Source organism: Hesperophylax consimilis, chromosome 25 (genome assembly GCF_061612785.1).
Source record: "Hesperophylax consimilis isolate HC1 chromosome 25, BYU_Hcon_1.0, whole genome shotgun sequence".
NCBI lineage: Eukaryota > Metazoa > Arthropoda > Insecta > Trichoptera > Limnephilidae > Hesperophylax > Hesperophylax consimilis.
The window spans coordinates 7385404-7495621 of NC_142860.1; the positions used below are offsets into that span (position 1 = coordinate 7385404).

At 34.9% G+C, this 110218-nt stretch overlaps 4 protein-coding genes and 1 non-coding gene across 6 annotated transcripts; 4 read left to right on the forward strand and 1 right to left on the reverse strand.

The window, feature by feature from the left end:
- The first annotated feature begins 1116 nt into the window (after positions 1-1116).
- LOC149411487 (luciferin sulfotransferase-like) lies at positions 1117-7894 on the forward strand. The gene is made up of 5 exons (XM_089646965.1): positions 1117-1139; positions 4335-4431; positions 4857-5037; positions 5309-5429; positions 7483-7894. Exons 2-5 carry the CDS (start codon positions 4355-4357, stop codon positions 7869-7871), a joined length of 768 nt encoding a protein of 255 aa, XP_089503091.1. The 5' UTR covers positions 1117-1139; positions 4335-4354; the 3' UTR covers positions 7872-7894.
- A 4406-nt stretch (positions 7895-12300) lies between these two features.
- On the forward strand, positions 12301-16251 carry LOC149411488 (luciferin sulfotransferase-like). The gene is made up of 5 exons (XM_089646665.1): positions 12301-12505; positions 13372-13448; positions 14404-14598; positions 15085-15238; positions 15890-16251. The coding sequence occupies exons 1-5, from the start codon at positions 12301-12303 to the stop codon at positions 16249-16251; spliced, it is 993 nt and encodes a 330-aa protein (XP_089502791.1).
- A 3297-nt stretch (positions 16252-19548) lies between these two features.
- m-cup (ankyrin repeat protein mann-cup) lies at positions 19549-56568 on the forward strand. 2 transcript variants are annotated; one of them, XM_089646961.1, is made up of 13 exons: positions 19549-19822; positions 22428-22592; positions 22761-22918; positions 25452-25632; positions 32056-32231; positions 42628-42723; positions 43821-43998; positions 44592-44692; positions 44784-44939; positions 46189-46322; positions 47076-47210; positions 51493-51618; positions 52094-56568. In XM_089646961.1, exons 1-13 carry the CDS (start codon positions 19671-19673, stop codon positions 52319-52321), a joined length of 1986 nt encoding a protein of 661 aa, XP_089503087.1. In that variant the 5' UTR covers positions 19549-19670; the 3' UTR covers positions 52322-56568. The 2 variants fall into 2 exon arrangements, with proteins under 2 accessions (XP_089503087.1, XP_089503088.1); XM_089646962.1 differs by having other exon boundaries at positions 47076-47204.
- Positions 56569-60538: 3970 nt separating this feature from the next.
- On the reverse strand, positions 60539-73215 carry knk (cytochrome and DOMON domain-containing protein knickkopf). Its single transcript, XM_089647009.1, has 11 exons — positions 72830-73215; positions 72126-72202; positions 71450-71598; positions 69515-69754; positions 68342-68449; positions 67323-67740; positions 67091-67226; positions 63457-63628; positions 63162-63369; positions 61369-61534; positions 60539-60901 (listed from the first exon to the last, which is right to left on the reverse strand). The coding sequence occupies exons 1-11, from the start codon at positions 72906-72908 to the stop codon at positions 60582-60584; spliced, it is 2073 nt and encodes a 690-aa protein (XP_089503135.1). The 5' UTR covers positions 72909-73215; the 3' UTR covers positions 60539-60581.
- A 17228-nt stretch (positions 73216-90443) lies between these two features.
- Positions 90444-90515, forward strand: TRNAT-GGU (transfer RNA threonine (anticodon GGU)). Its single transcript has one exon. It is a non-coding gene; the product is annotated as a tRNA-Thr (tRNA).
- The last annotated feature ends 19703 nt before the right edge of the window (positions 90516-110218 follow it).

Below are 110218 nucleotides of genomic sequence, written 5' to 3' on the forward strand. Positions count from 1 at the left end.
TTCTGCCCACCCATTCTGGAACGGGGTGATGGAAAAAAATCATCGAAGACAATATTAGCGACTGTCAAACGAAAATTTGAAAAAGAAAAATCAGAAAAAAGATTCGGTCGAATTTAGGAATCGAACCCAGGACCTCTGCCTTGCCGGGGTTTGGTCTGCCACTGAGCTAATCCGACCCTATCCCCTTCAGTCATATTTAACTCTATCATATTTCTATTAAGAACTACCAACGTAATCTTCATTTTCTTAACGCATATTTTATTGGCTGCCATCTTTATGTATGATTGCAAGATTATTCGTGAACTAAAGAGAGTCTTCAATTTCGTATTGTCTTCAATGATTAAATATTACAGTTTAAGGTTTTACTTATTAGGTTATTCCAAATATGTAAAAAAAAATTATTTTGCCGTGGGTTATGATAAAATATTCCAAGGTTAGAGAAATGACTATTTTTTCCATCAGAGTGCAATGAACAAATCATGACAAATTACATGAGTTAAAAATACAGGAAGTGTCGTCGAAACTATTTGAAAATAGGAGTTGATTTTCTTTAAATCACTTCGATTGTTCTCATTAGAATTAATAGACTCCTGTGTATTGTTTATCGCAAAAAATATTTATATTTCTTTGCCCTTGATTTGAGACGGTTAGGTTACTATGCTAAACCTCGCAACGTCGCCATATAAAAACGAAACATTTTGAAATGTAAGGCATTAAATTATCAACAGTAGTAGCTAAATCATCTCATTCTAACATGCTTACAAAAAAACTGCGTAACAGAAGAAAAAATGTTTTAAAAACTGATTGAGTAAAATATAAAGGGATTTTGATTTCAAATTAAGGGCAGTTGAAAATAAGAACTGGCGTTAAAACAATAGAAAAGTAATTTAAAGTGGTTGTTCAAAATTTTGAATTGTTTAAAAATATCAAAATGGCGACAGCTTTGGAATCAGAATACAAACTGGTGTCGGGTGATCTGGGGAAGATTTTGAATAAAGATTTTGTTTCGCGATTTCGTAAGGGCTATTTATCGCTAGATGGCACCATTGTTCCAGAATATTACCAAAATTTCGGAAGTGATATTAAAGACCTGAAAGTTCATAAGGATGATGTTTGGATTTGCAGTTTTCCAAAATGTGGTAAGTCACTTTTTAAAATAATTAGCGATGATTGTTAGTAGGAACAAAACATTGATTTTACTGGATTTTAGCGCGTTTTCCACATCAAACTCACCAGTAATGTGGGTTTATAAGCTTTGGGTTCCATTGTACAAACAACACTTTTGCTTTTATTGATGGGATTAGGGAGTTTCGAATATTATATTATTCGTAACCCGAAAATGTATGTAGACTTCATAACAAAAATATAATTAAAAAAAGAAAAATTGTAACTAGCAGCTTGGTTGAAATTTTAAATTGCGAACAAGTTTTTTTCCTAATTATAAGAACACAATTCTTTGGATCGTAGGAAATTTAAAAAGTGAATCCAACATTTTTTGTACAGATTTTTAAATTTTTAGAAAAATAAATAAAAAATGGACAATTTGCTTATAAAATCTTTTTTTTTTTTTTTTTACAGTATTACCGCACAAGAGTCCCAACTGCTCCCGTCTGGAGCCAGTGAGACTATGGCATCCCCAATTGGGGTATGTTGTGAGGCTGAGGGTATTGGGGAGGGGAGGGAGATGGGGAAGAGGAAGGTGGGGAAGTACCTGGCTATTCAGATCTGGTCACCAAACACGGCTAAAGCCATTTCAAGCAACGTTTCAATTCTGAATGGTGGTCTTACACCAGGGCGATACTGAGAGTATCTTCCACTCTGGAACGTGCCGCAAATATACTATATATTATTTTAAATTAATTAATTGTGAAATAACACAAATTAATCAAATAAAATTTATTTGCGCACGCAAATACAAAATCATACAAAATCATGAAAAACTGTTGTAATATAGCGTGTAATGTGTAATTAAAAATAGCTATATAGTGTTGGTACCTACTCGAATAGATATTTGCAATTTCATTTTTATATAAGTATTTTATTTTGCAAATTTTACAAATCAAAACAATTTTACAAGCCATTGCAATAGCGATAAAGAAAATTACAAAAAAACATATTTGGCAAAATAAACATATTTATAAGGTTACACGTGGAACAGAAAAGGTTTCACGTAGGTATACACAATTAACTGTTAAATAATTCTTTACGCATAAATTCGTTGTTAAACATGCGGAAAATATCCACATTTCCTGCTAGGCAGTTAATCAACATAGTGAGTCTTCCCAGGGACATCACCATTGGTAAGTTAGTTCTGCACCTCGGATGATTCCTATTTTAGTGTAGCGCCGTTTCTATGAAAAATAATCTCAAGGATGATGTGTTAGGACTGTTATGCTGCGTATACATTTGCGAGCCGAAACGCGAGTCGAGCCTCAAATTATGGGAAAAAATAAAGCATCCGCAAGCAGCGTTTCGCGCCATTTGCTGTTGCTTCAATCTTTTCCCTTAATTCGAGGCGCGGTTCGCGATTTGACTTGAAAATGTATTAGCGTCATTAGGTGTAAAGTATTATAAGCACCGGAGGGTATTGCAACAGTTGCGCCCGTATAGGACCGGCCCTGCCTAGCAATATAATGGGTCCCTGGCCCGAATATAACAAAGGGGGAAGATGAACTAATATGGGGGAAATGATTATCTAATAAAATTTGTGTTACGATTGAAATTACATAAATTCACACTGCCTTTCTCCACATCAAACTGCATTATAAAATGCATTACCACACATCTGCACAATGCATTCATGGATCAGTGAAGCATGGTATTATTACATTATCATAATATTATGCATTCATAAATTCTATAAAAGTTAATCGTGGTAAGCGCCGTAATGCCTGTGATGTATTATAATCTAATCAATGGTCCATTGAACTGGTTAGTTCGTATGACAAGTATTGCAATCTACTGTAAATCACTTGTAAATACAAATATTTGCATTCTGTGTATGTTAGATAATGTATTAGCCTCCTATTTATAAGTGAAGCCGGATTTCTTCATGTTGTAATTTTGGGACTACCAGAGGAAAAGTTGTTCTTTCATTGGTTATTTTTTAGGATCCATTAGTTCCACTTGTATTATTCCTATTGAAGATTCCAGAGAAAAATGAGTATTGATAATTTATCAAATATCTCTTCAAATAATCCGGTTAAAATGGGATTGCAGGTCCTTAATCGTAGGTTAAGTAAGTATAAAATAATTTAAACAAATTGTAAAAACCACATCTTTCTAAATGTGTAGATTACCTACAAAGATATAAAAAGGGCTTAAAAAAATAAACGTCTGTTTGTCTTTTATTAATTTTTTGTTATTCACATATTTTGACCCCAATGCCCCCCTCTAGCCCCCTCCTGCCGACGCCCATAATTATGGGATACAGTACAGATTATAATCTGTACTGTATTTTGATCGATGCGGAACATGTACCAATTAATTTTATTGCCTTGATTTGATTTCTAAATAATATTCATGAAAAAGCTTTCCATTTTAATGTCTACGAAGGAAATATATATCCATTTTAAATATTTCCCGCGATAGTGCTATCTTTCGCCTCGTTTTACATACTTATGTAGACCATTTGGGGCTTTCATATAAATAGAAATATTTCCCGCGATAGTGCTATCTTTCGCCTCGTTTTACATACTTATGTAGACCATTTGGGGCTTTCATATAAATAGAAATATTTCCCGCGATAGTGCTATCTTTCGCCTCGTTTTACATACTTATGTAGACCATTTGGGGCTTTCATATAAATAGAAATATTTCCCGCGATAGTGCTATCTTTCGCCTCGTTTTACATACTTATGTAGACCATTTGGGGCTTTCATATAAATAGAAATATTTCCCGCGATAGTGCTATCTTTCGCCTCGTTTTACATACTTATGTAGACCATTTGGGGCTTTCATATAAATAGAAATATTTCCCGCGATAGTGCTATCTTTCGCCTCGTTTTACATACTTATGTAGACCATTTGGGGCTTTCATATAAATAGAAATATTTCCCGCGATAGTGCTATCTTTCGCCTCGTTTTACATACTTATGTAGACCATTTGGGGCTTTCATATAAATAGAAATATTTCCCGCGATAGTGCTATCTTTCGCCTCGTTTTACATACTTATGTAGACCATTTGGGGTTTTCATATAAATAGAAAGGTCAGCTCGCTGGCCTCAGGGAGGATTTTGGCGGCTAGTACCTTCGGATGAGGGGGAGCCGTTAACATTGAAACAAATACATAATGTAAATTGAAATTGCTAATTACTTATAATAATTGTTTCAGGCACTACTTGGTCGCAGGAAATGGTTTGGCTAATTGCTAACAATTTGGACTACGAGGGGGCTAAAGTTTTCTTGGCGCAGAGATTTCCTTTCCTTGAGTGAGTTGATTTCAATTATCATTCATTGAAATTATTTTATCAATTTTAAATTTTCGTCTGTTTTTGACGGCCAAGCTCATTTCCGATTGAATTTAAATTAAACAATGTTAGATTATTATCTACGATTTACGCTTCACAATATCTGTTCTGAAACAGGTAGCAGTGCTTTTTCTTTGTCTCTTTTATTTTTTTAAAGAAAGACTAACATCCCCGTGTTACGACTAACCTGACAATATTTAAAAATCTCCTACTACCACCACAGTAAGCAGAAAATGTTGCTTTTGTTTTGATGGAGGAATTGAACACACTACCCCTGGGTGAGACCTAAACGCGATGTCAACTCAGCCACCGACCGATCGTAACAAGCTTTAAACAAAATGCTTGAAAAAATTGTTATAGTTATTAATTACGTGTGTTTTTTCCAGGCATACACCACTATTCGACTACAGAGAACTCAGCAAAACGATTCCTGGTTTCAAAGTGCCCATTTTCGCCACCGATTCTGTTGGCTATATCAACAATCTGAAATCTCCGAGATTTATCAAAACTCACCTGCCCTACAATCTCCTGCCAGAACAGATCAAAAATAACTCTGAACACCCGAAGGTAAAAAAACAAATCAATCAATCAATCGATTAACTAACCGCAGCCAACCAACCAATCAATTCATAAGTCAATCTTAACAATCAAACAGTCATTAGATTAAACATTTATTGATCTATCAGATCGATCAATCAATCACTCGATCTATCAATAAATCAAACAATCATTGAATCAATCATTCGATGAATCAACTAACCAATCAATCAATCAATCAATCAATCGATGAATCAACCAACTAATCAATCAGTTAATCGAGATGTAATATTTTTTGTAGATAATCTACGTGAGCAGAGACGCCAAGGATTGCCTGATATCGTATTTCCATCATTGCGGCCTAATGGAGGGGTACAAGGGAAGCTTCAGCGATTTCTACAAACTATTCATGGGAGATAGACGTAAATAAAAACTTTTTTTACAGTTTGCCGTTTGCCGTTACCCCACGGGTCGGTAAGCAATCGACATAAACCGAGTGCTGCAAGACCTCGCGCAGAAAATTAAGTTCGCTATAGTAAGGTCTGCAGCGCAGTTCAGTGTGGTACTTTTCAAAATAATTTTTTTATCAGTAAAATTTAAGCTCGGAAAATGGGTAGGGAAATTATAATAAAACTTTTTTTTGATAGTTTGGAAATTATCCATGCTGGAAAATTTTTCTGAAAAAAATTCTTCCTATAAAGTTAAAATTTTTTTCCAAAAATTGTGTAAAAGTTTTTGAAACAGTAATTCCAAGTGTTATTAAATATATTTTTTTTTACATTTTCGTATCTTGTTTAAAAACATCAAGGGTTCTTTTTGAAAATAACAGACCACTTCCGTCTACAACAATCAAAAATGTTCAGGCTTTGAGATAATAATATTATCAGATAGGTAGAAGGTAGTGAATAATAATATTCTTGTAGGTAAAGACTAGTTTAATTTGTACGTTCATACGAATTTAACGCTCGAAAGGTAGGTATAAAGACGAGGAACACAGTCATACGTTTTTATTCGCATATTCACCGCCATGCTCGTTTCTTTCTGTTGTCGGTGTCATTTAGTGAATAGCAATCAATTTCAATATTCTGAGGTCTAGAAAGACCTTATGAAAATTGAATTTATTTTTGACATCACGGAGAAAACTTGCTGATAAAAAATATTATATACTATACTAATATACTTTTCAAATTATTCGTTTTCCGGTTAAAAACAGGATTGCAGGCCATTAACGAATGAATTTATGGGTTTCCTGATAAACTTTTAGTGCAATATCAAAGTATTGACACGATGTCCGAACACGTGTTCATTAAAATCCCAACATTTTCGCATTTCGTCATTATTCAGGGTGTCCGGAAACTCGTAGTACAAGCGGGAAACTGGTGAATCTACATCACATTTGGAGTCGATTTTGTAGTATTTTTTTTTGATTTGAGCTTTCGTTATCGAATAAATCGAGTTAGAAGTTGATTTTTTTTATTTTTTTTTTTAATCAAATTCTTATAAATTATTACTGAAGATCAAATTACCCAACTAATTAAAACTATTTGAAAGTAAAACAAATGAAGAAACTCGGATTTGAAGCATTATTTTGAAATCACCCTTCATTTAATCCGGTGTAATCATAAAATATTTCTGCTCTGCAGGGTTAAAACATCTGTTGTTCAACCCTAAACACCAGAAAAAACTTTAACCCTAAAATAGCCGAAAAATATATTTTTTGTTTTTTTTTTGTTTTTTGTGAAAATGCTCAAATCAAAAAACTTTATGTTTATTTGGGTTCCCCATGTTTTTTTTTTATATATATATATTTTTATAGTGAATACCTCACAAGAGTCCCAACTGCTCCCGTCTGGAGCCAGTGAGACTATGGCATCCCCAATTGGGGGATGTTGTGAGGCTGAAGGTAAGTGGGGAAGGGAAAGAGGAAGGTGGGGAAGTATCTGGCTATTCAGATCTAGTCACTAAACACGGCTAAAGCCATTTGGAGCAACGTTTCAATTCTGAATGGTGGTCTTACACCAGGGCGATACTGGTAGTATCTTCCACTCTGGAACGTGCCGCAAATATACTATATATTATTTTAATTAATTAATTGTGAAATAACACAAATTAATCAAATAAAATTTATTTGCGCACGCCGGGTTCGAACCCCCGACCTTCGGAATGGCAGTCCAATGCGTTACCACTGGACTATGCCGGCCGTCAAATGTATGTGGTGTAGATTCTCCAGTTTCCCGCTTGTACTACGAGTTTCCGGACACCGTGTATATTATTAAGAGGAACGCAGGTGCATGAACACGTGTTCCGATATTATTTAGAATTTACTAAAAGTTTATCAGGAAGCGGCCTGCAGCCTCGTTTTTAACTGAATTACCAATAATAAATCTGCATTGATATTTTTTTCCGTGCACTCTTCACACTGGTGATTTTAATATATCTGTAGTAATTTCTTCTAACTTATTTATTTTTTTGCAGTTTTATACGCCCCATTCTGGCCGCATATCCTTAGCTACTGGGAGCGGAGACACCAGAATAACATCATCTTCCTCAAATTCGAGGACATGAAAGCCGACCTCCCCTCCGTCATCAGAAAAGTGGCCAAATTCCTGGACAAGGAGTATAGCGATGAGCAGATCGCAACCTTGACCAAACACCTCAGCTTCGACAGCATGAAGAACAACCCGGCTGTCAATTACGAGTCAGTCATCGAGACTAACAAGAAATATGGATTGACCGATGCAAAGGGAAATTTCATGAGGTCTGGTAAGGTTGGGGACTCCAAGACACATTTGACGGCGGAACAGCTGGAAGAAATTAATCTGTGGAGCAAGAAATCTGTCGAAGGAACTGGCTTCCAAATTTAAATTCCAATTTGTTTTAATTTTTATCTGTGCTTCATGCGAAAAATACAATTTTCAAAGTAATAGAACCATTTTTTTTTACTATACAAAGAGTTTACTTCATGTGAAAATAAATGTCCAGTGTAGGTAGGTACTGTAATCTCAGTCCGAAACGCTAATGGCTAATGAAGGAACAAGCGAATAATTTCTTTCTAAAGTGTGATTACACGTACTTTTCAAAATTTTAGTTTTAGTTTAAATAAAATGGCAAATCATTGCCATTTATAAATTTACTATTCATCTATTGCTTTAACTGTCATATTGTTCAATAAGAACAAGTAAATTTTGCTAAAGAGCCCCCCCTTTTTCGGGTTTGGGGCTAGCGGCTGCCGTTTTCTCAGGCTCTATGGGGCCGAATGGACTGGAATTTTGGATACGAAGATACTAAGAAATATGATCTGGGGGTCTACTCAGTATCTTTCGGGTTAACAAACCAGCATGTTCGGGGTTTAACCTTTCCTTGCCGGTGCTGTCAACTGAGTGAAAATCGTCTCTAATTAATAAAATATCTCTCTAAATATACTAAACACAGAGTTCAAATTTTAGGTAATCCCCTTGAATACCGTAAGGGAAGGGTTAATACAGGTTTGTGACGTGGCTAAAAGGAATGTTTCGAAAGATACAGAGTAGGCCCCATGAAGTGGAATCAATAATAAAATAGCATTAGAAATCGAAATCATTATTTGTTTTTCGTTGATTACTAACAAACTGGCACTTTTATCACTCATTTTTTACTGATCATCCTGTAAAGAGAAAATCTCTCATATCTATTATTTGTATGTACATTTTTATGTCCCTCTATATGTATATATGTATTTAATTCAATTATTTTTCTATGAACTAAACATAATATTATTTTTTGTAGTGGCAATTGAATATAGTCACCACCGATATTATTCTGTTCAATTTATAGCAATATGAATATATTTTTTAATTATTATTTAGTACTTAATAAATAATATTCCTTTTTATTTCATAATTAATTGGTGTAGCGTATCCATGATGGACATATTGAATGCATAAAATGAAATACTTTCTAACATCAGACCCCTTTTTAGGGAAATCAAAAATGAACTCTAAAGTGTTAAAAGTACAAGCGATTCTGTTAAAAAAATTTAAGAATTTTCTCATGTAATACAGATTTTAATCGCATATCAAAAAAATTCAGATAGGGCGAAATTCCAATGCCGCAGCGCATGAACTGTTTGTCGGCGGGAAAAAATTCTTGTCACTGATGCACGAACGGGTTTCCAGAAGATGTTAAATTAAATTTGTCTTTGTTATTTATTACAAAACAAACATTTAAGTAATATTATTTTTAAACGTATATTTCGCAGTTTTCTGTAATATTCAAACATGTTCTGTATTATATTAGGTTAAGACGAGTTGTTACAATATATTAATGACTATAAAAACATATATATAAATGAGTTTTATTTTAATTTTGCAAAAATAGGAATATTATGTCCATTTAAACATTGAAGACAATCTAAGCGACTCTCAATCGAAAATTTAAAACAGAAAAATTAGAAAAAGATTTGATTCTTGGCGGCGTTTTGCTCTACCACTGAGCTAATCCGACCCTATCCTCTTCGGTCATATTTTTCTGTTTCATTTTTTTTAAAAATATTATTCCATTATTTCACGAATCAGCAGTATTGAAATAGAAAAAAATAATTTGATCATATTTGTTCAAAAAACGATTTCAATATTTGAAAATGGTTGATGAAATTCAAGAAGAAAGTTTTAATAGAGAATCAATTCAATAAATAAAATTCTCTCCTCTTCACTGGAATAACGAGGAATCTACTGAAGAAATGAAGGTGGTTGCATAATTATAATAAGTACCAACGCGCAATAAATAACCGACTAAACGTTAAATCTCGACATGGCAATACTCGCTTTATTTATCGGAAGTTTCTTTCAGACCGGAAAGATTGGGAAATATCCAGACGTGAACTTGGCCGAGTAAAATAACATATTATGAAGTTTTTTTTAAAATACTCAGAAGCCTTTCAACCGCCCGAATCCAGTGGAACTCTGGCATCGTTACGGGTTATGTTGGCTGAAAGAAGTGGGAAGGGCAAGGAGATGGAAAGTCGAAGGTGGGTAAGTACTCAGATCTGGTCACCAAACACAGCATCAGGATTATATTTATATACATCGTACTGGTATGCTTCAGTGGTATCAACCTTTCACGAGAAATGATGCTTAACTGAGTTGTTTATCTAGCTATATAGATCTGATCTAACAGCATAATGGATTTAGATTTTTACCTTTCCCCCATTTCCCCCCCTCTTCTCCTATTTATGAATATAAATAAAGTTACTGCACTGTAACTACTTTAAGTACTTATTATGTAATAATACCTACCTTAAGTACTTATTATGTAATATTGTTATTATATATAATTATTGAACTCCTTTGCTCAACAGAACTCTTAATGATACTAGTAACTTGTATTATAATTACTTTATTATTTATTATGCACTTGTTGGAAAAGCCTTCAAGACGTGAATTTATGAATAAATAAATTTTGAGTTTCTAGCCTGTCGTCTATTATATCAGTAGATATTTTTTGAGATATGAATAATACAGCTGTATGTAATTTCAGATTTTTTGGTGCAGACTTTTTGAAAAATCACAGCATACGACAATATTTCATTAAATGGCACTTAAAATAATTTAATTTATGGATGGATATCTAATTTTACACACAGCGTACTTCTTGGTGCTGTCCGGAATAAAGTAAACTCTTAAATCCAGCCCAACATAAGAATAATATAATTAAAAATAAGAAACCAATAATTAAAAATAAACATGATGAATATAGTTATAATATTATAAAACACGTGGTGCCCATTTCACGTTAATTTTGTTTTGGTTTCAATGATAAATTACGTATCAAAACCGAATGATCTTTTTCAATGAAAACCCAATTACTTGGGACGGGTTGTTTCGGAGAATTTGAACAATTCTTCAAAAATCAAAGTTAATTTTCAAGTTATTTGAAAGATGTTTTCAAGTTCTGTTATTATTTCAGTTCTCACAAGCAAATAGCATAATGATATAATGGCAACTTTCACTGAACCCGAAAACGAACGTTGAAATTTGAACAATTCTTCAAATTTCGAAGTCAGTTTTTAAGTTCTGTGAAAGATGTTTTCAAGTTCCGTTATTATTTCATTTCTGTCAAGCTACTAGCCTATAATGATATAATAAAAGAACTTGAATAGGACTTTTACAGAACCCAAAAGTTAAAGTTGAAATTTGATGAATTGTTAAAATTCTCTGAAACAACCCGTCCTAAGTATACATCAGTTTTTGTACAGGCCACAAAGGAGTGTTTCATGATTTGTGACTAAATAAATGTAAGTTTAAAAAACATCGATAGATTCTGAAACTTGTTGGCAATTTTATCTTTTTCGCCACTTCGACAAATCTATCGACACATTTATCTAATAAGTATATGTTATCATTTATAGTGTAATTCGTACAGATCGACATTTTAAATTTATTTATAAGTACAGATCAACATTTTAAATTTAATCGTAAGAAATACATATCATAATTTGAATTTTTAATTTTAATTACATGTCCACATTTTTAACACATTTAAGTAAATATAAATATTTATATTTAATTGTAAGTATAGGGTGTAGCAAAACAGACAGTTTTGAAGGGCTGGTACATCCCGCGTGGTGGGGGTAGGAACCTGAGAACTCCGGGAGTTCGATCCTGGAGGGAAGGGAGAAGGGAGGGGGGTATAAAAATTTATTGTAAAATATTTTAGGACCTTTTTTTCCTACACAATACTGAGGCCGTTGGGGGGAGTTGAACCCCCTAAAACCTCCCTCCCCTTTATACACGCTATCGGCTCTAGCTAGTGTCAAGTAGACCCCATTTCCACCCACCTCAAAACATTCTCAAATAATAATTTATTTTTCCCGTATTTTTGCTGAAATTTTAAAAAAATCAAAAAACGCATCTGTCACCGATACAGAACTGCATCAAGATGTTGCTCTCAGTGGAAAGTTGTTTAATACGAAACCGAAAGCGGAGGCGTATAAAACAGGAAGTGGCATAAGTGCATCTCGGAGAAATGCAGTTGCATGCAACGACTTTCTTCGGCGCATTGCACCGCTAACACTTGCAATTTGATATTGGCCGAGAAAGGTTCAGCATCGCGAAACATTCAAATTAAATTCCACCCAAAAAAAACCATTACAGTTCATAAAAGTCAAACTAATAAATTCAATATTAAGCATCAAGTATCTTCGTTATCATTGCACACTTTTAAAAATTTAAAAGTTCTATTTTTGACAAATTTAAATTTAGGTGGCAGACATACCTATCGCTTTTTTTCTTTGACTTTTTTGTTCGATTTTTCAAAATGAGACCGACAGTGTTGTCATATACTGATGTCGTGGGGGAAACTGGGGAAAAATTGGACAGATTATTCCAGAAGAAAAATTGCTTGATCGAAATTAACCCCGGAAAGGTGTTGTTGCCAAACGCGTTTAAAAAAATCGGGCAAGACATTTTGGATCTTGCGGTTTTGGATAATGATGTGTTTATGTGCTCCTACCCCAGGACAGGTAAAGAAATAAAATAATATTTACATTCCTTATAACAATAAATATATGTTAAATTTTCATTAATGTTTACCCCTTTCTCCTAAAATACTTACAAGATTTAATGTAGAAAATAATTGTATATACATTATTGTGATTGATTGAAGTATCTACCATTTACTTCCACTTCAACGAACGTTTCAGACAGCCTTGCAGTGTCCATCACTAGGGCGGATGGCACATCTGATGACGCTACAAGGTTGTCTGGAAAGTTGCCTAAAGGAGGAGGAAGTTGCCACACTATTGGCTAATTAACCAAAAAATCAATCATGATATTACTTTTAGCCATTAGAATATTTAACCATGTATAACCTACACACGATTGTAAATGGTTAATTGGTTAACTAGTGATTTCTACCTCGCTTCGGCTGAAGTTCAACAATTAAAATTGGAATTTGAAGAAATGTATCATATTCATTGATGTTTCAGAGGCCCATAGCTTATAAAAGAATTTTGTTGTTGTTTTAACATCACATAGAAAAACCGGTCCCAAAAATCAGTGCAATTTTGAAGTTATAAGGCTTTTATTAGGACTCGCAAACCGATTTTCAACTAAATGGTTATGCATACATAATTAATAATTATACCTCTGCCAAATCCGCGGGGAAATTAGGAATTATATGCATTTATTACAAACAAAATTTACCCAGTGATTATTTAAAAGTGTGGATTAACTTCCTGGAAGTGGTGTAATCACTAAGCGGTGAATCTGAATTATTATTATTAAAATCTTACAAAATGTACGAAACGTTACTAAAATTTAATCCTAAAAAAGTTCGGTATCTACAGAGCCGATGTGTTTGAAGCAAACTTATGTTCTGATATTTCAGGGTCAACTTGGGCCCAGGAAATGGTCTGGTTGATTGGGCACGATTTGGACTACGAAGGGGCCAAAAGCTTACAGCAGGTGAGTATTATAATTTTTTTCTTTATGAAATAATTAATCAATTTACAGAGTATAATCGTGTATGTTAACTAAAATAATTCATAAAAATAGTTTTCACAGCTTTTGATTTTTTAATGTTTCTCTTCTGTAGAAGCTGGCGCTTGTGTTTAGAAGAGAATATTATTATAATTTAGTAACAAGGCAACATCCACTCTTTATATTTGAGGGCATTGCCCTTATGGTTTAGCAAGTTAAGTTAATTGTTTTTAGAATACCTAGGTAACTAGTAGTACTGTGAACAGTTGTTCCTAATTTTCTCTTTTTAATAAACCAAAACCATTTTTTTTGTCTAAAATCATTAGATTTTTAAGTTGGTACTTAAAAACCTACCTACTTAATTATAAACCACAATATTTCTTGCGCATCAATTTATTTTTATTTCAAATAAGGAATTAAACATTTTTTAAATGACAATTCTTTTTCCAAACATTCTTCAGGCAGGTAGGTAGGTACCATTACATTGAAAATATGCGAATAGGAAAGTAGAAATCAACAAGAATTTTTACTGTACCGGAACAAAATATACAAATTTACAGACAGACGAAATACAGAACGGTCGAGATAAAACAGGACTTCGGTCCGCTTACCTCAGTCAATTAAAAAGTGATTAAATATATTATGTAGTAATTGAGAAACATGACAATATTTTACCTACTGTTGACTGAACAAAAGGTTTTTGGAAACCTGACGTCTCTGCATTTTCTAATGGGAATTTCCAATTGCCAAGAATTGCACAATTTAACTTAGTTTCATGCATTTTGGGAGCATCTTTTTACATTACAAGAAGGTAGTTATTTTTTTTCCTACAACCTGTTGATCCAAAATACTGAGTTTATAGAGTGCGTTTAGATTTTTCTTTGAGTATATGATTTTACTTTGGTATGACAGGCAATAAATGAAGCACGTTTACGTTTAGTTGCGTTGTCCTCTACTGGAGCTCACTGCAGTCATCGTTGAGAACCACGAGCAATGGCACAATGAATCCATCAAGGGGACGTCCGTAGACCTCGTGAAGTACAACATCCCCCACCCGCGCTACGTGCGCAGCCACCTGCCCTGGGAGCTGCTGCCCACGGACCTCACGAGAGATGACAACAGCATAAAGGCCAAGGTATATACTTTTAATATCCCATACAACCCAGAGCAGTGGCACAAAGAGTCCTCCAAGGGCACGTCCGTGGACCTTGTTAAGTATAACACCCGTCAGCCACCGGCCCTGGGAGCTGCTGCCTGTGGACCTCGGGAAGGACGCCAACAGCACTAGGTAAGCAAACTTGAACCAAGAACAGTAGCATAAAGAGTTCACCAAGGGGACGTCCGTAGACCTCGTGAAGTAGGTACAACGTAAGTGGATGGCTGCCTGGAGAAGCCTTCTCCAATTCTCGAATTGAGCCACATTTTTTCATAATATAGCATCATCTTCAACATCAACCTTTATCTCTTGGAGATTCCTGGCCACCTTCATAGAAGGAAAGGTTTCCAGTATCACCAGTCTTCTAGTGTCTCCCACCAACCAGTCTTCATTCTGAGGTTTTTATAGCTTTATATTACAATCTTGTTTTAATTAAAATGTAATTTGATTTTCTTCTTTGATTAGGTCATTTACACGGCCAGGAATCCAAAAGACATGTGCGTGTCCTTCTACCACTACTGCACTCTGGTGCACGAACTAAAGGGGTCGTTTGACGAGTTTTGTGAACTATTTTTGGAAGGAAAGGTGCCAGTTGGTCCGGTTTGGAATCACATTTTAGGTAAGAGCCATAATTTGTACAACTATTTGTAAACATGATATAATGTCTTATATTTTTACTCTTCCAAGATTCTATTTTTGTCAGCCTGTTATCAATAACGTTGTGCAATTAATCAAACGTTCAGTTTTATTTGTAAGAACTGTACCCAGGACAGGTCCTGTGCGGGTGCAATTGGAGCAGTTCGCTGGGGGCGACAACTTGCCAAGGCGCCAAGGAGCCAAGTGTGGGTGGCTGGTAGGGCCAAATGCGCCTGGCGCTATTGAAAATGTGAAGGGCACTGTGTGTTATATTATTTTATCGAAGAAAGCAAACACTTTGTGATGTGAAATTATATATTAAATGAAAAAATACACTTTGTAAAACACCACTTTTATTATGAATTAATATTAACAGCCAACCAGGTTTCAGGGTTTATATAGTTGATATAATAAGCCCTGACGAAGCTTGAGCTAAGCGTATTCATAATAAAAGTGGTGTTTTACAAAGTGTATTTTTTTCATTTAATATGTTATATTATTATCTGCACCGCGGCTTTTTGACTCCTCACTCTTTGGCTCCCTGGAAAATCGGCGTCCGGAGCTGATTGCTCCAATTCCGTCTGGTTTTTACTGGTTTATTGTTTAAAATTTGAAAATACTGAAATCTTTTCAGGATACTGGTCCAGGAAAGACGACCCTAACTTGCTTTTCCTGAAGTTTGAAGACATGAAGAGGGACCTCAGCGGCGTCATCCGCAAAACTGCAGCTTTTCTGGACAAAACTCTGACGGATGAACAAATCGAGGTTTTGTGCGAGCACCTGTCATTCAAAAATATGAAAAACAACAGGGCCGTCAATCTGGAGCCGATCATAGAGAGAACTAACGGAAAGGAATATCTGGAAAACACCAAAATGAGATTTATAAGGAAGGGGGAGATCGGAGATTGGAAGAATTATATGTCAGATGAGATTGCGCAAAGATTCGACGAATGGGCTGAAGAAAATTTGAAAGGAACCGATCTTAATTTTGATTGATTTATAAATGATTTTTTTAAGTTAATATTAAAGAATCTGTATAAGTGGTACAATATTTTATAAAAGGGTAACAAATATTTAAAAAATTATTTAGTTTAAGCTTTTATACAAGTACTGTATCGACTTAAAAAAGTAGCAGGTTGTCTAGTTATATAAAAAAAATTGTTTGGTATTTTACTTTTTTTAAGTACATTTAAAAAAAATTATGGTTGTATAATAATAAGCTAAGTTTCAATTATTTAACAAAGTTATTTAAGTAAACAATACAAGTACTCAACGAAAATATACATGTAAGATGGAGATTTATAAGACTGAAAGAAATTGTCTAGATTTTTCAAATATGTTTATATGTTTGTTTGTTACACATTTAGCATTTACATATATTTTAAATTTTATGCTATAAATAACTTTACATGAAATGCTTACCGCGTTAGATATTTAGATTTATGAAGATATGTTATTTACAAAGTTAAGTTGTTAGATTGTTTCGTTGCGTAAAAAAAATGTAACTAACTTCCCGCAGGGGTAGGCAGAGAGGACGGACCACCAAACAACTCAGTGTAAAAGAATGTGTTCTTACTATTTACATATACAATTCGTATGTAAATATGAGTAAAATAATAAATAAAGAAACTATTTTAATTAAAAAAATATTTCATGAAATTTTTTTTTTTTTTAATGATCAGGAAAACAAACTATTCATCAAATACTAGTCAATTCTAAAACTATTTGTCTAATATGTATGTCGATTAAATTAGATACGTATGGATGAAAAAAAGGTGTCTGCTAATAACTATTAGTTACTAAACGATAAGTATATTTAAATAAACAAATTGATATAGACAATAATGTCATAAAATGTACTGCAGCTGTATTAGTCGACTGGTAAAGGCGATTCTCCTTATGCAAAAATATAGCATAGTTTGGAAAAATATATTTTTGTACATTAAAAATAAGTTTTGTTGGATTGCACTCACAAGAATTCATAAAATTCATTGCAAGACAATTTAAACGAATCCAAAACAACTAGAAAATATATTTTTTCATTATTTGTTACACTAAAATTGAGAACTTGAGAATTTTTCATCAGTAGGCAGAGGCGGATTAACTGTTGAGAGCGCCCTAGGCAAGCACCTCATCGGCGCCCCTCTAGCGACCACATATTATAAATTTTAACAAGTACCTAAAGTAGCCGAATTTGTAGTTAGGTGGGTTTTACGTGAAAATAAAAATTTCGTGGGAGGGGGGGGGGGGGGGGGGGTGGCTAGAGAATTTCAAGAAAATAAAATTTGTCCCGAAAAAAAAATTCATGGGGGGGGGGGTGGCTAGAGAATTGTTTAATAATAGCATTTGCTATGTCTTGTGATTTGTGACCGACATTTGCGATAAACTTAAGAAAACGTTCAACGGGCGTACCGTCGGTTTGAATGTATCGGATCACGAAAGTTAATTGGTCAATGTGGGAAATATCTGGTGTTGAATCCACTATTATTGAATAATATTTTGATATCTTGATTTCATGTTTTATTTGTGTTAATATTTTGTTTGCCATCAATTCAATAAATTCGTCACACGTTGTAGAACTTAAGTAATTGGTATATCCCTTTCCCTTGCCGCCATATTGAGCAATATGTTTACTTAAAAACGGATCAAACTCCGCTATGAGTTCCAGCGTCATTAAGTAATTTCCGTTATGAAGAGAGCCAAGTTTTTCGTCATGTCCTCTAAAAGGTAAACCACGCGATGCTAAAGATTTTACAGTGGCAACCACTCGTTTTAAAACTTCACGCCAATAAGTCATCTCTTCTAGAAATTGAGCGGCGAGCTCATGATCGACACGACCGTCAATGTTAGATCTACGTTGCAAGCTCAAAATACATGTTTTATGTTCACATGAGTTTTCGTGGCTTTCTAATCTATTCGATGCGTTCTTCCAATCATTAAAACGAATAATAAACAAGGTCCACAATAAACTTTACCTGTGCTTGGAGAGTAAATAAGCCATTTCCTTGGAAGTTTTTCTCTATTTAACAACTTTCTTTCAAACATTGTTTTTATTAAAAAACGTGAGATTTTATCTTCATATATTCTCTTACTCAATGAAAAATCTGCATTTTGATTTTGATTAAATCCATTAATTGCAATGTATTCTTGTGTTTCGTTATTGATATCCCACTTGACTGGGTCACATCCCACGATAAACAGTCTATTTTGCTACTGCCTCACAACTTCTACGGCTGACGGAGTAGGCAGCATGGACAAATCGTGTTGTTTAGAACTAGTAGGAATTTCACATTGAATAGACTCGGTAGAAGACGCACTGTGAACTTTTTCACTTTCACTTCTCATTCTATCACTTTTTAATTTAGAAAAAAATGTCTCAATATGTTTCGTATGCTTTATAATATTTTGATTTTTTTCTTCTTTTTCCTTAGCCTTCCTTTTATAAGCTGCACCACTAGGTTTCTTCTTCAATTCACTCATTATTTGGGTAATGAACTAAAACGCAATGTACTAATTAATTCACACAAATACCGCTGCGAGTACGTAATCAATAGAAGCGCGCGCAACCGGCGACATCCAAGCTGAAAGTGATGAGTGTGACTGTCACCCCGTCATCCGTTCGGAAGTCCGGTGCCGGCCGCTTAGCCCCTGCCCCCGCTGCGCCCTTTGCCCTGCAATCTAGAAACGCCCGCGAACGAATCCACGAGCGAGCGGTCTTCTATTAAAAAATCATGCGATGGAGGCATGGAGGAATAATCAAGAAGGCGAGTATGCTTTGGAAGCTCTGCATCTCTACAGAAGTAAATAATCTTTTATATTGTGTAAGCAGGTGCATACTTACTTACAAAATTAAGTTTATATATATTTTTTTTTTAATTCTAGGGGCGCCCGCCGGCGCCCCTTTGTAACTGGCGCCCCTAGGCACGTGCCTACTTTGCCTTAGGGTTAATCCGCCACTGTCAGTAGGTATTATCAGATGTGGTTGTAAAATTACGCATAAGGTCGCGATACACCTGTGACATTTTCTGCCAAAGCCGCCCGTCCACAAACCCCCCAGAAGATGTGGCCAAAGCATTTATTAAACTATTACTATGTTGGAGAAAATCATCTATTGCAAATTTTGATAGGTTTTTGTGCGCCTGTGTACATCCTTGAATAAAATATAATATTAGTATTGTAAAAATTGTTGCTTATTTACTATTTAGTACCTGCGTCAAAAATTTTGTTTCTGTACTGGCAGCACTAAGAAAAGTCTAAATGTCATTTTGTCTTTGCTTTCTTTGATATTTTTGTTCTGTGGCTTTTTATTGTAATAATTTATGTGATGTTCGGGCTTAAATTGGGACATTGAATCATTTTATTTGTATATTTCTGAAACGAAAATCTGATTTTAATCAGTGACGCGGTAACTTGTGATGTGGGCCATTGAAGGGTCCCTGAACGCCAACATGAGACACCCACTCACCAACAAGCAGAAGGAGGCGCTTTTCACAGAGTTATTGTCGGAATGCAAACACAGCGCTCCGGGAGCCAGGTTCACTGCCAAACTCCGCACTTCCCTCGAGAGGTACCCAAGTTTCTTTTTACAATCAAACAATTATACGAATACCCTTTGACACCTCACATTATCTACACTCATTCTCACTTCAAGGCTGTTCTGAATTACGTAAATAAACTTTCTGTAGATATTTTTTGCACGATTTCTTTTATTTTAACAAATTCTGCGTATTTAAATCATCACGATTCTAAATAAAGGTTAAATAACATAAAACAAAGCAAATAAGTTCAGTTTGTGGTAAATGTGAATTGGGAAAACTGCTTTCCAACCAAACCTATGTGCAATATTATACTCTCGCATATGATTTCTCTAAACTACAAGTACTTCCTACTATAGTAATACCTAAAGTAATGACAGGTTGCATTACAACTAACTAACCAGTGATAAAGTTAAACAATAAAGTTATTTATTTACATTATTTTGAAAATATTGTCATAAGATAATGACAGTTCGTTTGTTTACAATAATTTTATGTCATATAATATTACTTTCACTGTTTCTGTTACATGTGTTTTTATCATGTTAAATGAAGTAATTGTTACGCTATTTGGTTTGTGAGTTCATTTTTCATGAAGCACCTTCACATTTTGTGTTAAAAATAACACTGTATAATGTTAGCATTGAGGAAAGTGAAATGCATTATATTTAGATTATTCATTTTGTTTCGAAGGTGATTTGAAAATAATTGAAAACATTCAAGCTTTAAATTTATTTGAAAAACATTCTGTGCCACACTTGCGTGTTATTTTTACAAGGAAAGATTGTCATATTTATATTTTTAAATCATCTTAAAAAAGGTAATTTTAATGAATGTAAAAATAGTTCCAGGTAAAAAAATAGAGTCTGTTTGTGTTTGACCTTCAAAAGAAACTAATGGTGTTATAAAATTTACACGGCTTGGTCTGTTTGGAATTCTAGATCAAAAAAATTATGTTAAGCTCCCAACATCATTTCCATCATGAGCTTTGAAGTATCAGCGAAATATGAACACAAAAATTTTTAACAAAAAAAATTCTAATGGTAGTTTTCTGTGCTAGAGAATTGAATAGTCTTTAATCATAATATTAATTTACAGTGTTCATAAAAAATAGTTACAATCTATATCAATGACTTTTAATGCAGACATTTCTAGTTGGATGTCCCATCTCTACAATGTGTGGGGAAGCCATCTTGGAATTTTATCCCCTGCAACTTCCAAATGTTAACATTTGAAATTCATTCCAAATGTTCCACTTCCAAAACTGTATCCGTAAACATGTGAAAAGGAAAACATACCATAAGAATCTAGTTCCTTGCTGGCCAGAACATAAATTCTTTGTTTTTGAACCTAAATAAAAAGAAGTTTATTTTTTTTTCATATAAATTTATACCGTCAGTGATTTGAGTATGACAGTATGACAATAATTTAGAGCGTGAGCATAAATGAACCACTCACTAGATCAATATCTTCGGGTTTTTAGTACTGAGCCCATGGGTCCTAATGTTTGCCATAGATAAAAGTCTGTAACTGAAAAATATACGTCACTACTACACATACTCACCATCGACTAGGATAGAAACTATAAAAAAGGCGTAACCATAGACAATATAATTCACTTTTTTGTATTTCTTTGGCATTCACTATGTAACAATTTCTAGACATTTTTTGTTTTTAATGAGTTTTTATTATTCACAATGTACATTTGTTACGTATAAATATATACGTAACAAATGTACATTGTGAATAATAAAAACTCAATATAATTCTCATTCGGAGCCAACCCATTGGCTAGCCTAAAATCGGCCAATGACAGCGGCCTATAAACATGCATGAAGTTCGTATTGGTTTGTGGAAAATATACGTCACAAGTTACCCATAGAGATTACCGTGTCTTTTTTTCTGACCCACTTTTTTCTCGGAGTTATACCCCCCTGAGCGTGAGGTGATCACAATGTTACAATCATAAATAAAGCACTTACTAGATCGATATCTTTGGGCGTTTTGTATGAAACAAATTGGTCCTAAAACACCATAGATATGCCAATATATAGACGGTAAAATTCTCATTTGGAGCCTACTTATTATATTATACACCAATGAAAAACTCTGAAAGTTTATTCCATATACTGTTTTAATAAGTTTTTCATTGGTGGATATAGTTAGGCAACAATATGACGTCACAATATTCACAGTTCCAATTTTCGATTGGAGTTATACCCCCTGGTTACAATGAACAACTAATAATATTTATAAATAATTCTTCGATTCTAAAATAATATTTTTCATCTCAACGAAAACACCAACAATCCTCTTCTTTTTTCAGCACAAAAACAATTGAACTTGAATTTTCGCAGGTTTTCTTTTGTCTTCTTCTAAATTGCAAGTAAAGTGATGGTTAGGAAGGTAGGTACTTCGGATAAAATATATGACGGGAGGAACTCTACACTCAACGTAATTATCATTTCGAAATCCAACACAGTTGTTCTTGCAACATTTGTTTTAAAGTCAAGAAAAAATAAAAATAATCTGTATTTAACCAAAACAAGAATAATGCTTAGTCTGTTATGAAGTCATGCGGTGCTTTATTTGACTGTAATCTGCACTCTTTCAGTTGTAATGTGATTATATTTCCAGACTGCTATTGCCAGCCCGCAAGGAGTTATGCGGCCGTGTGAAGGATGGGTGCGCTCCCCTCTTCATCAGCTGCAAGCGTGGAAACTTGGAGATCGTGGAGTACCTGATCACAGTCTGCGGGGTGGACATTGAGCAGCGGGGGCTCTACGAGGTGCCTGATGACAGGTGAGGATTCATTGTCATGTTTGTACCTGGTCACTTCAAACATGTATGACATCAAATCTGTAGCATTAATTAAATGAGTCAAAGATTTTTTCATTTGCTTCACACATATTTTTTGAATATTACATTATTTTTTCGATTAGTATGTCTTTAATTGTTAATTGATTTCAGATCCGTCCACTACGTGACTCCCCTGTGGTGCGCCTCTGTGTCTGGTAAACTGGAGGTGATACGTTGTTTGGTACGCCACGGAGCTGACATCAACGCGGGCTCTGACAGCGGCTCAACCCCCGTGCGAAGTGCTTGCTTCATGACACATTTAGATATTGGTAATTATACTTCTTACATTTTAGCTTTCCTACATGTTTTCCAGCAGATTATTTCTGGAAAATACACATAGAAGAGACTAATTTGTTTTATTATTGTCACTTAAGTAGCGTTTTAATGTAACTTGTTATTCGGATACATGAATTGAATTATTGAAATGAAATTTACAGAGATGTGCAAAATGGGTACCCAAAACCATTTGAAATGCAAAATGGAAATGGGTCAAAACTGTTCCATTTGAAAATGCAAAATGGTTTTTAGAAAACCATTTCAAATGCAAAATGCAAAATACCTATTTTCAAAATGCAAAATGGTTTCTCAGGTCAAACAATTCAAATAATTATTGATTTTTTAAACAATTTTGTTATTTTATAATGGACACCAGTTTAGAACAAACATATTACTATCATACTTACATGATGGTAAATCCTAAAACACCACGACTACAGATTATGAAACCACAAAAAATTTGCACGGGACTAATGTTGCCAACGTAAAAACATAGAAACTGCTATCTAACATTTAATATTACAGCGTCATGGCCCCATGTTCAGTATGTGAATCAGTATTTTTTGTAATGGTATCACTCAATTGCCAGGACTCCTACTAAGGAGCAACTTGACAAATGTAAATTATCTCTCATAGCGAGGTTGAGGACCGACTGATATTTGGGGCTTAGGAAAAAAAGATGAGTGGAGATAGTAAGAAGAATGTTGCAAAAAAGCATTTAAAATGGAAAATGCATTGAGAAAAGCATTTAAAATGCAAAATGGAAATGGGTCAAAACTGTTCCATTTGAAAATGCAAAATGGTTTTTAGAAAACCATTTCAAATGCAAAATGCAAAATACCTATTTTCAAAATGCATTGAAAATGCAAAATGGTTTCTCAGGTCAAACAATTCAAATAATTATTGATTTTTTAAACAATTTTGTTATTTTATAATGGACACCAGTTTAGAACAAACATATTACTATCATACTTACATGATGGTAAATCCTAAAACACCACGACTACAGATTATGAAACCACAAAAAATTTGCACGGGACTAATGTTGCCAACGTAAAAACATAGAAACTGCTATCTAACATTTAATATTACAGCGTCATGGCCCCATGTTCAGTATGTGAATCAGTATTTTTTGTAATGGTATCACTCAATTGCCAGGACTCCTACTAAGGAGCAACTTGACAAATGTAAATTATCTCTCATAGCGAGGTTGAGGACCGACTGATATTTGGGGCTTAGGAAAAAAAGATGAGTGGAGATAGTAAGAAGAATGTTGCAAAAAAGCATTTAAAATGGAAAATGCATTGAGAAAAGCATTTAAAATGCAAAATGCAGAATGGTTTTTAGAAAAGCATTTAAAATGCAACATGGAAAATACCCATTTTGCATTTTGCATTTTCATTTGAAATGGATTTATTTGAAATAAAGCACATCTCTGAAAATTTAAGTGGTTGCTTAAACCAGTGAAAATTCCACCATTTAACAGGCCATTGAACTTTGATACTTAACAAAATATTTCCGAACGATGAAACGAAAATATTATCATTGTGTGTTGTTTTTCGTGCATGTTCTTTGGAAAAAAATGATGTTTTGTGTAGCTGGTTTCGAATGTGGATGTGGAATATGTATGTAGTTGGTTTGAGCGTGTATTTTGTTAGGGGTAACGGAATTGATCTATGTGTGAAAAAATAAAAAATGTACGAAATTTAATAAATCTTGTGTAATTTACATACCTATAATGTTTTGTAATATCCAATGACCACTCTAATAAATTTTACTAAAGATAATGGCTTGAATGAAATAACGCGAATCATGGGAGATATACTAGTCCCAGGGAATGGGACACCCGGGGACGAACATGGTTACTAGCTTTTTGACAGAAATCACATAATATTTGACCCTACGTTAGAAGCTACAGGATTGAATTGGCTCTCTCTCTGTCTGTTACGTTATAATTAAACATGGGCACACTCTAGGGGAGGTTCAGGAGTAACTCACAGTTTGTAAGGGCGGATAGCTCAGCTGGCCACAGGCAGCGATGTTAGCGTTGTAGGCGCAGGCTACTCATGCGGACATCTTGGAATGGCGGTGCCATTGTTTACCCAAATGGTTTCAACAGCTTCAACTTTGTACCTGGTGATCTACGGTAACACTTGTGCGAGACGGTTTTGTAATTGTGCATGATAAACGTGAGCAGTGCTTGGCATAATACTCGAGGGCGAGATGCGGAATAATGTGGTCCCATTATTGGGAAAACGTGCGGGGGTCGATCGTACAGAACAGCTACTGCGATGAGATCCACGGTTCAGAGCACTGCCTGTGACGAGGTTGTGCTGGGTAATGGGTGTCGGCCGGCGGCGGCTTGAGTATGCCGCTGGTGCCGTGCGTTAGGTTTATGTAACTAATCGTTTCTGCGCGAAATTTGAATCTATGCTAGCCCAAAATTATTACCTTACAGTGTGAATAAATAAATAAGTTTAGATAATCTGTAAAAAAAATAATTTATTACTCGTTTTGATATTGCAGTTCGTTTCCTGGTGGAGAATGGCGCAGACATATGCCAGGCTAACTACAATGGGGGCACTTGTCTCATAAATTCTGTTCAGTCGGCTAAACTGTGCACCTTCCTACTGGAGAATGGGGCTCAAGTCAACGCCACAGATATGCAAAACAAGACTGCCCTTCATTACGCTATACAGGAACACAGGTACATAATTTATTTTATCTTATCAATGGTTTTTGTTGATTGCAATTTTTTATATCAATGAAGGTATTAAATAACCTGACAATATTTGCATTAAAAGAATATAGAACGGTTTCTGTTTTGTTTTGTACAAGGGTTTAGTGGAAAACTTTAGTCTCTCATTAAAGTTTTGAATCAGCCACTCAAAATTATAAGCTTTTTTTAAGGTTTTCTTAAAAAAGGCGGATTTTGTAAAACCTTCACAGCGCAGTGCCTTTTTTATGCATTTTAAAGGTTTCTGTTTTATAAAATACCTTTATAAGTTATCTTGACTGCATTTTGTTTAACTTTCCGAATGATAAAAATCAACAGCATTTATGGACTTGACCTTGAACTTGGCAAAATTTTTGCCTGCGGCGCTTCTATATACACGCTTTGATTATTATTTTGCATGGGTTCCGTTTAATAATGAAGTTTCTGATAGGTAACAGAAGAGACTTTTGATAATTTTTATTGAATAGCAATCATTCAGATTTCCGGGTGCTATGAAAATATTTAACATTTTCAAAATCTGTATTACAAAATATAAAATGGTTTCGCGACAAATTTTCCTATTTTTAGTCGGCCACCCAAAATTGTAAGTATTTTGTCTATGTTCTAATATTTTATAATGAAACAAATCGACAACATTTATTGCCTTGGCCTTGGAGATATAAAATTTTCGCCTGCGGCACTGTGTTTTTGCGCTTTATGATTGTTTTATCAAAAGATTATAGTTTTAGAAAATATAAATAGGTTTGTGACACCACTGACTGCCAAATTAACCACGTTAAGCTGTATGTACCCTACATCATGCAGCTGCAAACAAATTGAAAATGGGTAAATTAGCCCCATGGTTAAAAAGGTTGATCGCCATTGGAATAGATAATTAGAATAGAAAGAATCGATGGCATGGTCTGTAGATAGATTCTCCTATCTTAACAAATGAATCGCCATCTTTAGAGCACAGGCGTCTGTCCACGCAACTGATGCGCAGACACATCCGCTGTTAAGACAGTGACAAACCTCACCCATGCTAAGTCACCTAAAGAAGCGAACCACATTGGATCACCTATAATAATAATAATAATAATGAGTTTATTCCGGAATGTGGGGATGTTTGTGCAATCCTACACATCCCATAAAATATATTCAATAATATTACAATAATATACATTAAAGAGAACAATAAAAAGAACAACAGCAAGAGAAGACATTAAGCATTAGATTGACAGGACCAACAATATTCTCCAGTGTGCTGCGATGCTTGAGCCTGGACTCTGTCGGGATTCCATGATAAGGACGTTTTCAGGGTTATTTGTCCTTTCCCTTAACCTGTTAATCGGGGAGTTCAGTTTTGAATTACGCAGCATATAACAGGCGCGAACTCCTTCACTAGGACGTATCAATACGTCACGCCCGGTGGACATTAATTTTATTTTTTTTTATTTATGCATCAAAAAAGTGAAAACATCGAATTAAAAAAATAGAATATTAACAAACAATTATAAAGATTACAAAAAAATATAAAAAAGGTTATAATTACAGAACGATAAATAAAAGCACACAGATAAAAGAGAAACATTGGGTTTAAAAAATTAAAATATGTTAAAATTAAAAACTCAATTTCCGTGTGATATGTTCGGAAATATACGTCCCGCTTGTTCCAGGGCGCAACATATATTTCAAGGACGTATTTATACGTCCTACCCGTACCCGATACTGTTTACGTTTGACGTATTTATACGTCCCGCCCGGTTAACAGGTTAAACCTTGGTTTTTATTAGAGCGGTTCGATGGGGTTTCAATTATGGGGGGTCAACATCTTTCTCCAGCGCTCCGTGTTGCTCGATCCTGGAGTCAAACGCAATTCAATGATAAGGACATTTCTGGAGTTGTTGATCCTTCCCCTCAGTCCTGCCACCCTGGTTCTTGGGTGGTTGTTGGTTCCAAGGGTGGCGGTACCTATACCCGCCCCTCAAATTGGTCTTGTTCTCTTCACAACTTTCCTCAAATTGAGAATTCCATAGTCTCACTGGTTCCAAGCATTGAGATTCTTGTGAGGTAATCAAGTAAATTTTATTTTATTTTGAGACTTCATCTCCTTTATTATTTATTGTGTTTGTGAAAAATTATTTATGATTTATACTTAATTTAATTTGAGTTTTTTCATTTGCTCTTTTTTTTTCCTTGTAACTTTTGAGCGTGACCTCAGTGGATTAAAAAAAGTATAAATCACAGAATATTTTTCACAGACGGTCAAATCCAATAATGATCTGGTACCGAGGGGAGGCGCCAAAACTAGGCAATGTGTAAGTCAAACTAATCATTATTCTGTATGTTTTCTTATTATATACAGTGAAACCCACATATGTATAAGGTTCCCACAAATATTGTTTAAGAAGTTTTTTTCAGTCCCAGGGAAAACCTTATCCCTTTGTGGTTTTCTTTTAAATCTTGTTTTTTTTATACTTAGAGCTTACTTTACGTTACCTCAGTTGGACAAGGTTCTAACTGACATAAACCATTTCTTTTACTCATTTCTATAACCAAAATCTTTCAGAGCCATGGCTGTTGTATTTCTATAGATACTTGTATGACAAAGTTCCAACATTTTATTGTGAAAGGTTCTAGCATCACTTTAAACCTTTTGCAATTGCCATTTTGGTTGTATCTGACAGTTGATCGTTTTTACAAGGCGCACTTTAGTTGGACAGGGTTCTAACTTCACCTTACCATGTTCTGAGGCGTCAAAGTTTGCAAAGATGATTTCTCATAATATATTTAACATTTTCTGATTTTGAGGTTCATCTTGTGCAAAGTATTTTAGTTTAACACATTTTAAAGGAAAATTAATTAGAATGTGGCCCTGTCTTGGAATGGCATTAGGGAAATGTAGTTAGAACCTTATGCAATGAATTATTATACCGTAGCTGGTTGCGTATGGTTCTATCTACACGTTTAGGTATGTTCTAAAATGGTAAGTATACGTCTTATTTCAATAGTTTCCTTTAAAGAATGTTAAACTAAAATGCTTTACATAAGATTCTATCTCAAAATCAGAATTCGGTAAATAGATAATGAGAAATCTTACTGAAAAAAAACTCAGAACAAGATAAAGTGATGTTAGAACCCTGTCCAACTGAGGTGACGTTTTGGCTTTCTGCTGAGAAAAAAATAAAATAATAACCCCATTCTTTTATAAAACATAACCACACAATGGTGAGTTCCAGCAGTGTTGCATATGTTTTATCTCGAATGCACAATCACACGGCTGAAAGAGTTATAAGAGCGTTTCACTGTATACTGAACGTATTGAGCTATGCTTCCTGCATGTTCTTAATTGTTTAGGAGATTTATTATTTGTCCCCAGGGGTTTTTTAATTTACCATATTTAATATGGAGTCATATTTCCTTCTTCTTTTGTTGGGCCATGCATAGCTTTAACCACTCGTGCCACATGGTGCTATATCCAGTGGCGGCCAGCTAATATGTGCTCCCGAGCGCCGAACAACCAACAAGATTTCCGACATGACTAATCACAATACGAAACTCGGTTCGGTTATAATATCTCATTCAAAAGGTACCTACTTATTAAGCGCGCTTAACTTGCAGACCGACTTTGACTTGTGCCTATGTTCGTAGCAGTTCGTTTTCGATTGCGATCCAAAATTTAACTGCTTTGTCGCATATTCTGTGGAACAGTCGAAAGCGTGGGTACATACCAGTTCATACTATTCTTTGCAAATAATACCATATCATGGACGGCGTTCGGGGTTTTACCACCACATCAGAAGGAACGGTTTATTCAGTAGAAAGTTAAACTAAAACGCGTATGTTTAATGTTATTGTCGATATCGTGGTTTCAATTTACCATCTGCTATTTTCAGCGAATGTTTCGCTTCTTCGATACAAGCATTTAAGATAAAATTTGTCATTAAGAGATGAGTGATGGTCAGATTACTTATTATCAGTTTAGTCAGTAGGTACTCGCCGTTGCCGGGCACGGTCTGTTGAATTAAAAAATTTTCTTACTCTGCGAAAGTTTTTAAGTTTAATTGCAGGTTATATCGATCTTGTATATCAATTATTAATAAGGTACCTATATCAATTGCAGGTTATACTAATTTACGATTACTTTTGTGTTTGTTCAAAGTATAAATTAAGAATGAGTTTGAATGTGGAATACATTAAGAACAATAGGTCGAGTTTTGAAAACAAAGTGATAATAAAAAATGCCGGTCCACCTTAAACCTGAACTGATAATAAAACAAGAGTGAAAATCTGGATCGAAGAAGTTTACTCGATCATTTAACAAAACAATGTATAACAAAGCTTCGTAGCGCTGTGCATGTGATCAATTGAATAGTTTATTTTGTTTTACGTGTTGAATTTACGATGTTGATTCAGTTTGGACAATCAGCGGTGTTACTGATGTAACTCACCTTTCTGAAAAAATCAAAAAACATAATTCTTGTCATTTACATTTACAAAAAGTTTTGAGCTTAAAGGTTTTAGGAAAAGTTGACATCAGAATGCAATTGGATTCAGGCTACCGTGCCTAAGTTAAACACCATAATGAGCTATTTAATAAAAATCGATACAGGTCAAATTTCCCAGAACATGATTTCAATGTGACGCTTAAAACGTATGACTTCCTAAATAAAGTTAAGTAAAAGTGAACTCTGTGCAATTTACGCCCGCGACGATTTTTCAAAACCTAACGGCGCTTTATCAATTTTACAAATTTTTTATAGTACTTGTTTATTAGAAGACTTTCCCGAGACTGTGAAATTACTAAAACTTTTGTGCACCATTCATGACCTTTGGAATGACCTCAGTTGAAAGCTAAAGATGTTTCTCAACGTTAAAAAGAATAAAATCTTATTTAAACAAGTTGAGCCAGGACAGACTGAACGCACTATCAGTGTTAAGCATTGGTCTTCGCTAAACAAAAGGAGCAGAGAATAGAACTTCTTTATAAATATGTATGTACCTCTATTTAATTTATTTTATGACTTAATGTTGTAATCCGGTGAACCCCCACATATTTTGACCACCGGCCGCCACTGGCTATATCTGTCACCAAATGATACATCCTCATAAAACTCGTTTTCTACTAATGGTTAGACATATACAGGTTGTCCGGGAGTAAATGTGCTAACTTCGGGGGGTGATTCTACACTATAGTACATACAAGTAAAAACCAGAAAGTAATTTTATCGAAATTCCAACGTTTTATGGTAGGTTTTAGGTAGAAACTTAATTGTTTGTACGGGAAAACTAATATTCTCCTATGGAGAAATATTTTTGTATGGGAGAATAAACATTTGAATATCGAAAAAAGTTATTTATCTTTTTTACACCTACCATCATGTAGAATTACTTCCCGAAGTTAGTGCCTTTTACCCCCGGAGACCCTGTATAGACGCTAACGTATAATTAAAAAAAATTCTATACAACAGAAAACTGCTGTACCCTTCACCGGTCAAGGTTTGCTAAATGTTTTAATAATTACTTTTATATCTTATGTAAAATAAAATTGTGGTAAATATAGTACACAAAAAAAAAAAATCGGTTTGGATTTAAATATTTTTTGATTATATCCATTTAAATCAATTTCTGAAAAATCCTCTCATCTGTTTTCAATAATAGTATTTTATGCTGGGAGTCGTTCAAAAACAGCGAATCTATTTGAAATTGAATATTAATCGGGAATATTTGATGACATGATGTTAATTTGTCTAGGCCTTAGGGGTTAAAGCCTCTATGGACTGCACGTCCTAGATTTGGAATGGAATGAATTATTTTCTTGCCTTTTTGTAACCACCATTTTCCCCCTGTCCTATTTGGGTTGCAATGCCTCCCGACGTTCCTGTACTGGGCTATTTCAAAGGCCTCCGTCCATTGCAGCTCACCTTATTTATACCAATACTAAATATGTTTTAAATCTTTGTCTTTAAATATTATTGATAGCCCATTCCTCTTGAAATGCTATGGCTTATACGTGCTTGAAATCTATAGTTGTAGTCATTGTTATGATTTTTTCAAGATACCACACGGTAGAACAGATGTTCTAGCACAGTATAGCCTGACAAGAGGAATGGTGCTATTGAAGGAAATTTCTAAAACACTAGATATAATTTTTAATTACCCTTTAAATAAGCTTAACCTTTTTGTATACCTATCTTCCCAAATGTTTAAATGTGTCCCATTGTTAAAATAGTGTCCCATTCCCAAATGTTAGAATGGTAAATCTTGTACTGTAGATGGATGATTGATCTGTCATATAATAATTTGAAACTTCAATTGAGCCTGTGGTCTGCGCAGGGTCTTGCAGCGTTCGGTTTATGTGGATTGCTTACCGACCCGCGGGACGTCGTTAGTTAATCCTGCATGTGTTTACAGAGTGGAGACCACAAAGTTGCTGTTGGACAATGGCGCGGACCCCTACGCGGTTTCTCGCTCTGGCGATGATGCTCTCCAAACTGCCTGCCTCAAGGGGGCTACGCAAATATTCTCTCTGTTGACAGGGCGCATCCATTATAGCCAAGAACGTATGGCAGATGCGCACGAGTTGATTGGTAAGTTACCGATATTCGGTTCTTTCTTCCACATATTGCACAGTTTCCTTGAAGTTCAGTTTATGAATAATTTCTGTAGCGTCATTTTTGTGAAAAATCATCTTAAGGAGACTGTACATATCTGACATCCTAAGCTCTATTTAATTATTAAACAGACACTGAAAACATATTTACCTGGCAGGTCACTTCAGATAAACACTTTTATTAGATTGTTTAAGGCCCAGCATACCGTTTTTCGAATTGTGAAATGGGCAACGCCCACCTCTATTAGTTTTCATAGGGTTTGTATAGGGTTACCATAGTCGTTTAAATATAAGCAAATTTAAATTTACGATCTCTTACATTTGCTAGTTGACAACTATTGAAAACAACCTTTTTTTATAAAGTCTCCATGTGACATGTAATTAACAAAAGTCGCCATGCATTTAACGGCTACACGTAGTAAGAGTTGAAGAACAGCGGCCGTGGTTAGTTTGGCACTTTTTTTTTTTTTTTTTTTTTTTTAAGTCGGAGGCGGTTTACTTAAGTTCCCCGCGAGCACTTAGGCCATAGGCCCATTGTACTATCTCCCATTTTACCTCATTCCCTTGCCAGTAACCCGGTCCCTTTAATGAAGTTCACCAGGGCTGTCATTGGATATGTGGCGATGTCTTCTGGTTCCACACTGTGTCTTCCCAGGTATCTGAGCCTTATTCCCAGCAGAGCGGGACATTGGCACCATAGGTGAATTGGAGTTTGGCACTTGATAAATAAACTTTTCATCTCAGTGGATGTGAATTTGGATTTTGGCACGGACCGTTATTTAAAATGCCGGTAATTCTCAACCTGTGAGATATCATTATTGTTTGTTAATTTTATATTAAATGTAACTCGTATATTTATTTTATACTTACTAAAAATTTCATTTGAATATTAATGATATTTCTCTTTACAACACGAATTTACTTTTTTAGCTTAACAAATGTATGAAGATTATCTTAAAGAATAACATATATTTCATGTGTTCAAGGGAAACTTGTTATAGTTCGGTAGAAATTCGGAATGCCGGGTCTTAAGCTTGGAGAAGATACGACTTTTAATATATCACGGTCATAAATCTTTCGTTGTTTCTTTGATGCAATACTAGAGGAAATGATGGAATATGTTTTTACGTTTTGTAGTGTGAACAAACTTTTTTGTTTTGGTATTTTTTAGTTTTATTTATTTTTCCTTTTATAAAAACACTGACAAAAAATTTAATATGAAACTATGTTTTATTACACAAATGAAAAAATATCTTTGTTTTAAACCACTTTATTACATTTATAGACGTCGACCGGTTTCGGTTGAACTCAACCTTCATCAGGACAGTACAAATATAAACTAAAATATAATACAGAGGAAGATTATTAAGTAAACAATAAAGAAAGAGAAAGTATATAAATGTGAGGGAGAGAGCATCAGGGCAGCGGAGTAGGTAGTGGGGTCGGGGAGGGGTGGGGATTACCCAGGGAGAAAGGAAACATCTTTAAAATAGGGCTTTTAGTGAGTTCTATCTGTTTGTTTAAAATTGGGTAATTATTTTTATTTTTACTTGCTTTTGAGATTTCCAATGATTCTAGATTATTGAGACGTATTCCTATTTTATTTTTATGTAGTATTTGAACTCCTGTCGTTCTATTAAATGTATGATTAGTGTTAATTAGGTGTTCGGCGAATTCTGAAAAACCGGTATTTTTTAAACACCTGACATGTTCTTTTACTCGAATATTTACATTACGCGCGGTTTTACCAATATATATTGCCGGGCAATCGTTGCAATTAAGTTTGTAGATCCCAGAGTGGCTAAACGTATCTTCTTTATCTTTACAATTATTTAAAAATTTGGCTAAGTTATTATTAGTATAGAAGGCCGGCCTAATTTCTGATGGAAGTTTAGATGTGCAAAGGGAAGAGAATTTACTTATGAACAAAATTCTACGCCATTGGGTAGTTAAATTATTATTATTAATAGTTGGTAGAGCATTATATAGAAATTTATTTGTTGCGATTCGGCGAAGTTTTTTTGAAAGGATTTTATCAATAAGATCATTCGAGGATCCCACCACTTACCCGCCCCGGTATAGGTAACTTATGGTTACCCCTTCAGGGCTCTTGCAAGGACGCTAATTTTTTTGTTAAGAACGACTCTACATTTAATAAGAACGAAGCTAAACCTCGAATGTCCCCGCATACGTTTTTAGGGAAGCAGTCTGCGAGTGCTTACTGTGTACAATGTTAGTTTGTTAGTAGAGTACTTGCCTCTGTTTCTATGTTAGTAGAAGGGGAAAAAAATAAATACAAAAATAAAAACAACTGGTGTAGACTGTTTGTCTACATAGTATGTGCATAGTAATTTAGAGAAAACAAAAGTATAAACGAAAAACATCTGGTGCTGGTCCGGAGAGGAATAATCCACATTCTTTTCGGCGGTCCCGAGGCGAGTCAGTTGGTGATTGGGTTGATCGGTTACGAAGTCAGGGGACCGCTCCCCTTAGCCGATTTCTCGGTGGTGCCCTGAAGAAAGTGTAATTGGGAGATGGGGGAGTGGATACCCGAAGACCCTAGGGAGAGATGCGTCGAGTCGTCGGAGGCGGGGAGGAAGATCCCCTAAGGTCGACCGACCATCCCTCAAACCTGCTACTGTCCTCGGGGGAGGCGCGTCAGGTTTGTGGATATCCTGTTTCCGGGGTCTGTCCGTTGGCCGTATGAGGGGACGAGGTTTATCCACCCCCTTGTGGGGAAAATAGACATTGACAGAACATTGATGTTCAGTTTCATCCCGGACTCGTGTTGCCCCTAAAGATGTCTTCTATATGGGTGTATAACCTGAATAACAAAATATAAGAAAAGAAAGCAGAAGAGAAATGTGAGGAAACTATAAAGAAAATTATGAAGCAAAAATAAAACAAAAGTATGAAAGAGAAATTGAGAATTGGTAGAAGCTACAATTTCCATAGCAAAAAAAATAAAAAATAATAATAATATATATATTATTTGTCATTCCAAGGTATCCACAAAGATGGGAGCTGCAGCTCCTGGGTCTGGTGTTTATCATCTGAGCTGGGTGAAGAACAATTATCAGCAAAATCTGGCGAGGGTGTAAAAGAGTATACAAATCATGGTCAAGGAAGTCAGGAGCAAGTACACCAGGTTATGATTGATTTTACTCTAGTCAGCGACTCTCAAAGCTGGCCATCTCTCAACCCATGACTTAACATACTTCCTCAGACATTCGAAATTTGTCTTGTTCGAAACGAGATCGGCGTTCCAAACCGGTCTCGTGATTACATCTAGGCCTCTCAGTAATTCATCCCTCGCATCCGTCATTATCTCGCAGTGCCACAGAATGTGCTCGGCGGTTTGGTCCGTATTGCCACAGGCGCAGTTGGGATGGGGTGACAGGGAGAGTCTGTGAAGTCTCCCCCTGAATTCCCCATGTCCGGACAACAGTTGAACCATATAGTGGTCTGGTTTGATGAAAGCCCCTTCCATTCTGAGTTTAATTGATGGGAAGAAGGAGAAGGTCCATCTTCCCATATTCGACCTATCCCACCGAGATTGCCACTCTTTGAGTGACAGCTCTCGCATTTGTTTAAGTCGACTGGGTAGGGTCCCGGCACCGCCTGGTGTAATAATTACACCGAGGTGGTTGGCCGGGAGGCCCCTAGTCAGCTTTTTCTTTGTAAGCACTTCCCTAATCTCTAGATCGATTGGCAGGACACCTGCCAACACTGGAAGTGCGTCCGAAGCGACTGTTCTATAGGCTCCAGAAAGTGCCAACAAGGGAGTTCGCTGGCCCCTCTTGAGAGCCAAGAGTATAAGGGCATTATCCAGACGATGTTCCCAGACGCAGGCGGCATAAGTGACTTGCGCCACAAAAACCCCCCTGTATAGGAGACGGATCGCTGGTGTCCTCAATCCCCATTCCGTAGTGGAGATTCTCCTCAGCTTCAGAAAAAGGGCCTGGGCCTCAGTGGAGACTTTCTTAACGTGGGCTAAGAAGGAGGACGATCGATCTAGAGTAACTCCAAGATATTTTACTGTCTCTACGAACTTGATTTTGGAGTCTCCCATTTTGATGATTGGGTTTCTCTCTCTGCTGAGAAAACCTTTCATCAGGAGACCCATGGTTTTTTGGGGAGCGAAGTTCAGTCTATTTCTCTCTCCCCATTGGAGGATCATGTTTAAACCTTCACCTGCCTTTCGTTCAAGCTCTCTCCTACTGTTCCCCGCAACCAAGAAAAACTTGTCATCAGCGTAGTCGACCATGATGCATCCCGCAGGCAAGGGTAACCTGGAGGAGTCATCAAACTTTATGTTCCAGAATTCAGGGGCCAGAACTGATCCCTGTGGGCAACCCATGTCCACCTCACGTTCGATGACAAAGTCCCCAAAGGTGAGGATTATGGTTCTATTATTGAAAAAGTCTGAGCAAATTTTAAAAAGCCACGGAGGGCAGCTTCTACTTTTGAGTTTGTTGAGCATCATCGGCCACCACGCATGATCGAAGGCACCTGTGATATCAAGAAAGATCCCCACGACATACTTCTCAGGTCGAACCTTCACCCATTCAAGCGCATGCATAAGGGCATGCTCTGTAGATTTACCGGGAACAAAACCGAACTGACACGGGGTGGGAGGGGTGAGTGTTCGGCGCAGGCGTTCTCTGATTATTTTTTCCAGTACCTTACCCATTATAGGCAGCAGTGTTATCGGACGGTAAGCCTTGACATCAGAGCGTGGTTTGTCAGATCCCTTTGGTATAATCTTGAGCATACCCCTCTTCCATACCGAAGGGAAAATTCCTCTTCGCAAACACGTCTCCATGACCTGCAGGAACTCCTCCTGGGCATAGAGCCATACTTTCTTCACGATTATACCGTTGATTCTGTCATGCCCAGGTGCCTTCTTAGGACCCAAACCCTTAATTATAGTATCCATCTCTTCTCTAGTTATTCGCATCTTATCCTCCTGGGAGAGGGTTCTCGGTGGAATCCTTGACAGATTTCTTATCTGTTTATGGTGGTCGCTTTCCCCAATTACTGAGTCTAATGGGACTAACTTTCCCAGAAGTGTATTGAGAGTGGTTTCCACGTCCACTGTCTCAACGTCCCTACCCTCAAAATTTGAAATTACACTCGAAAGATACCGTTCAGAGCCTTTTCCGGATTTTTCAACGGCGCTGTGGATTTCCCACGGGTTGGCGTTCCCTATATCTTTAACCCAATTATGCCAATTAGCTCGTTTTGCTGAGAGGACTGCTAACTTGAAGGTTCTACGTGCAGCCCTGAGGCGCTCCATGCGAGCAGCGATCTCCTCCTCCGTAAAGCTGCCTCGTTTGGTAGCGCCCAAGGCCCTGTAGGCCTTCTTGTAGGCTCCCTTCAGCAGAGTCAGCTCAGGCGACCACCAAGGATTCCTTGTAGACCTCCTTGGGTTTGCTCTTCCCAAAGAGGACTCGGCAGCTGACACTACGGCTGCATTGAAAAAGTTCCCCAAGTTTTCCGGATCTCTTGCTGCTACGTCATAGAATCCCCTTAAAGTGTCGCGTAGCGCCTCCCCAAATTTATCCCAATTCGCCATTGTGGTTTTGAAATTCCAGGAGGATCTCGGAGTTCCGGTCTTTTTGACACCCACAGTAAATGTAATGAGCCTATGATCGGAGGCTATTGCGCATTCATGTACCTTCCAATGCGATATCTTGGCCGCAACAGATCCAGAGCAAAGAGTTAGATCTATGTTGCTCTCCCCGAGGGTATTCGAAAAAGTGTATAGTGAGTTAGGCTCATTTAATACAATAAGACCTTGCGCCGCAATTAGATCTTCTACGGCGTCTGATCGTTCCGTCCTATAGCTTACAGCATGATCGAACCATATCGGGGAGCGAGCGTTAAAGTCTCCTCCTATAACTATGTTACGACCTTTAAGCGCGTGAAGAGCGCGCGTCAGGCTCAAGATATGCGGTTCAACCGGGTTCCCATACTTAAAGTATACTGAGATCAAGAAGATCTCAGTTTCGCCAAATCTAATAGATACGCAGGTCTGGTACTCGTTCGACAGTCCCACCAGAAGGAGGGGGCTGATCACAGAAGAGTTAACCAGGATACCCGCCCCTGGAGAGGTGCCTACTTCGAGCACCAGACCTGGTGGATTTATCGGTGTCTTACCAAACCAGGTGTATTGCTCCTGAATAAGCAAAATGTCGATTTTTAGGTCAGACATTGTCTGCAGTGACTCCAGTGTGGCGGCTCTGGACCTCTGCAGGTTGATCTGACCTATTTGGAGAAGGGGGTTACAGGCCATAGTCCGTCATTTTTACTTGAGTCTCCACTGCAGCCCGTAGGGCTGGGCAGGATCTGTCACCAGTGGGATGATTTGCCGGCTTTTTGAATTTGGTACATGTTGCACAGGTACCGGGTGCTGTTTTCTTGGGGCAATTCTCAAAGTCGTGTCCAGGTTGGGCACAGTGACGGCAAGTGATAGATTCCTGGGAACAGGATTTACTAATGTGCCCATATAAGTGGCATTTGTAGCAACGCGTGGCTCCTAGGTAGTCCCGGACACGACAAGCATTCCACCCCAAGAAGCAGTATCCACTGTCAATAAGGGCCTTCCGTACCTCGGGATGGCAAGTTACCACCATATTCATGGTGCCTGTATCCTTTTTTCCAAATAATGAAACTCTGCGCATTGTGCGCACGTGGTCATCCTGTGAAACGGTGGCTTTGCCGTCTATGTTATTAATAAAGATTTCTTTAAAAAAAAAATCAATAAGATCAGATTGATAACCGTTGTTATTAGCTATTTGTTTTATTGTAAGGAGTTCGTTAGAAAAATTATTATTAGATAATGGGATGGTGACTAGCCGGTGGATCATGCTGTGAAAGGAGGAATGTTTATGTGAGATAGGGTGATTGGAGGTATTATGGATTACGGTGTCAGTAAATGTAGGTTTTCTAAAAATGTTGAAGTTAATTCTATTTTTAACGATAGACAAAGAAAGATCTAGAAAGTTTAAGCTGGAATTTATGCCCATCTCTAATGTGAACTGGATTTGTGAGTGGAAGGAATTAAGGAGTGTCAGGAAAAAAATTAAAAACTCTTTGTGAACAAAAAAAATCTATAAATAAAACAACTGTATTACTACCACCAAAAAAATTTTACGACCGCGTAAAAAATCTTTCGTCCACACAGTTTCACCCACAGGAGATGTCTCTCTTGGCAAAGGGATTGAAATACAACCTTCACTATACCAAACGTGACTATAATGACGCCATTGAAAATGTTGCAGTAGATGTCGAAACCGCGCTACATAAGGCTCCAAGTACTTTCCTATACAAAAGTGCAGAAAGGCTAAAGGATTTGATACCCACAAATCTCCCTTCTTTTAATTCGGAAACCCTACACGCAAGAGCTGTTCGAAATAAGTTAAAGAATGATAACCTAGTGATAACAAGGGCAGATAAAGGCAATACTGTAATAATTATGCCCAGAGCAGAATATAACTGCAAAATTGAAGACTTTTTAAATAATGATGCTTTTGAAATATTGCCTTCAGACCCCACTAATAAATTCCAACAAAATGTGAAAAATGCTTTAAAAGACTGTAAAAACCAAATATTCGTGGATTCATCATATGATCAAGTTAAATTTCAGACTAAAAATCCTAAAATACCTAGACTATATGGATTCCTAAAAATTCATAAACACAATAGTCCCATTAGACCCGTTGTTTCCTGCTGTAATTCCCCTACTTTTAAATTAGCCTCATTTGTAACCAATGTATTCAATAATGCCAATGTGTTTTTCCCCAAATACACAATTAAGAACTCTATGGAACTAGTGAACGATTTGAAGGATCTAGTACTCCCAGCTAATTCTAAACTTATTTCTTTTGATGTTGTCAATTTGTTCCCTAATATACCTATAATAGAATGTAAATCTTTAATAGCTAACTTACTAAATAGTTCCAATTTACCTAATGACTTCTCTAACGATCTTACTCGCCTTTTTAACCTGTGTTTAAACCAAAATTACTTTAAATTTAATGATGTTGTTTTCCAACAACGATCTGGTCTACCAATGGGCGCTCCTACTAGCCCTGTACTAGCTGATATCTTTATGGATAATATAGAAAATAAAATATTTGCATGTAATTCCCCATTATTAAAAAATATTCTCTTGTGGAAACGTTATGTGGATGACATTTTTTGTATTTGGACGGGCACAGAGCGCCAGTTAAACACTTTCCTGACACTCCTTAATTCCTTCCACTCACAAATCCAGTTCACATTAGAGATGGGCATAAATTCCAGCTTAAACTTTCTAGATCTTTCTTTGTCTATCGTTAAAAATAGAATTAACTTCAACATTTTTAGAAAACCTACATTTACTGACACCGTAATCCATAATACCTCCAATCACCCTATCTCACATAAACATTCCTCCTTTCACAGCATGATCCACCGGCTAGTCACCATCCCATTATCTAATAATAATTTTTCTAACGAACTCCTTACAATAAAACAAATAGCTAATAACAACGGTTATCAATCTGATCTTATTGATAAAATCCTTTCAAAAAAACTTCGCCGAATCGCAACAAATAAATTTCTATACAGGGTGTATCGGCACGTACCCGACAAACTTTAACCAGCTATTCCTTAGCATATTTGGAGTAAAAAATCTTATGTGCACTTTGCTGTCCGGTAACGTTTTTTTTTAATAAAAAATTTATTATTCATATTTTCACCACATGTCACCACTGTTTTATCCTTTGACAGAGTTTGAAAACCCATCTGGCAAATATTTTATTCGAATTCCGTTGAATAATGCACGTGTGTACCTATATTGGCGCACGTTTTCAGTCACAACGAAATAGTACGGCACCATTCGTCTCATTTTTAACTATTATTATTTAGTGTGTGCGAAAGAGCGAAGACGCTTTTTGACATACTTGCTTATAACAGCTGTTTAACACGAAACGCAATGCCAATGACAGTGATGTAGTGTGGAAATTTTAATTTTTTTTATTTTTAATTGAAAAAAAAATGCTACCGGACAGCAAAGTGCCCATAACATTTTTTACTCCAAATGTGCTAAGGAATAGCTGGTTAAAGTTTGTCGGGTTAGTGCCGATACACCCTGTATAATGCTCTACCAACTATTAATAATAATAATTTAACTACCCAATGGCGTAGAATTTTGTTCATAAGTAAATTCTCTTCCCTTTGCACATCTAAACTTCCATCAGAAATTAGGCCGGCCTTCTATACTAATAATAACTTAGCCAAATTTTTAAATAATTGTAAAGATAAAGAAGATACGTTTAGCCACTCTGGGATCTACAAACTTAATTGCAACGATTGCCCGGCAATATATATTGGTAAAACCGCGCGTAATGTAAATATTCGAGTAAAAGAACATGTCAGGTGTTTAAAAAATACCGGTTTTTCAGAATTCGCCGAACACCTAATTAACACTAATCATACATTTAATAGAACGACAGGAGTTCAAATACTACATAAAAATAAAATAGGAATACGTCTCAATAATCTAGAATCATTGGAAATCTCAAAAGCAAGTAAAAATAAAAATAATTACCCAATTTTAAACAAACAGATAGAACTCACTAAAAGCCCTATTTTAAAGATGTTTCCTTTCTCCCTGGGTAATCCCCACCCCTCCCCGACCCCACTACCTACTCCGCTGCCCTGATGCTCTCTCCCTCACATTTATATACTTTCTCTTTCTTTATTGTTTACTTAATAATCTTCCTCTGTATTATATTTTAGTTTATATTTGTACTGTCCTGATGAAGGTTGAGTTCAACCGAAACCGGTCGACGTCTATAAATGTAATAAAGTGGTTTAAAACAAAGATATTTTTTCATTTGTGTAATAATGTCAAGCCACAAAGTGTTTGCTTCCTTCGATAATTTTTATGTTTTATTAGTTAAGGTGCTTCTAACATTGAAAAACTTTTTAGGTACTAATAAAAATGAATGAATTTATTTATTTCAATATGGGCATAAAATAAGTGACTGCTTAGTTCTGTGATTTTTTATTGTAATTGCTGTATGAGTATCAATTTGCAAGAGAGCATGTTCTTCCTTATTTTGGAAATCGATTATGTAGATAGATACTGATACTGTAGATAGTCATAGATATACAAAATAAGTATGTAAATGTATTTTCACAAAGATTGAAGATAAAGTTCCCAGAAAAAAATCACAGTCATCACAATCAATGAATGACACCAAAAATGTATAATTTTGTTTTATGCTCTCTTCTTTCATGTCATATAAATTTTCAACTAAATAATACTTCTCTCTAGACGATTTTATTGTATGAAAAATGATTTGAATTTGTTATTTCAGGATCAACCTTGCTGGATGACTTCAATGACATAATGTACGCCATGCAACACTGGAGGATAGCAAACAGAATACGAAACAGCACACCTCATTACATAGGCAAACTAACTTCCATCTTTCTTATTATATCTTCCGTTTTCTTTCAACTCTCAACAAGCTCGACCATCCGAAATAAGCTAAACATTGAACAAGACCTCTGCTACTCCTTCTTGAAAAATCATAATTGAGGTGGCTTCATCACATGTCCAGAATTCCAGAAGACCCAATTCTGAGTGCCTTTCCAGAGGGAAGACGTTCAGTTTGCCACCGCTCACTAAGTTGGGAGCAATGGGGGTTTTCTTTAGCCCGTAGGAGCCCACTAGAAGTAATATCCAAAGGCAAAATTAATGTATAAGGTCAAAACTGCAATTGTAGTGCTTCGTGATGTGGGCACAATTCTTGAACTCCCGTTAAAAAGATAAAAATAAGACAAACATGTATTGTAATTTTACATCACTTTTCAGCACGCTATTCAAATTCCGTACTAATAAATCCACCTGTCTGTATTAATACTGTCTGAAATGAATTCCATATGTGGTTTCTCAATTCAGCACTATGGGATTTTCTGTTCTAAGAAATAGTTCCTACAAAACATGCTTGTGGAGCTTAAGCGGTAAATCGTGCAAGCGTGCAAATCTTATGAGATTTGTTAATACCAAATTTGTACGGAGTAGTATTTTGCAAGAATTAATAGGTTTTTTCTGAAATTATCATGTTTTAAGTTGTTATTAAAATATTATTACTTTTTTATATAAAAATAGGAAGTGTTTTGCTTAAATTATGATTTTAGTTTTAAAACAACTTTTTATTACTTACAACATTATATTCATTATGTATCTTTTTGCTAGGTCGCTAATCTCTGGTGCAGTCTCAGTGATATGGTGAAATTCCTTTAGATCTAAGGAAAAATATATATAATTATGGAAAAGAGCAACGTAGGATTTATAGATGAGGAAATTGGTTTGGGAAGCAACTTCACAGGCTGTGCGAGGTGACGCCAGGCCTAGTATGGATGGATGCCGCCAAAGTAGCTCAAGACAGCGACACTGGGAGGCGTCTTGTCGAGGCGTGGGGCCCCCGACCCGAATAGGATAAGGGAAGGAAGTTGAAATGATATCTTTCAATTTAATAATTTTTACTGTTATTTTGTTTCCCAGCCAAGCGCCCCCACATGCCTCCCCGCGTGGCGTATCGCCAAGCTGTGGAGTTCACCTCGGAGGCGGAGTTGGACGTTATCTCTACGGACATTGACGCCATGCGCATCCAGTCACTGCTCATCTGTGAGCGGGTACTGGGCATTGCGCACAAGGACACAGTTTTCAGATTGATGTACAGGTGAGTCAAGACGAATAAAGAACTGGATGGAAGCAGCAGTAAACTGGCAGGAGTTGAAGTGTTTTTTTCTTCTTTTAACAGTAACTCCACACAGGATAAATAATTTGAGAAAAATAATTTGAGGGATGGGTAGGAATTTGGTGGTCAGTGCGTCCAAAAATGATGGAGGTACGAATCCATTCCTCCCACTGCGATGCCAGTCAATGGGTCGAAAGAGTCCAATTGAAGAGGTCTCTCTTGATCCGGCCTGTTAATGGGTAGATGCATACGCCACCAAGACGTGGACAAACTTCACCCCATGATCCCAGGCATCCCTGCTAAGTCACCAAACGTAGCGAACCACTCGGGATGACTTATGCCAGAGGTGTTGGTTGTCCAATAAATTGTTCCCGGGGCGGTGGTACCTATATCCACCTCCCATCGGACAGCTTTGAAATGTTCATCATCCCAGGAGATGTGTGGAGTATAGGAAACAGTGTTCATTTGTATGACAGTCAATATTGTCTATCTATGAATTATGGTTATTCAAAGTCCCTCAAAGTGAGGTCATTTTAGTAAGTAAGTATTTTTAAAGTTTCCTCTAATGTTTCCAGGGGTGCATCTTACGCTGATGCCTTGCGCTATCAGCGCTGCATTGACCTGTGGATGTGGGCCCTATCCATAAGGATCGAAAGAGACTCCATTTTATACACAGGTAAAAATAATAATAAATGATTGAGTTATGAGTGTGTTAGGAATGAGTGATTTTGTTTTGGTGATGATTAAATTGCCCTGTTTGCTTGCAGATACCTGCTACTCGGCTCAGGCCATTGTGAAGATCATGATCGACCTAAAGGTGGGCCGGCTTGACCTCACGGCCGATGATTTCATGGACACGAGGTACCTGCCGCGCTTCTGCGACGTAGTCAACACCTTCAATATGCTCACTGAAACTCTCAAAGGTTAGCCCATTTCTCCATGATTCAATTTTTTTTTTACTACATTAACTTCACACAGGAGGCCCTGAGGAAAATAATTTTCCTTAGTGCCTATGTTATTAGAACTAGGCCATAGGCTATATTGAAGAGACCTATGTTGTGGGAGGGAGGAAACACAGAGGCCAGAAATCGTTACATAGCCGTGCTGTTGAACTGAAGAACGAGTCGTGGAAGTGACCCGTTATCATGTGATAAATGTCAAGCGTGTACAAATGTTGGGCGCCAGTTTGGCGTGTATCCCGATGGTGCACCGGTGCCGAAGGGATCAATGACTCTAGTTCCTCGCAGCATCTTCCATTGTAATACTGGTAGAACAGACGGCATACCTACCTGATGCCTGTGCTCTAAAGATTGCAATCTGCCTGTTAAGATAGGGGAATCTCTCAAACGAACGATTAAAGTATCTGCGGGTTCTGCCCCACCTTCTGTGAGGCTAGCTTGACTATGGCTTCGATGGAACCTCCGTGACTGAGCTGGCCACTTAGAGTTACACTCAGCATATCAATGGAAGGCATGTTGGGAAGATTGCTTCCGTTGTGCGAGACTAGATTGTCATTTCGATCCCTTTTAGACAAATCAGACATGATTGGGTCTTTGAAACATTAAATTCGACTAGGTTATTCTTACCCCAAGAGGAAACTCTCTCGAGGTAACCGTCCTTTCTCTGCTCCAAAGACCCCCGAGCTGTTGGAGTTTGTGTATCCTTTGGGGGCTTGTCAAACAAAAAGCTATCATGGACTGTACTGTCAGTTGACTGAGCTTAGCGAAGTCATGTTTTAACTCAACCGTTTTGCAATTTGTCTGTCCGTAAATTTGTGTGTTCATTCTGTTTCCATGTTTCTGTAAAAAATTCTTTTTTGAAATTGAAATTCTCGTTTTTAGTTGGACTGCCTGAAGAAGTTTTGAAAAAAAATTGTCACTAGGATAGTGAAGTTTCTTTGGACAACTTGTTTAATTCCTTATTTGAAATTTAAAAAAATGTTACATGTAATACATATATGGTTTATAATTAAGTAGGTAGGTATTTAAGTACCTTCTTACAAATCTTATGATTTCAGAGGAAATTTTGATTTTGATTAATTAAATAAGAGAATATTAGAATCATACTTTTTTGCACGCTAGGTCTACTTACTGTTCACAGAATTACTATGTAGTTAAAATTTTTTTTATTTTTCAACATCATTTATAAATATTTTATATTTTGTGTGAATAGAAACACGCACTATCCTGGACATCAGACCTGTGTACAAGAAGCAGTCGGAGATGTTTGACCGCACCCTCAAGTGCATCACGCACCTCATCTTCCTTTTGCTGGCCACTGCCACCACTCCCGAGACCAGACTCAAGGTAACACATTAAAGTCACTTGTGATAGTTACGATTCGAGCTGTGTTGCTAGTTTATAAAGTTCTCCAAGAGATGTCTCTAGTGTATAGGTTTTGCCCCTCCATTCAAATTTGTTCTATTTGTGAATGGATGCAATACAGGTCAGTGTGTGAAGATTTCAATGGTTCAATTTAATTGCTCATGGTGGGTTCACATGAGGACAGGACAGTACCGTCTTCTCCCAGCTCCAGACCCATTGTCCTAGTGGGAACAGTAGTTTGGAGGACAGATCTATGAACCAAGACATTTTCCCAGAGATAGATGGGCAAGCTATCTCCGCAGGATAGTGTCTCACCCCCCACTACCGAGTCCGGCCGCATTGTCCGCATAGACAGGACAATAGCCAGCTGCTCCATGCATACTTATTTCAATTAAAAGTTAAGCAGTGAATCCACCATAAACCTAAACTAGTGTCACAATGTAGGTACCTGAAATGTACCCCTTTTCAACAGTTATAAAATGTACAACTTTGTTGAAGCAGATTACGCGAGTTACACAGTGGCAGCTTGAGATTTTTGTGTTTACTATAATTGAAAAAATATGAAAGTATTGATATTGTTGTAGCCAGAAACAATTAAATATTTTTTATTAATTTTACCTATAGAATTCAAAAATACATAATACTTATAATTATATGTACAATACTGGAAATTATTTTGTTTGATCACTGGAAAACTTCAAGAGAGTTTCACTGTAATATAATTTTGTATTGTAGACTAAAGAGCTGGTAACTAACCTGGTGGCTATGAATGTGCGGAGTTCCTACACAGGAGACACCCTCCTGCACTTGTCCGTGTCCCGCCTCAACGTCATTAAGAGCACCTACTTCGCAGAGGATATGGATGTAAGAGTAAGTTTAGTATCCCCCCTAGGTAGTCATTTGTCATTAGCTATTAACACCTCCTTGGGTTCTCTAAACAAACATGTAACTCATTCAAACGAGAGCATGCGCCTTAACCTTTTCTATGCGTCATTAATTTGTATCACTTCGTTCACACGCGGGGCTATTTATTATCAATCTAATTTATGACTTTAAACAATAATCACGCATGGATTTTAAAATTTGTTTTAAAAAATACGTCGCTTATGTCTTGAATTATCTTTTCAAGTATAAATAAACAATCCGAACATCAATGGGGCTTGATAAAAATTCGAAGTATATATTCATAATGTAACTGATATGGTATGCCCGGGCGGCCATGTTTATTTCAAGGTTAACGATACACATGATTATAAACATGCCGGAGTAGAGCTCTTCAACTGTGGTGCGATGTAAGTGGTTGATTTATGGGTGCGATGTCGCGTTTGACTGGATACATGAAATATTGACACACTTAAAAAGGTTCATATAATAAAAAATAACTACACTTAAATTTACAAAAATAATGAAATAATTTTTCTGTTATTATGTCACCGTAAATATGTATCACTCAATATAATTTTTTATCGTGATTTTGAAACAGTTCTCAACGCATAACGGCAGAATCATGGCTTTCATGTATTTCAGCAGCTTCGCAATTATTATCGACGTCACTGTCACTAATTTCAAAATCTGAATCTATTTCTAAAGTAGCACCAAATATTTCTTCGTCATTAAGACCACGACCCGACATTTTGTATTTTGGCAATAAAAATACTTTCAAGAATTGATAAAAAGTCAAACTTGTACAACTTTACACTTGATTTTTCACTATAAAAAAGTTTTAACCACGTATCTTTATTTGAAAATAATCTAACACTGACGAAATTTTATATTTCTTCAATAGTTTGAATGAATGTATGTAACTGAACTTATTTTAAAATATGATAAATCAGATTTAATGTACACTGTAATTAAAATAGTTCATATCCACGAAAAAGCAAACAATAATTCGATAAAACAATGTAATCTACACGGCGAGCGTCTCTGTTTGAGAATCTTATAAAATGCGCCTGCGCAATAACGTGTGTAAAGACGCGGGAAGAATTTAAACTGATTCATTTTTCGCTCTGAGTTGGAAGATCCCTTCAAATCTTTGTATCGATGATAAGGATACGTATTATGGATAAATATCGTAAGATGTCAGTAGTGTAAAGATGTGAGATTTTTTAAGAGTATAAGTTTTACCGTGCTCAAGCATGTTTCATACCCATAACGCCGAAGAAACTTTGCGTCGCACAGATGTGCCACCCGCGTACAGGGCATGTACAGTGCGTCGCAGGCGTGCGTCTCCCGCAGAGAAAAGGTTAAGTACCTTTGCACTACCCATTGTTTTATGTGTATGACATTATATAACCACTCGAGCCATTGTTTGTATGTAATATACATTTACCGTATTATTTAATTCATATCATTCCCCAAGATGGAAACCTAATTTTCGCCGTCTATCCCATATTTTTAGGTTCATTTGGCACATTATGCCAAAAATCGCTTGAGTAAATAAAAGTAGTTGTGGTTCTATGGCAACCTCATTATTTGAGTTTTGTGAAGCAAACAGAGAAGGGGAAAAGAAGAGAGGGAGAATAATAATATTATTTTTAAATTTTTAATGCTGCTTTTAGTAAAATATCAATTGAAGGGCATCTGACAAAGTTAGAAATAGTGTAAAATCGTGGTTGCGTATTTATTTTTATTTATTTATTTTATTTATTATTATTACATTTATTACATACAAGATATACAAATATAAAAGGAAGCTTTGACTGTCCAACTAGGAAGTTTCCCGTTTTAGGACAGTCAAATTGGCAGGTTGCGTGTACATAATTCCAGGTAGGTACATGTAAAATATAAAATAAAATTAAAATATAACATATAAATGTAAGAAAGAAAAATAGAAAGAAAATATTTTTTTAGGAAAATACAATTTAGCAGTAATGAACAATAAAATCCAGATAGGTACATGTAAAATATAAAATAAAAATATAATATATCAATGTAAGAAAGAAAAATAAAAAAAATATTTTTTAGGTAAATACAAAATACAAAATCGAGGAAATCAACTCAGACTACGTTTTTTAATAATTTTTCGGAATCTGTCCTACCTAAGTCTAATAACCATTTAGTAATTTTAGTACCGAAGGCTGATAATTCACATAGTTTAAATTGAGAGGGGATTTTGTTGTATATTTTTGGTCCCAGGTATGAGAAAACTTTTTGATAAGCCGCAGTATTGCTAGTTGGAATAGAAAGGTCGTTTCTGCTCTTACTTCTGGTGTGATGATTATGATCGACTGTTATCGTTTTGTTTTTATTTTTGTGGACGCAGATTGTTATTTTTTTTATGTAACACTGTCGAACATCAAGCACATTAAACTCCTTGAAGAGAGCGTCGCTCGAGTATCTGAAGGGTTTCTTCATAATGACGCGTAGAATGGATTTCTGTGCCTTCAGTAGCGGGTATAATATTGTTAATCCTGTTCCACCCCATCCAATGCAACCGTAGGTTATGACGGAGTTACAGAGCCCGTAGTATATTTTTTTAATGTCTTGAGTTTTTATAATTTCCCGCAATGCTATAAATATATAAATAAGCTTGCGGACTTTATTAGCTGTGTTTTCAATTTGTTGTTTCCATTTAAGATGGTTATCCACTATTATACCTAAATATTTAATAGATTTAACACATTCAAGGGTTTCGCATTTACAAGTATGGTTATTATTTCCAAGGCTACACTTAATATTATGTATTGTGAGGTGATGAGGTGTTTTGGGTTGACCTGCAAGGGTAGCGCTAAATGTGAGATATTTTGTTTTTTGTATGTTTAGTGTAAGCAAATTACTGTCTAGCCACTGTTTTACTCTGTTTATACCTGTGTTCGCAAGGTGGTGTGTTTCTATCCAATCATCTCCTTCAAACAAAATAACTGTATCGTCAGCGAACGTGATAATTTTGCCACCAATGTGTTGGTTACAAAGTTCGTTTATGTATATAATAAAGAGAAGGGGCCCAAGTGTACTTCCTTGTGGTACCCCAAAAGTGTATTTTAGTGAAGTGCTAATAGCCTCGTTAATTCTGGTTTGTTGAAATCTATTAGATATATAACTTTCTATCCATCGAAAAGCTTTTCCCTTTATTCCGATATTTCTAAGTCTCTGTAAAAGAATTTTATGAGATATAGTGTCAAATGCCTTGGCCAGGTCCAGGAAAAGGGCAATAGTTTTCTTGCCATGGTTCATATTCCCTGCAATAGTTTCAGTGAGACATGCGATGGCATCATCCGTTCCCTTACCCGACCGAAAGCCGTATTGGTTAGGACTTAGAATGTTATGTTTCTCCACATATTCGTTTAACCTAGTTTTGAAAAGCTTTTCAATGACTTTGGATATCGCGCTTAATAGTGATATTGGCCTATAGTTTTCTACAAGAGATTTAGGTCCACTTTTGTGAATTGGGACAATTATTGATTTTTTGAAGTGATCAGGAAATATTCCTGATGCAAAACTTAAGTTGTAAATATATGATAGCGGAGCAGAAATCTGATTTTTAGTTTTTTTTAGTATTTGTGTATTTAGACTATCTGGACCCTTTGCATGTGTAGTATTAAGGCCGTTGATTATTTTTAAGACCTCTTCTACAGTAGTTGGTTTAATATTAAATGAAAAAGATTGTTCCTTTGTTTCAATTGTCGATGCTAAAGAGTCTTCCGTTTTCTGGGTTTCTAATAAAATTTTTTTTGCTAGATTTGATCCAACAGATGCAAAATATTGATTAGTATGACATGCAATTGATTGATTGTCAGTTATAATCAAATTTCCGGTATTTAATTCAGTTACAGATGCATTGGTATTTCTTTTACTTTTAGTAAAAGAAATACCAATAAAAATAAGTATCTTAGGTAGATTATATTTATAAGGTTTTATAAAATTTGCGTGATGTCACTTACTGAAAAGATTCAATGTGTGAAAAAATGGAAGATCATATTTTAGAATTTAATATCTATGGCTATTCTCTCTGAATAGATTTCACCATATTATGGGAACTAAAGTTTGATGGATTTTCCGGCCGGGGAAGGGTAACTTTGTGCACTTCAGTCCCGAATTTCATTTTCCGGAAATCCTGCCTGTGACAGCCTTTTCCTCATGTGATATAAGAAGACAAATAGATTTAATTATTTAATATGAGAAAATTATGGATAAACGATTGTGTTTTCAGCCCATCTTCCCGGACTGGGGAGTGGCCAAGCTACTGCTGGATTGCGGCTCCAATGTCAATGCAAAGAATGAGTCCAAGTCAACTCCTCTGCATGTTGCCTCAATACCTTACAACTTCTCCAATAAGGTAATTACAATTCCAGTTAGAATTTCTTAGCTGCAATGTGAACGCTGTGTAACAATAATAATTATTTATTGTAATAAAATAGACGAAATAAGCGAAATAACAATACCTAGAATAGAAAAGGAATGAAAAAATATTAAATATGAATTATACAAACAGTCTTTATGTAGGATATTTGATCATCTCCTTTCGGGCCATCAGGGGGTACTCCATCCTGGCAGCTATGGTGGTGATGATGGTATTCTTGGATTTGCGTAGTCTGCGGTGGCAGAGAAGTGCTCTGAAAGAGCGCACTTGTCTCTCCAGGGGCATTTCCTTGCAGTATCTCAGTAGGCAGAATAGTTGGCGATAAGCATTATTGTAGATGACTTTTAGCTTATACCATTAGTGTAATCTACCCACTGTCCTGACGTGTGCAGCGATGTGCAGAATGCGTTGTGCTGTGAGAACATATTATAATTATTTAATTTATTTCCAGCTAATCCACCTTCTCCTGGAATACGACGCACACGTCGATCAACCCAACAAGTTTGGTGATTCCCCCGCTTATCTCATACAAACCAATCCTCTGAATGATGTGCTTCTCCTCAAGCACGTGAACCTTAAGTGCTTAGCTGCGAATGTCGTTGTGGCTAACCATATACCCTATGACAATGGGCAAATTCCCATGACTTTGGTTCCGTTTGTTCGGTTCCACGAACCGTGAATGAGTTATCTAGTTGTTCGTAAGCATATCCATTAAATTATTATCATGTTCGGATCGGAATTCGGATATTGTTTGTGGATTAGTCATTTGTGTGATCTGAAGAAGTGGATCCATGACATTTTGTCTCCATCTTATTCCGTTTCGTACATCTTAAAGTTACTGCTTGCAAAATTTTATCTGATAATATTGAGTTAAGTGCAGATTAGATACTGAAATGTATTGGACTGCCAACTTAGATAGCAAATAAAAATTTCAGATTCGATTTCCACTTTAGCATAATGTCAGAATTGGTTTTCATATTAACAAAAGAATATCAGATTCAGTTTCCGCACTAGCAAATCATGATTCGAATTTTGAAAGATTCGGTTTCCGTATTAGCAAAAATTTCAGATTCGGTATCCACATTAGCAAAATTGTCAGATTAATTGCCAAAAGCGACTGGTAACTGTATGTGAAAATAATGCATGAGAAAATGTGTGCTAGTTCGTTGTTAAAAGAATATGTAAAGCTATTACCAAAGAAAATTGATTGGTGATGTCCATTTTTAAGTAAGTTGATGAACTTAAATTTACTACTTCATCCATTAGGTACCTATTTCAAAAATTTAAATAACAAAATTAACATTACTCAAATGATGACTTTAAATTGCACAGATTAATATACAATTTATTAAATAATACAGTGCTGGGTGCAAAAGGAAGAATGGAGTTTCTTTAAATTTGTAAGTGATTTATGCAAAATTTGCCACTACAATACATATATTATCTTGCAAGGAAATATGAGACTAGTCAATACATTTTATCATGTTGAATTTTATTGAAACAATTGGCTTTTGATATAAATGAATAAATAACTAAAATAGCATTGTGAGCCGGGTTAAGGCAGGGGCTGCAAAAAGGGATTTGTTAATATTAATAGGGAACCTGAAGAGGCCCGGAAACGAGGGAGAGAAGACAAAAAGTGACTTAACAAGTTCTACTGTCGGACTGACTTGAGATATCCAGACATGGTCAGCAGCTGGTCACTATGAAGAATTGAAGAATCTTTTTGTAAGCCAAATAACTATTTATTTTATTACTTATCCCGTTGTTTTTTTTTAACTACTTATACAGAATTCTTTTCTGTTGACAAAACTTAGTGTACAAATGCGATTGAAATTCATGTTTCGATTTTTATTGTGCACCAAATGATGATACGGTGAGCGATTCAAATGTATGGAGAAAAGAGAAATTACAACATTTGTTTTGAAATATAACTGATTTAATTATCTGACTGAACATGTCAAAATAGTTGATAGAATTATTCTGAGGCCTTATTCACACAAAGATTTTTTTTAGCGCCTTGCAATTTTGACAATCTTTTGAGGAATTTGCATCGGGAGTCGTAACTTGGTGATTTTATTATTTTAATTATTGAATTTTGTCATCTTCACACTATAAACTTTGTCTACCTGAAAATTTATTATTACAACCAAAGTCTGACGGCTTAGCTTAGGGTATTTCAAACTCCAAATTTGATGATTTGATTCAGTGCCATTTTGAATTTTCGACATTTGAAAGGTCTCTGTTAATCGCCGACTCTCGGCCCGTTTCAACTTTGAATCAGGTTGTGATAAGCTGACAGGCATAACAGCATGTCTGCTAAGTCAGCTGATTAAATTTGATCGAAAGGTGAAATGTGCCGAGAATTATCGTTTAAACGGGAACATTAAAATTTCAAAAGTTCAAAATAGTTCTAATCGTCGATTCGTTGGTCATCAAATATAATAATGTTTGAAACACTCCAATGTAACAGTGTCTAGACATATACATAATAATATATGGGTTGTTAGTTTCAATTTCAACACCAGAAATCTGAAAGCTGAAAATCTCGTGTGAATGAGGCTTCATGATTATATTATTATTGATTTGTCTATGAACATCACAGGATCTTTACAATAATCATTATTTTGCACGTAAATTTGGACTACGTATTGTAAATAATTTAAATCTATACATAATATGTTTTAACCCCTCAGGCAAATAGACCGTTATATTTCTTAAAGACGCTGTCAGAAGGTTGGGTACACATTTTGTGTGTATTTCCGCTTTGCAATAAAATCCAAATACATAAATGGAATATTTCTGAATGTATCCGAAAACTAAAAACTGTTTTCGAAAGGTGATGAATTTAATTATTAGAAATTATATTTTTTGAAATATTAATATTTTGAATGCAATTATAAACTATGATTATTAACATTACTGTCACCTCATTTTTTTTTCATATGAAAATGATTGATAAAATATTCACAAAGTTTCATAAATTTTTCTCAAATTGTGGTTGGAACCTTCGGTTTCATAGGTACATTTGAATTATTCCGTTGTTAACTTCTAGATTTGAATATAAAGTGTGGTGTTTTCTCTTTCTTACATCATATTTCTAACCATGATATTAAAGGAGACACAGCGTTTTCTATGAGACCATATGAGCTGTTCCCAAAAGGGAAAAAAAATTTCTGAGGGGTTAAAATATCAATTATTGTATCATGTATTTTAACAAGATCTTTTAAATAAATAATTGTTGTTAATCTCAATGTATTTTAGTTAATATGTTTTATTGGGTATATTTATATAGGATATTATTGCACTGACACCTGCCATCTATTGACTTGACCTGACAAAAAAAGATTAAGAAACTACATTTGTCATATCATTCGAGAACAAAACTTTGACAATCTCTTTCACCAATCCAAACTTAGCAATCGCTAACATTACACGGGGATTTAGCAAAATGTTAGTCAATTCAATTTAAACCAATATTTTTAACTATATACGCTATTGGTTAAAAAAAACACCCAGCATATTTTTCCAGCCTTCAGAATGTCTACCAATGTCAACAAATTTCTGCCATTGGTTAGAAAAGACTCCACAGTGTTTATTTTACGCATATCGAATGTGACATCAGTTTTTGTTGTTTGTTTTTGGGGTGTTATGCCGTGTTGCGCTAACTCCTTCTTTAGCCGACGTTTCGGACAGCGTTGCAGTGTCCATCATCAGGGGCTATCCATCATCGGCTAAAGAAGGAGTTAGCGCAACACGGCATAACACCCCAAAAACAAACAACAAAAATGCTTTTGGCCGTGAGAATCTAAAAACTTACGTGACATCAGTTGTTGTAATATGGTATATTGTATATTATATTTTATTCATCGTTTTGTGTTCAGGGCAAGTGGGGTTGTAAAATACAAGACATTTTGATTTCAGTTCGCCCTTCGTTTCCTCTAACTTTCTATAATCTCTAATTTATTATAATTTCTAAGCAAACTTTCAACTTGCCCTATACGTATGTCTTCATTTTAAAATCAGTATTTTATTTATTTAATTTTTATTCTAAATGCCTGTACACATATTTTAAAATGGAGATAATACTGTCATAACTACACGTAAATGGAGATATTGTCATAACTAATAATAATAATAATAATTGGATAATTTGTAAAGCGCCGTTTTTGTGAAAAATCACCTCAAGGGCGACATGTAATCTCAGTATAAATATTATATTATAACCTAATTTAGTAGAGTTAGTTTTTTATAAATGTGTATTTAAAAATTTGAGATTATGGATTTAAAATTACACGTAATATGAGTCTGATATATTATTCAATTAAAAATATTTTCTGAAGTTACTATTTATTGCTTCTATCAAATCTATAATTTGGGACTATACTAGCGGGAAGACTATTAAGGATGGGGTGTTTAACAAAAAATAAAATGTAACATTCTCATTAAATGGTTAAACAGAGCAAATTTGTTTTTTTGGTATTTGTAAGGTTAGCCAGTCTAATGGTTTTCGTTCACATGTGAGTGACATTTTTTACGACTGTGATTGGCGCTCGCTCACATGCTAGCGCTCTAATATCATCCATGCTGGAATTTTTTATGATGTGATTTTAAACTCTATGCTTTGACAACGGTACACCGTTTCTATAGAGTCTATAGAGAACAAAATTAGAATTGCTTGCGCTAATAACATTGTAGTTGCTACTTTTTATTTCACGAATGTAGCCTCTCTGACTGTCTAGCAAACATTTTATCTGTGCACATCAAAATTCATTTTCGTTCGACGGCTTCTCAAAAAATGAGAATTTTAAAATTTTTAATGGAGTATAAAGATTATTATTTTTTTGAAAAAACCTTATGATTACTGTTTTGTGTGTAGCTATAGTTGTAGTGGTATGTATTCTGGTGTATGAAGAAATTATACAACAGTTTATGTATATATATTTTTTTTGACAGCCATCTCTCAAATGGGATTTTTTTTTTTAGATAAAGTTAGCTATTTTGGGGAAATGCCTTGATATATAAACATGATATATATATGTATTTATAAATCGTATTTTTTATTCCAATATTTAAGCAAAACTAATTGAGGTAATTTTTCTTGTAGTTCTGCATTTTGCTTCGACATTCAAGAGGTTAACGGGGACCTTTCAAATGTCAAAAAAAAAACAAAATGACTGACTAATGATGACAGTGTTACATTTGATTTTCTGTGAAACATCCCTGCGTAACAGATGTATATTATTATTATGGAATAATATGTTCATTAATCAATGTAAAAATCTTATGTAAAATATATCAGTAATCTACGAAAATTGTTATTGTTAGTACATACATTACTACTTTTAAAAATATGGTCTGAATATTATGTTATGACTCAACTTTTGCAGTCTTATTTTTATAACCGTTTTATGCAATGAACAGAAAATCCCTAGAATCATGTATACTGATTAGAAAGAAAACTGATGTCGCCAATTCACGTTAGACCTAAGCCACAGATGGGCCGGCGAAATTGATTATCAGATCAAGAAAGAATTTCGATAATTGAAAAGGTTTGATGAATTTCATCACTAAGGAAGGTGAGCTTACTTTGAGAACACAAGACAGGCTCTAAATACACCTTCACCGGTTTATCTTTTCAGCAGTTTTATAGTAAATTACAAGGCTATTTTCATAAGGTCTAACTGCAGAAAGCTACTTCTCAAAAATTGAAAAAATCTCAGTTCAAATTTTTTGACAGCATATTCCAGCTCTTATGATCAAATTGGTTTTAGGACACCGGTTCCTTTGTGCTCGAGTCATTATAAGTTGAACCCATTCAAAACTCAGGCGAAAACTGAATGAATGCCGAGTAATAATAATTATTTACGCTCAGCAGAAGATTTATTGCAGCTGCATTGGTGACATTGGAATTGAGAATCAATCTTTACATAGGGATTGCTCAGTTTTATTGGTTAAAGCAGCAAAATTTTTAAGGACTTATCTGATTTAATCTAATACAAACACAAGTGACTTAAAGTTGGAAGATTACGGGTTCAATTCCCACCAAAAATTTAAAACAAATTATTGCATTTTGTTCAAACTGAATATTTTTTTACCTTTTACAAAACTGAGGTCCACTTCATTGTTTTTCTTTATTATTTTAATTTTATAAGGGCCCATCTATATAATATTATTTATGCTCCGTATATTCAATTAAATTGTAGTTTATAGTTTGCAAATCACAGGTCTGCATATTTATCCAAAGATAATCACGACTTTACTGAAATAAACAATATTACTACATTACAAAAGCAGCATATTTAAGATGTCGGTGTTTTAAAATAAAATTGTATTCATAGTAATGTGCTTGTATGTGATATAAAATTATGTAAAGAACAAATTTATAATTCTTCATTCAAATAAATAAATTTGAAGTAATTTTTTTTGTTCCAATTTTTGTACCATCATTACATGTTTCGAAACATTAGAAGAGAAAAGGCTCCAAACATATTCATATTTCTTCAGAGAATTGCCAAAAATTGCAAAATTAACAATAATGTGAATATCTTGATATCTTCATTGAGCTCCGCAAGGCGATCAATAGCATATCGCATTCAAAACTCACAGATAAACTAAAGCAAATTGAAATAGATGGAATAGCGCCATCATGGTTCCAAAGTTATTTAAAAGATAGACTCCAATATGTCAAAATAAATAATACCTTAAGCGAACCCGAAACCGCATGTTTTGGCATACCACAAGGAACTGTCATTGGTTCAATCCTTTTTAATATCTATGTAAATAAAATGTTCACGCTCCCAATATCATATCTTATGCAGACACTGTGCTGATAACAAAAGGAAAAACACGGGAGGAAATAACGAGGATAGCAAATTCCAACATAAACATGGTTCGACCAAAATTGCCTGTCACTAAATACTGAGAAAACTTATTTTATCCCACTCTCATTGAAAGAAAAAAATGTTCAAAATAGTGTTATAATTAAAATCCACTCTTTAGAGTGTGAAAAAAAAAGAATGTAACCATATCAAATGTTTACCCACAACAAGCAAAATAGAATTAAGTATGGGGGTGTTATAGTTGACAGACAATTAAAATGGAACGAGCAAGTAAAAAATATGGTAACTAGAGTAAGAAAACTAATTTACATACTCATTAGATTAAAAACCATCCTATCATCCCGTACTATTAAAATAATAAATTTTTCTCTTGCCCAATCTATCTTACAACATGTTATAATTGGTTGGGGAGGGATTTTTAAAACTAACCCTTATTTAAACACCTTATAAACTATAATAGCGCCAATCCCCAGTTCAAACAAGAGAAATAATTTCTCTTTCGAGTTGGGCAGTTTCGTTAAAAAAACTGCCTTTTTTCGCAATTAGCTGCGAAATATCTGCATGTATTTGTAAATGTATTGTAATATGTTTGTATATTTAATAAAAAAAAGATAAAATTATAATTCCTAGATGTCATTATTAGAAGCCGCTAATATATGGATTGCCCAACTGATATTCCAAGGGAAGATTGATCTGATAAAGGAAGACACCACAGTTCATGACTTTTTTTCATTGATATGTGTTCGCAAGACAATTGTTGTGACATTGTGAGCACGGCTGTCCACAACGGGTCAAACATACATTATAGAATATAAGTGATTATGGAATCAGAAATATATCTTGTATACATACATTTGCACTTTGTTTCAGAGGGGAAGATACTCTTAGGACGGGTTGTTTCGGAGAATTTGAACAATTCATCAAATTTCAACGTTCATTTCCGGGTTCTGTGAAAGTCCTATTCAAGTTCTGTTATTATATCATCATAGGCTAGTTGCTTGACAAAACTGAAATTAAAACAGAACTTGAAAAAATCTTTCACAGAACTGGAAAATGAACGTTTAAATTTGATGAATTGTTCAAATTCTCCGAAACAACCCGTCCTTAGTATCACCCTGATGAGATTCAACCATTCGGAATTGAAATCGAAATGAATTTTTGCAATTTCACACTGAACAGAAAATCACATGTGTGATCTGTCCTGAATTGACTGACGTCTCCAATTTACATAAGACCTTTTAATTTCGATTACATGTTTTTTTTTTTTTTACATAAACCTCACACAGATAAATAATTTCCGTCAGGGCCTACTTCATCTTTGGGGACGATCGTATGAATCTATCACTCCCGCTGCAGTGTAAGGTGATGGGTCGAGAGAGATCAGTTGGAGAGGTCAAAGGGTCTTCACAAACCAACCTCTCCAGGTGCAACCATCGCCAAGACCTCACCCGATGAACCGGGCACCTTGGGGTCACTTGGGGTTCAACCCATTTGGTTCTTGGGGTCTACCCACGGCAGAGGTGTTGGTTATCCAATAAATGGTTTCCGGGGCGACAGTACCCAAACCCGCCTTCTAAATTGTATCTTATATATGGTACTAGGGAATTTGTGCCTATTTTACACAGTAAGGGGGTATTTCATCGTGTAGCATATATTATTTGTTTCACCACCGCTTAGTAACGCTATCCAACAAGTAAATGTCTGATGGTGAAATACTCCGTTAGCCACTCGAGCGATGGGGTGTTTACAAAATCAATGCCGGGCTTCAGCCATGCTAATTCAAAAATACATATTTCCAAATACATATTAATATGGAAACATATAGAACGCTTACTGTACTTACAGTTTAATGCCAATGAATCCGCCTATATTTAAGTGTTTTTCTCATGTTTGTAGGTTTTATAAATTGAGCTGTTTGCGGGAATTTCTAAATAAATCCGAAAAAAATTGTCTACTTAAATTTACTCAAGGCCTAGAGCGATGAGACCTAAATATGGGTAGCCATCGTTCGATTAGTTAGTTAAGTATTGTTGGATAAATAAAATGAAACATGGTTAAGTATACATAACATTTAATCTCAAATCTAATCACAATGACCTAATAAGGTCTTAGCCTTAAAATTATCACAAAGAGCGGCGTGATCAAGCCAAGCAGAACATTAGAGCTACGGGACAGGGGGGATGAACTCTTCCGGTACTGGTCTACAATGTGTATCTTCCAGCCCATGTTGGAGTGGGTGAAGCTGTTGTAATACACTATGTCTGGCCAGGTGGTGTTGGGAGTGATCTCCAGGATTGCCGGTTCACCTGGTTCGCAGGTGAATATTAAGGAGCGGTTGTATTTCTTGAAGGTGGGGTAGTCGTCGTCCAAGCGGCGATCGCGACCTTTGGCGTGTTTTGAGACGCATAAGGGTCCGGCTGAAATGGAAAATAAATTATGTTATTTATTAACTAGTGGATGTTTTTCATCTTCGGACCGGTTCTAGAAAATGGATTTTGGCGCAGACGTTATAACAATGAGCTCTATACTCTGTTTAAGGAGCTAAACGTCACAAAATTCATAAAACTGGGAAGACTTCGGTGGCTAGGTCATGTGGAGAGAATGACCGAGCATCAAGAACCAAAGTCCCTGCTGAGCTCAAGACCGATAGGCAAAAGGAGCCTGGGAAGGCCAAGGTTAAGATGGAGCGACAACGTCCTCAAAGATTTATCTGCCTTGGAGCTTCGAAACTGGAGAGAGCTGGCGCGGGACCGAGATGAGTGGAGGAAGACTCTTGAGGAGGCCAAGACCCACCAGGGGTTGTAGAGCCAAAAGTGATGATGATGATGATGGATGTTTTCATACTTGCGTCAAAAGATGCCAAAAAGATGGCATTTCAACTCACCGGCTATGGGTTTCGGCCTTCCCCTTCTGGTGAACTCTACTCCGGCCAGGACTCGGATATTCTTCTGGGCTGCGTCGCTGAGGCGGTCAAAACCTCCGTGGGGGTCCACCGAGATGATCAGGGGGTGGTACCACTCTGCAGAGTGGGGGTTGTTCCCTCCGAACACCTGCAACGAAACAAAACGATGATTAAAAAAAAAAAAATCACATATGAAAACTCTGACAATATTTGAAAAAAAAAAAACTCTAACTATGTATAAAAAAATGTAGATCCATTTTCAATTTGATCAATGAGAAAAAGTAATGTTGCCGCTATGGAGAAGACAGATAGTAAAGAAAGTAGGTAGGTACTAACTTAATTTACAAAACAAATTTGGCATTCAATTTTCAAGTTTTTCTACTATTTGTAATTTTTCTGGTGTGAAGAATATTTGCAAAGAAACAACAGATATGCAACAGGATAAAGATCACCCCAACCCATAAGTAAACCACTCACTAGATCGATATCTTCAGGCTTTTTGTATGAAACCAATTGGTCCTTATAAACCATAGATATGCATATATATAAGAGAAAAAAAGTTCTGGCGCTATTAAAAAATATTAGTTAATTCATTGTGTCAATTTTCTCTCTATGCATACCTCTCGTATTTCTTATGCCTCTTACCACTTGTAATAATGTATAATGTAATGTGTTACTTGAGCGAGCTTGTATATGATTGTGTATTTTATTTTTATTTTTTGATGTTTTTGTTTTCTAATTGCATGTATCTGTATTTAATTGTATGTATCTGTATTTAATTTATTGTATCTTTATTTAATTGTAGATTTTTGTAATTGTACAATAACTGAGTTTTTATAAGTGGATTGTTCTCACGTAAGTGTGATCATCTGTAAAACCCAGTATAAATAAATAAATAAATAAATAATATGTATGTATACATAAATATGTATACAGTAAAATTATCAAACTTCATAATAGCCACTGATGGATTCCATGTATACGACAGGCGCGTAGTAATAATAATAATAATAATTGGACAATTTTTATAGCGCCGCTTTTGTGAGTTATCACCTCAGGGGCGCTTGATCTGGTTAACCTTTCCCTTACTGTGCTAAAAAAATACACGCGTTACGGTGCTGTGTAGTCAATACACATCTCAAAATAAGCGATTTATTATCGGAAAAATATGAATATTCATAGCTAATCGATTATGTTTATTATATTTTATATCAAAAGTGATAATAATTGTAATTTAATTGCTGAAAACATGAAAAAACCATCGGCAGATGCTAAAGAAACGTGCGAGAGGTCCACATCTAACGACGGTTCGCGGCCAACTGAACTGGCTAGCGGCGAGGCTGGCGGCTGGCACAGACACAGCTGTGCGGTCGTAGGTATCGATGGTCTAAATCAAAACTACAACTGCAGAAGTGTGGATGTCTCATTTTCCCGCATAGCGAATTAAAGCGGGACATCAATAGCGTGTCATTTCCTCGCACACTCTTCGCGTATTTAGTATCACACGGTTGATTGTATTGGTGTATTTGTTTCCGATTTTTAACAAAAAACTCTGATTTTTAATTGAATTTGAAAACAATGTAATATATTATTTTTTAATTCAGTGCATAAATGTATAACGGAGGAATACCTTTAATCTGAACCCAGAATTTATTATATTTATAGAGTTATTAAAGTTATTAGAAGCAATGTGTAGTAAATACACACCACAGATGAGGAAAGGTTAAACAACTTTTTACCATACAACATTATATTTTTTAAAACTATTTACTTACCTTAAAAGCATAAGTCAATCCCCTTCTCAACCACAGTTCTGGAGACAGTAGGCCATTGATGTACCACGACAGCCCATTGGAGGTCTGCCCCGTGAGTGCCTGGTAGCCCCTCTTTCCCCCAGAGGGCCCCACCGTCGCTGTGAAGGTGCGCACAGACCTGTCAAAGATCTCGGATTTCTCCCACGGCTCGCGCAAGGTTAGGTCCGACCTGGATGTCAAAAAAGTGAGGTTAGTTTAGGAAACATCATGTTTTTTATGGTTCTATCTTTCTATCTCAAGATATCTGCCTTCTTACCTCGTAAAATCGAAGCAGGTGTTGATTGGTTCTTTGACTCCAAATTCCAGAATATTGTTTCTCTTGGGGTAGATGTCGTGGAAGGCTGGTTCCTTATTGTTATCCAGTCTTCCTATCGCCCAAATAATGTATGTATTGCCTTCAGTTATGTACTCCTTGTCACCATGATCAGCTAAAACACAAAAACGTATTTCATTAAACATTTCACCATAAAAACCTGCAAAGGATTTGAAACAATCTCACTTGTAGTAAACCCAATCCCGTCTGATTACGACTAAAAGGGATTGAAATACTAAAATGCAGTCAATCTCCTTCAACAGAAGCTATCTACCTAACAAGCCTCCATTGACATACTCAATTTTTACTTTAAGTTACCAGCTCAGGAATGTGAGTATCGAAGCCAGGGTTAAGTTAGCCTCTCAGAAGCTGGACATTGTAAAGAGCCTGCAGATACCTGACTAAGCGTATAGCGAAGTCTTATTTTAACTCAACCATTTGGCATTTCATCTTACTGTAATTTGTTTGTATGTTCCGTTTCCGGTTTCGAAAATCAGCTGCATACACTTTTTTATTTAAGCAAGCCTTACTTTGACTAGATGGCTAACTTTGAATGATTTTTCAATATTATGGTACCTACCTGCCAGAGGAAAGTTTGAAAAAATAAACCTGTAAAAAGCCAAGTTTTTTTACTAAAGATTGGTTGTTTCACAGAATTTGAACAATTCATCAAATTTCAATGTTAATTTTTAAGTTCTGTGAAGGTTCTATTCAAGTTTTGTTATTATATCATTATTGGTAGGTTGTTTCACAAAACTGAAATAATAACAGAACTTGAATAGAACCTCCACAGAACTCGAAATACAACTTTGAAATTTGATGAATTGTTCAAATTCTGTGAAACAACCTGTCCTAAATGTCTCTTAAAACTATATAAAATATTTTTTTTTCAGGGACTGGTGTCAAACGTGATAATAACCTCACGAAATGATGATCAGGCAGAACTGACATTTATTTTGTACATTAACTGCTCTAATAGCATTCAATTTCCGTATATGTCCACGAGTGTGTACGTGATTGCCACCAAAAGTTGATAGAATGCATTGTCATCGGCAAAGACAATGTCAAGTTTCGGCTCGATTGGATCTCAGGAAGTGGTTTAATTTCCGCTTTCAAGATTTTCTTTCGTTCCTTCCCGACATCCATTTGGACAAATTGTATCATTCCTTATTTGAATTTATAAATAATGTTTCATTCAATTATATAAGGCTTATAATTAACGTCGCGATATAATTTTTGTTATTTGTTTTTGGGGTATTATGCCGTGTTGCGCTAACTCCTTCTTTAGCCAACGTTTCGGACAGCATTGCAGTGTCCATCATCAAGAACTAAAAGAATCACGAAAGGAGAGTTTATGGCCCTAAAAGAATTACGCGCCAATGAGGAAATCTTGGTTCTGCCAGCCGATAAAGGAAATGCCACTGTCGTGATTAATACGGCAGACTACACAAAGAAGATGGAAGACCTCTTGTGCGATTCAGGCACCTATAAGAAGATTAAAAACAACCCCACCAACAAGATTGACATAAAGACAAGGGAACTAGTGAAAGCTTCTAGCATCAGGAAAGAGGATTGGTCTAAGCTTTTTGTAAAAGCCTCTAGAACTCCTGCCCTGTATGGTCTCCCAAAAATACATAAAAAGGAAATCCCAATGAGACCGATTGTCAGCGCTATTGGCGCTCCTACATACAAACTTTCCCAATACCTCTCAAGATTACTACAGATGCAAACTGGTAAAACTGAATCGTGGATTAAGGATTCAACAGATCTGATAAGTAAGCTCAAGAAAGTTAAGACTGAGGAAGGAGATATTCTGGTCAGCTTTGACGTCGTGTCACTTTTCACAAATGTGCCTCTAGAAGACTCCATGACAATGCTCAGGGAGATATATGAGGAAGACATTTGCAAACTTTTTGAACACTGCCTCAAAACGGGATACTTTGCATTTCAGGGTGAACTATTTGAGCAATTGGAGGGAGTTGCGATGGGCAGTCCGTTATCGCCAGTACTAGCCAACTTTTTTTATGGAGAAGTTTGAAGAAGTGGCACTCGACACAGCTTCGGCTGTCCCTAAAGTATGGTGGCGCTACGTCGACGATGTCTTCGCCATTTGGCCTCATGGAACGGAGAAACTAAACGAATTCCTGGACCATCTTAATTCTCTCCACAGCAAAATTAAATTCACAATGGAACTGGAAAACGAAGATAAAATCCTGCCCTTTCTAGATGTGGAGGTGATGCGGAAACACGATGGTAGCCTAGGGCATACTGTATATAGGAAACCAACCCATACGAATCGGTACTTACACGCTGATTCGCACCACCACCCAGCGCAGAAGAGAGGACTTATCCATACATTGGTGACCCGAGCGACCAGAATATGCGAAGAACATAAAATCGGAGCGGAACTTACGAAGCTGACCGATGCACTGGAGCGTAACGGCTACCCAGCAAGTCAGACAAGGCAAATCATAAGAGCCAAATCTGCACCAAACGAAGACAGAGTTGAACAAGAGTCGAAAGGCTGTGCCTTCCTGCCTTATGTGCACAATGTGACAGACAAAATTGCCAAGCTTTTGAGAAAGGAAAATATCAAGACTGTCTTCGGAACAACAACAAAGATACAGGACTTACTGAGGTCTGCAAAGACTAAGTTTCCTCTGGAAACAGATGGAGTGTATAAACTCAGCTGTTCCGGATGTGACAAGGTCTATGTAGGCCAGACAGAGCGGACTATCTCCAAAAGAATTTCGGAACACTTCAGAGCTTGTAAACTCGGCCACCCTGACAAATCGGCAATTGCCGAGCATTTGATTGACACCGGGCATTACTTTGGATTTGTTCCTGAAATCCTGGGGAGACCGAAAACTTATAGAGCACGGCTGATTACGGAGGCCATTGAAATTCATAAAAATCCCGTAAACATTAATAGAGACGATGGAGCTAAGCTTAGTAGTTCTTGGTATCCGGTAATTGACGGATACACCAGAGCTAAACGAAGAAAACCACTTTAAATAAAAAAAAAAAAAAAAAAAAAAAAAAATGATACGTTAATGTTAGCTCAGAGGGTTGGAGCTGGCAACACGGTATCACAACCTCATACTTAAGCTCACATTTCAACACAACCTCAAATAAGACATCTGCCCTGATGATGGACACTGCAATGCTGTCCGAAACGTTGGCTAAAGAAGGAGTTAGCGCAACACGGCATAATACCCCAAAAACAAATAACAAAAATACTTTTGGCCGTGAAAATCTTAAATCATAGTCGCGATATAAGTACTTATGTACAAATCTTCTGATTTCAGAGGAAATTTTCGTTTTGATTTATTAAATTAGAAACATACTTTTATGGACTCGAGGTTCCCAGAACTATTAGTATTATAATAGAACCAACTGTTGACTGTGCAAATTGCAAGTGTGCACCATGCTGTTAATGGTAGCCGGCTCTGGTCTTCAGCTCCTAGATATCTGAATAAATCTCTAAAGCAATTCTATTGAAACAGTACCAAGAGGAAAAGTTGGTCCTGCTTTTGAGGCAGATCATTTATTCTATTGATGTGATTGTTAAACTTACAAGATATCAAAGTTCTTCTGTACGTGATAACGTTGATTCCATTTTCTCTGACGGCCGTGTGGATTTGATTACTGTCCTGTCCTCCCACCAAGTCATCTCTGCATACTCCTTTGTATTGACCAAGCACTTGTATGCACTGAAATCAACAAAAGAATCACATTGAAGAATTCAGACTGTCTCATGATTTTTCATAGGTCTGCCCTAGTTTGTAATATTTGAAGTATGTAATTACCGGAGCCAAAGCTGTGATATTATAATCAACTGCGAATCCTCTATAGCCGTCAATGTATGCCACAGTGACATCTGCACCAATCATTTGGCTCTTTTCCGTCGATCCAGATATCCCAAAAGCCATATATTCCTCTTCATTGACTTGTCCAGACAGTTCTATGGTGATCTGAGGTCCAAACACCTCCCAAGAGATCTGCAAGTCTTTATGCAGTTGGACACAGTTGGGGAGACTATTCTTGTGGGGCTGGACCTTGACTAACGACGGTGGAACATTGAGGCCGTCGGGGATGAGGATTGAGCCGAAACTCTCCTTGGTCTCCAGGTCGAAGACGGCCAGCCAGTCTACGTTGAAGATGGTTATGTCTCCAGGAAGCTCGAGGGTTATGGTCTCTTTGTTGTATGCACGCAGGGGATCTAGGCTGTAATTAAAACAAATCGATGTTTATTGTGATGTTATTTCTAAAAGTATAGATCCATGTCAATGTTTTTTGCACCGCAATAGAAATAAAGGTGCTTATACTACAACACTTTGGAGTTTCCTACGAATCCTCTAGCAGATTTTCAAATTCCTTCTTTTCTGATTTACTTTGCACAGATAACCTCAATATCTATAACATCCAAACCCCGACTTTAGGTTTATACAGTTTTTATATTTTTTTCCCTTTAGTTATTAATAATTTTACATTTACAATAATTTTATGTTTTCTCAGTCATCAAACTAGGTCTGAGAATTGTTACATATGTAAAGAAAAATGTCGTGTACTCTTTAAAAAAGGTTTGTCCCTTTAAAATATCCAACTCTGAAAACCAACAGCAAATAGAGACAAACTACTGGATGACCTGACGTCGGTGTTCAGTGCATTGACGTTGTGGAGGCGACAAACAGGAATTGATGTTGAGCGAATGTGGTTCTTGTCTTGGGGATAATGCATCCAATGTTCCAGTTGTAGATGTGTGGTGATGTTTATTTTTTTGGGTCACTGCTCATGATGTGAACTTATAAGTTTTTAAATAACTTACTATCCGTATTCATCTGGAACCTTTTTTCCTTTGGATGAAGGTTGAGGTCCAACTCCAACCCAGAAATAGGTGTCTTTTCCCAAACCGTCGTAGCTGAAATCTGGAATTCTGCAAATATAGGGAAAACGGGTCAAAACAAGAAAATATAATAAATTATTATATGTTTTTTTTAAAAGTCAAATGTAAGTATAAAGCAAAAATTATAAAAAACATTTATTGTTACTATTAACATATTGTTCTAGTTTCTATATTATTTTATGTTACTGTTACATGTTTTACTAATATTGTTTCATATTCAGCTTTAAATTTTTTTTGTATAATTTTTGATAGCTCATTATTTAACTGCCTTTTTACTGCCATCTACAGGAAATTTTTAACAACTTTCTGACTGAACGAATTATAGTTTTTCGATTAAATCTTTTTTCTTTAAGTGTCTCATCTAACTATGTACATACATGCTGTAGTCATAAGCAAGAAGGCAGCTGGACATTTTCAATGTTCACATTCTGATATACGATACCTTTCATGTTTATCCACATATTATAATAAAAAGTACATTAGAATGTGACCATTGAAAATATCCAACTAGCTTTTTGCTTATGACTACAGCATATATGTACATAGTTAGATGAGACACGTACAGAAAAAAGTGGTTCCACTATGTTGGATGTTGTGAACATCTAACTTTATTCCACCATTTTAGTCGACCTACAGCTATTGACCCTGGTAGACTATGTGTTAACTGTAATATAATTGTAATTACAAAAACAACTCCAAAAAGTTTTAAAACGCCAACAAAACTACTTTCAAAAGAAGTGCATTTCATCCCGAACGAAGATTGGAAAATGTTTTTTACGTGACGTTCTGATTGTCTACTATATATAACTATAATCCTACAGTAATAATTGCACAGACTTGTGAAAAAACACGAATGGTCTGAATTCTTGACAAATCAGTTCCTTTGGGAAATAAGGATTAAAATAATTTTTTATTAAATATATTATATTATAGATTGGTACTTTATCGCTTTTCTTAATAAATAACTCAAAGCATATCTGAGTTTAAGAGTTCATTGAACCAGAGTTCTGCAGGACAGAGTTATGGGTACAGCAGTATTGATTGCTGTATACCAACTCATGTGTTAAATTATCAGTTGAATAAATAATGAATTACCTCAGAGTCTTTGCATCCAGCATCTCGACATTGTCAGAGCCGACCCCGTGAGATCTGCCGATGAAACTGCCTCCCTTCTGGGGTGCGGGGGGTTCAAACTCCTCGGGGATGTAGATGTCCCCGAAGGTGTTCTGGTTGGAGAGGTCGTAGATAGCGAACCACTTGATCTCTGTGATCTTTTTGCCGTCCGGGAGGGTTAAAGTGAAGTCTTTGTTGAAATAGCGGTCCAGTACGTTTGTTCTGAAAGAAAGCAGACATTTAATGGTGAATTTGAACGGAACTGCATCATCATATACAGGGTGTCCAGGGGTAAAGTGCACCAACTTCGGGAGGTGATTTTACATGATGATAGAAGTAAAACAGAAAAATAACTGTTTTCGAAATTCCATTGTTTTTATTTCCCATACAAAAATATTTTTCCATAGAAGAATATTATTTTCTCCATAGAAACAATTCAATTGGACTAAAAACCTACCTTAAAAAAAGAAAGAATTTTTTTTTTTTTTTAAAATTGTTTTTGTGCGGGAAAATAAATATTCTTCTATGGAAAAATCATTTTGAATGGGGAATAGAAATTGGAATTTATAAGAAATTATAATGGAATTAGAAAGAAAGTTATTTTTCCTTTTTGCTTCTACCAACATACATAATCACCTCCTGAAGTAAGCGCACTTTACACCTGAACACTCTGTTTATATATAGGTATGTTATTATTTTAGAAAAACCAAATACAAGATTTTTAATTGCATTAATACTTTTTATACATTTCTTTTTCAGTTGCTTGATGAGTGAAATTTTGCTTCAGAGTTGGAACCCACATATCTAAAGTATGGTACTCACAAAGAGTGTAGCATGTAACGTAACTGATACTGTATCAATCTGCAAGTGGGTACGGCTCGTCCACGCTAACCGCGTATCCAGCTACGAGCTCCCGGATCCGCCTTTAGTGCTCGCTATGGTGCTCGCAGTGAAACAGGGTCACTGCGAGCACACTGCGCTCCACCCGCGAGCGGCTCGCAGTAGGCTCGCGCCTACGTACTCACTTGATACAGTATCAGATACATTACATGTTACACGGTTAGGTGAGTACCCTGCTTAATAATGACAACTCATCAAAATGACAATTCAACACACCTATAAAAAGTGTTCTAAAGTTATGAAAAGTGATGAAAACTAGGTTAAATGTTTAGTTTTAGTTTAGTTTTTTTTATTAGTAAAAAAAAGATACACGAATTACATAATATAACAATTACATAATATAATTACACAATATAGTAGGTTATTAATTACATAATATAAGTATTCGATGTACCCCCATAAATAAGCAGGGCTTGTGTGTATGGGGGTGTTGTTATATTTGTTTATATTTGGTACGATTCAGTTCAACTGTTCGGAATACTTTTTGAGGTTTTTTTTTTTTTTAATTTTGCATATGTAACTATTTCACCTAGTTTTTATCACTTTTAATGACTTTATATCACATTTTAAAGGTGTGTTGAATTGTAATTTTCAGGAGTTATCACGGAACCATCTAATGATATATTATTGATATGTTTTCTAACAAAAGAGAATTTTCCTGTCCTACGCTTTCCGGGGTGGCGGTACCCATACCCACCTCCCAAATTGGAAAGAATTGAAATGACATTAAGGACGGGTTGTTTCACAGATTTTGAAAAATTAATCAAATTTCAAAGTTGATTTACAAGTTCTGTGGAGGTTCTATTCAAGTTTTATTACTGTATTATTATTGGCCAGTGACTTCACAAAACTAAATTAATTATAGAACTCGATTAGAACCTTCATTGAACTTGAAAATCAACTTTGAAATATGATGAATTATTCAAATTCGGTGAAACAACCCGTCCTGAGTGTGTTGAAACTTGGGTAAAACTAAGTACTAGTAATATAGACCCCTGTATATTAAATTTGACTCACTTGCCATACTCGTCAGGCACGATGAAGCCCTGGGGACCAGGCCGGTTGGCCGCACCCGCCCAGAAGAACGAGTCAGCTCCGTTACCATCGTAGCTGAACCCCACCAGCAGCAGGGTGTACTGGTCCACAGCATACACATCTCCACCCACCTGGGAGAGTTAGCAACAATGTTGGGTTATACATTCATAAGGGAATATATAATACGCTCATATTATACCAGCTCGTGGTCACTGGAAGCATTGATGCATTGGAAGGAGACAAGGATTGAGAAGTAATCTGGTGGTCATTGGGTCCAGGAGTGACGTATCAAGAGAGTCCGGCTGGAGAGTTAAAGGGTCCGCTCAACCGACAGACGCACCCGTCACCAAGACCTCAACTAACCTCACTCCATGAAACCGGGCAACCCTACTGTCTCCAAACATAGTTGGGATGACCTATGTCAGATGTGTTGGTTATCCAATTATTGATTCCCCGGGGCGGAGGTACCCATACCTCCTCCCGAAATGATAATCAGCCATATTGAATCCTTGACAGTTTTGATCAGTCATTTCAGATTTTGATCGAACTGCGATTAGCTGACAAGCATAACAATATGAACAGTGCTAAATGCCTTTTTGGTATTTATTTTGTGAATTTTGGGAAATAAATTGAATAAACATGACTGGTGTCATCATACCTGATGATGGTATGAGTTTATTTTTCCAAGATATTTCCCCTGGTACGGGCCATCTTCATCTTCTTCACAGCCAACATCTAAAATATAAATATATTTAATTTTAATTACACAAATAATTTTCCCTCCATTTTTTTTTTTACATGTTTGTTGTTCTGCTGCTCTCTGTATTTATTATTATAACAAATGACACCTATATAGCCTTTCGAAGAAGAAACTTTTTATTATTTATTAAGTGTGTATGTGAGTTAAGCGTTTTTTTTTAAATTTAAGTTTTTACGTAATTAAGTAAATTTGTCAAAAAAATTGACACAAAAAGTTTATATTTCGGAAAATGATGAATGATTTACTCTTCTGATATTAAAATTTAATCGCCAATGAAACCGTGCAACGCCATATCTCTCCTACCTGCCTACCTCAAAAATGAGTCAACTCTATGAAGTAAAAGTTTGCGGGGGTAATAATAATTATACGTTTCAAAATATTATCGCTACTATTTTTAATACATCCAACTCGATTCCGATTAGAATTAATATAACTACAAACAAACCTTATTAGAAATTAAGTTATGCTTGACGTAGTTGTCTTATTAAAAACTTTCCCGTCAGTATTTTGTAGGTTAGGTTGTTCCATACGCTGTCTCGCATAACTTACTGACGTTTTCTAAGACATTGAATCATCAAAATACATCAAATAAATACACTTACCTCTAAAACTAAGTGTTAAAACTATCAAAAACACACTGATTATGCTCCTCCGAGATGTTATTTTGTTAAATTCGTCCATTTTAATTCATAACACTTCACAATAACAACACTAACTTCATTTTCTTTGTATTTAGTAATGTCTACTGTCTGCTACAGATGTTTTTGTACGTCTGAAGTTTTCGACTGGGTTTTTCAATTTTTGGTGAATCACCAAATTCAGACAATGATGTGTCAATGATTATTATTTGTCGTACGTCATAGTTGAACGTTCCATGATTGGTGTCGGCACTGTATAGTTGAACAGTGTTCAGTGATCCTGTTTGGTAAAGGCGATATAACTGAGTCGAGACAATGAACGGGCAGACAGAATTTACAAGGTGAAATGGTCGACCAACAGACGCGGAATAGAAGTTAAATGGCGAAGAAAAAGAAAGGCCTCGCCTAAATGTTGATATTTTTTTTATTTTAATGGTTTATTTTGTAGTCTACTTCGTGTTTACAATGGATTTTCAACGGAGAGACGCGCGTAACGAATTGGAAACCTTAATAATTATTTATGACCAGCTGGAGTTCCCGGCGTTACCCGAGCTTTACGCAAAGTTTTTGGATATCAGATGAAAACAGTGATTTTCCTCTTATTATGAATGTCATGTGAGCAAAATTTCATCACGAGGTATCAAAATTCTTTTCTTATTTTTAAATACCTACATCTATTTGAATTTCGATTTTGTTTTCTTAGAATAAATAAAATTTAAGAATCAATAAAAATGAATGAATGAAATTGAATCTTGGAAGGGGAAATTTACCCTCTTCCTGACATCCGATCGAGCTGAAACTTGAAAGATAGACTCGTTGTCGATGGCACTCACGCGCCACACGCATTTCTCTGAGATTGGGGAAATAAAAAATTACAGCTCGTTACAATAAATCTTGGTACCATGCAATTAGGATTTGGCTTATGCGCGATTCACTAATAATCAGTCCCCCGGGAGGAAGTTGTAATCCTCAGGCAAATCAAAAAAAAATCTATTAAAAAAAATATTTCCATTATTTAAAAAAAATGCTTTATTTTTCACGGGTTGATTTTTTTTTATTTCCAGGGAGGAAATATTGTGATCTCAATTCTTGTAAATAAAAAGTAAAATACAAAACTGAAAATCTGGGATGTCATAATGCCAGAACTTATCGTATGAAGGTTTTTACTAAACGTAAACATAGATTTTCCGATTTGAAAGAAGAGGTAGGCTAAAGATTTCGACGCTCGGATAAGTAACAAACCCGTCTTAACCAATCATTTGTTTCTGATGTTGTATAGTAAACCATGTAAATCATTTTATTTGGAGCACATCCTGACAAACTCTCAACTTGGCTCCTCAAGGAATTTCAATGACTAATATTACACTGGCAGAATTACACATGGACGGAAACATTGACGAAATTACACACATAGAGAATTACACGCATTTATAGAACATGCGTTTATGAATGTAATACAAACACATTAGTATTAAAAAATAAATGCCCCTAGACTAATGCGTCTGCAGTATTCACATTTGCACATTCAGAAAGCAAACACATAAATATAAAAATTGACAGTTCTGTAATGGCGGGCCACTACACCCATACACATACTTTTATGATATTATTTACTATGCAAAATCGCCCTGTATGGACGTCCGCTACCACACACTGTTTACAGGTTACCATCAGTTAATACTTAGGTTAGGGATTTTTGACGTGTGTAATTACAGAAGCCACAATTTAAGTATGCCTTCTTCTTTTCGTGTAATTTTGTCCATGAGTAATTCCGTCCGCGTGTAATTCTGGTAGTGTAATATTACCGCTTGGCGAAGTTATTGTAAGGATTGTGTACCATCGCGCGACAGTTTGATCATAGCTCGCATATCTAAATACTGACAAAAGTTTAGGCCAAAGCTTAAAAGAATTTTTATTATTTGTGTTGAAAGCTGCATTTATGTTAAGTACTTAGTTGTAATAAACGTCCCCTTTTCAAAATAAATAGATGTCCCTTTATTTATATCAGTTTTTGTCAATTTACAGTAAAATTAGGTAATGAATTACATTGGAAATAGCATGCGAGCAGTGTGTTTGTGCGCGTCCTTACATGTAATTTTTTAAGTAGCGCCTCCTCACGGGTTATTGCTCACTATAGCAATTTCTGGTTGAATTTAATAAATTGTATTATTTGGATTAGCGAAGAAATTATTTAAAGACATCCAATTATTTTTTCTGACACTTATTGTGTCAACTATATTACATCTAAGAATCGTGCATAGCAAAATTAGCAAGAATTGATTGTGCTTTGTGATGGTTGTTAGGTTAGGTCATCAGGAGGCGTCAACACTAAATCCACCTCTGTCCGTGTCTTAACTAACGGTTAGTTGGCAAATGAAAGTCGCTCCAGTCCGCGCAACTACGTAGGTACCTCAATATTATACCGAGTACAAAAAACTAGTCCCCGATACAGTCTGAGACTTGCCTGCAATGCCTGCCTGCTTTAGGCGAGGCGGTCAGACTTGAGGAATATTATTATTATGAATCTAAGAGTATTTTCGTTTAACGCTTGAAAGAACACGACAAGGTTATTTTGCGGAACTTACTTCTGAAGGCATTGCAATTTAACTATCAAATTGTAATGTACGTATATATCGTTTAATTATGAATTTATCAGAAAATTGTTAAAAGGTAATGAAGAATTCGCGGATATAATGATTTAGGTTATTAATTTGATCAAGTATTCATGTGGATTTTTGTTAAATTGTAAATGATTTCAGAAGGTTTAGAAAGAAGTAGTTAATTTATGAAAGTTTTTTATTAATCAAATTGAATTATGTAGGTACCTATCAGCGGCTTTAAATTTAAGTAAGGAATATTGTGAGGCTGCTTTGTGACTGGCAATTAATTAAGGATATGTTGTGACGCTATTGTGTGGCTTGCAATTTACTTAAAGAATATTGCGACGCTATTTGTGTGGCTGCAATTTACTTAGACAATATTATGATGCTATTTTGAGCCTTCCAATTTACTAAGGGAATATTGTGAGGCTACCATAAGGCTTCCGATTTAATAAGGGAATATTGTGAGGCTTTCAATTTACTTAGGGTATATTGTGAGGCAAGTGAAAGGAGGGATGGGAAGGAAAAGAGACAAATTAAGATCGCAGAGTAGGTATTCAGGACTCTTGGGCACTAAAGTTATTTCGATTCTGAATGTTGGTCCATGTCCATAGGTACCTACTTATGTTGAGGCTATATGTAGGACTTCCACTTAAAAATATAGTAGATAGGTAGGTACCAGCTTTTTATTTCCCCGCGCTATGAACATTCCATTTTAGCCCCATTTACCAGATATATTATATTATAAATTTAAAAAGTGAATACCTACTCAGTTTGATTGCTTGTAGATCATTTTTACAAGGCAAAAGAATTGTCATTTGACACATAAACTACAATCTCTAAATGAGTAACTCCATAATAATTGTATTGGCTTAATAAATAAAATAAAGCAATGCTATCAACACTCGCGAGTGTTGTTTTGACGTTGCTATTTAAAAATAAATAATAATGTTTTGAATACTACATTTAAAAATATTGATTTTATGTGAATGCCGCACAAGAGTCTATCCCAACTGTCTGCCCCAACTGTCTGTCCCAACTGTCTGTCCCAACTGTCTGTTCCAACTGTCTGTCCCAACTGTCTGTTCCAACTGTCTGTCCCAACTGTTTGGAGCCAGTGGGACTATAGCATCCTCAATCGGGTTGTGAGACTGAGAAAGTGAGAAAAGGAAAAGGATGGGAAGAGGAAGGTCGGAAAGTAGCTGGCTATTCAGATCTGGTTACCGAATACAGCTAAAGCCATTTCAAGGAACGTTTCCATTCTGAGTGGTGGTATTTCACCAGGGAACCACTATGCAAATACAATGTGTTCGGGGGAAAAGTGTACTAACTTCGGGAGGTGATTCAATATGATGGTAGAAGTAAAAAAAATATATTTTTTTTTAAATTTCCAACCCAAAAACTTTCTTAAAACGTTGTAATTTAGAAAAGAGTTATCCATCTTTTCTACTTCTAAAATCATGTAGAATCACCCCCCGAAATTAGAGCACTTCACCCACGGACACCATGTATATTTGCAGGTTTCATACATAGTTAATGACTCTGAAACCAAATACGTCGGTCCTTTAGTTTCAGAAACTATCTATCTTTAGTATTAGTATAGTTATACAGAGGATATTATATACATCTTGTAAAATGATTTTTCAGCGCCAAAACCCACATCTTCCTTCTTCTTCCCCTATCACTTCTGTCAACTTCACGACATTCCCCGAATTAAGGATGCATTGTTCCACGTGATCTGCGCAATTTGGGCTCTTGTACGATAATCACCGATTTTTTTCAAATACACGTTCATAAATATTAAAATGAATTCAGAGGATGTAAGATTTCTCCTAGTACCGAAAATAGTTTCCAATGGCCTTAATAAATATACAATTTACTCCAAATCTACATTGTTACATGACGTATTTTCATACATATTTATATGTTATATATATTATAAGTTAACCACCTTCGCAAACTATGTTAATTTTATAATTATATGCGCGAGTTTGGGCGTGTTTTGCAAGTCCCGAAATGTAAGAGTTGTATTTTCATAGCTTCAGAAAAATTGTCTGTTAACGCCATCTATTAATATAAAACTAAATTAAATTAATCTTGAAAATAGGTTTGCGCCTCGGCTAAATTTGAATATGATGTGATTTTAAATGAGACTTGGGAGAGTTTAATGCGAGTAGTAGAATATTTCTCCGACAGATCTTCTTTTGAATAATCTTCTTACTTTCTTATTTAGGTAGGTCCTATATAGAAAAATTATAATTTATCTCATTTTGTTCTTCGAAGAATCTAAGTGGATTTTAACTTGATTTCAGTAGGTTGAATTGTGTTTGAAAAATCGGTCGTGGGAGTCATGGAAGAAACTCAAGTGAAATATATATTATGGCTTAAAAACATATAATTATATTTATATCGATAAACGAGCGCCGATTTTGAATATCATATTAGTTTTATTATTATATATATATATATATATATATATATATATATATATATATATATATATATATATATATATATATAGGTCCCACAACATTTATTGCGTCCGTGCGTAAATCCGTCTTTGGGCGTCCAGCACTTCTAGTTCTTTTTTTTAGATTGTTTTTGTGAATATTGCACTATGTTTTACTCACGATAATCGCTAATATCATATTTTTTTAATATTCATAATAATGCAGGTTTTGATGTTTATTACACTTTCATACATTTCTAGCGTCACGTACATACTCACGTCCGGGTGTATATTTTTTGTATATTGAAGGTTCCTTTTAATATAGGTTTCACGTCCGTTCACTCTAATTTATTTGTTACGTCTGCCGTATATTGCTGACTATTCTAATAAAGGTTTCACGTCCATACTGAATAATATATTCTTACGTCCGAGTGTATATTATTTGTTTGTTACATGGCGTTTTGAAGGTCGATTTAATTTTTACGTCTTCCGTATATAAGGCCCTTAAGACTCTTGGATTTGTTTTGAGAGTTTCAAAAGGTAAATTTAGGCCGTTGTTATGCCCCTTATATTATTAAACCCCTTAGGATTACATGACTTATTCTGATATGGGAGATATATTTCACCTTAAAAATAATCAATATAAATATTGTTTATTTTAATTCTTTTATATGTATATCGAGACAAATAGACATCTATAATTTTTCAATCTTTTCTTTATTTTGAATATCTACTTATGTGAGACTTCTTATCATTTTTAGCAATGTGTCTTATTTTATTATACGCTTTTGTTATAACATTTTTTTTTTTTTCATTCTATTTTGTTTTCTCTATTGTTTTAATTTTAAAGAATTTATAATAACTGCGATACTCAACTATTAAACTAGAATGTAAACGTCTATTAGGTGTAATAAATAAATTAACAAATAAATAAACAACACAAAATATTTCTTACTTTTCTAGTGAAGTTTTCACGTTCATAGTGAATTAATTAATTAATTACAGCATCTGTGGTTGAGAGATAAGGCTCTCGACTCGCAATCCGAAGCCCGTAATCTGACTGTCAAACCCGGCGTAATATAATAATTTTTTAATTGTTTGTGTTATTTCACAATTAATACATTAAACATAATATAAAGTGTGTTTGCAGCACGTTTCAGAGTGAAATATACTCTCAGTATCGCCCTGGTGTGTGACCACCATTCCGAATGGAAACGTTATTTCCAAGCTTTTGCCGTGTTTGGTAACCAGATATAAATAGCCAGGTACTTTTGTACATTTCTCTTCCTCATCTTCTTCCCCTCCCCAATACCTTCACCCTAGTACTCAGATTGGGGATGCCACAGTCTCGCTGTTCCAGACGGGAGCGGTTGAGACTCTTGTGCGGTATTTAAAAAATATATGTATATATATATTTATGTTTTATTTTTTTGACATCCAGAAACACACCAGACCTGACAACAAACTGTCTATTGATAGTGAGAAGTTTGAATGAATATCATGTTGCACCTTGTATACAAACGTACCTACTGGGCGCAGGCGTGCGACAATTTTTTTTACAACGATATCCTTAGTAAAAATGTATCATTTCATAACGCGCCAGTTCGCTCCATTGCAGAGGGCGGTTGGACATTTTTAGGTCGGGATATCAATTTACCGTCCACTGTAAACCATTTTACAAAAATGTCCACCCGCGCAAGGCGCTTTTTAGTTCTGAGTGCGAAGTGGCAACGTTGTAAATGAACTGAATGTTGCCAAATCTGGCGTTTTGCTTCACCAAGGACTCAAACAATACATAAAAATGTACAAATTCGCCAACGGCCATGGGGACGCAATACTATCGAAATGCGTGGACGCAGCACGGCCGTCGTTATGTATACAAAATAATATCTACTCGTGATTGGTCACGAGGATACAATAACATCGACGCAGAACTTCTGTCGTTACGTATTCAATATAATAATATCTGTTTTTATATTTAACTTAATTAGTTCAACCTCAAATTGCAATATTTTAATTAATGAGTTAAACATATTAATACCATTAAGTTCAAAATAAAAATATATTTTTTTATTTTTATTTCTTAACATCTTTAGTGTTACAATATTTACAACATAATATTAAATAACATTTAAATCACTTTTCTGATAAGTAAGATGCTTGTGCTTAGGAGAGGACAACAATATATTTTTACATATTTATATTGCAAATATTATTACAAAAAATATTAATAGCCTTACAAGAAAATACAATAAAAGTAATAAAAACAGGTTAGTTATAAATAATACCAAGGAATGATAAGCAGAAACATAATATGTGGAGTTTATTAAGCAGAATTGATTTGAAAGTACCTACACGGCACACACGCTCATGTAATCTAGTAAAATAAAAAATGCTTGTCTTAGAAGAATATGTTCAACATATGTATAATAACATTCTCTCTGATTCTATCTTCAATGTAACCAAAATAAATATAAAAACTATATTAAAAATGTATTAAACGTGTACCAAACTGCATAAAATGTTATTATATTATGTAATGACATATATTATGTAGTATTACGTTATAATAATCTTCTGTTTTAATAATCTCCTGTTATAATAATCTCCAGTTAAAATAATCTCATGTTATAATAATCTCCCTCTTGAATAACGTTATATTTTTTACAAAATGAAACAATACTATGTTTTAAACCACTTTATATTTATTTTATACAATATTTGGGTTCAATCCAAACCGGTCGACGAAATATAAAATGAAATAAAGTGGTTTAAAACAAAGTATTTGTTTCATTTTGTATAATGTCAAGCCGCTAAGTGTTTGCTTTCTTCGATAAATTTAATATTTTTTAGTTTTTGTATGTATAGTTTTTAAATTTTTACATACATAATAGAATAGAATATTGCGGAAATCTGCAATTGGTTTCTCAGTTAGGTAAATTACACGTGTATAAATGAACCACATTGTAAACTGTTGATTTCCCTGAAATAAAATAAATAAATAAATAATTTAAAACAATAAGAAAATTTATTAGGTGGTATTAGAGAATTTTAAATTGTTTTTTTTTTGTAACTGTCATAATTTTCCTCAGATATATCCAGGAGTAATTTATTGAATAATTTTATACCGTTAAATAAATAATGATGTTTTGCTGTTGTAGTTCGAACAAGTGGTACGGTTAGTCCTCCAATATAAATAATTATTTAGCTTAAAATTAATTATGGAATATTATTTTTATCAAATAAATCTTTATGTAATTGAAGTTCTTAATGTACGAGTATTTTTGTCATAAATTTTTGTGAGAAGGGGAACCGGGAAACCTTGGAAAACATTTATTGTTGGATAGTTATATGGTTTTTTAAATATGATTTTTATTAATATTTTTTGAATTGTCACAAGTGGACGTAGGTATGATTTATACGCACCCCCTCCCCGCAAACCACGATTTCATATTGTAGTAGTGTAGAATGTGCAAGTGCAAAATAAATACCTTTAAGTATTTTTAATGATACAGTATTTCTAAGTCTAAAAAACACAAAGATGAGTTTTGTCATTCTGTCTACTGTGGAGTTTATTTGACTTTTCCATTTGATGTTATTATCGATAATTATTCCAAGATGTTCACAGCATTAGCACCCTGATCAAGTTTCTGAAAGAATCGCTTGGGTACCTACTGGACTATAAGGGTATAATAGAGCTATGTATTCGATACATGCGATTATATTAATTAGCTAATTATTTAGATTCATTAATTGACAAACAGTTTGCGTTACATATTGGTATTTCGTTAACATTGATATCAGTAAATTTTTCTTTAGCATAGATTACAATTCCACTACTTTTATTTTTGTGATAATTTGTGACATATTGTTTGTAGTTTGGAATACTTGGTATATTTTTATGTATTGCATGCGAGTGTGCCTCGGATAGTATTAAAAAATCTGGTTGTGGACATAATGTTAAATACATAGGTATACCAGAAGTTCGTCCATGTTTCAAATTATACTCCTTATGTTTAAGTGCAAGATTGTTAGTAGATTTATTATATTGTTCTAGATTTTAGTGCATTCGCTGTATGTTTCACATACGTATTCTTCTATATTTTGATTTTTTGTTGATTTCATTTAAGTTTAAATTTTCATTGCATTTATGAAGGTGTGATAAAATATATAGTTATAATTCTATAAATATATTAATAATAATCCTCACAATTTGTGTTACGATATTCTTGCTAGATTTCAATTCATATCTTGAGGTTTTTATTTTATTCTATAAGATTTATTTTATATTCAGATAATATTCGGGAACTTATAAATTGTTTGTTTAATTGACAACAATATTTAATTTAAAATAAAACAATAACTTTGTAAACACCACGTTTATTTTTTATACTTTGTGCCGACCGGGTTTCGCTCCCAAAAAAAACGCTTTTTCTTTAAAAAAAAACAACAACGGACGCAACACTACCAACGTAATGCGTAAACGCATCACGATCGTCGTTATGCATTAAAAACTACGCAGGATGCTTCTTAGTTCTTAGTGTCAAGCGGCATCGTTGTAAATTAACCCAACGTTGCCAAATCTGATGATTTACTCAACCAAACGCTCAAATAATTTATAAAAATGTACTCGTGAATGGCCATGGGGACGCAGTACTATCGAAGTAATGCGTGGACGCAGCAAAATCGTCGTTATGCATTAAAAACCACGCAAGACGATTCTTAGTTCTGAGTATCAAGCGGCATCGTTGTAAATTAACCAAATGTTGCCAAATCTGATGATTTACTCAACCAAACGCTCAAATAATATTTAACAATGTACTCCGAATGGCCACGAGGACGCAGTACTATCGACGTAATGCGTAGACGCAGCAAGACCGTCGTTATGTATTCATAATAATATTTCAACGTGATCGGCCAGGGGGACGCAATACTATCAAAGTAATGCGTGGATGCAGCATAACCGTCGTTGTATATTCAAAATAATATCTACTCGTGATCGTTCACTGGGACGCAATACTATCGACGTGATGCATGGAAGCATCATGATTGTCATTATGAGTTAAAAATAGTATATTCTCATGAGCGGCTACGGGGACGCAGTACTATCGACGTAATGCGTGGACGCAGCACGACCGTCGTTATGTATATAAAATAATATCTACTCGTAATCGGTCTTGAGGACGCAATACTAACGATGTAATGCGTAGACGCAGCATGATCGTCGTTATGTATCGAAAATTATATTACTTCGTGGACGCGGCAAGATCGTAGAAATGAATAAAAACATACACTGCTCGATATATACATCGTGTAGCGAACCTGTCGGCAAAATGTCAAACGTTCGATATTCGTTTCCAGACATTCTGAGACATTTTTTGCTTCCACAAAAATTTTTGCCATACGATTCTACATGGGGTAAGCATCGTTCTGGCCAATTTTGAGGTCAAAACATTGCAGCGTCCGTATATCGGACGCTGTAAGTCGGTGGACGCTGCAATGCTATGGAGTTTTTAGGGGTCGGACGCAACAAATGTAGCGGGATATATATATATATATATATATATATATATATATATATATATATATATATATATATATCACACCGCCTATTTGGCGACCAGCATGGGAAAATATGCATTTAAAGTGGCGACCACCGACATTTGGCGACCGATATACGGTTGCCACTTTGTTTTCTCAAAATTTTTACAGAGTTCAATAATAGATGTCGTTACAAGCATCTCAGCGAAATTAGTCCTGGTCGCCAAATTGGGCTGGGGGTGCACGTTTTCGAATATTTAAGTTCCGGAGTCTGTCGCCAGGCAGCTTGGCGCTAGGTGATATACACAGCCACGTATTCCGCATTTCATTCCTGGCCTTTAGTGGCGACTGGGTATGACGAATTCTTAATTTCACAACAAGCCTTTAGTGGCGACTGGGTACGACGTATTCCGCATTTCATATCTAGCCTAAAGTGGCGACCTTTCATAACTAGACTAAAATGGCGACCGTGTTCGACGTATTCTGCGTTTTATTCCTAGCCGTTAGTGGCGACTGGAAACGACGTATTCTGCATTTCATATCTAGCCTGTTGTGGTGACCGTGAAGGGTACGTTTTTTTGCATTTCATAGCTAGTGGCGACAGGAAACAATGTTGCCGGTTCGTTTCAACTCGCGGTGGCTGGTTATTTGCGACGTTGCAGCACATGTTTTGCCAGTGGTCCCGAATGTCTTACTATTTCAAATGTATCTATTTTCAATTTAATACCGAGTATTGACGTCTGTACGTTTTAGAGTTTATTTGGCGACCAACCATTTGAATGTCTTGTTTACATACAGTATTGATTACTGTCGATACAATGAAAGCAACTCGTTCTAAATAGAAGTTAAAAAGCACAAATAGAAATTTAGAAGGTGGGTATGGGTAGCACTTCCCTGGAAACCATTTAATGACACAACACCCCTGACATAGGCCACACCAAGTGGTTGGCTACGTTTCGTGATTTAGCAGGTGTGTCTGTTTTCATGGGGTAATGTTTGCCCGGGTCTGGGTGGTGGGTGCGATGACTGTTTACAACCGGTTACCGCGGTCAGGGCCGCTTGGTAATGCCGGGGCCTGAGCCTCAGACTGACGACTGAGGGTGTGCTGCCTCATCAGCTAGTTGGGCAACTGTTGTGCCGGTTCGTGACCGAAACGGACCCAGCAACAGCGTTCGGGGACATTTGGGGTGACCTCTCCAGCCGGATTCTCTCGGCTCATCGCCTTGCGCCGCAATGGGTGGGTTGGGTTCATACCAATCATCACTACTGTCCACTATAATCCCTAGTTTACTACACACCCCTCATACCCTTTTCTTCCCAGACCTTCCTTTCCCTTCATAACATTGCAGAAAAATGTACAAATAAGAAAACAATTGACTGGTAAACATTAAACAAACAACCATAAGGAACTCCAGTCCATTATTTTTATATTTTATTATTAAATTACAGCATTTTAATTCTATGGTATCATCTTCTTTGTATTCAATTTATTAAAATAAAAAAATTAAAAAAAAACTAATTTCAATTTCTCTACAAAGTCTCACATGGCGTCTCCAATAATACTAAACAATAGGTACGCATGTACCTAACAACTGTCTTTACAATACAATCACCTTTCTGAATGCTTCTGGTAATACTGGCAAGTATCTCAGATTTAAAGTAAAATACAAAATGATCATACAAACAAAAATAAATAAAACCGTTACATCGACAAGTTGGCGGATAACAAAATTCTTATTATTAATTCATAAATATAAATAGCATACTAGGGTTGTACTGCAATTATTTGTCATAAATTCACAAGTAATAAACTAGTTTTTTCGATCTTTTTATAGTTTTTTTTAAATCAAAATCGCATTCCAGGTTGTACTCCTAAGGGTAAGGATCATTAACAATTTATTAGTATGTAATTTTATTTGAATAAATGTTAAAAATATAAAAATTGATTATTTTTTCGGTATGGAACGCATTGTTGTATTTTACATTGTTTTATATGGGAAAAATTATTTCGCAACGAGTGTTTCACATAACGAGTAAGATTCTGGAACGAATTAGTCTCGTTATGAAAGGTTCCACTGTACTTATATAACCACCCTTTACAAAATAGTTTTATTTTTATTTATTTACTTATTAATTGACGCCTTGAAGGCTTTTACATGAATACACGTTTACAAGGATACTTTATCAGGATCACAATATTAGGTGTATATAATTTAGTACATAACACTTGTTTAATTTACATATAAATGACATGGAACGTAATATTAGTCATTCTTGTTTCTTATTTTACGCGGATGACATGAAATTATATAAATGCATTGACTCCGTAAATGACTGCAACCAGTTACAAGATGACATTAACAAAATTGAACAATATTGCGAAAACAATCAACTATTTCTAAACCTAAGCAAATGTAATGTCCAATTAATTATACTTACAAATTAAACCTTGTACCATTACAATGGGTAGAAACAATCAGATCTCTTGGACTAATACTACATTCTAAAATTTTATTTAAGGATCATATTGAAAATATTTTAGAAAAAGCTTATTAACAAATGGTCTTTATTATAAGCATAGCAAAGCCTTTCCCGTAGCACACACCCTAATTATGTTATATGTCATATGTAAGGTCACAACTTGAGTTCGCCGCAGTCATTTGGAATCCTCAATATCAAACATATGTATATTGATCGTTTCGAAAATATCCAAAACAAATTTATAAAACACCTATCGTATCGCTTTAGTGATCATCGGTTTGACCCTATCGCTTTATATAAACGCATAAAAATCTATGATGCTTTATTCTTATACAAAATCGTGAACTGTCTTGTTCGTTCATCATATCTGTTAGAAAAGATTGCATTTCGTTGCCCCAAACAAAACACCAGATCGAACGATTTATTTAGAATATCTCACTGTAAATCCAAATACGCGCAAAACTCTATAATAGGACGTATGTGTGAAACTTCTAATACCTTACGAGATTTTCAACTTGAAATCAAATAAATTGCAACTCACTAAATTAATAATTAATAACTAAAAATACTTTTACTTTTGGGAAAATTATACTATTATGTGGAGGGAACTTTACTTCGTGTGGAGTCGAAGATACTTACGAATCTTTCAGGAAGGATCATGAAAATTTAAACAACTTGTTTAATTGGTGTATATGCAATAAACTGGCACTTAACATTAGTAAATGTCAAATAATAAGATTTTATAAAATAAAGAAACCGACAATTTATGAATACAATCTTGACAAAATTATATTAAACTCAGTAGAAACAATAAATGATCTAGGTATTATTTTCAACTCAAAACTTACATTTATTAGCCATATAACTAATATTATTAATAGATCAATGAAGATTTTAGGATTATTATTAGAATAACCAAACAATTTTGTAACATTGATACTATTCGCATTTTATACATAACGCTAGTGAGAAGCATTTTGGAATATAACACTACGATTTGGGCTCCACATTACAATATCCATATTCAAGCTATTGAAAAAGTCCAGCATAGATACCTTAGGTATATTAATTTTAAATTAGGTATTCCAAGAGAATCCGTGGACTATAATTTTTTATTGAACTGGACTAATCTCGTAAATTTATCAGATCGCAGAAAAATCTGTGATCTATTAATATTATATAAAATAATTCACTCGGTCCTGGATACCCCTGATTTAATAGAACTAATACGATTTCATTGCCCTGGTCGCGCTAACAATAGACTGACTTTACCGTTCTACTATAATAACACACATACATTATCACATTATTACTCACCAATCAGTCGATTACACATTTTGGGAAATGAACATGCCAACATCGGCGACATTTATTTCTTAAAATTAGCGCAATACAAACATGCACTCAAAACTTATTTTTCCATAATGTAACGTTATATACGCAATATGGACATGTTGAAATGAAATGATGATATTTCTCATTGTTCTTTTTTTGTTATTTTTGGTTGTGATACACAAAATAATTGTATGTTATTTTTAAGTTTAAAACTACTATAATGTAATAATATTATTTTCTTACTTTGTACTCTATTATATGTTTATTTATAAAAGGCAGTATAGCCGTTTATGTATTTAAAATAAAATAAAATAAAATGTGTTCAGTGATGAAATCAAAAGTTCCTCGCACATTTAATAATTAATAAATTAACTGATTCGTTTGTCTTCCGTAGTTTGTTTTATTATTTTCAATTAGTACCTATAACCATGCGAAAACTGTATCTTTAATAATATTATGTACTTCTTTAACATTTCATGGAATTTAATTGGTCTATAACATATTCATGTTTATTGTTATATTTCACTGTACGACTATAAGTTTCCTAAATAAATTTAAATAAAAAACAATTTTAAAAAAATAAGTTGAAAATAAAAAGTAGGTACAATATAAGTGGGTACAGAGTAAAACAGAAATAATAATATAAAAGATATTGAACATGACGTTAGCAATGTAAATATTTTTTTCGGAAGATGCAAATTTAATTTTATTATGGTTCGGACGGTGATATAGCGGGTGGGACTTCAACACTTCTAATTTTAAGCTGCCATATAATGTTGGAGATTTATTGCTTTTCCTACTTGAGATAGACAATAGATAAGGGTTTCAGTGAGTAGTTTACCTAACACTTAAAAATAAGTCCTAAAAATGATATTTACAATGCAACATTTTAGAATTTCATAATATAGTTGTAAGACACCGTGTTTATAAATATACCATGCCAAAAATATTACTGTACTTTACAATATAAGGCTATGACATTATTTGTGAACATGTGAGGATATAATAAATGTTTTTATGCTACTTTTAAAAAAGAAATGACGAATAAATATAATTCTTATGACAAAAACTATTTGGAATAGGAATTGTCGCATTCCGGAAAAAACAGATACCTAACTGAGTTTTGCAAATATTTTTGTATTTATTATTGTGACGGCTGTTTCGGGGTTCAAGTACTTATAAAATTTCAGCTACGCCACACGAAGGCAACTTATTTATATGATTTTATTTACCCCTTCAGTATTCTTATTTGTATGATGTTTTGGTGTTTTATTAACACACTTTGATCGGGTTATTTTTTCGCCGGCAGACCGCTGAAAATGGGCGAAAATAAAGGTCCCGCGCGAATTTCTTTAATTTGTTTTAAATCGCTATATCTTCGAAAATAATGGAAATATTTTAATAAAATTTTCTACATACTAACTCAGCATACCCAAGCTATAAAATTTCTAGCCGAAAACCAAGTATTATTTCTAATGCAACTTAATAAATCGAAAACAAAATCATTGTTGGGTCATTAGGGTTCAATTTTTAAAGTATAAACTAGGTTTCAATTTTATAAAATTACAAATTATTATATTTTCACCAAGCCCAAATCATTATAAAAACAAAAACAATTGCCACATCACTAGTATCGTCAGAGTAACACATTATTACCCATTCAAATACCACGTGTGCAATTGCCACCCAAAAAACCATCGGAACATGCTAATAATATTGGTTATTTTTTAAAATGAAATTTAAAATAATCTCCTCGGTACACAACCGTAGGACAATTTGCTTTTTAAAAACTGCTATGCACTTGTAAATATTTATTATGGTCCGCCTTACTGTGTTCGCCGATACCTGCTTTTGTTAGATGCGCCAGACACTCGGTAGTTGAGTGGGTGCGGAACCGAGATAGAGAGATTTGTTTCGAGTTCCAGGGACATAAAAACTCTCGTTCCAGGAATTGAACTATTATAATAACAGAATATGTTATCTAAATTACTTATTTCATTGTACTTCAAACGCAATACCTATCAAGTGTCAGGTGTTAATAATATAGGTCATTTTAGTTGAAATATCGATGTACACAAAAGACTCCAAGATAAATACTAAAAAAAGACTTGCATTACAATTTGATAATTACGTACGTATAGTTGGAACCTTTACAGAGAGATTGGTTTATAATATTCATATAAAAACATCGGATAATTTCTTCTTTTCTGCCATTGAAATGAGGCGGGCGCAGAAGGTAGAAATACACTTCCGACGTTAAGCATCAATCGACCGAACGCGAACGGGAAGAACTACCCTTCCCGATTAAAGTGTGTTAAGCTAGCTTGGAATGGCTTTAGCTGTGTTTGGTGACCAGAACTGAATATCCTGGTACTTCCCCACCTTCCTCTTCCTCGTCTCATTCCCCTCACCTACCTTCAGTCTCACAACATTCCCCAATTGGGGATAGGCCATAGTCTCACTGACTCCAGACGGGAGCGATTGAGACTCTTGTGTGGTATTCAATTAAAAAATGTACTAATAGACGTAAAAAGTAGAAGAACAAAATAATATAACTGGAAGTGGGTGTACAAGCGTCCTGAGGGGTTTTACATGTAGGTAGTACAATATTAACATCACAGAAAGTTTTAAAACAAAGTAAAGTTAGTAATAATAAAAATAAAACTATATTAGATAAACAAATACAACAAAAAAAAATTAAAATAACACAGCAAACAGAGAGGTTATTAATTTTCTTTTGAATTAACTTAATGTTTATAAGGTAAGGTTTATGCATAGCACAAAGGATTGCAAATTATTATAAGCAATAATTATTGTAAGGCTGCGGTTACACTTGGAATTTTTTTTTACCGTAAGTGAGTTAAGGCAAAATTATCTATCGAAACGTCACCTATAAAGTGACATGCTGCCAATGGGACTCGAACCCACGGCCTTCTGATTACCGGTCAGCAGCTCTACTTCTGAGCTATGGCGGCTTATTTAATACCCGCCAAATTAGTCAATGTGTACTTAGTGTTCTGCAAGCAAAATTATTGCTTATTAATTTTTTTCTTACCTGAAAAAACCAACTTCATTTTTGTAGGTAAAGGAATTATAAGTGCTTAATTCTCCCACTTAAGGGCGTCGAGATATATGTCTTGATTAATTGACTAATTTGGTGGGTATTAAATAAGCCGCCATAGTTCAGTGGTAGAGCTGCCGACCGGTAATCAGAAGGCCGTGGGTTCGAGTCCCATTGGTGACATGTATTTTTTCTCGGGAGCTTTTTCAATTTGTAAGTTTTTTCTCTTACAATAATATTGCTTATAATAATTTGTAACCGAGAGGTTTACAAAAATCTTCTTTAATCATGGTTATTATCGGTTAAACTTGATTAATCTTAGTTTATCTTGGTTTATCTAAGTTAATCTTGGTTAATGTTTTGGTAGTCTTAGTTAATAATATGGGTATTCTTTGTTAGTAGCCTCCATACTCAAAAACTAAATACAAAAAACAAATATTAATATAAGTACACTGATGCTCGAACTCTGAATTTTGTAAAATAAATGGTTAAGCAACCTAACTTTTACTATTGTCTAATTACCTTGTCATAGTTACCTAAGATTATTTTTGAGAAATAGTTCTTTGCTAATTAGCGCCATGCACTAGTCACCAAACCTGCTGGAGTGTTATTTATTTATGCGACAATTTGTGTTTCCATTTTTAATTTTGTACCTATTCATGTATGGGATTTCAGCACTGTGCAATGCCGCGTACAGTTCAGACTTAATGAATCCACCCATAAGCGACACTTTGAACTTAAACTCTTGTCTCTAACTGCTCAAGGAAAACCTCCCTCTGCGGGTGTAAAACACTCAGCCAACCTCCAATCATACAGATGAGGTTAAGGAAATATCCGAAGAAAGAGTTGACTTTAATTAGGTAGGTAGGCAGCTGGGCAGGTAGGTACATTGAAAAAAATTGAAAAAATCGTCATACATATCTTGCAATACTTAGTTTTAATAAAGTAGTGCGTATCTCTATTTGATAGCCTATTACTCTTGGAATTATTTGACATTTACGTGCCTGAAAACTTGAGCAGTAGGTAGTCGTCATCATGACACGAATTGTTCAAGATACCAAACTGCAGAATAGATTTTCAAGCATAGCATAGCATGACAATATGAATTTTTCTATTGAATAATATTGTAAAAACAGTATATATATTTAATTACTCTAAATAACCTCAAAACTTGGTTCGTATACCTACCTGTATTCCCTAATGTGTTTATTGTTCTACATGAGAAATATTTTACGTATGCAAATTGCATTGTGTATATATCTACTGATTAATCTATTGATCAATACATTATTTGAGTAATTGTGGAATGATTTGCCGGCCTCTGTTTTTCCTCCCTCATGCATCGTGGGTCTCTTTAATACCCATGTACAGTCTTTCCTCTCCTCAAAAAGACATGTTCAGGCCCAGAAGTAAATTATATTCCTCAGGGCCTCAATGTAAAAAATGGGTTTAAGTAAAGTAAACATTTTTTTCCTGCAATAAGTTATATCTTAGGCCCTTGAAGTGGTTTTTCACAAACACTCTACAAATAATCAAAATATTTTTTTTACTAGGTAGGTAGTTCCTACGTGCTTAAGTGTGAACAGTGTACACTAAGGACGGGTTTTTTCGGAGAATTTGAACAATTCATCAAATTTCAACGTTCATTTTCGGGTTCTGTGAAAGTCCTATTCAAGTTCTTTTACTATATGATTGTAGGCTAGTTGCTTGACAAAACTGAAATAAAAACAGAACTTGAAAAAATCTTTCACAGAACTTGAAAATGAGCGTTGAAATTTGATGAATTATTCAAATTCTCCGAAACAACCGGTCCTAAGAGTGCATAATAATAATTGGATAATATTTAGAGCATCGTATTTTGAAAAATCACCTCATGGGCGCTGAAACTATGGTATGGTGATACTTTGGCATATCCTTACAACGACACCCTTCGAGGATTTTCAGGATTAGCATAACTGATGAATTAGCAAGTAACCTTCCCCAGGACTTGTTGAAATTACAACTAGCTTATGGCAGGATTATTCGTTTATTATATCTTAAAATATCACGTGACATTAATATTTTTTCAAAGACAGATCATTTATTTCATCTTATGTTGTTTTTTTTTAAATGCAACACAATAAAGTCTTTTACAAATTTAGGTACGTTTTTATAGGTAAGTAGTGCAAAGTAGTATGACAAGTTTAAAGTACATAATATAATAATAACTGTGTAAAAAAAGTACATAAAAAATAAAATATGATACGTAAAAGATAGATATAATAGTACAATATTCTTTAATTGGCAAGTTGAAATCTGGGTAGCCGGTAGAGTCTACGAAGATTCATGTTATTTATGATGATAGAGAAATTATTATAAGCATTCCAGCTATTCTTTGAACACGCATCCTCAGTGATTTTCATATATTATTATGAAAAAGTGTTATTACACTTAAAATAAATAAAACAATTTGTTGAGCACGAGACCACAAAAAAATTAAAGAAAAGCTAATAATCATGCGACAGATATAAATATATTAGGAAGATGGCCAACTATATAACAGATGGATAACTTTTTTTCAAAATAAATGCAAAAGATATTATTATTTGTCAGCATAATTCACATCGAATGACGTTATATGATAATAACAGGATATTATTGTAGTACTTATATTATGTAATCATTACATTTATCTTAATAATCTATGGCTTGTCATTGAAGTAAAATCATGTATTATTTCATAGTGCTTTCACACAAACAAAAGTATTGAAATCCGTAAGTCTAAACTTAAACTTTAGGTTGCACAGTTTACACCCGCGCCGTGCAAGCGGGTTCCTTTCAGAGCATCGGACCATCATAATATGATTATTTGCCGGAAATTAAAACAAAAATTATGTCCTAAATGAAAAGAAAAATGATTATTGACAGTAGATGTAATATTGACGATGGTCCCTTTACTTAATCAATTGTTTATGAAATTACTAACTCAACTCTTTTTCTTGTTAGAATGGTAGAATAGAGTCATAAAATAGGTACATAATATTCGTGATAATTACTAATATCAATGAACGAAATCGTTTTATCTAAAATCAGAAAAAATTGCAATCGCCCAACAAACATTTGGTAGGGCGCTAATGTCAGATGTTGTTAGCTTTGACGAAACCGATTCCAATAAATATAAGGGGGATCAATCAAATTAATAATAATATGACCATTACGTGATAATTTTATCCAACTCAGTTCTATCTAAACAATAACTTGTTTATTTACGGTGATAAGTTTATTGTTCGCCAAACAAGTTGAGAAAATGATTAGTTTACTAATGCGGATTTTGTGTTGTTTAGATATATAGAGAGATTATCTTGCCTTTATCGCGAGATTAATTTTAAAAGGGTTCCCAGATTTTAAAATAAAATTTTGAAACATATTTATATTAGATTAGCCGGGCTTTACACACAATTTTTAGAATTCGGATGTAGGTAGTAATTTTTATTTTATTCTTATCGTCAAGTATGCAAAATTTCATCAACATCGGAATAAAACTGTAGATTTGTATAAAAAGCCAAACCAAACATCTTTATATGTATATTATGCATGTAGATGGATATATAGGCCCTGTCCCAATCTTTTTGTTTTTGTCGGATGTTTTGAAAACATTTTGTCGCTGGAGACCTGACTTGAGATGACCGCCGCTAACTATGAAATTTGGCAAAATTTCGTTGTTGTTTCTAAGCATAAAAAAATAATTACTTTTCTACCAACCTTACGGTTTCACTGTCAGTGAATTCAATTCATTTGGCTAATACCATTTGTTCCCACCCAGTCAAGGCCTGGCTGGTTTCATTGGCTGGCTAAGTCCTCAGTCACTGAATAAGCAACCAACATCTGCCGCTTATAATGACGGTAGTAGGAGATTTTTAAATAGTGATAGGTTTTACGAAATCCGAGAATGATTATCTTTCTTTTAAGAAATAAACCTTTTCGCAATTGTCGTCCATCGTAGAAAGGCAGCTACTAAGTCAGAATACTTATTGGTGACAAACATAACGCTAGAGCCAAAGCGGTTCGTTAAAATACAAGCCAAAATCGATAGTCAATTTTGACAGACGTGAAGGGAGATAATTACGTTATTTTCTGTTATTTCTAATATAAAATGTATCATAAAATCGTCCACCATTTTGAATTTTCGGAATGCTATTCTTTTAAAATTAAATTTGCATCATTCTAGACAAGCAAATTAAATTAATGTATTATGTCGTCAAATTAACCTTTGTTTGTATGGACTCGTCTTTTCAATGACAGCGTATCGTTATATACATAGGATATACACCGGTGCCAAATCAAGACCAAATTAAAAGGATTCTGAAAGCATCGGAATATAAACGTATGGCATACGGGAATATACGGAAGTCGTTAAATGTTCGTAATGAACGGACGCCTTATTAAAAACGTAATGTACTGTGATATTCGTAAGATATATGCGGTTACCAAAAGGGCAGCAATATGAGAGGGTGTCCAAAAGACTCTAAAATGTATGTACCTTGCAAAAATATGAATACCCTTAAAACACGATTTCTGGCAAATTCTGTTACGATCACTTTATTCTATAACTATATATAAGTGAACATTCACAGCGTTTTTGTTTCTAAACCTACCGTAAGTGGTGGTAGTCAAAAGGATGCGAAGTGAAAGGTCGCCACATCGGTAGCGGGATTTATATATATATATATATATATATATATATATATATATATATATAAGTACATGTAGAAATCATAAATAATTATTTAAAAAGGAATAAAACACCACGATATATTTTTTTCAGATTTCTTTCGTAATCCTCTAACTAGGTGGAGCATTTAGCAACAAAAGGGGGAGGAGGGGGGTCAGAAGGGGACATGTAGGTTTTTGAGCCATAATTTAGGGCCTCAGGCGTCGCTCTCATCAAGGAACCTCAGAATTAATGTGGTAGTCTGCACCGCACGGCATTCACACATCGCCGAGTCTTTAAAGCCCCACCTATGCATCATGTGGGCACAGCGTTTTAAAAATACCTTATCCTATTGACAAAGGACCTGAATTTACGATGAAGTAATTTTACGTTTTAGTTTCATATAATTAATTTTTTTATATTTAATTAAACTTATTTCAAATCGGAGGTTTAGAATCACATGGGTGAAATTACAAAAACATAGTTTTGAGATAAATGCAAAAACAGTACGGTAGATGTAATACGGTCATCTGAAAAAAATGCAGTTACATAATTTATTGCAAAGAAATTGTAGTCGCACATTGCATGTGAATCAATTTTTGTGGATTGATGACACAACTATTTGGGAAGCTGGATAACATTTAGTTAGAATTGGAAGCTGACTTCGCCCTGGTCCTTTGAAACACGTCTTGTGAGGGCACATGTAAACTTTGATGGTTTTCTTAGCAAACTTTGAAAATACACTTTGAGGGTCACATAACTTGAACACTGCACAACTGGTCTTAAATAGAGTGAGTGTGTATAGATAAAATGTTGCATTTGTTATTCAAGTAGGTAATCCAAACTCTCAGACACGGACAGGTAATTGGATAAGGGAATGTAGGGAATGGAATACAGAAAGAATATAAATAGTTTTGAAAATATTGTGATAATATTGTTTCGAATTAAAAAAATAAAATAATATTTAGGATGGGTTTTCATCTTTGTGTCCATTTTTTTTTGATTCATGTGTATTTTCACCAACTTCATTACTGTTTTAATACTTTAAGCCCCCGAATTCGATTAAATTTATATCGATTTATAAAGTATTTCTCTTTAACTCTTTAAGTTTTTAAATGTTATTTTTGAAGATAATATCTATACATTTGTAATTCCGAAACGGTAATTATGTGAAATTCCCTCAATAGAAAAAAATAAAAAAATAAGCTCTTAAAATAATTAAAAACACGTTTTGTTCTGTTATTTCATTTGTTATAGGTATGAAAATTCACAGTGTATCTTTAAATGAAACTAAAGCATTTGTCAAGTGATTTTTGCTCTATTTCAAACGATTCGTGTTTTATTAAATGATTTCACCATTTCCGATTAATTATCATCGTTTTTTAATATTAACTCTCTCTAAAATTCGTATTTACATATCTACCTTTCAAACCATCCCTGAACGCTTACTACGGGGCCTTTATATTTAATATTACAATATGTCAAGTTATTGACTAATGTTTTTTTATTCCTAACGATAGACGGATGAAAATAGAACCTTCATAATAAATGTACAGTAATGAAGTAAAATAAGTTATTAAAGTAGAGATTTATCTGCAAATTACAGATAACAATAACGATTAGAATTCCGATACTTCGCGCTCAAAGGTTGAAATAACCTGATATTATCGCAATCTTTGATTATCTGCGATTATCCTTGTGAAGAGTTATCCTTGGTATTTTATCCATTCTCGAGGATTGCATCTAATAGTTAGTAGCCACTCCTTGTTGGCAGGGCCGAACCTGCAACATTTTGTTCTTGGTGGAGAAATTAATTACATATTTTGCTCCACACTAAAATCCAGTAAAGTCATTTTTTTCAATCAATAGCCTTATACCTTTCTGAATATAATATCAAATAATGGCAACAATAAATATAATCAACTAAAAAAAACTATCAAATACAAAATTAACTCTGTAAAGGGCAAAATGAAGTATACGAAATCAATTGTGACTATAATATATAGGCTTTCGCATCAATATTTAATTTAGTATTTATTAACTTACTAGCTGTTGTGCGGACGGAACTATTGAAGCGGGTGTTCGTTAAACTAACTAACTAATTAACCATCACGCCGTTTCCCCGCAGGGGTAGGGGGAGAGGACGGACCACCAAACAACTCGGTATTAGTACACACTTCTTGCCTCATTCACATTCATACATCGTCTCATACATACTCTTCTATTATTCTGACTCTTGACATGGCCCGACTCGAGTATCTGATTCACTTGATCGTGCCATTTCTTCCTCGGGCGTCCCCGACTTCTGCTACCATTCACATTTGCATCATATATCCTCCTTACACTCCTATCTTCGCTCATTCGCTCTACATGCCCAAACCATCTAAGCGTCCCTTTTTTAATCTTACTCATTAACGCTTACATCAGCCTTGCACTCTTTGCGGACCTCCACATTCCTCACACGATCAAACATGGTTTTACCACACATACGTCACAGGGATCTCATTTCAACAGCATTGAATCTACTTTCATCCTTTCTTTGCCAGTTCCATGCCTCACTTCCATAAATCAGGGTATGTACCAGCCCTCCATTGTGGACTGCCAACTTCGCTTCTTTGGACAATTTTTTGCTAGCGCCAACTGCGTTCAGTCCATCATTAATGAAGTTACCTACAATATATCTGTAATATCCTTGATATTCGTGTATGAGCTCACCCATATATCGCGCTTTTTTATTCTATTAGGTTACAATTGATGGCTTTAGCTCCCGGAAATGAGAATAAATAAGGTGAGATATATATCCCTTGTCAATCTATCGCAATAAAAGTACAAGTGTTGTTGTTGTTTTATTAAATAAGAGAGATTAAGAGAAAACCATGGGGACACGACAATATCCAATTTGGTTCACCGCGACTTGAAAATAGAATAAGCGAAAAGACTATGTATTTACACCCCTTAAGTCAATAACAATTTAATCACACCTTAAATTAAAACAAATTAAAATGACTAATAAAGTCACGCACTATGTAAAATAATTAAAATTATGGCCGAATGATTTAGATGTTGAAACACTATTCCTGTAAATTCTTTGCAAACTTTCATTTTTCTCTACAGTATTACGTACATCTGTATATTGTCATAATTTAAAAATTTACGTTATATTCTTACTTAAAAAAATATATATATATTAAAAAAATAAGTAAACATATATATAAACCTTACAACTTTATGTTTCACTTTTTTGGAAAAATATTACATTACTTCACGTAACTTTAAAATTTACTTTATAACTTGCTTGATGTTGTATTTTATTTTATTTAGTCACTCGAGCGATTTTTGGCAAATTACGCCAAGTTTGCAAAACGTTTTGAGCGATCGCTTGCTAAAATGTGCCAAATTTATAGAACAAAAAATATGGGTAAAGCGGTGAAATCTAGGTGGATTTATTGGCTTTAAACCGCAGTAAGCAGTTTCGTATGTTCCCATATTAATATTTTGAGAAATGCTGTTAATAAAATAATATGGAAAATAATGTAAATATGATACCAATCGCTCGAGTGGTTAAAAGTATATTTAAAAATACTATTTTATTAGTTTTTTTTATTAATTTTTAAAATTATTTTATAAGTTTTTTTTTTAAATTTTAAAAACTATTTTATTATTTTTTTTTACATTACCCATACATAGATAAAGGCAGTGCCTTAGTGGGTTTCCTATACTTACATTTGTTTTATATTTTATACGTATATAATATTTTTTTTCTAAAAATATGTGTAATTATACTGTAAACTTATTGGAAAAAATAAAGAATAAAAGGCGTGCGCAAGTAAATTTAATTGTTAATTAATATTTATTAATTAAAAATAATATATAAAGTACACCTGCGGCACGTTCCAGAGTGGAAGATACTCTCAGTATCGTCCTGGTGTAAGACCACCATTCGGAAATGAATCGTTGCTTTAAATGGCTTTAGCCGTGTTTGGTGACCAGATCTGAATAATCAGGTACTTCCATACCTTCTTCTTTCGCATCTCCTTCCCCTTCCCACTACCTTCAGCCTCACAACATAACCAAATTGAGGATGCCATAGTACTGGCTGCAGATGGTTGGGAGCAGATGGGACTATTGTGTGGTTTATTATTTTGTTATTATTGGCTAACCTTAACCTCAGATTTTCAAACATAATATAAGCTTTTTTAAGGACTTGATTATCTGAAGAGAAGCTTATACTGAAGTTTAAATAAGTCTTTATAAAACTAACGATCGTTAATTACATAAAATATTATGTAAAGCAGTTAATATACTATGAATAGCGTAGTTTTGTATCGGCAAACTATTGCTAGTAGATTAATAGATTTAACTAAGTACATAATACATTAATTTCTAATGTCAAACCGCAAACTTTCTATTAGAATGTAACTTAGAAATAAGTAGGTAGTAGGTATGTAGGTATGTATTTATATCCTAGTTGAAGTATATAGAAGTAGGTACGATGTCCGGAATCGACATCACGTTTGGAGTCAATTTTGTTATATAACTTTTTTGATTCAAGTTTTCTTTTTCGAATAAATCGAGTCGAATTTTCAGTACAAATTAAAAAAAAGCTAGGGGTCAATATCAGCTGTTTAATGTATTTTGAAATGCGTCGAAAAATAGAAATGGTGAGATATTTTTTTTCGGTAACCTATGGACGGGTTGTTTCAAAGAATTTTAACAATTCATTCAATTTCAAAGTTATTTAGTTATTATCACGGTGAAATAATAACATAACTTGAATATAACTCTTACTGAATTTCAAATTTATCATACTATGAGTTTCCATTCACCATGTATAAAAATATTGTCGAATGATTGACGTGATAAACTGATATTATTGAATTGTGTTATAAAGTTACGTTAATTTCCATTTACTGTACTTAGAGTGAAATTGATAAAACAATTTCAAATACCGAAATTCAATAGTGATTTATTTTCGGGGTATTATGCTATGCAGCGCTACCTCATTCATTGTACATCAGATGTGAATTGGATTTTGTTGAAGTGTGAGCGTATGTATAAAGATGTTATACCGTGTTCCCAGCTCCATTAAGGGCTGGTATGATTTAAAATAGTTTTTTGCGTTTAGTTTTGGTGTAGTCATCAATTACCGGAAACCATCATAGTATTGAGCATAGCACCGTCGTCTTTATTAATATTAATAGGATTTTGTGAATTTCAATTGGGCGTGCTCTGTGCGTTTTGGGTCTTCCCAGAACTTAAGGAAAACATCCAAAGTAATGGCCGGTTTTTATTAAATGCTCGGCTATTGCCGATTTGTCAGGATGGCAGAGTTTACATGCTCGAAAATGTTCTGATATCCTTTTAGAGGTCGTCCGTTCTGCCTCAAGTCAAACCATACTCAATCTGCCTCAAAATCTTAAAACATACCGAAATTATTTCTTGAAGCCTGTTCGATTCGTAGGAGTCGAATGGTCTTATTAAAGTTATAGAGATAGGTTTTATTTTTAATTGGTATTGATAACACATTTGAGGTTTCCAGTGAACGAAATCATCGCTACGAAATAATAATTTTAATAGCAATATCAGCAGGCATTTCATATTATATATTTCCCAATGGTATTCGGCTGGTTTCGATATTCTTTTACAACTGTAATTATTAAACATCACAATCATTTCGTAAAATAGTAGTGTTAAATATCTACAACGAGCTCCTTACGTATTCGCTCTTGATGCAACACCAAATAAGAGAAAAAATCTTTCTTTTTTTTTCACGACGACTTTCAGCGGAGTGAGATTATACGAAAGTAATAGTGTAATGTACGAGAGCAGAGCAGTGTGTGGTCCAGTTATGAAGTTGTTTGAGGCGCTCACGATTTATGATACTGTGGGCCCACAAAGCCACGCAGTTTTGATTAACTCCAATTAATAAATAAGTGAAAGTAATTCGGCAAAACGCTCTCGGCGAATATTATCTGTGTATATGGCAGTGATGCGTAACCAGCGGCATTTTTAATTTTTACACGTCTATTCCTTCATCAATTTTGTTTAAATTTTCTTCGTCGGGTAGGCGACCCATCGCATCGATAATATGCATTCAGGGGTTCCTGTCCCGGGCGAACTCGACGGTCTCTGTCCATTGACCAAAAATTATTTTCAAAGTTATGAATAAGAAAAAATTCAGATATCCAACACAGTTACTTTATAAGGAATGTAATGTCACGAATTAAAAACAGCTATTGAACACATAAACGCTTTGCAGGTTTTTTAATAATATTAGTATTGCACAAAATTCAGCAAATTCCTACTACAAGCTGCAAGAATTGAATGAACTTTGTGACAATTCACACTAAATCTTCATTTAGTCAAAGAAATTATTTGTAACAGGCTACACTTCTATTTAATAGCCTTCCAGAAGAAATTAAGTAGTAAAATTTCTTGTGCACTTTCAAAAATATTATTAAATTAAATTAAATTGTGCTAGCCTATTAACATAGTTTGTGAACATTTTTGAACAACATTTGTCATTTTAAATTAATGGCAAAATATGTTGTATATGTATATTTTTACTTCCTTGTCCTTTTATAATGTAATTTTTTTTTCTTCCTTCATCATGGTTCTTTATAAATTAACAGTATTAAGTTTTTTTCAATCAAACATCAACACATGGTCACCATACATGTTTACTAGATTATATTATAATAAATTAGCTTAGTAGGTACCCAATTTGCAGAAACATTAATGTAATAATATTGTTCTATCAATATATTAGTGTTATTTTTGTTATGACGTAAAATTTTTAAATATTTTGTCCTAGTGAAAATAAAGAAGTAAAATAAACATAGGACAAAAAAAAACAATTGTTGGCCCAAAGTCCCCTCGCACAGCATCTGGAATTGCTTTCATCAACTTTTCTGAAACGCCGCTAGTATATTGTGAGATTTTTCTTATTTAAACATTACTTGTGTTGATGTTGCTATATTGTAACATCTCCGAAGCAATATGAGTATTTCACACTTTTATAGTCGGTGAAAATTTTAGCAATCAATAAATTGACCTAATATTAAAGGTTGAGCACCGCTGATTATTTTGTGGGGAACACGTCAATCTTTCACAAAAGGAAAATCAACACGTTAGTTCAATAGAGAACATTTATTAAAGTAAATCATTTTTGACATTTGTTTTATTTTCCACTAAAATTAACTTCGAAGAAAAGCGGCAAGTATCTGCGAATATTTAAAAAAATATTTATATTAAAGTGACTTTAGAGAAGAATTTAGATTAAAGAAAAACAATTGTTCTGTTTAAAGGCAGTTAAATATGGCCTTACCTAACGTGATATACTTGGTATTAATATAATAACTCATCCATAGATGACTCTTGTAGTAGTCTATTAGGCACCAGTTGTCGAGAATAATAGGGTAGTAAAAAAGACGGCAACCTCAAGGTCAAGGTCCAGATTATTCCAACCGCAATTAGCAAATTAAGATACCACAGCCCATTGACAATCTATTGCAAAAGTCCATAGTGTTTTGTTGAAGTGGGAGTTTTTTATTAAAAGTTTGAAATAACCCCGGAGATACAACCTAACCTAACAAAATAATTTAACTAGTATAGTTTTGGCAATTTGGTTCCTTCAGTCACTCCAATAGTCGATGTCGCTGCATGTCTAAGAGGTGCTTGTAATTTTATGAATTCGCAGTTGGGACTTGAAAGGCCATTCCATAATAATTAAGTGAAAGTTAAATGCAAACTGGATCCTTTTAGAACATCTGAGTGTGTGTTATATTTGTAGGAAAATGATTTATAGATCTCGGACGAGAATGACAAAGAAGATGGAGGCATCTTTTAGCGGTAACCGAACAACTCGAAGAGTGACAAATCAATATATTTTTCAAATGTGATACACAGAGAGAAATTAGTATTGCTAATTTATTAAGAATCTAACTATTGAAGAAAATATTAGCGATTTATAAACGAAAATCTGAAACAGAAAAATCAGAAAAGGATACGGTCACATCTAGGACTCGGACCTTGCACTGCCGGGGCACCGCTCTACCACTGAGCTAATGAGACCCTATCCCCTTCGGTCACATTTAACTGTCTACCAACATTGCCTTCATTTTTTCGTCGTTAATTTTTTATTGGCAACTATCTTTGTGTATGATCGCAAGATTCAACCGGAACTAAATGCAATCTAGACAGCTTATCTTATTTTTTATTTGTTAATGTGCGACATCTATTGACTTTTCTGCAAGTCTAGGTTGAATATTTATTTACGAAATAAATTAAAACACTTTGTTTAGATCAAAGACAAAAAATTACAATGGAAATATGTTTAGTATAGGGTTGTTCACAAAATTAATTTGATTATTAATAATATTTAAATTTCTATTGACATTTTCCCTAATTTCTAATATTTCTAAAAGATGAAAGTGAAAACCACTAACGTTAGTGTGTAAAATTTTTAAACCTGTATTTATATCAAATGAATGGTTGAATTCAATTAGATGGTTAGCAAATTCCGAATAATTATTGCTATTTAGACATTTGAAATGTTCCTAAAGCCTCGTTTCAAAATTTCTGCAAGTGTTACCTATGTAAAAACGCTGAATATTCATTTCTTGGAATAACTTTATTGAGCAAACCCTCACATTATAATATTTAATTATTGAAGACAATATTAGCGATTTCTAAACGAAAATCTGAAACAGAAAAATCAGAAAAGGAGAAATCTCGCTAATATTGTTTTCAATAATTAAATATTACAATTTGAGGGTTTACTCAATAAAGTTATTCTAAAAAATAAATATTAAGAATCTCTTCAAATTATTGGCAATCCAGCTAAAAACGAGATTACAGGTTAACGAATAAATTAAGAGGTTTCCTAATAAAATGTTAGTAAAATACGAATACATAACACGTGTTAAAGGAAATAGAATATTTATGCCCTAGGACCTATGTCACTTTTGGGGATGCTGTGAGAACGATCTTTTTGTGGAAAGAAAAGGTATAAACGCGGTCTTAAAGACGCCCATACATTACAAGTGGGAAGAAACACAAAAGTCAACAAATCGTTCCAAATCCGAGCCGTTGAGCAAACCACGTGGATTAATCATTAATTGTACACGTCCACATTGGGCTGCACAATGCACCGAGCCGCTTTCAACAATCAAAACGAATGTTTTATCGGTCGCAAATCATTTTATAGGTTATTTTGACCTTGTGCACAAACATATATAGCTATTTTGAAGAAACCATACTTCGCCTTTTTCAGGATACTAGCCGCGACCTGGAAAAAGCGATTCGGAGCAAGATTATATACTATTTTGCCCTTTTGACTGCTTAATCATTTATTTCCTTGTTGGGAGCGGCTAGGTGCGTTGTGCGGCCTGTGGTCGTCGCCATTGTTTTTGTTTTTGACGTTTCCACAGACAAGTTCTTTTGTAAAACGCTTACAATGCGTCAGGTGAGATATGCAGAAATGCAGCTCTATTGAATTCACCACAACAATGGAAATTCAGATATGTATTTGTGCGTAACCCTTCAGAATAATAATATTAACACTCGGTTAAAAGGGTAAATTTGTTTCAATTTTAAAAAGGGATCAACCGTTTTGAAAACTGTTTTTTCTTCATTTTCTAATATATTGAAATGAAAAGTGCTTAGGTAGATTCGGGACTTATGACTAGAGATGACGAGAAATACCTTTATATAACATCGAAGAATTTCAATTTAAATTAATTCAGGACTACCTTTTTATAATGATCATAAATTATCATCCTACCCTAAAGGAGTTGTGTCATTTCGTAAATTGACGTAGGCTTTTAACTAACTTAAAGTCCTGTTTGGGGTATGCTTGGTGGCTGAAGGGAGTGGGGAGAGGAAAGAAATTGTAAGTAGAAAAATGGAAAGTACCTGGCTACTCAGATCTAATCAATAACGCTGATGACAGCACCGTTAACGAGGGTTATCCTTTTAACAGGCCCCCTTCCACCTATGATGTCTGAACAGCTCGGGAAGTTTTGAAGCAAAAAATTGACCACCACCTCAAGATGGTTCGTGCCTGGGGTAAGGCCAACTTGGTCAGTTTTAACGTCTCAAAAACCCAAGCGTGTCTGATTTCGGCAAAGAGGGAGATCAATGACTGTCTGATGCAATTTGATGGGAGCGCTCTCCCCAATAGGGACTCCATTGAAATGCTTGGGGTTACTATGTCAGACCAGCTCAAGTATCGGGGATCCATAGAAGCCCGAGTAAATCAGGCCTCCAAAAAGTTGGGCGTCTTTTACAGGGCTAGGAGATTCTTCAACAGTGACCAGCTGCTGACCCTGTACAAGTCTCAAGTCCGCCCAACTATTGAATTCGGAGCCACCTTTGGGCTGGTGCCCCAAAATACTTAATAAACCTGCTTGAATCTCTGCAAAGGAGAGCGATCCGTCTGATTTACAATCCGTTGTTAACAGACCGATTGCCTTCTCTAATGCATAGACGCAATGTAGGCATGCTGTGTCTGTTCTACAGGTATTTCAATGGAGCCTGCTCCAAGGAGCTAGCAGCATTGATTCCTGATGCACCGGTGCACGTGCGCGAAACTCGACGGAGACAAACTGAACACCCGTTCACGGTTGACGTTGGCTTCATGAGAACGGGCCGTTTTTACGACTCGTTTTTGTGTAAGTCGGCTCGTATGTGGAACGAGCTACCGGCATCTGTTTTTCCTCCCTCCTATAATACGAGCCTCTTCAAGGCCCGCATTAACAAATCCCTTCCTACATCCCCTACCTTATTCCGCCTCACAACGCTGCCCAACCGGGTGGTGACATAGTTCCCCTGTCTGTACACTGCACAGGCAGGGACACTCTTGTGAGGTGTCACATAAAAAAAAATAAAAAAATAATAATAATAATCGAGCAACTAGGTAAAATATATTATTCTGCAACCATAAGTTTAGTACCAACCATCACATACATGCACCTATTTCTCGATTTCCCACACTTGGAAACAAATTCACCTCAAACATCGACATATTTAATATAAGTTTGCATGTGTTCAAAAGATACCTGAATGACATTTTTATGTAGCATATTTAAAGAGCGATTGCGAATATTTGTTGTTTTCTTGTAGTTATGTTGTGAACTTAAAAAAAATGTTATTTTTGTGTTGATCTTTTAAAAATAAAAACCTTCTGTTGTCACTGTATTATGCAGTAAATTATGTAAAATATGTGGGCCATGTAAAAGCCCATCAGGGCGTTTAAATTAAGAAATAAATAAATAAAAACAGCATTTTGATTTAGAATTATGATTTTTCATCAGAGCGATACCCTTTGCAAATAATGATTCTAAGAAAATTATATTGTATTTTTTCAATCGAGTAAAAGAGAATTTTAAAATGCGGGGACAAAATAAAGGAATTATGTTGAACTTTTTTTTTTGAAAAATTATGGTAATTGTCCTCGTTTGGTTTTCTTTTTCAATTTTCAATTCCTCGAAAAACCACATGTAATAAAAAAGTAACATAAATCCACATATATTGGTGCATCACACGTACTGACAATAAATCCATTGTATGCAAAATACGTGCATTCACTTGATGATAAATGAAAAAGTAATTCACAAACTGTGAGGCAATTAGCATGTTGCTCAGAACACGGCAATAAGTCTTCTTTCTTTTATTAACACCTGCATTGTTCCCGGCTCAATTAAAAACTCATTCGAAAGTCTGATACGGTATTGAAAGGTTATTAAAAAATAAATGGGTCTCGATTTTAACGATTATTATTTATTAAATACGAATATTTTGCTTTCATCGTGGATTAACCAGTGGGAAATCAAGGGAAATTTTATATATTATATGGGAGTTTTATTTGTAAGCAGGTATCGGATAACTAATTTCTTCTGGCGATGCACTGCGAACAGTGCGAAGTAATGCGAAATCATGTGTTTAAAATATGATTGCTTAGAAACATTATACATGCTTTAATTAAATACAGACATCTTGGCCATTTCAAGTTTTTTATAAGCCTAGAAAATTTAAAGCTAAAAAATTATTTGAATTGATAAATCTTCGACTTGAGGGACCCTTTCCGGATATGGTTTTATGGTTCTGTAGTGATGCTACTAGAATTTTCCGGAACGTTCGTCCGTGCAAAACGCATCTACCTATACGCCCGGAGATTCTCGACGCAACGGACGCCAATAAAACGGGCCGCATCGGGCATGACGTAGTCAGTCAGTCAATCATTAATCAGTAGTTTTACAAGTGACCAACCTGCGAGCTCTGCGACTGCTCTCTGCCTACTGAGCAGCTGTCTTCCTGGCCACTTCTACCACATTCCCAAATTTCAGCGTGGAAAAAAATCTGTAGGTTATGATCAAAAAATATTTGATCATAATTGGAATTAAACTTCACGAAATAAAATAAAACATGCATTTTGACGATGTTTTTTGCTAAGCGAGAATTTTACCCGATTCAGAATTTTAAACGCCGAGGTGCAAACATTTTGATAACTTTAGAAACTGTACATTGATCAGTTTGATTAGGATTCGCTAACTTTCTGTGTAGTTGGCTTTTCGTTGAGGGCAAGTAACTTTTATAAATTTACTATTTATTAACATTAAAACTTGCTAAGATACTTATTTAGTTTGTCAGCAGGTACCAACATAACTAGATTTTATGTAATAACATGGTTCATTTTCGAACGGTATATACATGTATAATAATGCTGCGTAGACTCGGTTCACTACTGCGGTATACAAATTACTGAAAAAGAATTTATGGTTTTTGGATATCTTGTTAAATATTTACGTATGACGTCATGCGTACCCTTTATAAGGTGAAATTTCTAAAACATAATTTAAAAAATACTGTTATTTACAGAGCATGCGGGATCATTGCAACTCCAATTTGTGCATCTTTTAAGGCTAAGAAGTAGTGAAAGGGAGGAGTTGGGGAGAAGATACCTAGCTATTTAGATCTAATCACCAATACTGAGAGTAGGTATCGCCTTGAAGAAAGACCATTAGACCTATTAAGGGAATAAAAGTTCTAGTAGGTAGAGACAACAGCTGAAAGGCGTGACAGAATATAAGTTGATGAGATGATGAGAAGGTGATTGGTTCGAGATGTACAAAGATTCGTTCAAAACTAACAATACCAATGTATCTACTCGATAGCTTCCTTCATATTTTTCAAAACTATGGCAAACATCATACGGCAGTGTTACGTGACGAAGTAACAACGTGAGAACCACTACATCACTAGATACAAAACAGATGAAACTATATAGATATTATACTATCTTCGAGGAAGCAGAAGAAAATACTATGTTGAAACAACAACAATTAAATCTTTGATTGAACTCTCAGATCTCTTCATATTGATATCAAACAATTCGAAGAGACATGCTTCATTTTGTTCCATTTTCTAAAGAAATTCACTTCCCTGAACTTCCCTCTTACAATAGTACGAAAAGGCACCGCTGCACTGTAGGAATAGTAGCCTGTGTATACACGGTGTCCGGACACTCGTAGTACAAACGGTGAAACAACTTCACATAGAGCACTCTATTTGTTTTTTGCAATCTGGGAATTTAGTTTTTTTCAAACTTTTTTTAACTGAAGCAGTTAAACATTTTTTGGAGCCGGATCTACGCGATGCCGCATTTTTTAATAAATTAAAGAGCTGATATAAAATCCTCTACTGATTGATTTTTATTTTAATTTGAAAAAAAAATGGTATTCGGACTCGATTTACTCGAAAACGAAAAGTTATTCTACAAAATCAACTCCAAATGTGTTGTAGATTCACCAGTTTTCTGCTTCTTCTGCAACTTGACGGACACCGTGTATCATTTATAATTTTCTTGTGAATTAGAGTTCAGATAATTACATCATTGAAAAAAATAATTCAATCAATGTCTCGAAGGTTAGACACCTTGGAACCTAATGGAACGGTCAAACAACTGTTATTGAACGGTAAATGGTTGTTTAACAGTTGCGTAAAATTTAAAACACGTTTATTCATAAGAGGGGTTCGAGTTTTGTAGTTGATGAACACTTTCAGTCCTAGAGGATTTCCTGAATGTGAGGTATTAGCAGGGAGGCTTGAATTGTTGCAGTATCAACACTGTATTAAAATCCTTCTGTATGTAAGTTCCCATGTATTATGTGTATAACGAAAACTAAAGCTTGCACTCAGAACCCAATCGATCAAAAATCATTATTAATTGCATGTTTAATATTTGCAGTGGTCCCATGCTAACTCAACACAGTGACTATTCAACACACTTTTAAAAAGTGATATAAAGTCATTAAACATGATGAATTTTTTTTGACCTAATCTAACCTAACCTACTAAACCCAGTTAATAAAGTTTTTGTTTCATCACTTTCCATGACTTTATATAACTCTTTAAAGATGTGCTGAATTATCATTTTGATGCTTTATCCGGTCACCATTTGCAGTATTACGAATATGCCCAGGGTAGATCAACCCACGATAGTTGGTAGTTAAATTTTGAATAAATACGTTATTTTATTTGGTTTTACGTCCAGCTCATTTACATGGATTATAAGAACAGAAAATACCTAGTGAGCTACCGAAAGTAGGAAACAGAGTGTTTACAGCGTAAAATAACGTTAAACTGATAAACTAAATGCGAAATAATATTAGTAAAACATGTAAAACAACAACAGAAAAATTAAATAGAAAGTACACAAATACTACAAATGAGACAAATCACCTAAAGAACATTACCAATGCTATTACAATTTGTAGGACTCTTAATTCATAACGCTTAATTCTACAGGTTTTTCCAATAAGAGGTGTTATTTTGATATTCAATCGTAAAAAATCAATGGTTTCATTGCTTGTGTAGCACGTAGCGCCGTCTTGTTGAAAGTAAATGTTGTCCAGATCAATACCATCCAATTTCGGCTATAAAAATCATTAATCATCTCTCGATAGCGCAATCCATTCACCGTAACTGTTGCTCCAGCCTCATTCTCAAAAAAGTAAGATCCAATGACTCCGCCGGATCATAAACCGCACCAAACACTCACAAGTTGAGGATAGAGAGGCTTTTCAATAATAATTCCGTTTTCCGAGCCCCAGATGCGAAATTTTGCTTGTGGACGAAGCCACTGAGGTGGAAATGGGCCTCATCACTCAAGATGATTTGCATTTGATTCACTCAA

Bases quoted from the DNA above. Each gene is read 5' to 3' on its own strand.
- LOC149411487 (XM_089646965.1), top strand. From the start codon at position 4,355: ATGGTTTGGCTAATTGCTAACAATTTGGACTACGAGGGGGCTAAAGTT. The intron at 5,038-5,308 runs GTAAAAAAACAA...TATTTTTTGTAG, and splicing joins ATAACTCTGAACACCCGAAG to ATAATCTACGTGAGCAGAGA. The intron at 5,430-7,482 runs GTAAATAAAAAC...ATTTTTTTGCAG, and splicing joins ACTATTCATGGGAGATAGAC to TTTTATACGCCCCATTCTGG.
- knk (XM_089647009.1), bottom strand. From the start codon at position 72,908: ATGGACGAATTTAACAAAATAACATCTCGGAGGAGCATAATCAGTGTG. The intron at 71,599-72,125 runs GTATGATGACAC...TAACTCTCCCAG, and splicing joins TAAACTCATACCATCATCAG to GTGGGTGGAGATGTGTATGC. The intron at 67,227-67,322 runs GTAATTACATAC...TGTTGATTTCAG, and splicing joins ATATCACAGCTTTGGCTCCG to TGCATACAAGTGCTTGGTCA.
- m-cup (XM_089646961.1), top strand. From the start codon at position 19,671: ATGTGGGCCATTGAAGGGTCCCTGAACGCCAACATGAGACACCCACTC. The intron at 19,823-22,427 runs GTACCCAAGTTT...TTATATTTCCAG, and splicing joins CTCCGCACTTCCCTCGAGAG to ACTGCTATTGCCAGCCCGCA. The intron at 51,619-52,093 runs GTAATTACAATT...ATTTATTTCCAG, and splicing joins CTTACAACTTCTCCAATAAG to CTAATCCACCTTCTCCTGGA.
- LOC149411488 (XM_089646665.1), top strand. From the start codon at position 12,301: ATGAGACCGACAGTGTTGTCATATACTGATGTCGTGGGGGAAACTGGG. The intron at 12,506-13,371 runs GTAAAGAAATAA...CTGATATTTCAG, and splicing joins GTGCTCCTACCCCAGGACAG to GGTCAACTTGGGCCCAGGAA. The intron at 14,599-15,084 runs GTATATACTTTT...TTCTTTGATTAG, and splicing joins ACAACAGCATAAAGGCCAAG to GTCATTTACACGGCCAGGAA.